Below are 144179 nucleotides of genomic sequence, written 5' to 3'. Positions count from 1 at the left end.
CGGACGGCCTGCGGCGCTGTGAACCTGTTTTTAGTCCGTTTTTGGAGAAAACCAGAGTAGCGGTCTGTTACAATCTTATGTTATTTATATACACCTATTTATAATGAGATGCATTATTATATACAGCTATTTACAACGTGTCCACCTTGGTATGTTCCATCCACCCCATGGTGATAGTGCACTTGGTAGCTTCCTGTGAAGCTGGCCTTAGAATGTTCATGTGAGGAGAGGTTCTTTGCTGGAGAGTGGAGCAGTGAATAAAGGCAGTTATTTACCAGACGCCCCAGTTTTCTACTTTTAACACGGTCCCATTCGGAGTGACTTACTCACCGCGAGGAAGGACCCGGTGCGCTGTGCGGAAAGCACCGCATGAAGGTTCCGACTCCTGCGTAGTGCCAGAATTGCCTGTTGCGAGGTCCCTCGGCGGAGCTGACAGGAGGAGAGCCAGCGGTCGCGGAAAGGAGGCGGGTTCGTGGACGGAGGAGGCGGAGAGAAGTAGACGGAGGCCGGCTGTGGGCGGAGTCCGACAGACGTGCGGTAAACACTCCGGAAGATCCGGCTGTCAGCTCGTCGTTCAGCAGTGAGAAAACAGCCGTCGAATAGCGAGTGAAGGTAGAGAGCAGCGGAAGCCTTCACCTGGTCCGTAGGTGTCAGGTCGGACATCGGAACAGAGACAGACTGGCAATTACCATAAGACCAAGTAAGCGGGGAACTTGACGGGTGGGAGGCGAGACTAGTACTCAGCCCTGAGCACCTCTAACCTACCGAACTGCACAAGGGACAGTGTGTTATAAATACCTAACTGACTCCTACCTCTATTGCCACATTTGAGCGGACCGGCCCTGTGGGGGAAGTCACTGATTACTCATTGTTACATGCCGAAAGAGTTCAGGGTCGCGAAGTAAGCTTAGAAGAGAGAGGAATGGGATGGGAGGGTATTTAGGGCACCGACCCCTGTAGTCTGTTAGGTCTGAAGAGTTCTTCTCAACTATAGTCTTCCAAAGGAATGTTGACTCAAAACAAATGAACCAACTGTGAATTCTGACCTAATATTCTGTTTGCCTCTATTTAGAAACCCAGCTAACTGAAACCACTTGCAGAGATACCATTGGGGGGAAGAAGGGAAATGCTGTGCTGCTGTAATCCCTAGCTAATGTTGACCTTGTGTCCCCACGGATAAGGTATCTGTTGACATTGAAGTAAAAGTGTCCTGATCTTGCTGTTTACGCTAAACTTGGAATCGGTAAAATCCTTAAGGGGGGAGATAAGTTGTAGATATTTTTGCTGATTCTCTTTCAACCAGGGACAATAAGAAATATTGTGTAATGTACTACAAAGCCTTGTTTTTAAGAGTCAATGTGTGAAGGAAAGTACATGCATTGAACAAGACTTCAAGAACTGCTGAAAGTGAAAGATAATTCTCCAAAAACTTTTATAAAAGGTAACCGTATTTTTGTAAACTGGTGTGGCGTCTTTATTTTTAGTGGTAAGGCATTGAGTTACTGTGAGTGAATTGTAAGCATTACACAAAAGCCTCGGAGATTAGCTGTTTCCACTCTGTGCCAGGCTACCCTATGTAGTCTAGGTTTCCTAGGTCTAACAGTGTGTTTAATGTAAATTAATTAATTATGTAAATAATATAAATGGAAGTTCTACAGAAGCCACGTTGTTGAGTTTAAGTTACTTTTGAATCAGCACTGCCGATATGACATATGAGGGTCCACGCACAGAACAGTCACTACTATATTTGTTCTTCAATTCTGTGGAGTTTTTTTTGGTGCAAAATAATCCTAAAATATGCAGCCTCACTTATCATGCGGATGACATGTGCTGCTGTATAGTGTATTGATGATGCGTTACAGAATTTTGCCAGTCACAATAAATTGTTGCGTCGTCGCCACCGAAAGACTCTCTTCCAGACGAACATTTTAATATACACCGAAAGGTTAATCATTTTATTTCACCGAATGTAAATTGGGAGACAAGGCTGAAGATGCTGCTCTTTTAAAGTTGCTGTATAAAAGCTTTCATGTTTATGACTTATTAAAAACCATCATCCGATTTACCTAAAATACGCCATTAAGCCTGGACCCGTTAACTAACAGGTGGCCAGTATGCACATACGGTTTCTGTCAGGTGTTTTAAAATAGAAAATACACTTCTCAGACTGCAGGCGAGAATAGCAGGTTCAATGCACGGCACAGCTAGTTAGTGATACTTAAATAAGTGTATCGGGTTATATTTTTTGTGTGCTTACAGTGTAATTTGAGGTCTCACGTTTTGTTAATACGATTTTTCGTGTTTTAATTGAGGTGCATCACTCTGTTAGCCATCTAGCATAGTTAAAAAAACGAAGTAAATGCAATTAAACGTGCGTTAAAAATTCCTCAGTTTCAAAAACAAATGACGCAATATTTTAATTTCAAAACCTTTTCATTATGTGAAACTGCCTGGACGAAAACATCAACAGTTTACAACCTTAGACATTCCCAACAGTGCAAGAGCTCGTGGACGAGCTTGCCTGATCCTTCCCCCTGCCAGCAGCATTTGGCACATCAAAGCCTTCGCTGCCCCGCTCCTCGCCGTCACTTTTTGACGGCCGCAGGCCGTGCCTCGCTTCCCGGCTCTGCTCCTCCGCGCCCCGCCACGCAATGCAGAGAGCTTGTTATCTTTTGCCCTTCGATCCCTCTTTCCCCTTATAATTGTATTCCTCCTGCCTCTTGTTTTTTTAGTTTTTACTGCTCCTATTTCTGCAACCACTCTTTCTCATAGCCCTCGGTGCGTCAGGCAAATAGCAATGTCCACAGGTCCTCGGGTACAGCGGGCGCCGTATATCATGCTACCAGCCTTTTCTACCGGTTTCCGTCCCCTTGCCGTACTCAGGAAAGGCTTGTCTGTGGAGTTCTTAAAAGGAAAAAAAGCCCAATTGCCGCCCTTGGAAACTCCTCTCTCTCTCCACCGGAATCCTCTCCTTTAGCACCGATCACTTTCCCCACTCTCCCTACCTTTTCTGAACCCTCCAACTCCAAATCCACCCTCCAAAACCACCCTCCAACTCCAAATCCACCCTCCAACTCTAACTCCCACCCTCCAAATCCACCCTCCAACTGCAAATCCACCCTCCAACTCCACCCTCCATCTCCAAATCCACCATACAACTCCAACTCCACCCTCCAAACCCACCCTCCAACTATAACTCCACCCTCCAACTCCAAATCCACCCTCCAACTCAAAATCCACCCTCCAACTCAAAATCCACCCTCCAACTCCAACTCCACCAGGCACACACACCACCAGCCGGCAGTGCACACTTCCACCTCAGCACCACTACATCATCACTCAGGGGCACCACAACATCAATATGCGCTACCAGAGCATCACTGAACACCACAGCATCACTCGGCACACCCACAACATCATTCTGAGCCAACAAAGAATCAATATGTGCAACAATTCAACAACAACTGTGTTCTCTCAATTTTTCAAAATTTATTAAAAATGTCACCCAAAAAATGTAATCTTTCATTCTGTTCTTGTATTTTCATCACTATAAACGTTTAAGCTATTGCCATTATATATTACAATATCTTTAATTTAACTATTGAATATTGAAAAAAAAAACAATTTTATTATTAACCCCTTCGATGCTGGTCGTGTGCTGATGACGAGCTGAGCTCGTCATGAAGCATGGGGATCAAAATATTTCAGCACCCAACGGGAATTGCCTTAGCAGCCAAGGTGTTAATACATCTAAGTCATGTAAAGACAACACATATTGCATTACAAATGCTATAGGTGTCACATTTCCACAAACTAACACTATTAGCATTGTAAATGACAAAGTTATTAATTTCCAAAATTTCAAAACAAAAACATAAATAATAAATTTGTCATTTACAATACTAATCCCTCAAACTTTACTAATGCGAGCCCTATTGCATTGCAAATGCTTGTTGTATTATGTATGTACGGCGTGATTATGAGAATGCTTACATTAATTCAGGAGTGAAGTTTTAAGTGTGATTGCATATTTCATGCTGTAAAACATTTTTTTAAAGGATTGAACATGTCTGTATGAAATACAGATTGTGAGGATGGATTTTGGATGGAACTGACCAAGATTCAACCACTCGGATGTTTCATAGGTGGGGATTTTCCCACAGGTACACTGGACATCTTGTGGTGCTCTCCATGCCCAGAGGCTCCAGGTGTTGTACACTTTTTGGGGTGTCTTTTTAGGTCTCGCCTAAGCAGCGCACATGCCAAAATTGGGAGGTAATCATGTTTCGTGCCTATTATACGCTGATGATCTAGTGATTATGGACCTGACACAGATAGGCCTCCAGAGGAAATTAAACATGTTCAATGAATACTGTCGGAATAAAAAGTTAACAGTTAGGAGTAAAACTAGCTTCCTGTGGTATCTGGATACAAAGCCACTCGAGAGGGTGAACGAATACAGATACCCGGGAATCTGGTTTATGAGTAACCTTAAATGGTATACCCATCTGGAGGCTCTCAAAATGAGGGCATCTGCCTCTGTGAAGGGGCTAAAAAGATTTAATAGTGTGTACGGAGAAAACTCAGATAGGCCGGTCATAAAAGCCTACCTAGCAATGGTCCCCCCCAATTCCTGTATGGGGCAGAAGTGCTCTATTTAAGTGGGAAAAAAGGGTGGGATAAAGAGGAGGGAAATATTTTTAAAAACCTGTTCTCTTTGCCTAAATCCTCTATGGTACAGGCTGCAAGACTGGAGCTGGGAATTACCTCCTGGGCAGTAACTGCCTGTATGGCACTAATCCGCTTTTGGCAGCGCCTAGGGTCTGGAGAGCACTTAAAAATTTCACAGTGGTGTAAAAGTGAAATTGTGGCTAGCGAACTGACCTGGGCGAAAGAAACAAGAGCCGCACTAAGTGAAGCCTATGGTGTGTTGGGTTTAAAACTATGCCCGGAACTGGGTCATCCACGTATAGCTAGGAAGGAACCGAGGTCATTGGGTGCCGAGACGTCCCGCACATATGATAGAGAGTATCTCTCGCAGAAAGTTTTCGGTGTCATATATGACCCTGGCCTGGGAACTTAACCAACAGTACCCCTACTTAGACAGATTGCCCAGCTACCGCCTAAGACGTGAGGTCCTAAAAGTGCGAATGGGGATAAACCCCTGCTATGGGAACAAGGAAGCCAAAAATTTTATGTTGAATAATAATGGAACCTGTACTTGCGGGCTGGGTACCCACTGCGATATTGTACATATTTTACTAGACTGTATGATGTTTTTAGATTTACGAAAAGAAATTTTATGCCCGATTTTTAAAAAATATAGGATCAGAAATAGGATGCAAGCTGCTAGCTTTATAGCTGAAATGAGGTATCTAGATATTGCTTGTGCTATGGGGAAATTTTTGTGTAAAGTCAAGTTGTTCCTAAAGTGTTCAGAGTAAATATCTTAGGCGGAGCTCATGGGGGGAGGATGAGCCTGTACATGTAAAGGTTAACGTTGTGATTTGGAACCTTTGGAATTGATTTGATGCTGATGGAAATTACCTGACTTAATTACCCCTAGGGGTATTTTTGTATTTAGTACGAAGGAACGTACTATTTTACGGGAAGTACAAATGCCATGTTTTTAATATGATCTTGTTTAAGTTTTAACAGTAATTTTATGTATAGGGTATACCTTTAAGGTTGTAATTAACCAAATAAAGTTTTCTTACTGACTGACTGACTGACACAAGCATGAGCGTGTTCTTCGAAAAAGAGAAGACTACTCTCCAAAGTGCACGCCTCGCTCCGCCTCTCCATCTTGTTCACACTTCTTGTTTCACTTTCCCTTCGTTTGCACTTTAAGGTTTATTCTTTGCGAATGCATTTTTCATACGCTTAAATTATTCTTTGACGTTTGCAGATTAAGACTCACTCATTGTTCACAAGCTCATACAACTTTATTGAGGCTTTGAGCTAGCGCACTGGTTGAAATGAGCACTGCACCTTTAAGGTCTACCAGGATTATGACGTTCGTGTCACGTTTTCACGTCCTGTTTCTACATAAACACACTATGTTGTCTTGCGCGCATTGACTACTTTGTTGGTTTCGGGTTATATATGGATGGCGGTCACAGATGCACCGGTAAGGAACGCTTATATGTCTTTTTTTCTGAGACTTTTTCACTACTGTGACTTGGTCTCATTTTCACATTTGTTGCCACGTTGAATTAGATTTGGGTTAAGCCAATCTCCAATAATAATAGCTTTTATGGGTAGCGGTCACGCATTTTTACAGGGTGGAATATTCCAGCTGTATTGTTTTCTGTCTTTTGATCAGGTTACTGCGCATCCCTGTGTCCCCTTACCAGTTTCTGATTTTTGCTTAAGAATTTGGGGACTCGGTGTCCTTTGCTGGTGAGTTTGAGCTTCCTACGGATCATTTCACCATTGGGTTCATTCCAATTCTCTAGTAACATTTTATGGCCTATTTGTTTTCAGTTGGAAGGGGACATATGATGTCCCATTCTGCCTTTAATCCACGTTGAGTTCCTTAGGTATTGTAGTACAGCGATTAGCATGGCCAATAGGTCTCGCTTTTGGGACCTAATAAGTATTTAGTTGTGCAGCACAAAATCCTTGGTGCAACAACATCAACTGTTGCATGGCTAAACACTTAAAAGGTCCCAAAGGCAAGACCTATTGGCTATGCCAATGCTTGTTTGTTCTTGATGCAACAGAGTTCTTGATGAGAAAGAACCTGTTTGTTGTGGTACATTTTTGCTTTTGAACTAAATAACCGAACATGAACTGATGAATACTCTCGGAGATGGTCTTTTGTCATGAATGTTTCAGTGACTGGTTTTGGTTGTGGTTACTCTAATAATAGTATTTTTGGTAGATTTTGTTGATAACTTTTTACATGTTGTATGGAATTCTAGCCCCAATGACTTTGTATCAAGAAAAAACAATTGTTGTCTAGAGGTCTAATAAAGAAGAATTTGAACATTTAACGGTGACTGGACTATCACACATCAAATTACTGTAGACTTGGAGTGCTCTAAGGATAATTGTTGAACTTAAAGTGACATTACGGTTAGGCTTGAGAATAATATCTTACTTTACGTTAATAAAACTAGGAAATTCACTGTGCAAAAACCTTAGGTTAAATTAATAGTTAGATGATAATGTCAGTTATAATGTTACATTTGAAACTTAGAAATTACTGAAGTTCACAAGGTATAGTTTACTGAGCTAACTATAACTCTTGCCCCCCCACCAATTGCGATTCTCCTATTAACATGCCTAGAGAATCTAGATTGCATTAAAGACACGGAGGCTGACATTATGCAATGACTTTTAATGCAGTTCCAAGCAGCCGCATGAGTCATAATACAAAGGATCCAAAAGAACATTGAAACAAGCTAAGAAACATAACATGACAACCATCTGCCTCGTTTATATCAGGCGAAGAGAAGATCCAATAGAATAGCACAAATGAAGAACTCGAAGGCTGACATCCAAAGGAGACGTGAAGAAGGTGACCAACCAAATGAAAATCCACAAACGTAGCTCACGAACAAGGATTATCTGAAAAGAAAGAAAGCTGTGAAAAATTGTGACCAAAGGGTCCACCAACAGAACAAAATAATCACAAAATTGAATCAAGGTAAAACATGTCAATGAGAAACAATTGAAATAACATGTCAATGAGAAACATAGGAGCAACCAAAGTATAAGTGAAAATAAACAGGGTGTCACCAAGCACCAAACAGGGGAATGGGACGGGTGGGATAATGTCAGCCTCCGTGTCTTTAATGAAATCTAGATTCTCTAGGCATGTTAATAGGAGAATCGCAATTTCATTACAAGAACGGAGGCTACATTATGCATGTTAGTAGCCTTGTAAAACGACATTAGACATGTGTTCAATTGGTTTACAATAGTGTCTAGCAAAGGTACTAGCGTTAGACCAGTCAGCAGCTTTAAGAAGATCATCCAACTTACCTCCGGACCATAGTGACTTACTCACCATAGCACCTCTAAGTGAATGAGCTTGAAACTTGGCTACGTTAATACCTGCTAGATTCAAAGCAGACTTAACCCATCTAGCAATGGAAGTCGAGAAAATGGCCTTATGGGGTTTAACGACGGAAATAAGGAGTTGATTCTCATTAATAGGCCGCACGTTAGACATTTTCTGATCATACGCTTTCATACATTCAACTACACAAAGTTTCAGGCAAGGGTTGAAACGAGGATAAAAGATTGAGTCAGACATGGTTTTGGTTCTTCCGTAGAACTCAAATTTAACTCCAGATAAATTATAGGATCTGTTGGAGACCTCCAGAGCTTTAACGTCAGAAACTCTTCGACAAGAGATAAGACAAAGGAGAGTAGCGAGTTTAATGGAGAGAATTTTTCTATTCAAAAGAAAATTGTCGGGCCAAGAAATGAAAAGATCTAGAATCAAATTCACATCCCAGAGGGTATCATATTTTGGTTTTGGGGGTCTTTTGAGACGAATGCTCTTCATAACTCTACAAACAATTACATTTTTACCGACTGTCTTTCCATTAACAAAAACATGACCTGCGGAGATAGCCGATCTATAGCAATTAATCGATCTATAACTTAAACGTTTATCAAAAAGTTCAGCAAGAAAGTTCACTACATCAACAATAGGTGCCTGTATGGGATCCAAATCCCTTTCCAACAAAACCAAGATTTCCAGATATTATTGTATCTGTAGTGAGTTCCAGGTGCCCATGACTCTCTGAAGAGAGTAGCAGCTGATGTCGAAAGTCCTGAGACTTCGTTGGATCTCCTGACACTCTTCAAGCAAGAAGGTTCAAACTCCCCAATAGGGTCAGGAGGTGAGGATCTCCGTTTACGTCGATCCTCTATAGAAGGTATCAGAAAGGGAAGTTCGTATGTTAGCTCCAGAACTGTGGGGAACCATGCTTGTGCCAGAAGGGAGTTATCAGGACTAGAGAGCATCGGTCTAGTCTCACTTTCTGCAAAACTCCCTGGGTCATTGGAAATGGGGGAAAGGCATATGCATTGATCCCTGACCAGGGTTGAAGGAATGCGTTCACTGCTAGAGCACCAGGATCCGGCATCCAGCTGTAGTAATGCTCCAGTTGAGAAGTGAGACGGCTCGCAAAAAGGTCTATCTCGAAGGGACCCCAGAACGAATTCAGCGAGTCGAAAACAGCGACCTTGAGCTTCCAGTCGCTGAAGTCCGAAAGGAATCTGGAATTCCAATCGGCAGAGACATTTGAATTCCCTGGCAAGTACTCTGCCTTGAGGGCAATTTTGTGTTTTAAGCAGAACATCCGGAGCCTCTTGGCTAGGTTGGAAAGGTCGGCAGTTTTCGTACCTCCCAAACGATTGATGTAGACCACTGCGGAAACATTGTCCATCTTCAATACGACCGACCGCCCCTGCAGGGAGTGTGAAGCTCATAAGAGCGTACAGGCCAGCAGTTAGTTCGAGGAAATTTATGTGGTGAGATGTTTCCTCCTGAGACCATACCCCTCCCGTATTCTAGTCCAGGAGGCATGCACCCCAACCATGAAGGGAAGCATCCGATTCCAAAACAAAATCTGGTTCTGATCCAAAGATTGCTTTCCCATTCCAAGCCTCCAGGTTTTCCAGCCACCAGCCTAGTTCTGCTTTGGCCTCCAAATCTAGGGTGATTCGGTCTTCGTACCAGAGACCGGACCTTAACGTTCTGCCTTTCATCCTTTGCAAGGCCTGGCAATTCAGAGGGCCTGGAAAAATCGCCTGGATGGAGGAAGATAGGAGACCTAGGAGTCTGGCCAGCTCCCTTAAAGGGAGATCCTCCTGTCTTAAGACATGCTGTATCTCTTTCCTGATCTTTGAAATTTTGGAAGGTGGTAAGAGAAGAAGACACTTGGAAGTGTCCAGAGTGAAACCCAGAAACTCCAGAGATTTTGAGGGTGTTAGGATGGAGTTCTCTTTGTTGATAATGAATCCTAGACTTTCTAGCAGATTCATGACCGTTTCCAGATCTAAGAGAATTTGTTGGAGGTCTTGAGACATTATCAAGATATCGTTGAGGTAAATGATAAGACGGACACCTCGCTCTCTCAGGAAGGAGGCTACTGCTCTCATAACCTTGGTAAAGCACCAAGGAGCGGAAGAAAGCCCGAAGGGGAGAGCCTGGAACTGGTAAAGGTGACTCTTCCACAGAAATTGGAGGAATGGTTGTTGCATTACCGCCATCGGAATCGTGAAATTCGCGTCCTTTAAATCCAGTTTGACCAACCAGTCTTCTTTTTGTAGAAGATCTCTCAGGAGATGTATTCACTCCATTTTGAAATGCCTGTAAACAAGAAATTTGTTGAGGTTTTTTAGATTTATAACTGGTCTCCAACCCTTTCCTTTTTTCTCTACAAAGAATAGTGTACTTATGAAAGTTAAAGAATCCAAAGGAACCTCCATTATTGCGCCTTTTTGGAGCATTGAAGTGATTTCTTCCTCTACTATTTTCTCTTTCTCTAGAGAAACAGGAATGTCCCTTGGTAGGGTAGTTTGAAACGAAGTCTGAACAAAATCTATCAAAAAGCCTTTTACTATGGATAGAACCCAAGGATCCTTGGTTATCTCTTCCCATCTTTTCGACAAAAGCTTGAGTCTGCCTCCCACCTTTAAGGGGACAGAAGGAGAAAGTAAGAGCGGAGGACTTACTGGGAGGATTGGAGGTGAATGAAGCACAAGGTCGTGTCTCTCTCGCTCGGTTTCCTCTTCCACGAGTGTAGAAGTAAGGGGTGTTGTATTGTTGATAGCCTCTTCCGAAGGCGCGTGATCTCTGGTAGGGCCTCTGGTTAAATCGGCCGGAAGAAAGGCCCCTTCTTCCGGCCCTGCCTTAAAGATTATTATTAGACATCCTTCTGATGTTATGTTGGGCCTTATCAAGGGCTGTGAAAGTAGACACGTACTTTCCGAGTGATTTGATAAGCTCCTCCCTAAAGAGGAGGCCTTTTGGGTTTGAGGAAGGCTCTTTTTCGGCCATGTCAGAGAGTTTGGGATCGAGTTTATATCAAATCAGTCTACGCCTTTCGGCGTTAATACTCGCATTAGTGTTGCCCAGAAGAATTAGGGCTCTTTGACTCCATCCTCTAATTATATCCGTATTAGGAGGGGTACTGTGAAGGTGGCACTCTTCTTCAGAGTCAAGTATCCTAGTAAGGGGGCCGAGAACATCTAACAGGCGGTCTAGGCAGCCCTTGAACGATTTCTCTAGCCCCTTCCTGGGATCACGCCCAAGCCTGAAGAGGAACTTTATCAGCTCAGGATCAAGATTAGGGGTATAACACGCCTTTTCATCAATGGAAGGGCTTGAACATTCCGTTCTTAGTATATTCCTAGTCTCCCTTTCAAGGGGAAATCGTATCCATTTCTTAATAAACTTTGAGACAGGGGAGGGGGAAGAGGCTGCTGAGGAATCCGGGAGCGGTAAAGAGGATCTTGTGGAGCGTGTGTCGGGGGACTCCGTGGAAGCATGTCGGATTCCCCACCCTAAAGGTAAGGGGAGAGGTGGCCGCAGAAGGGGGAAGACGCTGTCAAAAGTGCAGTCGAGCCCGCCCGCTCCCGCTGCGAACCCATCTGCAAACAACTCTTCACCCCTTCGAGGTAAGAAAGCCTTTTTATATCTCTCAGCTGAAGTTAAATCTAAGTGTATAATGTCTAACACCATCAGAGGTAAAGCTAAACATAAAAAGAACCTTAACACTGTGTTGGATGTCGGTTCAAAAATAACTCCATCCATACGCTCCTATTTCAAAGTGATACCCCAGGTGCTTCACCTCTCAGAGGTCCAGGGCATGTCTACTACTTTGATTGAAGAAACATTGATTGAAGAAACACTCCTGCCTCGCACTCCTTTTAATTTTCCTTAAATAATTACTCCATTTCATTTGATTTCATTTGATTTCTTCTGTAAATTTATTTGCATTTTCAAGTTTCATACATTGTATTGTTCCAAATGCATTTCAAGCATAGCGCCCTTCATCGAGTAGCGAGGAGGCGAGGGTAAAGACGACTACAAGCTTGAAAGCATTACAACGATATCTTTCAAGACAAGGAATCCCCTGATGAAGGGCGCTATGCTTGAAATGCATTGGGAACAATACAATGTATGAAAAATGTATGAAAACAATACAAAAGCAAAGCAATGATGTTCGCTAAAACTGTTGAAAAAACTTGAAAATGCAAATAAATTTACAGAAGAAATCAAATGAAAGTGGAGTAATTATTTAAGGAAAATTAAAAGGAGTGCGAGGCAGGAGTGTTTCTTGAGTCTCAGGAACCACACAGGCTGCACATATTTGACATTTACCCTAACAGCTCAGTAGGGTCACCTACCTACGCACCACCGACTCGGATGAAATATTACTGACAACAAATACACAATAAATTACACTGAGTGCGGAATCACGTTCCAATTGGCAGATTCGTACTACTTTGATTGAGCCAGAGTCTGTTGTCCAAGATATCGCAATACCTGTCTCAGCTCTTCCTTATCCTCCTGATGGTGCTCCGGTCCCTGTATTGGATCCTGCTCCAAGGTCTGATTGTGTTACTACGGCAGTGCCTGTTCTGTCCTTGCCTGTAATTTAGAGTACTGAAGAGATTACATCTCCCACGGGCTTGGCTGCGTATCCACTAGAAGAATCACAGGGGGGTGGAGGATTGCCCGTCAGAGTCAGTTGCGATAGCCTGTCGATGGAAAACTGCTATGGCAGTATGAGGCAGGGGCCCAGGATGCAGTAGAGGACAGGGCTGGGGGGCTGTCGGTCCCAGTGCCCCAGTGGAAACAGGGTTGGGGGGCGAGGATGAGCACGGTCTCCCTCAAGACCATGCTCAGCAGCAGCAAGCATTGGGCTCTGCTTCAAACATTGACGCGGGGGTTACAATGACTAGTATCTCAGTCACTTCTTTGCTTGCAATTTTCTCTACTCTATCCCGTTACATAAAGAGGGGTTTTGAGGAGTCCGCTGCTAATCAGTTGGAGATTCGGAACTATTGCGAATCCCTTGATAACAAGATAGATGGGCTAACCTCAAGGACGGGGAAATTGGAGGAATCTGTATCAGTGATGTCGATACATTTGGATAAAGCTGAGGAGGACATTGTTAAGCTTAAAAAAAGAGGACCAGGCCCTTCTAGACAGGAAGGAGGTGTTGGAGAACAACGCTAGAAGAAGTAACATCTGTATTCTTACAGCCTGATTCATGAACGGGCCGTTTTGCGAGGCTCAAATAGCGAATCATAAGGAATCGCTATTTGAGACTCGCAAAACGGTATTCATGTAGGAATCGCAATAGTAATTGCGATTCCCACTGATTCCTTATTTGCGATTAGCTAATTGCTAATCGCAAATAAGGAATAACTCCCCATGCATTCCTATGGGCCAAAAGGCCCATAGGAATGCATGGGGAGTCATTCCTCATTTGCGATTAGCAATTAGCTAATCGCAAATGAGATTGCGAGTATAAGGGTGCCAGGGGTGTCCAAAGGACACCCTGTAGCACCCCTGCATGGAAATTAACACAGGTGTTGCACACACACATGTCCAAAGGACATGTGTGTGTGTAACGTGCAACTCAGAAAAATGCATTTAAATGCATTTTTCTGAGTTTTCGCAATTTACCGCGAGGTTTGACCTCGCGGTAAATTGCGGGCCGAAATTGCGATTTCGCAATTGTAAAATGGATGATGAATTACATTTAAGTAATCTCAAATAGAGATTCCTTAAATGTAAATCCTCGCAAATATGCGAATTAGCAAATAGCGATTTTTGCATTTGGGATGTTGAATCCCAAATGCAAAAATCGCACTCGCAAAGGGCCAGATTCTCAGAATCTGGCCCTTTGCAAACCGATTCGGCCTTGATGAATAGGGCTGTATATGTGCCCGAAGGATCAGAAGGTTCGGATGTTAAACAGTTTATCACCAACTTATTGAAGGACTCGTTATGTTTGGCTCAAACCTTGGAGGAGCTGGCCACGGATATCCAAATGGTTCACAGAGATCCATTTAGGCGGAACCCGCAAAGGTCCAAGCCTCGTAAAATACTTTTAATTTTCATACATATGCCCTTAAAGAGCTGATTCTCAACCAAGCTCTAAAGCAGAAGTCCCTACCTGGTAAGGGGTTTACCTTCCTTATCAGGTCAGATCTAGCCAGAGTCACGCTGGAGAAGCAGTGGGAGTTCGGTAGGCGGCTGGATGCCTTCAGGAAGTTGGGTGCGACCGCCCAGCTCATGTTTCCGGCGGCATTAAAGGTGATGCACAATAACAAGATGTTTAACATTAGGACAGTGCAAGCTGCTGATGAGCTCCAATTAGATTTGGGTAACAAGGCTTCGATAAATAGGATATGTCCCTCAAAGCGAACTCGGGCGACCAGCTCCAACTGGTTGATTAGGATCTCTATTATGGGAAACAAAACCTGTGAGTATTAGTACATAATTAGAGGTGTGTATAATCATCATTAATAGGTTAAAAAGGGAAAAAATAACAGAACAAACATACAATCTTAAAAATAGGAATGCACTTATTGGTTTTTTGATATAGCTAGGTTATTTGGGCAGAAAATTTGGTTTAGGGGTTGGGTGGATTAGCGGGAGCTCGAGGTGGGGTGCTATCTACTGGACTTGATCCGGTTAGATACACCAAGGGTTCTCCATGGGAGGGGGGAGGGGGTAGGGGGGAGCACGGGGCCAGAGGGGGGGTTAGGGGGGCTAAAATCACATAAAAAATTCCAGTTGCCATTTTTGTGGTTTACGGGTCCACGTTGATCATTTGATCTTCTATGTTGTGTTGCCTTGTCTTTTATGTTTAGGACAGGATAAAGGTATCGTTTGCTTCCAGTTGAGGTTGGGCGGGGGTTGGGTCAGTGATTATGGGTAAAATAAAAATAATATCCTGGAACGTTAATGGCCTGCGCACTAAACCTAGGGCCAGAAAGTTGTTACAATATCTTCGTGACTCAGATGCACAGGTCATCATCCTCCAGGAGACTCATTTGCTTCAGGCCGAAATTGACGCATTAATAAAGGGGAACAAGTGGATTAATTTTGCAACCTCCACCTCTCAGTCTATTTCTTCTAGAGGGGTATCTCTCATCTTTAAGAGACAGCTTAAAGCTAGGGTACTAGATTCCAAGGTAGACCCAGGTGGCAGATGGGTTATCGCATTTCTCTTTATTTTGGGTGCTCAACTGACTATTGTTTGGTATTATGGTCCTAACCAGGAGGATTCATCATCCCTGGAGATTATCTTCTCCCATCTTTTGTCCTTTCCCGAGCCAGTAATATTTTCAGGTGATTTTAAAATTGTGTTGGACCCAGTTTTGGATAAGTCTCACAATAATCGGTCCCTGATCCCTTCGGAATCAAGGTCCTTTCTGTTGAATGCAATGAAACAGTATGGGTATGTGGACATTTGGAGATTAAGGGCAGGCAATCAGCAGGGCGTCTCCTTTAGGAACTACAAATACCACCACCAGTCGAGAATAGACTTTGTATTAATTAATCAGAGGCCAGTTGATTTTGTTAAGAACATTCAATATCTTCCATTACATCTATCCGATCACTCTGCCATAGTTGTGGAGCTTACAACCCCTCTTAATGCCCCTGTTAGGGGCTGGTAATTTGACCGCTCGCTACTCTCCCATCCTGATGATGTCCTGTTCCTTAAAACCGAAGTCCTGCATTTCTTGAGGGTAAATGTGGGATCTGCTGGTAATGGAGTGGTGTGGGATTCTCTTAAAGCATTTTTGAGAGGTCTCATCACAGGTAAAGTGTCTTATAGAAGGAAGGAGTACAGAGAGGCTGTAACCTCAGTAGAGGCGGACATAGACCCAGCTCGACATCGATACTAATTCAGCCTCCACGGATGCTGTTTTGTCACCCCTGTATGACAGTCTACTCTCCTTAAAGGGCCATTTAGCTTCAATTCTAAATCAGCGTACACAAGAAAGGTGGGAGGCTAGTAAAGTCGCACACTTCCAGTATGGTGAGGGAGCGGGGAGGCTATTGGCATGCAAAGCCAAAACGGACCAGGTCCGTAATAACATTGAGTCGATTAATGTAAATAATGCTTCACTTTCCCTAGATGCTGATATTAGATTGGCTTGTAGAGATTATTTTCAAACCATTTAGCACGAGGACAAGATCACCGATCCTGAGTTTATTAAGGTTTGGTTTAGTAGAATTTCTCTCCCAAATCTTTCTACTGAACATAGTGAGATGCTTGATAGCGAAATCTCGGAAGAGGAAGTCAGTAAAGCAATTCATAATGCCAAGAAGGGGAAGGCGTCGGGCCTGATGGCCTACCTGCTGAAATTTATAGAGTACTGGAGCAAGAACTTGTCTCTTTCCTGGTAGTGTTATTCAACCAGATTTTACTGGATGGCGTGCGTCTTCCAGTTTCATGGGATAGCGCGTCGATAACACTAATTTTAAAACCAGGGAAGCCTCCTACGGCATGCGGTTCGTATAGACCTATTTCAATCTTGAATGTAGATTATAAAATATTTGCCACAATTCTTGCCAATAGATTGGCTCTAGTAGCCCCCGAGATTTTGCACCCAGATCAAAAGGGGTTTGTGAAGGGTCGGCAGCTATATGAGCTAACCTTTGATTTGATAGGGGCTATCGATCTGGCTGCTCTGGAGTCCCTTCCCTTGGCGGTTCTTATGTTGGATGCCACCAAGGCCTTCGACAGGGTCAACTGGTCATACCTGTCAGAGGCCCCGGCAAAGTTCAACTTTGGAGGGGGGTTTCGTCGGGCAATCAGCCTTTTATATCAGAGCTCTAATGCCTGTGTTCTGGTCAATGGAGTTCCATCAGATCCTTTTAACATCTCGAGGGGAACACGGCAGGGCTGCCCGCTCTCCCCATTGTTATTCGACCTATATGTTGAACCGTTTGCCCAATGTCTAAGGGACAATGCTAATATTAAGTCGTTCACATATAGAGGTTGGGAGAGGAAGGTGGCCCTGTATGCGGATGATATCCTAATTTTCACGTCTGAGGCTCATACGGCCCTTCCTGCAATACTTAAAGGTGGCTTCTGAGTTTGGGGAGGTATCCGGATACGAGATCAACGCCTCCAAGACCGAGATGATGGCATGGAATATTGACCAGAACTTATTTAACTCTAGTATTCGTCCGGGCTGTAAGATGAGGTATCTGGGCCTTAGCATAGTAGGTAAAATTGATCAGATTGCCACAACAAATTTCACTATGGTTGCGAAGGACTGTCGTAAGCTACTACAATCATGGGCACATCTCCCTTTATCATTATTGGGAAGGGTCAACTTGGTTAAAAAGTCCATTTTACCCAAGATTTCCTTTTTATTTAATACTATTCCCTTATACTTTGACCCATCCCTTATTAAAAAGCTACAGGCCGAAATCAGTAATTTTATCTGGAATAAACATCTTCCAAGAATCTCTTGGAAAAAGCTTAGGAGGCGTAGAGAAAAGGGGGAGCTTGCAGCTCCAGACCTCCAGGTGTATGCCTGGGCGTTCCAGTTATCTCATGCCAGGATGCTATTAAAAAAAACATTTGAGTTCGGGGTGGGGATCCTGTACTCTACTTTGCTCAAGGGTGAGGGTGTCAGCCAGTCAGGCTTTCTTTTTAAATTTGGTGACCCCAAGTTAAAAAAAAGAAAATTAAACTAAAGATCTTGCAGGGAATGGCAAAAATATGGGCCCAGTTAACAAAGTCTATCAGAATAGGGTACTATGGTAGCAAGTCACCTTTATGGGATCTTCCTGATAGCCCGGCTTGGCAGGGGGACAGTCTCACAGTCCCGATCAGGGAAGCTGGGGTTGAGGTTTGGGGCGACCTATTTATTGATGGGGTCCTGCTCTCCTGGGATTGTTTGAGGAACAAAATCGGCCCAAATCTGGCTAGGCTCAAATATCTGCAAATATCCAGCTGGTCCCGTTCATACATTGCCCAGCCCACTCGAGGAAGCAAATTCCCCGTAGGAGGATACGGCTAGGGCGCTCGACCTCGGACCTGCGGAACCCGGTTCGAGTTTCGGTAATGTCGGTAAACCTCCTGTGATTCTGGGCAAATCACTTAATCTCCCCGTGCCTAACAAAATGAATGTGTGTCCTTGTGTAACGTAACTGGTGCTATGTAAAGCGCTCTGTTACCCGGTTCAGTTCGGGTCTAGTTCGCGCTATATAAAACTCTGCAAATAAATAAATAAATAATAACCCTTCTAGTTGACAAGAAGGAGATTTCGTCCTGGTACAACTTGATCTTGGAGGAAATGGATGGTGCGTTTCTATTACCAGATGAGCTTTGGTCACCACATGTGAGCAACTGTAACTTGCAAGATCTTTGGAGCTCGTCGTGTAGGATGTTGTGGGATGTGGTTATACCGGTGTGGCTGCGTAGGAACCCCCTTTTTACCATTCACAGAGCTTACTATTCTCCCCCCCGACTCTCAAAATTGGCACCGGGGAATATGGTAGCCTGTCCGAAATGTGGGCTGGTGGCTGCCTCGGACGCCCACATGTTCTTCGAGTGCCCCCACTTGTCCTTATTTTGGGAAGCCATAAGTAAAACCCTTTCGTCATCTGTAGGCTCCAACATCGTTCTGGACCTCTCTCTGGTGATTTTTGGAATGTTAGAAGGGGTTTCCACTTTGGCGAGGAAGTTAGTCTTTTACTCTATCCTGCTTGCTAGAAGGGAGATATGCAGAAAATGGAAAGACCCTTTACCTCCCTCTATTAATGACTGGTATGCCTCAGCGCTGCAGGTCTCTAGGTTGGACTTAGTTAGATCTGGAAACCCAGATAAAAGAGCTTTCTGGCATCTGCTAAAGTGGGTTCACTGAGTGACCGGGGTTTTTTTTTTTCCCGGGTCCGATGATTATGCCATCAAACCCACACTTGGGTATAGCTGTAAATGTGAATGTAAATGTAAATGTACATGTATTTATATAGCGCAAATCGCCCACATCGCAGGCATCTATGCCGCTTGCTTAGGGAACCCGTCCTGGTATTCCCCTGTGAGATACCCCGGCAGGGTATCCACAAGGTGAAAGCCAGGCATCCCGCCGCGAGGGGCCGTTGTGGAGATTAAGCAAGCTATTGCCCAGAGTCGCAGAGTGTGAACCCGTGAGTCGAGTAGGCACCGGAGCGAGAATTATCAAGTCCGTGGAATTATTGAGCCCAACCCCCGTCGGGGCGGGGAATTGAACCTTGGTCCAGGGCCGATCTCAGCTTCCGGGTCTGCCGCCTCTAACCACTGAGCCACACTGCTCTGGTGGCTAAACCAGTAGCATCCTGGCTGTAATTTGCACCCTCCTCATGGTTTTATCTTGGTGAGCATTGCTGGTTGAAGCACTATTGCTGAGGGATGAGGCCTACACTCCAATTCTGTTCCTGCCAGTTGCAAAATACTGAGGCAGCATGTTGCTTGTTAACCTACTGATTTCACCACAAAAAACCTAGGTGGCAAATGAGGACAATAAAAAATAAAAAATAAAATAAACTTTGAGACATGGTCTTGGGGGGACCATTGTGAGGAACGAGGATGCTTTAAAGTCAGGGGGGAAAACATCTCTTCCCCTAGGGGGTCCAGAGTACTGTCTTTTGAGGAAGTAGGAAGTTCATCCTCTGTGTCAAAGATGCCAACATCCTCATCATCCAGGTCTAGTACGTACTCGTCTGGATCGTCAGAATTATCATTATTGGAGTCCCCCATAATATGCTGAGCACTATGAGACAATGAGCCGCCAAGGGCATCCGAAATATTTGGGCCGCGGTGGGCACCTAAAGATGATGTGTCGCTAGGGACATCCTTCTGGTTTGAGGTGCGAGGACCTCCAAATTGCTTCGAGGTGCTAAGACCACCCATACCAGTAGAGGTGCTAGGACCTTCTGTGCTCGCAGGGACGTGAGATACAATATTGTTCGATTTCTTAGTACGTTTGCCACTCACAGGTAAACTATCGCAGCAAGGAATCTCATCAGACCCATCCTCCTGAGAGGGCAAGGGTCTTTTGTAAGGTACGGCCTGGCCAAGGGTCTCCAGCATACATGACCTCATCTCCCTTTGGATCAGGAGTCTAAAACCTTCCCGATCAAAATTAGGGAGTGTGGCATTAGTCATTTCCGACTCAGAGTCAGACAGATGCTCCATTCTCTTTCCATTTTTTTTTGTACAGAAAGCTTCAAACGCTCCTAATTTATCTCCCCTTCTTTTTTTTATGTGAATAAACGCTTAGTGCGAGGAGCAATAAGGCAAAATTACCCTCTTTATATATATATATATATATATATCTTTCTTTTAATGCCAGGATCGCCGTGAAATTAAGCAGAAAGAATTTCCCCGAAGGCAGAGATGAACGAGCAGCTGATCGCTCAACTGCCGAACAAGGAAGGCGAGGAAAGTCGCCTGGCAAGGCACGCTCGAAGAGTGTCTCTCGCCAGGGGCAATTCCTCTAATATCGCGCTTCCTACGCGATGTGTGAGAAATGAGGAGAGAGAGCGGGCCTGCCGCGGTGTACCTTTTCAGGCGGTAGGAAGCGTCAAAATTATGCAGGGATAGCATTGAAAAACAAAGGCAAACTCGCCCATAGCTGTGAAGGCAAAGAGGTTAAACAACACCATGACCATGTAAATTGTACATATGCCTAAGGACACAGAGAAAGATGCAGGGTAAGGGAGAAGATCTCCATAATTTGCAGATTATTAGGAGGGGAGGGGAGAGGACAGAGGTGGGGAGAGGGCCACCAATAACCATAAACACCTAAAAATATCGATATATAATCAAAACAGTTAAAAAATAGCGAAATAGTCAGAGAAGATAGTAGGGTATTTATCTGCTTGGAGCCACATTTAAAAGAGGCAGATGGTTGTCATGTTATGTTTCTTAGCTTGTTTCAATGTTCTTTTGGATCCTTTGTATTATGACTCATGCGGCTGATTGGAACTGCATTAAAAGTCATTGCATAATTTAGCCTCCAAGATCTCACACATTACATCACTTATGACACATTAAATGACATCATTGATGACATCTACAATAATGAACACACATTTTTTTTATTAACTTTGCGCCAGGCGTGGGAATTAAATTAGGGTATTCCTACCCTGCCCCCTTATGTACTATTTTTTGTGACACGTAAGGCACAGGAACCGAGTCTTTATGTCCTGTAAGTGCGGCCGCAACATTTCTCTTGATGTTGGGCCCAGCCAGTCACATCGCTCACCCCCACGGGACCAGTCTCAAGTTGACCAACAAGAAAAAAAGCCATCTCAGCTAATTAGAATGCTTTGTTTTAAATTCCCAGTTGATCTCCATCTTGAGCGCCGTGATTCACCCTCCATACTGAAGTTTTTGGGCGACTTGGAGGCATGCCAGCTTAATCAGCTTGTTGCTGGGCCGTCTCACCAGGCAGGCCACCTATTCGACCCGGTGTTCACAAACATCCAGGAAGCTACAACGGCTACCCCCAGTCCCCTCAGCTGGACCGATCACTTTCTGGTCCCCATCCTGATCAAGATCCCAGCTAGCGGCAGGGAGAAACTCCCCCCCTTTCTCTGGAGGCGTCCCTGGAACAAATTGGATGATGTCCTGTTTGAAGCCGGACTGAAAACCTCCAGCCCAGTCTGACCTGGCAATATGGAGGAGGCGGATATAGCTTATAGGGAGTGGATAAACAAGTCACTGGATCATTTCATCCCTAAGAAACGGTCGAGGCCAAAGTGCGACCAGTCCCATCCCTGGTACTCTGAGGCGCTTGCAGATACAAAAAAGCAATGCAAGTTTCTTGAGCGCATCTGGAGACGATCATATGACCCTATAGATAAAACCAACTGCAGATCCGCTACTAAAGCCTACCATAAACTTATAAAAAAGACCAAAGCTAGCTATTACACAGACCTGATTAACTCAAGTACCAATCGCTCTAAAAATATCTTTGCTTTGGTGAAGGACATGACCAAGGCTCTGGGGGGTACATGTAATCTGATAACATCTGATGCGCAGTGCGAAGAACTATCCTGCTTCTTCATTGACAAAGTCAAAGGGATATACAACTCGCCACAACCTGACGGTCCCTCTATGTCCCCCAGCCCCGCCATAGGCCTACCCGACCCTCCATACTCCCTTCAAACCCTCCCACCCATTGAACAGACAGAGATGGAACTCCTGTCTTTAAAAGTAAAGTCTGGACCCCGGAAGATCCCGTCAAACCTGAAATGTTTAGATCATTCCATGACTCCATTTTGCGGGAGGGGCGGGAGTTGATTAATAGCTCTCTACAGTCAGCCTCTATCCCCAAATCCTGGAAACATGCTAAGGTAGTCCCTCTTTTACAAAAAACATCGTTGGACCCATCCAGGCCAGATAGTTTTAGACCTATCGCTTTACTTCCGTACCTTGCTAAAGTGGCGGAAGCTCATGTCAATTCCACCTTGACCATCTACCTGGAGTCCAACGGGATCCTGGACGAGTCCCAAAATGGCTTCCGTGCCAAACTTAGCACGGAGTCTGCCTTATTGGCGGTCACAGAACATCTAAGGGTGGCACAGGACCTGGGCACAACCTTGATTCTGATTCTGATGGATTTGAGTGCGGCCTTTGACACGGTCTCCCACAGGATCTTACTCGAGAGACTGTGGGAGATCGGAGTCAGGGAGAGAGCCCTGGATTGGTTCGTGTCATTTCTATCTGACCATTCCTTCCAGGTGCACGCCCCGCCGTTCTCATCCAGCAGGCTCCCTCTTAAATGCAGGGTGCTGCAGGGGTCTGCGATCAGCCCCACATTGTTTAGCATGTATGTCCGCCCCCTGGCCATGTTGGCCCGGGAATGCAAGATTACATTAATAGCGTATGCGGACGACACGCAACTCATTTTTAACTTCTGAAATGACAATGTGGTGGACCAAATTAAATTTCAAGAAGATATCCTGGCCATATCAAGCTGGCTGTCAAACAACTGTCTCCAGTTAAATTCATCTAAAATTGAGGTACTTCTAATTGGCAGCGGCACACAGAAATGGGATGAGCATTGGTGGGCCCCTACTCTGGGACCGGCTCCCATTCCTAAGGAGGTAGTTAAAAATCTGTGTGTGATGCTGGATAACTCACTTTCCCTAGAGACCCATGCAAAAAAAGTGGCAGGCACCTGTTATGGCCGCCTTCGCTCCCTTAAACCCATCCTTGGCTTCTTTGAGCCCCCAACTCATCAGATCATAGTAAATGTAAATTGATACTTGTATAGCGCACTACTCACCCGCAAGGGTCTCAAGGTGCCTGTACGAATACCGCTGTGGAACCCATCCTGGCTTTCCCTGTGAGGCGTCCACTCCTGGGCACCCACAAGGTGGAGGCCAGGCATCCTTAGCGTTGGGGGGGCTGTTGTGGAGATTAAGCAAGCTATTGCCCAGAGTTGCAAAATGGGACTCCATGAATGGAATAGGCACCGAGGCGAGAATTATCAGGTCCGTGAATTTTTGAGCCCAAGACCCGCCGAGGCGGGGAATTGAACCCTGGTCCCGGACTAGACCTCTGCATCAGGGTCTGCCGCTCTAATCATTGAGCCACACTTCTCCAGTCCAGGCCCTAGTCTTATCCCACCTAGACTATTGCAATGCCCTCATGCTTGGCTCCAACTTGACTGTGATAAATAGGCTGCAAAGAGCTCAGAAAGCTGCCGCTCGTGTTCTGTTTTCTCTACCAAAAACCTGCCACACATCCCCAATTCTGCGGCGCCTGCATTGGCTCCCGATAAAGCAACGCATTCAGTTCAAAACTCTTTGCCTTACCCATACAATTCTGCATTGCGCTGGCCCCCAAGCCCTGCAGGGGCTTTGTTCCTTCTATGCCCCCATGCATGCCCTCCGCTCAGCGGACCTCTTCCTTGCCCGCACAATCAGGATCTGGAGGAGCAGAGCTGGCGGCCGCTCCTTCAGGTATCTAGCTCCAAAGCTCTGGAACTCGATCCCATTACGGGCTCGGGCTACCACCAATCACACGCAATTTCGAAAACAAATTAAAACCTGGCTGTTTTCTTCCATCTAACATACTCTCTTTGGTTGCTAAGTGCTGTCATCCGTTATGTCCGCAAGCACTGGGACGCCCCGTTGCTGGGGTAGCCATGCGCTATACAAACAACGATAACATAACATAACAGATAACATCAGGATTCCCCCCAAACCAACTGTCCCGATATCAAAACTACCCACCAAATTTACACCAAATCACAACATGCTTTGACAAAGCAGACCGTTCATGGCTGCATTGTGTGTCCTGGCTCACAAATGAAAGAAAAGCCTGCTGAAGTGAAAAAAACTAAATAACAATGATTGCGTTCAGTACACAATGCATTTATGAGATTTAAAAAAATAATGTGGTAATTAAATATACTTATCAGATGGTGAAATAGTCCGCCATCCATTGCAAAGGAAATATTCCATAAGAGGAGGAATAATCACACTAAAGAGCCAATGGCATGAGGTGAGAAGGATATTCTCCTTTGGGTGGAGCCAAAGCTCACTCAATGCACAACTTAATAACAGCAGGTACAGCCGCGGCCCGTGCAGGTAACAATGGTGGGGCAGTGAGGTCAGGTTGGGGGGTATTTCGAGGGACGATGCTGAGGGAAAACTAAACAAATAACTAAGTTTCCTTCAGCATCGTCCCTCAAAATCCCTCCCAACCTGGCCCCACTGCCCCACCCCTGTTACCTGCACGGCCCTCGGCTAACCAGGTGTGCAAAAACCAGCGCCATCAAGCTAGACCTAAAAAGCATAAGACACCATCATGGTTAGTTGTTCAGGGGAATTATGTCTTAGTAAAACAAACCCTAATGTAAGAACTTTATTATAAAGAACACATATAACAAATTATTATAACTCATGCACCTCCATACAGAGTGTATTCAGTAGCCAAATTACACTAACTATAACTTGCCACTCTACCATGGTCTCTGTTCTTACAAAAGATTTGATCTGCAATGTAATTTCTGTTCTTGTAAATACTAATATTTTAGACAGTATAAAAGAGATAATATAAAACAGTAGAAGTAGTTCATGGAGAAGGCCAGATTCACACAGGTAATCTGAGACAAAAGTCTAACTCTACAGAGGTAATTTACGAGTCGTATCTTTTCGTCCGCAGTTGGGCAGGAATCTCCGGCTTTGGCCGTACTCTCCGCAGCCAGGCTGTACTCTCCGGCTAAAGTCGTACTCTCTGGCTTAGGCCGGATGAAGTGTAATTAGTGGGTTGGAATGCAATTTTTAGAAAAAGGAACATTAGCAACGTGTGGTAAATGGTAATGGAGGCCATGAAAATCAGTTTGTGCAGGGAAAAGAGTGTGGCCGGATACTACATCATATCCCAGAAAAGTTTGCTCCTTTGCATCATGGTACATGCAGTACACAGTTTGGGCTCCCCACAGTGATGGTTGTAGAATCAGCACTACAGTGAACGCTAAGCGGAGATTCTGGCCCGACTTCGAACATAAAGATACGAATCGTAAGTTACCTCTGTGAATACCAATAGTCGTAATAGTCGTAAAGTTAGATTTTTGTCTCAGATTGCCTTTGTGAATCGGACCCACTGTGTATGGAGGCGCGCAAGTTTTTAAATAATTTGCCGCTGTTGTGTCAATTATAAATGAAAGGTTTACGTTTAGAAATTTGGTTTCTGTGTGGTTTCAGTTTGGTTTGCAGATAAAGGATAAATACATTTATATTAAAGGTGGTATCTAAATTATAAGTTTAAGGCACACCTACAACTTAAGAATTGGTAAGGCTTTTGTATTTTCCTTTTGGTGTTTATAGAAAGAACATTTTGCTAACTATTAAAAAGGTTTACCCTTTTGCATTTTCTAAGAATTTCAATTGTGATTTATTGTTAATAAAAAATATGTTTCAGATCATACAGTTTACTGTCGTCAAGTGGACTGCTAGTAAGTGGAGTATGGTAGAGCAGAGTGGAGGAGAGTGTGGTACTGTGTACCTTCATAGAGTATAGTGTTGCGGAGTTGTGGAGTAGACTGGAATGTGGTACAGTGGAGTGGCTTACAGAGGAATACTGTAGAGTGGAATGGTGTACATTGGAGGGGGTAGAGTTGAGTGGTGTGCAGTGGAGTGGAGCATTGTAGAGTAGAGTGCACTGGCAAAGTGTACAGTGGAGTAAATTGTTATATAGTGTAGTGGCATTGTATATAGTACAGTGGTGTGCAGTTCACTAGATTAGCAGGCATAGTATAGAGGTATGTAAATTGTTATATAGCGTAGTGGCATGGTGTAGAGTAGCAGGCATTGTATAAAGTTGAGTAAATTGTTATAAATGGAGTGGAGTAGTGTTGTACACTAGGGTGTAAGGGCATAACGTTGAATAGAGGGATGTGCACGGTAGTTGAGGTGCATAGAGAGGATTAATTGTTCTAAGATGGAGCGGTGCTTTCTACAGTATAGTGAAGTGGAGTGTTTTAGAGTGTTGGAAAGTCAGAGAGTGTTGTACACTGGGGTGTAAGAGCATACAGTGGGATAGAGGGTTGTTCAGTGCCATAAAGTGGGTAAAAGTGTCCCCTACAGTGAAGTAGAGTGTAATAGAGTCCAGTGGAGTGCTTTAGCATAAAGTGGAATAGCGTGCTCTAGAGCACAGTCGCATGGAGATGTTCTCAGTTAACGGTGTAGTATAGGGTGGAGTAAAGTGTTGTAGAGTGGAGTGGTATTTGGTACAGTGGAGTGGATTGGTGTGTTGCAGATTGTCACAGAGTGGATTAAAGTGTTGTACATTGGAGTAGTGTGGAGCAGAGTAGAGTGCGATACAGCATGATAGAGTTGAGTGGCATTGAGTAGCGCACAGTGGTGTCACATAGAGTGCAGTAGTGGACTTGAGTGAAGTACAGTGCAGCAGAGTCTCATATTAACTGTGGTGGAGCAGCATAGAGGGAGTTGTGTAGAGTGTCATAGAGTGGAGTATAGTGGCGCAAAGTGATATAGCATTAAATAGAGTGCTGTGCAGTGGCATTGAGAGGCTTTACATTATTGTACAGTGTAGTATAGTGTGATAGACACTGCAATTGCATACAGTGGAGTGGCGTAGAATGGTGTGGCATACACTGGAACACCATAGAGTGGAGTGGGGGAGAGTTGAGTTACCAACAATGGAATAGCGTAGAGTACAGGGGAGAAGTGTAGAGTAGAGTGGGGTAGAAGGGAATGAGGTACAGTGGAATAGCATTGAGTAGAGTGGTGTGGAGGGGAGTTGCTTCCAGTGAAAAGCATACAGTATAGAATCATACACTAAAATTGGGAACAGTGGAGTAATGTAGAGTGGAGTAGCATACACTGAAGTGCCTTAGAGTGGAGTGGCATAGTGTGGAGTGGCATACAAAGTTCAAAAGTACTTTATTCTGTTAAAAAAGGTCAATTAACCATAAAAGCAACAAATAAAAATTACAGTTACGGTGAATAAATACACAGTTTTTGTATCAGGGGAGGGAAGCACAATTTTTTCTATAAAATTACTTAAGATTTATCCAGCCATCGCTTTTCGAAGTTTAAAAACATGTCTAAAAAATTCTGACAATGAAGCAACAATAAAAGCAGTGTCCATTCTTTGCAATTCTAAAAACGCTGGGCGGCATCTATTTACATTAATCTCTGGTGGAGAAGTGTGGCTCAGGGGTTAGAGGCGGCAGACCCGGAAGCTGAGATCGGCCCTGGACCAGTGTTCAATTCCCCGCCTCGGCGGGTCTTGGGCTAAAAATTCCACGGACTCGATAATTCTCGCTCCGGTGCCTTCTCGACTCACAGGTTCACACTCTGCGACTCTGGGCAATAGCTTGCTTAATCTCCACAACGGCCTCTCGCGGCGGGATGCCTGGCTTTCACCTTGTGGATACCCTGCCGGGGTTATCTCACAGGGGAATACCAGGACGGGTTCCCTAAGCAAGCGCCGGGAAACCCACTGCGGGTAGCTGTGCGCTATATAAGCTCAAATACATTTACATTTACATTTACATTTAAGGATGGGGACAATACATTTCTTGCGGGGCAAAGTATAGAATCTACAGAAAAACAGCACGTGAATATCGGGAGGCTTAAGTATGGTTGTAACTTAACTCCGCATAGTATCAACTGATGGGAGCAAACCGTCTTTTTCTTCGTTTCCTCTAGCAATCTCTTTTCCCTGAGGTGATCCATACACATTTTTTTCAATACTTTTCTGGATATGTATGCCAATGAAAGTGGATCCTCATAATATTGTTGGCAGTCAAGTTCTGTCAAGAAGGATTTCACATAGTTTAACCATTTAAAAACTTTGACATTTTCAAGTTGTAACACATCCAGAAGTATGGCACGGTTTACTACACACTCATTAACAGTCCATACCCTATGCCACAATAGGATGGGCTGAATTCTTATTATATCTGAGATGTAGGACTGCCATAACTCCTCATGACAGATAAGGGTTGCAGTACTTTCGGGTACAGACAGCAAATACCGCATAAACCTATTTTCAACTAATTGTATTGCATTTATGTTAGCGTACCCCCAAAGTCCCGCGCCATACAAAGCCACCGATATACACGTTGCATTGTAAATGGTTAAAATTTCCCTTATAGGTTTCTTTCCGAGCTTTTTTATAAAACTCTTTAGGGCCATTATTGTCTTTGAAAACAATAGAGTTCTTGCCTTTATAGCGCTTGTCCATGAACCAGTCTCGCGGAACAAAATGCCTAAATAGGGGAAGGTGGCCGTGTTTTCTAAGGGAGGGTTGTTTATAAACATGGTTTTCATTAGCTTCCTAGATCGTGTTCCACAGTTCATGGTAAAAGTTTTACTACAGTTTATTTTCAAGTCTAAACTGAGCATGAACTTATTAAAGGATGCTAACAAGTTCTGGAGGGCAATGGGTGTGCGCGCCATTAGAACAGCATCGTCCTCATACAGGAGTGCAGGGATAGATCTTTTACTAACCATCGGCATATCCCTGCACTCCTGCAGTAGACGATGCTCCAACCCATTTATATAGATCAGGAATAGAAAAGGCGCCAAGATGCATCCCTGGCGTACTCCGCGTCCTATCCCAAAAGGTCTGCTACATTCCCCCCCTCTTCCAAACCGAACAGTAGCAGTAGCCCCAGAATACAGCTCCCTCAAGAAGCAAATGATTGGATCTTCCAAGCCCATACTTTGCATCAGTTCCCATAGTTTGTTGTGAGACACACAGCCAAACGCCGATGTGAGGTCGACAAATGCGAAGTATAGGCGCTCCCTTTTTATCGATATGTACTTCTGATGGACCAAAAATAGATTTAAGCACTGCTCAATAATTCCTATGCCCCTTTGAAAGCCAAATTGTAGATCTCTTATTACCCCATTATCCTCCGCCCAGTTTTGCAATTTGGCTAAGATGACTCTACCGAGGATTTTTATAGATGAGTCGAGTAGGGATATTGGCCTGTACCATGCACAATTTTGCCTATCTCCCTTCTTGTAGATAGGTACAATGATAGATGTGAACCATGACGGACTTAGACCCCTCGCTAATGCTGCATTAAAAAGCTGTACCAGAATGGGGCCCCAGATATCACTGTTAGCTTTATAGAGATCTGCTGGGATCCCGTCTGTACCTGCTGCCTTTCCACCCTTTGTAGCTTCCAAACTCTTCAGAACCTCAGTCAATGTAACCACTACTTTTTGGGCATCCTCCCCTTTTTCACATGTTAAGTTAGAAACTTTTTCGGGACTTTGTTCTAGGCACGTGTAAAGGGTGGATAAATGTGTAACCCATTCATCTTCACTAATCGCAATTTCCATGCAAGCCTTGGTGTTATCAAAAAGGAAGGGGGCATTTACCGCCCTCCAAAAGGCAGATATGTCTTTAGACTGCGAAGCTTCACATTGTTCTTCCCATGCCACCCTCTTTATAGCGTTCCTTCTGTGTTTCAATGCCAAGTTATAGCGTTTCCTTAAGTCTCTTATGAAGGATGGGTCCGGGGGGCCCGGTGGATTGCATGTTTTAGCTCAGTGAGGACCTTAGTGCATGCGTTATCAAACCATTTTCTATGGTTCTTGGGCCTGTTCCTAGAAACCGCCCTCAGGCTCTCTTTAATGGTGGCAGCTATACTATTAAAATGGTCTATGTTTTCACTCTTAGAGTGTTCATCCAGGCAAATTCCAAAGCTAACTCTACAGGTGTTAACCAGGTTAGCTAGCAATTCATCCGGGGCCACCTTACTCCACTTAAGCGTATACCCATTCTATCTCCCCAGCGTAACGTCCGGGGCTATCTGCATTTGAGTCTTGTCATTTAGATATGTCATGAATGGGATATCAACTTCAAGTACTTGTGGAAGGTGGTCACTCATTGGTGAATCAAGAATCTTATAGCTAGAGATCCTATGTCCATAACTATTCGAACAAATAGTAAAGTCAATGGTAGTCGATGCACCCCTACCAATAAAGGTCGGGACAAATGGTGTTGGTTGCATGGCCAATTCATTTACATATCCCAGATCACAGTTAAATAATATCTCATTTAACAAATCCCCGGTTAAGGTATGTTGGAAATGTGTCAGGTCAATGTCTTGCTCTAACATTAAACCACAAATCCCTTTTTGACCCTTATTGCAAAATCATTACTTCCCTCCCCTTTCTATCTATTTCACCTTGTAAATCATCATTTAACCTTTTCACAATATCCTGGATTGCGCTATTTGGGACATTGTTATAGAAGTTAATAATAATGAAACTAATTCCAGTCTTAGTATCTATCACCACTTTTTGGGAAAAACTACACTCTGAGTAAAAACGTACCCTCTCATATGGTATACAGTTTGAGAGGTACGTGATTAGGCCACCCTTAGGTCTCCCATGTGCTCCTGCTACTGCTGGCGTACAATAAGTTTTATAACCGTTGATATGTATGGGCTCAATGGTCCACGTTTCTTGCAGGGCCACAATATCCATATTATCTATGACAGTATCCCAGGAGGGATTAGAGATTTTCTGCTTTAAGCCTGCCACGTTCCAAAACAATACGGTGCAGATTTCTTTGTGACCAGCTATTGCAAGCTCTTCCTATCATTCCCAGGTTTCTCAGGTATGGTTTTACCCATGATATCTGTTTGGCCAGAGACCTGTTTATTACTACTTTTAGGGCTTGGTCCCTTTTTGCATTTAACAGTCTCCTCCACCATAATTTTGGTCACATTAGCCAATTCATTGTTTTCTGGCATACTCTTATTGCTCAAACTATTATCTGACGGATTTAAAGGAATACTTAGGGAGGGCGAGGCCTCAAGGAATTCTTCATGCTCCGGGCGTCAGTCAACCGCCTCCAATGGGCTAACCCTATTATAGCAAGGTGATGGAGTGAGAATTCGCACATAAGGCTACTTGCTCTTTTCATGAACCTCGATTAACTTGTAACAGTATTAAACAATCCTGTTCGTCATTAATATTACACTTTTCCAGTACACGCGGGTGTTCTAGAGATGCTTGCCTATGTGTTTACTAACCGTAACACCGCTTGCATATTACAGAACCACTTGTGATGTGAAGTGCTGTTGCTGCTCGAACCTTTGGCGACTCGGAGGCCATTTGAATTCCTTGAGACTTGTGCTTTTGCCCACCCGCCTCCCGCCGCCGGACTCCAATTTCATCTCGGGGTCGGGCCGCCGAGCGGAGCGCGGTGCGGGGTGAAAAAACTACAGTTCCCAGCAGCCTCTGCAGCGCTAGCCGCGTCATTCGCGCGCCAGGAGGCGCTTAAGTCTGCAGTCACCCCGGTCGAGGGGGGGAGCCACTTGTGATGTGAAGTGCTGTTGCTGCTCGAACCTTTGGTGACTCTGAGGCCACTTGAATTCCTTGAGACTTGTGCTTTTGCCCACCCGCCTCCCGCCGCAGGACTCCAATTTCATCTCGGGGTCGGGTCGCCGAGCGGAGCGCGGTGAAAAAACTACAGTTCCCAGCAGCCTCTGCGGCGCTAGCCGCGTCATTCGCGCGCCAGGAGGCGCTTAAGTCTGCAGTCACCCCCGTCTCGCGGGACGCCGGGCGAAGCCCGGGCAAAGGGCGGGCCGTCTGAGGCCGTCCGAGGTTGGACAAGGTTGGGTTGGGCCAGGGACCCTGCCCGACAATTCCCTTGCATACTGCTGGATACAGCCCTTCTGGTCTACCATACATCAGGTAAACAAACTTCTTGTTGAACCTTGTGAGTAAACTTCTTGCACCGAGTTTATTAGCCATCTCAATAATGCCCGGAAAAAAGCAAACCCCAGTTAATAACACCATGGAGAATTATCTTGTTCAAATCGTGGCTAAAATAAATAGCGACAGGAGGTCCTCATTGGGACTTGATTCATCCACCCAATCTCCTCCGGCAGATAAAGTGACAGAGGACTCTTTTGCATTACTAAATAGCAGCATCTCTGGTGTGGTACATGACTCTCTCCAGGATACAACTACCATCCAGCCTAGTGGCATAGTTGCTAATACTGAAGCTAATAGTGATAAAGAAGTAGTGGCTGAGACATCTACTAATAACGAGTCCACTATCCCTACTGCCGTCCCTATTCCAGCCCCGAGGGTTACTGGGGGCAAAAGAAAGGCCATACAAAAACGGGGGGGTTTAAGGTCTGCTAGAAACAAAGTTGCAACACCACCAAGGAAAACATTTGAAGAGGAGGAGGATGATCTGATTGGGGAAGCATATGTGACCCTTTCCAACGCCCAATTTAATAAACTTTGGAGCATGATGGACACAAAAATTAAAGGTATAGTTAAACCCCTGATCAGTAAAATAGACAAACTAACTGCTGAGGTCAGCAAACTGGAAGGTTTACTTGAAAAAACCCTGGGGGAGGTAGGAAACCTCCCTGAAGTCATCGTATCCAGTGTACAGCCATTGGTGAGTGAAATACAATCATGCAAAATCAATGGATCTATTCCTATTGCTGTACCAACTCCTCCAATAGCACCACTGATTAATCCACTTGGAGGTATCTCTGCTGTTGCACCCACCGTTTCTTCAATTGATGACTCCAATACTTTGAGAGGGTCCTTCGAGCTAGTAGTGGAAGCCTCGCCACTAGATCTCGTACTTGCAAATGTACCTCCACTAGCATCTGGCGAGGTTGAATCAACATCATCACTACGAAATAAATCTTTATCATGGCTCACTAACAATATGGCAATTTCTCCCTGGGGGAAGCAGCAACTATCCGAAGAACTTGTAAATGCCAGAAGGGTAGAGTGGATTGGGAACAGGGTAAAAAAATTCAAGGGGGATTGTGTTGTGCTCAACTTTTCCGACCCTGAGGTTTTGCCAAACATCTTGCCTCATATCTTCCCTCCACAGCGAAGATCCACTTCAATTGTTCCACTGACTTTGGACTTTTTCTATCCTCGGAAAGGTAGAGGCCCGAATTCAAGTACCTTAAGAACAAAATGGAACGTTGTGACCAAAAAGGGCAGTAAGAATGTCGGTTTCACTGAGTGGGGTCCAGGTTTGGAAAACAGATTCTCTGCCCTCTCAAACTTAGATGCATGTGATTGACAACCATTTAACCCCACGCCCATGTTGCAAATTCCTTTCGACGCATGTACAATTATGGAGTCCAGCCATTTAACAGGTGCTCAAAATGTGATACACAATCCTGAGGCCATAGCAGGACCAACTATTGTAAATATAAATGATAATGGTACTGACGTTACGATGTTGAACGGGTTAGATCCCAGTTCTAAACCAACCATGATAAATTTCACGGGGAATCTATTGTCTTGGAATGTGGCAGGGCTATGCTCCAAACTGGATTGCGGAGAATGGTTTGGGTTTGTCAGCCAGTATGACGTTTGTATTTTCCAAGAGACATGGGCTTGTGATCCTGTTTTTGCACTGGGGCATTTGAATTTCAACGTTCTGGCCACTAAGGGCCCTAAAGGGCGTCCGATGGGGGGACTCACCATATGGGTCCGTCAGTCTCTTAAGGTTGTAGGGAAAAACGTGGAGCTCCATCAAAAAGACATACAGCTCATCAGACTTACGAGTGTTTCATCCATCTATATTGACATTTATAATATATATGCCAGAGGTGGAAGAGCAGGAAAATCAGAGGTCCTCTTGAATTCGTATAATCTTCTAGAGACACATTCTCCTGGGAAGAACATAATAATTGCAGGCGACTTAAACCGCACATTTGAACCGCTAGATACTGGTGAGGCTTTCTTGGGTGCGGAGGAAGATAAGCATTGGGATATTCCTGCACTTGATACAACTCCAGTAACTCGCTGGACTGAGGATATTTTAGGTTTAAATGCAATGTGCCTTGAACAAGGTTTAAGAGCTCTGAACGGTCGGACAAAGTCAGATAGAGTACCAGCTATGACTTTCAACAATGGGAGAAACAAAAGCCGCATTGATTATGTCATTTGTAGTATATCTCTTTGGTCATTTTTTATTGATCTGGTTGTAAAGGAAAGGCTTGAGAGCGATCATAACCCTCTATGTGTTCTCCACAAATGGTGGCTGTCTGATGATATTGTTCCTAGTCTCTGTGTCGAACCCTCACCTCCGATGATCGTACCATCTAATGACATGCGCAGGCTGAGGTGGACAAGTGTTAGGACAGATCAGCTGGTTTTAGAAAAAATAGGAGTGGCGACTGATAAGGCTATTATGGCCCTAGAGGGAGTGGCTGGCTATTCCCCGAGCCAAGATAATACTACTAAGGTTCATGAGGATCTCTTTCATGAAATCAAATGCCATTTCTTAAAACCGGTAAACAGAAAGAGGGTTTGTGCTTATAGAGCTGCTAAATGGTATAATCATGACTGTAAGGTGGCACGAACCTCTCTGGGAGCCACAATTAAGAATAACAATCGGGGGTTATTAGATCAGCCAGGAAACATTACAAAAACTGTATTTCCAAAGCGAAAAGAGACTGGGATGAAGCCCATTGGAACAAGTTGAAATGTGCAAGTGATCGAAATCACTCTAGATTATTTTGGCACATAGTTAAATGGGGTCAAGAAAGGATTGAAGAGGCAAGTACTAACAATGTCCCCCAGGATGCCTGGGTTCAGTTCTTTAGTGAACAGTATGCTTCCAGGGACCAGACTGAAAATAGTAGGTGTCAGACCATTTTATTGACAGAAGACAATATTTTCACGCAGAGTGAAATACTGTCTGCCCTTAAAACTGTTCAAAGTGGCCGTGCTCCTGGCATTGACGGAGTTCCAGCGGACGTTTTTCTAAACGACACTGGAAGGTGGTGCAAATACATTTACCTGCTAATAAACAACATTGCCAGAGGTGCAGATATCCCGGTAACATGGAGGGGTGCTGTTATTATCCCGGTATATAAAAAGGGAGATTGCGCCCAGCCCTGTAACTACCGCCCAATCAGTTTAATAGATACTATTCAAAAAATTGTGGGGCGTGTGATTGTCAACAGGTTGCTCGATTGGGCGGAGGACCACAACATTTTATCTCCCTTCCAGGCTGGATTTCGCAGGGCAACCAGCACTGTGGATCAAGTCTTTCGTTTTCAACTGATCCAGTGGAGAACCGTGGTGCTAGTCGGAGGCAGCCTTTAAGCGGCATTTGTTGATCTGCGGGCTGCCTTCGACCTGGTACCAAGGGCAAAACTGTGGGAAGTGCTTGCGACTTTAGGGGTCCCAGGGGACTTGTTGTCTTTGATCATGCGATTGCACGAAGGTAACTATGCCAAAATTCGATGGGGTGGATACGGTAATGACACAGCCGAATTTCCCGTTGAGCGCGGGGTTCGGCAAGGGTGCTCAATGGCCCCAACTCTGTTCACCCTTTTTATCAATGGTATTGTTTCCCGCATGCAATCTAAGGTAGTGGATGCTCCCTTTCTTGCAGGTGTGAAAGTTCCTATTTTAATGTTTGCCGATGATACGTTAATTTTATCTAAAACGCCAAGTGGTTTGCAAAAAGCATTGGCAATATTTGATGAGTTCTGCGTAGATCACGGCCTGGAGGTGAATGCGTCCAAAACAAAACTCATGGTTTTTAATCCGCATAGAAATTTTAAACCCAAAATTTCCATGAGTGGACGCATTCTTGAGGTCGTAAAATCTTTTACCTACTTGGGGATCCTCATCTCAAATGATAATAGGTGGCACCAACATCTTAACATTGCTACATTAAGGCACAAGCAACTAGCTGGCACTATTATAAAGGAACATCGGAAATCGCTGACTAAACCGATTAAACCACCTTTGATAATATACGAGGCCAAAGCAATTGGGTCAGCTTTGTATGGTGCTGAGCTATGGGGGCATGAAAATCTGCAGGAACTACAAATTTCAGAGAATACATTTTTAAGGACACTCACAGGTACCCCTCAGAGTAGTCCGTTATTGCCCCGGCGTTATGAGCTTGGCAGGAGAGAAATTTCGGAAATGGCCAAACTACGCCCGATTCTATACTGGCGTAGGCTCTGGACCACACCAGAGCTCTCCCACTACGCGGATGGGTTCATTGACGTTATTAAAGCTGACCGCTTTAATAAAATCAAATGGTTCAAAGCACTAATGACTGCATTGTTCGAACTAGGACTAAATGCTCTATGGTCCGATCCAGCTGGGGCATTATTTCCCACTAAGTCTATCCTAAAAAACATTTTCTGGGAACAGGTTGCTCAAAGGTGTCTGCTTAGTACCAACAGTGACCACTAGTTTTCTTGAAGTCAAATGTACCCTATTTATGAAATGTATTGGGACTATATATTGAAGCCCATGGACAGGAAACTGCTTTTTCAACTAAGGGTTGGTTCTCTCCCTCTCCGTAATTTAACATCTAAGTGGAAATCAGGAGGTTTAGCTACTTGCCCAGTTTGTGGGGAAGGAAATGAAACCCTTGGTCACTTTTTGTTTTCCTGCCCAGTATATTCTGCCCCAAGGCGAGCCTGGTTGGCACCTATGTGCAGGAACTTAGGTACAAAAAGTAGCATGGTAGCGCTGCGTATTGTTAGATCTACTTCTGTGACTTGGATCACAATTGCCATCGCAAAGTACTTGGGGTGGGCGTGGGTAATAAGGCAGAGATTGCTAGTAGGGTAACTACTCTCTGCCTAGTTGTCCAGAGACTGCTAAGCTAATGTCTATTCTCTGTAACTGTTTATTTAGTTGTTCAGAGACTGCTAGGCTACTGTCTATTCTCTGTAACTGTTTATTTTGTTGTTCAGAGACTGCTAGACTCTGTAACGGTTTATCTAACGTATCATTCGGAATGAAACTTTAATGGTTTTAGCTCAAAGTTACCGCAATCATTTTTGTATTTTTAATAGTAATGAACTTTAAACCTGTGATTACGATGTGCAATAACTTTTTATGTGATATGTGCTTATGTCTAAATGACTTTTGTAATTTAATTGATATTTTATTATATGTTTGTTTGTCTGCTTTTATGAGTAATACTCGAATAAAGCACTTTGGAAAAAAAAAAAAATTACAGAATGGCCGCTTTGCAGAAATTTAGTCTGCGCATGCGTCGGTCATACCCATATGATGTGACGCACTCGCAGATTTGGAGGGAGAAGTTCGCTCATGCGCATTGTAGCTGACATGGCCGCTTGTTTCTAACCATGCATCTTGCTTGCATACGCTGCTTTGCATTTCTATCTATTTTCGCATAATCATTAATCGCTATAGTTATTATGAAATAAGGGGAACACAGTAGATTATCATGGTGTACAGTGTATTCTATTTTGCCGTGTTATTAATTTGTTTTCGCTTACTTTTCATGTACCACGCATACATGGGCCTGGGTGAGGGAAACCAACTCCATCTTGAATCCCGTTCCGACCCTGTCACGTGATGAGGGAAAACCCACACTGCGCAGAAGCAGAACTCAGCCAGCTGGCTCCTGAAGCAAGATGCGCCTGGGAACCTACCTAGGTCCTGGGAGAAGATGCTGCTATCTACCTAAATTTTGTTACATTGTTTCTGTATTCTGTATACACCCATTGTTTTTCCATATTCCTATGCCTGGGAACATGAACGCAGGGGGCGGGTATGAAAAATTAAATATTCATTATGGGAACATAGAATTTAGGAGGTAATAGTGACCTAATCATCTCTCCTGACCAATCATAAGATGGGACCCTGTCACTTGCAACATATGTGGGTGGTCTGGGAACCCCAGAAGGGTAAAACTAGCCTAGTTAGTTAGGAAAAATTGTCCGACTTGTCCGGATAGCAGACCTGTCACCGACCCCACGACTCTATAGGTGATTCATACAGAGAGCTGCAGAGCGCTCTGTCCGAATTTTCCACCTAACGCCAAGGGGTGGAAATAGTCCTCAGTGCTGGCGAAGTACTTTTGCTGGGAGATTCGTGAACCCAACCAGGGTATTTGGCGGATTCCGTGCGGTGAGGGGGTAACGCAGGCGTTGCATCCGAAGCTGTAGGGGTTGGTCGTGCCCTTTGGTGAGCCCAGTCCTGACCCAAATCCTGAGGGGTATCCTGTCCTGATTTCCGTGAGCTGTACCTGCTCACCTACTGATGTCCTAATTCCTTGAGGGTCCTTGTCCTCGTCCTTTCCCGAAACTGACCCGTGGCCAGGGTTAGTCTTCATTTCCGTCTTAGGTAAATATACCTGTGGGTGTCCGTCCTCTATCCTTTCCTTCTCTCTTTCTAATAAAGCCTCTATGCCCATGATTTTCTCTCTGATCTCTCCACGAATGTATTTGCAAACTGTTTATTAGCATGTTCCAATTTTTCCCTTTCCCGTAGGACATATCTGACACTGTTTTGGCTTAATCAAAGTGTGGTGAACTACAATATATGTGTGAGAACTAAGTTAGATAGAATAAGATTAGGGTTTGAATCACATATAGGCTATAGAAATTCACTGATTGATGTGTTTGAACTTGCCGTACCTAGTTTAAGTCAAACTGAATAGCATGTTCCCTGTTACCCTTACCTTTTAGAAAACTCTGTTGCCCTAAATGGTGTTATCCCTTATTCACAGTTACATCATTTTCTTGGTTCTGCTTATTGATGTTTTTATCAGCATTTGCCTCATAATCTTGTCACTTTAAGTTTTACATTTCTATATAAAGTTTTTAAACCTCCCCAGGTATCTGTGGTCATTTCAGAAAAGGTATAACCAATGTTATGTGAATAAAACAAATATTGTTAGAAGACTTATCTCCTGTTCTCAAGCTCCTGATCCAAAGGAAGGATAAGTGCCTGTGGTAAGTCAGGTGCTATGGTAATAGTGTTACAGAAAACACACATAGAATACTGATAGTAGCGTGTAAAATCACCGACTTATAAAATTGTATTTCGGAATCACGTCATGGGCCCAAGTGCGTGAAAATCTGGTAAACTCTGAGTCGGGTGACCTGCGCGTTCTATCAAAGGGATGAAGGATGGAGCAACCTGTGGGCCTGGCCATTTACCGCGATGCTGCGGGCCACCTTGTAAGAATCTCCCAGCCCTCCGCTGTATTAAGGTCCAACCATCGTCACCGCCCCCTCCCCAGCTATAGGGGTTTGGATCGCTATACATATCATACCTCCTCCCTTCCCTGGCACAATTTGCGTTTCTAGTCCAGATCCATCTATCATCTGGCTGTTTAGCTGGCATATAAAAGTAAGACAGAGGTCTAGCCACAATCGACAAACCATGATTTCTAGGAACCCCCCGGCAAATATGATCCACTGTTCGCGGGTTTTCAAACGATATAACCACGCAGTCCCCCTGTGATCTTTTCCTGTTGTAACCCACCCATGGCATCCTCTGAACCATTAAGATGTTACTGGCTAATACTGGAGGTAAAGGGTAGTTAGAATTTAGCCAATGTATCACCTTATTTCTAAGTGCCCAAGAGGGTTCCGTAGTTTGGGGAGCCAATTCCGGAACCCCAGTCAAGATAACCATGTAGGGGCATGCATCTGGTGGTAGATTAATGCCTCTACGTTTTTCTGGCTTCTCCGTTGGGCTTTGTCGGGATTATGAGTGAGTATATTTGGGGGAACTGTTGTACCTGGGGTTGCTTCACTAGCCGGGGGAGATTTGGGACTATCTTTACTTACTACCGAGCTGGTGGTATTTTGCTTGGGTTTGGAGAGGGGGTTTTTAGGGGTTAATTTTTTCCCTTCTGCCCCTTTGTTATTAATAGTCAGCGATTTATCAGCCGGTAAGATTGCAGGATTTACCCTTTTTTCCTTGGAAATATGGTGCGCTTTTATATCATTCTGCAGCGCCTGCCGTAGCTTCTCTATCCCAAGGAGCCTCTCTTCTAAGGGAGCGAGTAAGGATTTAATTAGCAATGTCAAGGTACATATTGTAGGGTCCTCCCTTTCTGCTCGTGCATCTGTACTATTAGCTGTATTACTGTCAGAGAAGATGTCAGCTAGTGTATCATCTAATGTGCTGTCATCTAGAATAGTCAGGGGCATTGTCTTTTGCAGGCCCTCTTTCTTCTCGGAGTCAAGCCCATTAATTTCCCCTACTGCCTCTTTGCTCCTGTCCTCCCTTACACCGCCCACTTTAGCTGCTTTTACTTTCTTGCCAGTTTGGTTATTATTGTTGGTACATTTGTTTTTTGGGATTGCCCTCTCCCTTTTCCCTCTTATTTGACTGTTTAAAGTCTCGGCCTGCGTGTCTAAATGTTCCCCGGTCGTGGTGTTTTCCATAGGAAGTAATAGTTGAGAATCAAGAAGGATCAAATCTTGGGTAGTAGGCTGAGCACAGGCGGTATTATGTACCTCCGCGTGTGTCTGCAGGGGGATAGATTCAATTAAAGCATTTTCAGGGCTACGAGCCACGGCTATGTGGCCCAAGGACGACCTCTTAGCAAATGCTAAGTGTTGGGAAACCCTTCTCTCCATTGGTACAATCCCTTGATCTATCAAGGAGTTAGTACCTACTATGAAGTCATCGAGTGTTCCCGTCAGCTTTACCCCACCAGCCGCAGCCTTACTTCTAGTTTCTCGGGTACTCATTTTATAGGGGGAACAGATGTCAGGTTACACAGTTGGGAAGGGAAGTATGTTTAAACAGGGCTGTTTTAATGTATATGCAACAACAAGTGCGATGGTCAGAAGCTATCCCAACTGGAAGTGATAAATGCTAATATCTACTAATACAAGTTAGGGGGCATTAGCTTACAGCCACAGTTCGTAACAGGCACAATATGCTGTAATGCGATAGCAAGGGGTTCCAGAGAAAGCAAACTGCCAGGTATGGAATTAATAAATTAAGTGATTAGCTTATAGTTCCATTTATCCTTGAACCTGTTGATAGAACCAGGGTGTATGGCCCAGCCCAGTCTCCTCGGGCCTCTGAGGGCCCGCCCTTTGCCCGGGCTTAGCCCTGGGCGACACGCGCGCGATCCCGCGTCGCGGTATTTTCCGGTGCTTTAATCTGCCTCCAGGAGGAAGTTGGTCAAGATCAGCCGCTTGGGTTTCTGGAGGATGTAGTTTCCCACCTCCTCTCAGCGGCCGCGGGGTGTATCAGCAATCGCGGGAGGGGGAAGCCACGAGTCTCCTGCTCTGTGCAAAGTCCTTGGTAAAGGAGGAGAACTGCCGGGTAAAATGTCTCTAGCAAAGGTGAGTGCCTCTAATTAATACACTGAAGTGGCTTAGAGTGGAGTGGCATAGTGTGGAGTGACGTACACTGAAGTGGCTTAGAGTGGAGTGGCATAGTGTGGAGTGACGTACATGGAAGTGGCATAGGGTGGAGTGGGTAGAGTGGAATAGCATAGAGTGGTGTAGAGTGGGGTAGAAGGGAATGAGGTACATTGGAATAGTGTTGAGTAGAGTGAGTTAGAGTGGAGCTACCTACAGTGGAATAGCATTGAGTAGAGTGGTGTGGAGGGGAGTAGCTTCCAGTGAAATAGCATACAGTATAGCAGCATACACTAAAATAGGGAACAGTGGAGTAATGTAGTGTGGAGTGGCATACACTGAAGTGCCTGAGAGTGGAGTGGCATAGTATGGAGTGGCGTACACTGAAGTGGCGTACAGTGGAATAGTGAACACCAGGGTGGAATAAAGGGGAGTGGCGTAGGGTGGAATGGGGCAGAGTGGAATAGCATAGAGTGGTGCACGGTGTAGTGAAGTGTTTTACAGTGGAGTGGGGTAGACTAGTGAGGTTCCGTGACAATTGTAAGTGGTGTTTTCGACTCGCCCGAATATGGTCGAGTCTGGTATCTATGAACCGCAAATGACGAGTTTAGTGGGTGTGCGCGTTTTCGCTATGCTAACCTAAACCGTTCGTCTGTTTCGTGGGTTTCTTCATCTGAACCCACGGGTTCCATTTTAGATACGGCATCCATTTTGTTTCTTGCCCTCAAGTAGCCAGCGAACGGACGCTGTCCGCTTCGTGACCCTGGGATTCCCAAACTCCTGCGGAAGACACGTGTTCCTTTGAGGGTGTCTTTATGATGAAGGGATTGACACTGTAAGGCAGATGGCCCCGCTCGAGGCTCATCTTGCCGTGCCGGTCTATTGTCTCAGTTGTGTATTCATTAGGCACATCTCCTTTGATCCCTGCAATCGTGTTTCCTGATACCACCCCTTTTTACACACTCTTCGATCTGTTCGCTATCCTCGTCTTCCTCTGCACCTGTTTCTGCCTCTTCCTTGATTTGTTTACAGCTAAACGGAATGTACTAATGGTGGGAAGATGTACTTTTACAGTTGGGAACTGCCAAATGCTACTGTAATTATGTTCCGGGCCCTGAATACATGAAAGCGACCCCCTATGAAATTTACTGTGGGAAGCGGGTTGTAACCTTTTGTCTGTCATGTTATCCTATGACGAAAAACTGTATAAAAGGAGCGATCTACAGATACAATTCGAATCAGACTCCGTGAACTTACATGCTATGTACTTCTCGTGACTTCTGTGTTCCCTGCAGTAAATAAACCTCGAATCTTTGACGCCGAAGGAAGTGTCCCGTGTCTCTGTCATTTGTACGCCGGAACAGGTAACCCACGAAGGTTTCAGGTGTTATCCCTGGCACCGCTGGGTCTTAGAAAAACCCAGTCCTTCAGTTGGCGCCCAATGTGGGGCTGCATCAGTGGTACCAGTCCAAAGCCCGACGATCGTGAGGAACTTCGTGTGAAATCTCCGAGGGAAGGTGCACCCCGCTTCATCGATCCTGTTGTCGAAACAAGTGGCCCGAAGACTTTTCCCGCGAAGATCCCCGCCTCCTAACGGCTGCGACGGACTGCTGCCCTGACTGTAGACCTGTTTTGGCGCCTGGCGTAGACCTTGGTACAGCGAGACGATTGACGGGCCTTCCTGGTGACGCCATTGTTCTTTGAGTTAAGGATTTGTGGGTCGCTCCCAAAGTCCTTAGTTGTTGTGGGTGCTTAGTTGTTGCATGGTTCCATTGCATTTGTGGTTCTTGGTATTTTGTTCTTCGTTGTTCTATTTGACGTCTGCAGTCGCCAAAAACCGAGGGTTTTTGCACTTTTGCAGGGACATTGTAATCCAATAACCCTTGACGTTTGTGAAACTCGGTTAGTGTGCACGATGCTTGGCCGTAGTACTTTGTTCAGTTGTTTTAGAGGTTGTGGTGCGGATTCCCGGTTGGAGGACTCGTGTCCGATACCTCCGGTCGGAACTCCAATTTACGAATTATATAGTCGACATGGTGTGGGTCCTATCACATTCAATGATTGCTGGGTTCGCTACACCAAAGATGACGGTGTCCTTAGTTGGCCACCTCATGGTAGTTTTGAGGCCCCGATTTTAGATAATCTTGAAGCTAAATTGTTCCAAAGAAAAGCAAGGCCGGCCATGTTTGATTCCTTTCGGTTATGGCTCAAAGAAGCCAAGCAGAAAGAAATCAAGCAGCTTAAACGTAATAAGAGAGAAGGTATTGTTACAACGATGAGAAATGCAGAGCAGTTTCAGCGAGACAAAGAAGAGAAGGAAAAGGAAATTTTTGATAGATTGCAGCGTATGACAGTGGATAAATGTTATCCCGCTTTACCGACGGGTACGGAAAAGAAGGGAGAGGAAGCAGTAGAGGACCCTTTGTAGTCCTATCTACTGAAGTCGCCACCTCCGTATGCACAGGATACCACAGTTCCTGTGGTTCCTCCTGTTCCTCAACCTGCTGTTCCGGCAGCTGTTAACCAGCCCGGCGTTAACCCCGCTATTGCGAATCCTCTTGTTCCTATTCCTCTACCTGCTACTGTCCCTACTGCTCCTCCGTCTATACCTTCTCAATCTACTGCTCCCGCTACTCCTACTCTTGTGGCTACTCCTGCTGCTCCTGTTCCTCCTGTTTTTGGTCCTCCTATTGTTACCCCTTTACTTCTCTCTTCTTCCCCGTCTGTTCGGCGACGTATCCCTAATATCGTTGCGAACTTCTACTCTCCTCTTGGACCGATTCTTGGTTCTGGTGAATCTGAAGCTCCCCAAAGACGAAGTCAGCTTCCTGGTGGTAGGGAACGTGACACGCTATATAAAATGGCGAAAAATTGGATTAGGTATCCCCTTAAGAATCCTCCACGTATAATTGTTGACACTTTCTCTCGATTCAATGAGCCGACACAAAGGTTCGTGTTTGAAGAAATGTGTAAGCTCTTACGCGATGAGATATCGGTTGATGCGGCAGATGATGTACTGGCTGCTCTGACTGAACTTCAGCTGCAGTTTTCGAGTGGTGTACTAGTGGGTGGCAATGTTCGATGTGCAATCGAGCATCTATTATCTTTTCGTTCCACTATTATGCCTCGTGCATTATATAAAGATGAGCAAGAGGAATGGATATCAACGCCTGGTCAGTATCCCATGCGAGAAGTTCCACCAGTGTGGATGCCAGGTGATGCTAATGCCGTTCCTATTATTCCTCCGCATTTCCAGAGAGTGTGGATACATCTTCCGTGGAAACGATCAGAAGTTTTGCAGGTTAAGCAGACTTTGCCCGACCCTCGCAAAAATCCTGCAGGGTACTATAAAGAATTGTCCCAGTTAGTGGATGCTACGATTATGAATCTTGCCGACATTGATATGTTGTTCGGCAATGTTGTACCGCAACCTGTGTGGGCGAAAATACGTCACGAAGACCATGCAGCCGAATTAGGTGGTGATTGGGCTGCGCTTACCGCGGCTGATGTATGACAAGTCAGTTGGGCTAAACCTGAACAACTCATTACCGATCTTCCTCAGAGAATAATTACCCTTATGAAAACGCTTATGCCAGCTATGAAAGTTAACTGGGACAAATTGTCCACTTGTAAGCAAAAGAAGGATGAGAGTGTCTCTGATTTCTTTACAAGATTTGAGGAGGCGTTCATCGATCACAGTGGTCAGGATATGGGCACTGAGGGAGGTCAGAGATTGTTTGTGGACAAATTTGTGTCGAATTTGTTGCCTGACCTAAGCAACAAATTAAAAAATTCAGAGAGTGCGTGGGCTGTTTCCACTTCTGCTCAGATATTAGCTACGGCCCAATATTATGAGAATAGAGAGAAAGAGGAAAATGATCGTGCAGACAAAAAGACGAAAGAACTCAAAACGAAAGTGTTGTTACAGCAAGCATATCCTCCGTGCTCGAATCAGAATGATTCGCATCAGCGGAATCAATCGCAGTCGCAGTCAAATAGGTCACAATCGCGGAATGACTCTTCTTCGCAGAGATCTATGCTTGGGTACAATCAGTGTGCCTACTGTAGAGGCGAGGGTCATTTGAAATTTGATTGTTCGGTTTTGCGTGATCGCAATAGTGGTAATTCATCTAGAGTAGGCCGTAGTGGTCCTCAACAGGCTTCACGACGTAGAGGTCGTGGTGTTACGCAGAATCAAAATGATCGTTCTAATAATTCCTCTGATTCTAATAATTGTTTTGATCAGCGTGGTTCCTCATCAGGTAGATCCGCACAGTACAATGTGGATGACTACTACGTCGATCAGGGTACTGACGACGGTAATTACTAGGACAGCCATAGACAAGGAGAGGGAGTAGTATCAGTTCCGGTTGACCAGAGAGGGCCTTACGTCGCAGTTGCCACCTCGGGCGTAGTTGAGCCTTTTCTGTTGGACACTGGTGCAGCGAAAAGTTCCATCATGTATTTGAAACTCCCTGGCGCACCTTTGTCTGGCTTAACAAATGTTTCCGTTGGATTCTCTTCCTGCATCTTTGTGGGCAACAGGTCCCAATGACGTGGGCCTGCTTGACATCTCTCCTTATGTTGTTCAACTGAAATCGAATGTGCGATTACCACGTATTCCCCAGTATCGTATCTCCCTTGATGGTGAGCGAGCGTTGTTAGCGATCATCTATGATTTGATCGAGAAAGATGTTATTGAGGAGACTCGGGGAAACGTGTGTAACAGCCCTGTGCTGCCCATTTTGAAACGCACTGATCCATCTAAGCCTCCTGTTTATCGTTTTGTTATTGATTTACGGGAGGTGAACAAAATTGTGATTCCTCAGTTCCCTGTGGTGCCTGACATTACGGCTTTACTGACTCTGATTCCAGCATCTGCGTCCTGGTTCTCAGTGATCGATCTGAAGAATGCTTTCTTTAGCATTCCGATTGCTGAGGAGAGCAGGGACCTTTTCGGTTTCTCTTTAGGTGGCCGCAGCTTTAGGTTTAAACGCGCTCCCCAGGGCTACTGTGAGAGTCCATCGATATACAGCCAAGCCCTGAAGAGCCAACTTGATGCGTTTGTGTTGCCGGCTAGTGCGGCCTTGATCCAATATGTCGAAGACTTATTGGTGGCTGCAGACACGCAAGAGATTTGCAAAATTGCTACGGTGTCGTTGTTGCAGCATCTCTGTGATTTACATCATAAGGTGTCACCGTCTAAATTGCAATATTGTTGTCAAGAAGTAACCTATCTAGGTCACTTGTTGTCAAAGGAGGGAAGAAGGTTGACCCCAGAGAGAATTGCAGCGATCGCTCGAATGACTGTGCCAACAACTCAGAGAGATGTGCGTGCCTTTCTAGGTATCACGTCATACTGCAGGCAGTGGATTCCAAATTTTTCATTGCTAGCGAAACCATTGGTAGCTCTTACGTGCAAGGATGTTCCAACTCCTTTGCCATGGACGGAAGAGTGTCAGAAAAGTTTTTCTGAACTGCGTGATGCGTTGTGTTCGGCCCCTGTGTTAGGTACTCCTGACTACAGTAAGCCGTTTACACTATACGTTCACGAGAGGGAAGGTTGTGCGTTGAGTGTTTTGACGCAACAATTTGGCGGTAAGCAGCGTCCATGTGCATATTTTTCCTCGACCTTGGACCCAGTAGCTAGAGCATTGCCGAGTTGTTTGAGAGCAACAGCGGTGGCTGCGGTGTCCATCTGACAATCTGCAGGATTGGTCATGGATAATATGCTTACGGTGATGGTTCCGCATGCAGTTGACACTCTTTTGAATCGTACGAAAACCCAACACTTGACGAGTGCAAGGTTGTCTGGTTATGAGTTGACGCTTCTGGCAAGTCACATTCAAATAAAGCGCTGCAATGTCCTAAACCCGGCGACTTTGTTGCCAACTAATATGGAATCAGATGAGGTAGCACCACACGATTGTTACTTACGAACTGAGGAGGAAACAAAGGGTCGTGTTGACCTAAAAAACACTCCATTGGAAGAACCCGATGGTACTTTGTATGTGGATGGTTCGTGTTTCAAGTTGCCGAATGGTGATGTGACGACTGCGTATGCTGTGGTGACGTTGAGTACGGTTGTGGAGACTGCGGGATTGAATCAGAACTCTGCACAGGCGGCAGAGCTAATTGCCTTAACCAGAGCGTGTGTGTTGTCGCAAGGGAAACGGGTGAATGTGTTTACGGATAGTCAGTACGTGTTCGGTGTTGCACATAGTTTTGGACGATTGTGGAGAGAGAGAGGTTTCATGACATCGCATGGTACGAAGATCCAGCATGGACAGCTTGTGAATGATCTTTTGGATGCACTTACATTGCCCAAGCAGGTGGCGATTATTAAATGTAGTGCACACCGTAAGGTAACGGATGATGTTGGTCGGGGCAATGCTTTTGCTGATGAGATTGCTAAGGAGACTGCGTGAAACCTTACGACTATAATGTATGTGACGAGTTCGGTAAGGTGGCCTGCAGAAGCTGGTATGTGTGAGGATACTATTGAAAGTGTGAAGGCAATTCAGAATGAGGCCACCGAGACTGAAAAGACCAAGTGGAAGGAGAGTACGGGAAAGCTGGATGCGAATGGCTGTTGGATTGACTTGTCGGAGAATAAAAGGTGGATGTTGCCGGATGCATATGTGCTAGCTGTTGTGACTATGGCACACGGTTTGTCACATATTAGCGCGAAAGGTATTTGCAAGCTGTTGTCCCATGTATGGAAGAATGATGGTATTGCTAAATGTGCTGAGAGATTGGTCAAGAATTGCATGATATGTATGATGTACAATCCTGGCAAGGGAACTCCTACACCCCCAGACCATTTTGCTCCTCCTTCATGTCCCTTTGAAGTGATTCAGTTGGACTTCATCCATATGGAGCGATGCAATAACCTAAAATATGTTTTGGTTGTGGTTTGTGCATTCTCCCGATGGATCGAAGCCTATCCTCTCAAAGACAATACTGCTCTGTCCACAGCGAAAGTCCTACCGAAGGAATACTTTCCTCGGTATGGAATGCCACGGATTGTATGGTCTGATAACGGAAGTGAGTTTGTGGGGAGTGTGATGAAGAGTGTGTGTAAGGGCCTTGGAATTACACAGAAATTCCATAGTGCCAACCATCCCCAGTCAGCAGGTTTGGTTGAGGGGTACAATGGTACTCTCAAACTAAAACTCGCAAAGATTCAGGCTACGACTGGTCTCTCGTGGCCTGACGCTTTGCCCTTGGCTCTTCTGTCAACTAGGGTGACTGTACACTCTCGAGTAGGGCTCAGCCCATATGAGATTGTGTTTGGCCGCCCTGCAAATATTTGGGGGGTTCCTAGACCCAGTGTGTTCGCTGATCTTGAATATCCAATGCTGATCGATTACCTGCATGATCTGACTGCTAAACTGAGGTTAATTCATCAACAGGTCTTTGAAACACTGCCGGCGCAGACGGAGGGTCCGGGCCACCAGCTCCAACCCGGAGACTGGGTGGTTACGAGGAGTTTTGGCCGAAAACGAAATCTTGAGCCGAGATTCATCGGACCCTATCAGGTGCTCCTTGCCACGAGAACTGCTGTTCGTTTGGAAGGCCGTAAACACTGGGTGCATGCCAACCACACCAAGAAGGTACCTATACCTTTGCCAGCGGACTCGTGGGTGAGGAAGGGCATCGCCTCGTCTGAAGCTGCGGTTTTGCTGAACTTTGTTCCATTTAGCGACGCTCAGCCTGTGGGAAATACTTCAGTGCAGCCGGACGATACTGTTGAACATTTGTCATTGGAGAACTCAAGATCTGAACTATTGTCTGATCGACAGGATTCTGTTTCATCATATGACCAACTGTTTGAAGATCAGACTCGTCCTGGGAGAAGCAGATATTTTCTCCGTTCCAACACTAGAGACTAATAAAAAATATTTTTGCTTTCTCCCCTGACATTCACGTTACCCCATTATCACTCTGAACATTTTTGAATAACTGAAATTTTTGTATGAATTCTGAGTTCTTTTCTGCATATGTGTGTTTTGTTTCCACAGCTAGGGGATTTTGTATATATATATATATTGTTTAATTAAAAAGAACCTTACATCCGGGTGGACCGTAAGGCCGTGCGGGTACTTCCTTCTGTTTAGTAGGTCCTGACACTAGGTTGGAGACCGTCGATTCCTAGGAACTCCTGGGGATTGACTATTGCTACACAGAACGAAGTGCGTCAAGAATGTTGCGGACGGTTTTAGAGGATGGCTTTCTCGAAGCTGTCGGAATTGGACAAGACTCAATCTCAAAGATTTTAACTGCATAGGATTGCACGTACTAAATGCTTCATGTTTCAGGTGTTCCTTCTGTTCCTAACTGTTTCTTCGTTATTGGTGGGTGGGGTGTATTACATGATACAGTCATTATTGCCTTCTGCCTCACCTACCCCTTCTTCTGAACCTAAACCTACCTCCACTGTTTCTCCTCATTCCTTCCACATCTTACCCCAACACGAGCAGGTTAGACGTGCGGAATTTATGAACAATTCCTTCGTTCAGCTCCTTCATCAGCATCAGTTGGTGATGAACACTACCAATTGTTGGGTGTGTGGGTTAATGCCACATACCACTGATAAGGGAATTCCGTACTTGGTCCTTCCTTACAGTTCCCAGGGTTCAGCTCGAGCATTCCAAACTATGTTCCGTAGCGCACTAGATTCTTACCCCAATCGAGAGCCACGTTCTCCACACTTTGGTCCCGGCCCGTACCACAAGTCTTTGGCAATAGCGATTGCTGATTTAGATAGAGATATCTTTGATCCATCGCTTATTCCAGAGGAAGAGGTGCGAGCCTATAGGAATCTGAGCGAGGCTGAGTATAGTGTGTTAGTGGGTGATAGACAGCTCAAAAGCTCATCTCCAATCTGGATCGTACCCCACCTCGGTAATTTTTGTCTGAAAGGTCGTGGTCGAAGCCCGAGAGCTCATCTTGGGGAGAGTGCTTGCACTGAAACGTATGTTTTACCCATGCTCTCTTCCCCTGTTCTCCTGACTGCCAAGGGTACGTACTTTGTATGTTACGACCGTGCATATACATGGTTGCCCCTTGACTTCTCGGGCACCTGTTATATTGCAAATTTGTTGCCACCGACTTTTACAGTTGCCTCAGATTATCACAAGACCAGAGTTGTGAGAGGCGTGATTAGCAAAGAGGACACTGCCGGTCAAGAAGCGGGAGACTTCTTTAAGGGTTTCTTGCCGTTTTGGGGGCCTATGATCAATAGTAGGAACCTGAGACAGTTGACTCGAGTGGTGGAATCGACCGCTAATATCACTGCAAGTGCCCTTGGTAATATCACAGCAGAGCTTCAGGCGGACAGGCTTATGACGTTACAAAATCGTATGGTTTTGGACGTTGTCCTTGCAGATAGAGGTGGAGTATGTAAGGTGATCCATTCGAGTTGCTGTATTTTCATTCCTGACAACGCTCCAACTGTCTATCAAGCCATCTCGAAGTTGCATAAGATCTCTGAGTCCATACACGTGGACGTAGGGGATTGGACGCTACTAGGGTGGTTTTGGGGCCTGGTGTCGACGTTGGGTTGGAAAATTCTGATGATCATTGGGGTTGTTGTAGCATTTCTGTTCACGTGTTGTCTTTGTGTACAGTGTGGTCCTGCCTTATGTGGCCTCTGTGCTACGACGTGTATAAGATGGCCACCTGTTACCAAGGAAGCGCTGATGGATAGAATAATGTTGCAGCAACATCTGGATGGTCTGATGAATATCGAGATCGATTCTGATTCCGACTAGTGCTTGCCTACATGAGGGCAAAAGGAGCGTCTGAGGTTCCGTGACAATTGTAAGTGGTGTTTTCGACTCGCCCGAATATGGTCGAGTCTGGTATCTATGAACCGCAAATGACGAGTTTAGTGGGTGTGCGCGTTTTCGCTGTGCTAACCTAAACCGTTCGTCTGTTTCTTCATCTGAACCCACGGGTTCCATTTTAGATACGGCATCCATTTTGTTTCTTGCTCTCAAGTAGCCAGCGAACGGACGCTGTCCGCTTCGTGAACCTGGGATTCCCAAACTCCTGCGGAAGACACGTGTTCCTTTGAGGGTGTCTTTATGATGAGGGGGATGACACTGTAAGGCAGATGGCCCCGCTCGAGGCTCATCTTGCCGTGCCGGTCTATTGTCTCAGTTGTGTATTCATTAGGCACGTCTCCTTTGATCCCTGCAATCGTGTTTCCTGATACCACCCCTTTTTACACACTCTTCGATCTGTTCGCTATCCTCGTCTTCCTCTGCACCTGTTTCTGCCTCTTCCTTGATTTGTTTACAGCTAAACGGAATGTACTAATGGTGGGAAGATGTACTTTTACAGTTGGGAACTGCCAAATGCTACTGTAATTATGTTCCGGGCCCTGAATACATGAAAGTGACCCCCTATGAAATTTACTGTGGGAAGCGGGTTGTAACCTTTTGTCTGTCATGTTATCCTATGACGAAAAACTGTATAAAAGGAGCGATCTACAGATACAATTCGAATCAGACTCCGTGAACTTGCATGCTATGTACTTCTCATGACTTCTGTGTTCCCTGCAGTAAATAAACCTCGAATCTTTGACGCCGAAGGAAGTGTCCTGTGTCTCTGTCATTTGTACGCCGGAACAGGTAACCCACGAAGGTTTCAGGTGTTATCCCTGGCACCGCTGGGTCTTAGAAAAACCCAGTCCTTCACTATAGTGCCATACAGAGTAATAGCGTACTGTGGAGTGGAATACAGTGGAATAGCGAAGTGAGGGGGTTAAGAGGAAAGTGGCACAGCGTGGAGTGTCACACAGTGAAATAGCGTACCGGCCAGTGTTGTACATTGAAGTGGCATAGAACGGCACAGAGTGGATAAGCGTAGAGCTTAGGGTCATAGAGTGGAGTTTCCTAGAGTAGAATATTGTACAGTGGAGAATTGTGGAGAGGAGTGGTGTGGAGTAGAGTGGGGTAGAGTGGAGGGTGGTACAGTGGAATAGCGTACAGTGGAGTGGTGTAGAGGGGATGATGTAGAGTGGAGTGGCATACACTGAAATATCAATTAGTGAAGTAGCCAAGAGTGGCGTGGCATACAGCGGAGCAGCATACACTGGAGTGCCTTAGAGTGGAGTGGTGAAGCTTTAAGATAGCGCACACTGGAGTGGCATACAGTGGAGTTGTATGCAGTGGAGTTGAGTACACTGCAGTGGTGTACAGTGGAATAGTGTACTGTGGAGTAGCTTACAGTGGAGAGTGGAGTGGCATGGCATGTTGTAGACTATAGTGGTGTGGAGTGCCATAGCATACAATAAAGTAAAGTGTCATAAATTGGAGGACCATTTTGAACAGTAGAGTGTGGTGATGTGTTGAACAGTATTGGAAAGTCTTGTAGGCAGCAGTAGAGAAGAGTGGCATACATCCAATAGTGCTTTGAAGGGTGGAGTGGTGTAAAGTACAGTGTTGTAGAGTGTTGTAGAGCAGATTGGCAGTGCTATGAGGTACAACGACAGAGTGGCGTACAGTGGAGTGGAGTACTGTGTTATGGAGTAGAGTGGAGTAAAGTGGTGTACAGTGGCATACAAAGAGTTCCTTACAGTGTCAAATAGTGGACTATAGTATCATAGAGTTGCATAAAGCAAAGTAGAGTGTTCAACAGTGGCTTATAGTATAGTACAGTGTTGTACAGTGGAGTGTTGGAGCATAGACTGGAGTAAGGTGTCGGAGAGTGGCATATGATGAAGTTGAATGTTGTACAGTGGATTGCGTAGAGTACAGTAGTGTGCAAAACAGTGGATTTTTGTACAGGAGCGTAAAGGGAGGTAAAGTTTAGTACAGAGAAGTAGATTTGAGTGGAGTGGTGTAACCTAGTGTGGAGTAAATTATAATAGTGTGTGTTGGTGTGTCACAGAGCAGAGTTGAGTGGAGTGGCATACGGTAGGTAGTAAACTCTTATAAATGTAGTGGGCTCTTGTACAGTAAAGAGAAGGGCTGTGTCATAGAGTATAGACAAGTGTTGTATATCGGACTAGAGTGTTGGACAATGGAGTATACGTTCATAGAGTGGAGTATAGCGTTGGACAAATGTGTGTATGGGGAAAGAGTAGAAGGTCGTAGAATGCCATGAAGTTCATATTACTCTGCCACAGCATAATGTTCACTGCGCTATTTCTCCAGAAGTAAGTCTTCAGTTGGTTCACATGAAACACCCTTTGAGGTTACAGTGTGTTTGGTTACTAGGATAGTGGTAATTTTACTAGGTATTGGCGCCACTGAGGGATGTGCACCTGTCCACACTTTAGGTACTTAATTATAATATCTGCACGGTGCTACAAGGAGAAGAGAACCACTTCCCTCTTCTAGTAAGGCGAATGCCACAAAATGCTTAAGACCCCTTAGCACACGTTTAGTACATTATATTTCATTCATATACATGTGTTTCCACCATTTGGTACACGCTCAAAATCAGTACGTATACGGAGCAGAAGGGACGTATTACCTCCCATAAACGAACACTACGATAAGCCCACCAATATTGAATCAACATTTTGGTCAATACTTGGAAGAAAATTCCGCCACATCAAACCCACAAGAACCCCTCTGAGGGTTGGAATTATCACCTCAAAATATAACTACAGAAACAGTGGAGAATAGCCTTGAAAAAGTCGGGGGTTACATTCCCCATATCGACGAAACACGTGTCGGCTGTGACGTCTCCTGAAATAAAACAACAAACTAAACCTGAACAAAAGGATTGAGAATTTGATTTTGAGCGTGTACCAAATGGTGGAAACACATGTATATGAATGAAATATAATGTACTAAACGTGTGCTAAGGGGTCTTAAGCAGGTTACAGTGTGTTACCTGTGTCCAGCAAACAGTTCACATCAGACACTTTCCGCTTCCATTTGTATGGTCCATACCACTTATCCTCCAAAGCTTTCAGATATATGGGCTTTCACACCAACACCCCCAGGCCCTTCTAATACCCAATAAGCATTGCTTTCTTGAAATATCACTCCTTTTATTAGCTCCTGACTAGCCTGAAGGTTTTTCATCGCCTGATCCATGTATTGCCCCATCAAACATCTGAGGCCAATCACAGAGTCGACCACATAATTTTGTGCGAACTTGGAAGTTCCTTCCACCCTTTGCTGTTCAACTTGAGTGGGCCCCAGACTGGGTGCTCACACAGAAGTCAAAGTGACTGAAATCCATGCCCTTGTAGGGAATCTCCTCGTTAGTGAATAAGAGACATGGCAAGAGAAGATCACTCTTCCTCCTGAAGTTAAATGCCCACTGCATTCAAGCCAGACAAAATGATAGGGGCTATTCATTCCATCAATCAAAAAAGACTTAAATGCACGCCAACCAATCTAACATCTCTGGCAGAAACTGCCCTTATATTACATAACACGCTACAATCAAATGTGGTTGGGCACATTCAATACTGGGAGCTATACACTGAGTCTCTGCTACGAGATCTGGCCACCAAGCCCATCCAAAAAAGCAATCTTCCTAATAAGGGCACCACATCCAACTTAAAAAGAGGTCAGAGAGCACAACTAAGGTCACACAAAAAACAAATTAACTCGACCCTACGGAAGCTAAGATCATCTGCAGAGAAAACAAACCTTCGGATAGAGCTGAGGAAACAAAGAGCGGAACTCAAACGCACAAAATGGAACATAAAACAAGAGGTTGAAAACGAAACATGGGCAAAACTGCTATTTGATACCAAAAGCAGTAATAGCGCACGCTTTTGGCAATCGGTGAATAGGATTCTGCGTCCAGAATATAAAGAACCAGGCTCGCACATCATGGAACAGACATGGATAAACTAAAGAGCCCCACCGCATAACGCCCTCGTCGGAGTCTCAGATTAAGAAGGAGCAAGGCCTACAGGAAAGCATCATGGTTGCATCAGCCTCTCAGCAAATAACACAAATATCAACACAAATTCGCAAGGGCAGGAAAGAAGGCGCTCCAGGTCCCAATGGCATACCGCCAGCTTTATTCAAGGAAAAGAGCACAGAATGGGCCACTATCATGCAACCGCTATTCTGTGAAATTAGACTTCTAAATAAAATCCCAGAATCCTGGAGAGGGTCGACAATCGTCCCCATATATAAAAAAGGCGATAAAACTGATCCAAACAACTATCGTCTAGTAGCCCTTCTTGACAACGAGGCAAAATACTTTGCGGGTACAATCTTGGAGGAGATTGTCTCATGGGCGGACTCCAATGAGATTATACCTTTGAACCAGACCGGCTTCCGTAAAAACACTGGAACAACCACAAATATTCTGGCCACCTCACTAATGATCGACGCAGCAAAAACACGGAAATTGCCGCTGCACATGTGCTACATTGATTTCAGTGCGGCATTCGATAACATCGATAGAGACAGTCTCTGGAGGAAACTGGCACAATGGGGAATACCGCATTCCACGTTAAGCATGCTGAAGCTTCTCCATTCCGACACCTGGGTGCAGGTGAAGCTAGGAGGCGGCACACATTTATCATCTAAAGTCCGCACCACCAAAGGCCTTAAGCAAGGGTGTGTGCTCGCCCCAACACTGTTTAATCTGTATATGGCGGATCTACCAGGCGTATTAAACTTTTGCAATTCCCATCCCCCCGAGGATGGGAGGGAAACCCCTGAGCAACCTTCTGTACGCAGACGATGTCGTGCTACTGAGCCATACCTACATCGGCCTCAAGCAACTACTAATTCAAATGCATAGTTATGCCATGGAAAACAAACTAAAAATAAATTTAAGCAAAACTCGCACTATGTCAATAAACATACACAAAAAGCCGCAGAAGATATGGACACTGGGCGGCCAAAATATTGAGCCAGCTTCGGACTATAAATACTTGGGAGTCATCTTCGACCAAGATGGTTCATTCTCACAGCAAATGCTGGAAGCAAAAAGGAGAGCGTCTTGTATTGCCGCCACATTAAAAAGCATAGCTAACCAACTAATAGGACCAATTTTGACTCCTTACTTGAAAATCATCCAGGCTAAGCTACTACCATCCATCTGCTACGGCAGCGAGGCTCTACGTGGGAGAGATGCCAAGAATCTGGACGTAATCCAGACAAAAGCCTACCGAACAATGTTTTCGCTCCCATCCTATACATCGCCCGCCCAACTCAGGCTGGAATTTGGACTACAAAAACAAGCTCTTGCAAGACAGGGAGCTTACATCATCTGTTGCCACAAACTTCGTTCTGCTATTACGAACACTTTAAATGAGCTGTTATGGCAAGACATTCAAAGCAGGGACGCATCTCAGGCAAGATCTTACCTGAAGAAAGCCTTGGGGACTACCAAACTAACTGCGATCTGGGATTTGCAACTCGGCCACAAAGCATTTAAAAAACTGGTCTGGAAAACTGTCAAAACTCTTTCACTACTAGAGGATAAAGAGTCATTCGCTAAAAGAAACCATGCATGGATGACCATAAACACATATAAATCCCTGACACCTCAACCATACTTCAGCCAGGGTTATCCCAAGACAATAAAACTGAAGTTTCTGAAATACAGACTAGGGGTCTTGCCTACCAGAGAGCATTTGCCACCATGGCTAAGGAGCAATGGCCACGAACCCTGCACCTTCTGCAATACAGAGAAGGGCGACATACTTCATATGACTTGCCTCTGCCAAGAGTTCAGGCCAGCACGCCAGCTGTTCCTAAAGGACCAACTTAGACAGATAGGAACTCGCACTAGAAGGCAAGCAGTACTGGCTTGTCTTAACCCTGCAAACACAAAACTGAACTGCAGGTATGTAAAGTTCCTTGCGCTAATTAAGCAGAAACTGCCAAAAAACATTACACAGCATATAGACACTAATTTGAACTTAATGACACCTGCTCTTACCCAAAAGTAACGCATCTGGAAATTTGTATTGGGCTTTTACTGTTTGCTCTTTTAATGACGTTTTAAAGACACAACTTCTTTTATGATATTTAATCTGTTTTGTAAAATGTTTGCACTGGTTTTAATTAACTATGCATAATAAAATTACCTTACCTTACCTCCTGAAGTTTTCTGATAAAGCTCTCATTATACTTTTAAGGGTTTTGTTAAACTTCTCGACTAATCCCTTGGTTTGTGGATGGTTTGCAGTAGAGAAAGGTGACACACCAGCTTGCTATCACATCCCTGTATGTTCAAGAGGATTTGGAATGGGTTCCCCCGGTGAAAATCACAGTCTTTGGAAATACAGTCCAGAAAAGATGCCCAGGGAGCCATAACTCTCCGCTATGCAATTGTGTGTTTCAAAGGTGCCACTTCTTGACACCTTGTGCCATGATCCAAAGGCAACCAAAATGTACCGATGCTGAGGGGAGGTGTATGGAACCTCTACCCTGGGCTGCTGGGTAGTTCATCAAAGGGAAGAGAGCTAAACGGGAAAGACCTGTGCCATCAGCTCTACTTGAGTGGGGTGCAGGGGGGAGTCATCTAGACAGTGACTTTGAGGTTTGCTTTAAGCTTCCTAGAGTGATCATAGATCTTTACTCTTTCTGGTCCCTATACCCCGGGAAAGAACACACATGTGAGTAATCCACAAGATCAGAATCAGCTTCCTGTCTGGTCATTGTACTGCCAGCCACGCGCATTGCTCGCATTCTGGTTGTCTCTTTGTACCATATGTTATCTTAACAGCATCTGTCTAGCATTTTCTAGCTTTACTATTGCACCAAAATGCTTTCTTATTAATGTCATTCTTTTTTTGAAAGGCTCTTGGATTTATATCCAAGGGCTGTGTTTGGATGCTTATCACTGGAAGAGATTTCTAAAGTATCAGGTTTCAAATTGGTTATGCCACTGATGGCCATACGAACCACATATTCCTAAACATAATGGGGTATTTGATGAGCCAGTGTGCTTCGCTCTTGCACCATGCAATGAGGTGCAAAAGCGATGCATATCTTAAATGCAACTCATGAAGCCATGCAAGGCCACTTTACATGGCCCTGAGTGGCTCCATAAATCTGGAGAAAAGCAAGCAACACAAATCGCTGCATTGCTAACTCTGCCCGGGGTGGCGTTCCATGGGCGTTGCGTGGGTGTTCCCATGAACCTTTTTTTGACATATTCTCAGATTTACACAAACTAGTAAAACTGGGAAAGTGCCAAAAAATATGCCTTCCCAAGAGAGGGGTAATGTGGGCTAATATCTTTATTTCTCCTCGTTGCTTCCTCTTTCAGAATGCAGCACACATCGAAAGAGGAATGTGCCTCTCAGGATTGTTTTCTTGTAGGAAGGTGCCCTTTTCTGCATAAAAGAAATCCTGCATACAACTGCATTGGTGCTAGGCTGCGAAAAGGGAAAAGAACAATTGATGGACAGAATGCAGAACAATGTCAAACATACACCCCAGTACAGAGAGCTGGGCCTAAATCCAGTTTTTTTGCTCACCATGCCATTCCAGTTTGGACTCAGCCATATGCAAATCAGCCTTGACCCTGTGCCCAATGAGAACAGTCCAGCCTAAACTGCCATGCCAGGTCCCCCCTGGAATGGAAACATACATCCTAGGACCGGTTTCGGGCTCAACCCTCATCAGCCAAGATAGCTTGACTCCAGTGGCATGGAGAGCACAGGACCCATGTCTAGGCATACCCGTCCCATTCAGGTGACAAATGGAAAAAGAACAATTGATGGACAGAATACAGAACAATGTCATGTATTCACCCTAGTACACAGTTTTGAGCATAATAAACTGTGACCCGTGTGCCAATTATTTACACCAATGACAACACAGATTCTCAAAATAATTCAGTGACTTCTTCTCAGAATCTCAGCAGAGTTTTTCACTAGTGTGTCAAGTAAAAAAGACCAACATCATTACAGACTACTTACTTACCCATATCTTGGACCGGTTCACGAGGGCTTTTAGCTTCATTATAGCCAATTATACATTGAGAGTTAAGCTTTCACAGGACTATGTTATGTTATGTTAGCTACATTTGTATAGCGCACAGCTGCCCCAGCGAAGGGGCGTGCCGGCGCTACAAGGAAGCGAACAAACATTGCAGAACACAGCGGCCAGTGCGAGACCAAGAGAAGCTAAAGACTACAGAAATAAAAACGTCTTGATGGCCCGCCTAAACTCCAGCAGGTCGTTAAGGGCACGGATATGGGAGGGGAGGGAATTCCAAAGTGCTGCCGCCAACACCCGGAAAGAACGGCCCCCCGCCCTACAAAGTCTGAAACGTGGGACAACAACCAAGTTTTGGCCTGAGGAGCGCAGAGAGCGCTTGGGCTCATAGGGTACCAACAGATTGCCAACAATCTGCGGGGAGGAATGATGGAGAATCTTAAATGCCAGGCACAAGGCCTTGAAATTGATCCTTTGCCTCACAGGTAGCCAATGAAGGGATCGAATGGTGTTGGCTGCCGAGCTGTACCTAGGGAGGCCCACCTCCGCTCTTGCGGCGGCATTTTGAACACGCTGGAGGCGTACAATTTCAGCCTGATTCGCCCCTAATAAGAGCGAGCTCGCATAGTCTAGCCGAGAAAGCACCAAAGCTTGGAGGACCAACTGTCTAGTAGAAGAGTCAAAAAATCTCAGAATCGGCTTGAGACCGCGTAAGATGCCAAAGCAGGTTGCGGCCACCCTTTTAGTGTGGCAGCCAAGACTGAGGGCAGGATGGAATTATTCCCCAGAGGAACTCACAGAATTTTTTTTAACAATTTACATAGGACAACAGCTCAAGCAGGTCCTACTTAGTACGCCAGTGGAGTGGCTACATAGATTGCCTTTGCTAGAATTTTAGCACTGTATGTTCTTACCAGGGGCTCTGAAGAACAGCCTTCCATATTAAGAATAAAGCTTGAAACTCTCAGTTAGTCAGGGACATAGGTAAACCAACATTCTGGATATGATCGTTCCATGAACATTTCAACAAAAAGAAAACCCTTAGATAACCTTCGCTTCATCACTGTTCACTCTTCCAAGGTGCTCACAGCTTTCTGAGAAACTCTTTGTACTCGGCGCCTTCATTCTACATCCATCACAGACACCGTTGTTCTAGATGTAACACAAGTGATCACTCAGTAGATGAGGTAGCACTAAATAAGAACCGTTTGAATATGAAATGTACATTTAAATCCCTCTTGTAGAAGAATATATTCAAGTACTGAACATTTTGTGGCATTTATATTGTTTATTAACAAGGGGAGTGCCAGAACACAAATATTTTTAGTTTTCCTCAATAAATGAGGTATTGGTTTGATAAAAAGGACTGAATTAGTAGGAGTGAAGCCCAGATGTCTGTATTATAAGTAGCATTTCTCCCTTCATCAACACGGGAGAGCTAGTACCATCTCAAGAAAAAAACCATCGCCAGCCCTGGGAACACTGAAAGCAGAGCCATTCTGGAAGCAGTCACACTTTCGAACAATCTAATTTCTTTACAATCAGCAGTAAAATAACATAAATCCAAATCATTTTTTTTTGTTTTATTACGTATCCAAAACATACATTTCTTTTTATCATGTAAAATTGAGTAATTATTGTGTACGTTTTATAGCGTCATGATTGGTTCTAGGAATATAACAGCTTGGTGCAATCAATCTCTTTTTTTTTCATTCCTTTTGTGGATCAATCATTTCATAATTTGGCTCCATCTGCCATCTACAATTGTTGTTCAATAATGGAAAATTGTGATTTTGTTCACTTTGTGCTCGGTCTGGCTATCACATGGTGTGAGGCTCTGTGACATATGTTAATGATCCCTCACTCTTTTAAAGAGATGCATTGTGGTCGGCCTGGCTATCACACCGCTGCAGCTCTGCGACCTTCATTATTGATCCTGCACTCTTCTGAAGTGTGCTCGGCCTGGCTATCACACAGCTGCAGCTCTGTGATCTTCATTATTGATCCTGCACTCTTCTGAAGTGTGCTCAGCCTGGCTATCACACAGCTGCAGCTCCGTGACCTTCATTATTGATCCTGCATTCCTCTGAAGTGTTCTCGGCCGGGCTATCACACTGCTGCAGCTCCGCGACCTTCATTATTGATCCTGCACTCTTCTGAAGTGAAGTATTTGTCCTGGCTATCTCACAGTTGCAAGCCCGATACCGACTTTATTGATCCTGCAGTCTTTGAAGTGTGCTTGGCCTGGCTATCACTCAGCTGCTGCTCCGTGACCTTCATTATTGATCCTGCACTCTTCTGAAGTGTGCTAGGCCTGGCTATCATTCAGCTGCAGCTATGTGACCTTCATTATTTATTCTGCACTCTTCTGAAGTGTGCTCGGCCTGGCTATCACACAGCTGCAGCTCTGTGACCTTTGTTACTGATCCTGCACTCTTCTGAAGTGTTCTCAGCCTGGCTGTCACACAGCTGCAGCTCTGAGACCTTCATTATTGATCCTGCTCTCTTCTGAAGTCAAGTTATGTGATCAACCAGGCTATCACATAGCTGCAGCTCTGCGATCTTCATTACTGATCCTGCATTTTTCTGAAGTGTGCTCGGCCTGGCTGTGATCAACCAGGCTATCACATAGCTGCAGCTCTGCGATCTTCATTACTGATCCTGCATTTTTCTGAAGTGTGCTCGGCCTGGCTGTCACACAGCTGCAGCTCCGTGATCTTCATTATTGATCCTGCACTCTTCGAAAGTGAAGTACTCAGCCTGGCTATCACACAGCTGCAGCTCTGTGACCTTCATTATTGATCCTGCACTCTTCTGAAGTGAAGTACTCAGCCTGGCTGTCACAGCTGAAGCTTATATAAAATGAGGGATCCTTTTTGCTTGTAAACACAAAGCCAGAATATAATTTCAGTGAATAATGAATTTCATTCATGTTTCTTCTCTTCTAAACACAGATTTATTTTTTCAGGCCAAGGGTCTAGAACTGTAAAGCAGAGTTCTGAATTCTATTTGTTAAGCACTGGAATAATTTGCTGTTCAAGATTCAATTTTTACTTGAACGTCAAGCTTTCAGAAACCTGTGAATAACCAAGGGCCTGATTTAGATCTCGGCGGACAGGTTACTCCATCACAACGTTGATGAATATCCCGTCCGCTGAAATATTAATCCCACTGTTTCGGCGGATGTTATATCTGTCACCGTTGTGATGGAGTAACCGGTCCGCCGAGTTCTAAACCAGGACTTAAATGTTTCAACTTCTCGGTCTCCTCGGATTTCATTGAATGATGATGGAAATGATCATCATTTGTTCTACATCAGAGCTTCAGAGGTAAATGTCAGCACTGAAAGGGTTAACTCAGAGAGCTGCAGCTCACATTCTCCTGCTACAGAGGTAAATGTCAGCACTGCAAGGGTTAACCCAGAGAGCTGCAGCTCACATTCTCCTGCTTCAGAGGTAAATGTCATGCACTGCAAGGGTTAACCCAGAGAGCTGCAGCTCACATTCTCCAGCTTCAGAGGTAAATGTCATGCACTGCAAGGGTTAACCCAGAGAGCTGCAGCTCACATTCTCCTGCTTCAGAGGTAAATGTCATGAACTGCGAGGGTTAACCCAGAGAGCTGCAGCTCACATTCTCCTGCTTCAGAGGTAAATGTCATTCACTGCAAGGGTTAACCCAGAGAGCTGCAGCTCACATTCACCTGCTTTCACTTCTGCTCTTCTAAACTGTTCTCTGGCCGCTGTCAGAGAACCATTAATGATGCACTAAATGAGCAAAACCACAGCCAGCTCTGAGGAATATTTATTGTGTGCTTGTTAAATTGTTTTGAGTGTGTTGGGTTTAAATGCTTTATTACTAATCACTAAAATTAGCGGAAAATACCCTTGTTAGTCCAAACAATGATCATGGAGTTGATTTTACAGGTAGCATGGCCAGGTGTGCTTGGATTTCTTTTGTTATAAGTCTCTCACAGAATAAAAACCAACAATGTTTCTTTACTTTTAGTCCACTTTGTGCTAGTCTCCCAAAGGGTTTCCTGATATTTCAAGTTTTTCCTAGATTTAGGGAAATAAACAAAAGCAGAGAATAGACAATTTTATATTTTTAAAAATATATATGTTTTCTTCTTTACTACTAGTTCAGTCTTCTATCCTCTGCTTTTTAGCAGCTGGTATTTGAATATCCTGCATTATTGTAATTTTATAATTTTGTATAATTTCTTCATCTCGCAATAACTGTACTTTTGTCCTTCAGTGTATGCCCACAGATAGGTCAGTAGTATTGTTAATGTTCTTAAATTATTACCAAATTCACTCAGCTCTATGTTTATTTCTATGTGTGTTCTTATAAACAACTAAAGAGAATCCCTAAACATCTAAAAAGTTACTGATGAGATGAGAATACCACCAATAGTTCATGCATTCCCTATATCACCAAATACCATATACCACATATTATAAAGTTGTGGCAACAGGTAAGTGATAGTATGCCCCGTGAAGAAAAAGAGAACCCTCAGGCACCCACACAAGGCAGGTAGCCAGTTGTCGTCATTGGGTTCTGGTTGTTAGTAAATGTGATAATTTACAAAACACTTTAAAGGTGAGGTTAAAATGAGTATCAACCACTCCTAACAAGACCTTTATTAGCAGGGTGGTTCTGACTCAATTAAAAACAGTGTGAAAAATAAGCGGACAAATAGGGTTGTGTGATCTGAACCCCAATATCCTAAAAAGAGGTCGACATATTTCAGCTATTTGGTCAGGTTCTGACCTAGCATTCCTCAGGACCTATCAAAAAAAAGTATATTTTCACCTGGATGGAGGCGCACCCCAAGGGACCTACTCACCCCAGGTGGATACAATCAAACAGTGATTTGGAAGAGTTTACCAGTTAGTAGTCGCCGCACTGGAAGGTGCAATTGTATCCCTGCTATTTGCAAGTTTAGAATTTATTATAGGACTACTTCCAGTGTAAAGAAAAGTAGAATCTCTCTCTTCAGGACTTCTTATTGTCCCAAGGCGTACTTCCTGGATATGCGGCGGAGTTTACGGACTGCGGCGGAGTTCGGATTAGGTGGGACAGCGGAGAGCCGACAGCATGTCGATGCTGGCGTGAAGATTTTCCACCGCCGCATATCCAGGAAGTACGCCATGGGGCAATAAGAAGTCCTGAAGAGAGAGATTCTCCTATTCTTTACACTGGAAGTAGTCATATAATAAATTCTAAACTTGCAAATAGCAGGGATACAATTGCACCTTCCAGTGCGGCGACTACTGACTGGTAAACTCTTCCAAATCACTGTTTGATTGTATCCACCTGGGGTGAGTAGGTCCCTTAGAGTGCACCTCCATCCAGGTGCGAATATACATTTCTTTGATAGGTACTGAGGAATGCTAGGTCGGAACCTGACCAAATAGCTGAAACATGTCGACCTCTTTTGAGGATATTGGGGTTCAGATCACACAACCCCATTTGTCCGCTTATTTTTCACACTGTTTTTAATTGAGTCAGAACCATCCTTCTAATAAAGGTCTTGTTAGGAGTGGTTGATACTCATTTTAACCTCACCTTTAAAGTGTTTTGTAAATTATCACATTTACTAACAACCAGAACCCAATGACGACAACTGGCTACCTGCCTTGTGTGGGTGCCTGAGGGTTCTCTTTTTCCTCACGGGGCATACTATCACTTACCTGTTGACACAACTTTATAATATGTGGTATATGGTATTTGGTGATATAGGGAATGCATGAACTATTGGTGGTATTCTCATCTCATCAGTAACTTTTTAGATGTTTAGGGATTCTCTTTAGTTGTTTATAAGAATTATTTGATATAAGGGTGTAAGAGATATCTCGATTTACCCTTCCTCTCCTGTTGTTTAAATATATTTTTATGTGTGTTCAGTGATGGTGGTGTGTTCGCTGATGTCTTTGTAGGTTTGAAGATTGACTGAAGCTTTTCACATAGTCATTACACTGGAATGACTTTTCCCCTGTGTGTGTTTCCTGATGTCTATGTAGGTTTAAAAAGTAACCAAATCTCTTCCCATATTTACTGCACTGGAATGATTTTTTCCCCTGTTTGTGTTAGCTGATGCAGGTTTAGGCTTGATAAATATATATAGCTCTTCCCACATTCATTGCAATTGAATGGTTTTTACCCTGTGTGTTTTCTCTCATGGTGTTTTAGGCTTGATATTCGACAAAAGCTCTTCACACATTCACTGCAATGATATGGTCTTTCACCCGTGTGTATTCTCTGATGGACTTTTAGATGTGATAAATATATAAAGCTTTTCCCACAATCGCTGCACTTGAATGGTTTTTCCCCTGTGTGTGTTCGTTGATGACACATTAATGATGAAGAGTAACTAAAACTACTTCCACATTCAGTGCACTTGAAGGGTTTTTCTCCAGTGTGTCTTCGCTGATGAGTTCTCAATGATGAAGATTGACTAAAACTACTTCCACATTCACTGCAATGGTATGGTTTTTCTCCAGTGTGTGTTCGCTGATGAATCCTTAATGTTGAGGATTCACTAAAACTACTTCCACATTCACTGCAATGGTATGGTTTTTCCCCAGTGTGTGTTTTCTGATGCTGTTCGAGGCGCGTTAATCGACAAAAGCTCTTCACACATTCACTGCACTTGTATGGTTTTTCCCCTGTGTGATTTGTCTGATGGTATTTCAAGTCTGTTAATTGACTAAAGCTCTTCACACATTCACTGCAATGGTATGGTTTCTCACCAGTGTGTGTTCGCTGATGATTCCTTAATGTTGACAAATTCCTAAAACTACTTCCACATTCACTGCAATTATATGGTTTTTCCCCTGTGTGTGTACGCTGATGCTTTTCTAGGCCCGATAATTTACTAAAGCTTTTCAGACATTCACTGCAATGATATGGTTTTTCGCCCATGTGTGTTGTCTCATGGAGTTTTAGGGCTGATACATTTATAAAGCTCTTCCCACAATCGCTGCACTTGAATGGTTTTTCCCCTGTGTGTGTTTGTTGATGATACATTAATCCTGAAGAGGAACTAAAACTTTTTCCACATTCACTGCAGTGGTATGGTTTTTCTCCAGTGTGTTGTCGTTGATGTACCTTTAATTTTGATGAGACACTAAAACTACTACCACATTCACTGCAATGATATGGTTTTTCCCCTGTGTGTGTTTTTTGATGCATTTTTAGGTGTGATAATTGACTAAAGCTCTTCAGACATTCACTGCAATGGAATGGTTTTTCTCCAGTGTGTGTTCTCTGATGGATTTTTAGTTCTGATAAACATATAAAGCTCTTCCCACATTCACTGCACTTGAATGGCTTTTCCCCCGTGTGTGTTCCCTTATGCCGTTTTAGGTGTGCAGATTGACTAAAGCTCTTCACACATTCATTGCATTTGAATGGCTTTTCCCCTGTGTGTGTTCTCTGATGCAGTTTAAGGCTTGGTAAATTTATAAAGCTCTTCCCACATTCACTGCACTTGAACGGCTTTTCCCCCGTGTGTGTTCGCTGATGCAGTTTAAGGCTTGATAAATTTATAAAGCTCTTCCCACATTCACTGCACTTGAATGGCATTTCCACGGTGTGTGTTCGCTGATGATTCCTGAGTTTAGATGATTCCGTAAAACTACTTCCACATTCACTGCAAGTGTATGTTTTTTCTTTCATAGTTAGTGTCTCTGAGTCGGGTATGTATTTTCCTACATCTCTTGACTGTGCTTTCTGAAGGGCCAACATGACCGATAAAGCACTTGTGTTATTCTCACACAACCTGTATGTGTGTGGTATTTTGCTTATTTTCTTTCCAACTAAACACTAAAGTGCAAAGGTCACCAAATACTTGCCACATTCATTTTTTATTTTTCAGTTGTCTGGCTTCACTCCATTGTGATTTTTGCTGGTTGCTGTGGAAAGGCCTGAAAGAGTTCACAAAACACCTCTAGCACTGAAAGGTGGTCTGATATCACTTTAGGAAGCTGAGCACTGCTGTAACCAATTCATGATCAAAGCTGGTATTGGACACATTTACACAAGGAGTGTTTTTTTCTTCTTGAGACACAGAGGTGCACAGCTGAGACCCGTAGAACCACAAATTGCCCATGACGGTACTTTGAAGATCTGTCAGTTTATGTTCAGGTTCGGCTGTCTCTGTCGGCAGTTATGTTTTCCTGAATACTGGAATGTAATGTTTCTGACTTTGCTCTTGCAGATTTACAGTATTAGCTTCATTATTCTCAAATATTTTGTACAATCAAGGATTGTTTTCTGTTGGATGAAAAGAGATTTAAATTACTTAAATGGAAAATACTGGAATGTACCTATACAATTTTTAATTGATTGTAAAAGGATCTCATTTATTATTATTGTTGAAACTTATGAAGACATATTTTACCATACAGAGATATTTTCATAAAAGTTCCTTTGAATATGCCACATCTTATTTATTTCAGCAAAGGTGTTCATAGAGAAACTTAGCAAAAAAAGGGTGCTCGCATAGCACTCATATCCTAGTTACAGGTTTAGGTAGATGCATATGGTCAAGGTTTTTTATAAAATAAGAACAACTCTTGGAGTAAGAGATGGATCTGAAAGACTCAAGACAGCAAAGTGGACATCAAAATGCTTTGTTATACATCAAATCTTATTGTCCACAGAGGTGCCTGGTTTTATTCACTGCTAACTATTTTTTCAAGAGTATTACCTTCGCTGTTTTCTCAAAGCCTGATTAAGTGGGCCTTTTGTGCGCTGATTGTGTTTGGGACCCTTGGGGCTCTATCTGGGCATTGTAGGCCCTGCATCATATATCGACCCTCTCCCCATATAAAGCGGCGCCTCTAAGACTCTAGAAATCTAGATATTGACCTAAGATTTAGCATGTCCCTCTTATGGACATGAAAGAAAGACTATCATGTTCTATAGCTTCAAAGTATTTCCATGCTGGCGGCCATCTTACAATGATGCTTTTTACTAATTCTGCGTAGATTTCCAAACTGGTTCGGTCTATCGAATTTCCAAGTGTATCTAGGCCACTGTTCATCCCATCTCTCCTATCCCTCTAATTCGGATTCTATCTTCCTAATTGCATAATCTAGTTTGACCTAATGTATTTCAACTTCCCTTTTTTTGTAATCGCACCTGGTCCTTCCCTTCAGGATTTGCTGATCTCCACCTAGTAATCACATGCATATAACGCTGGGAAGCCCAGAACAGAAAAAGTACCTTCTTCTCTCTGGACATCTCCTGTCATGATGCTGTTGTTTAAGGGCTGCCTTTGTAGAATGGAGTCATGGAACTTTCCTCCAGTTACCCCATGATTTGCCCCATCCCTTCCTTACTTCATATGACCATACCCCTTTCCCCTCTCTTCCCCTCAGCTTCCCCCCACGTGAGCATTCTGTAACCCGGTCCCTCCCCTCTTTCCACTCTGGAAATTTGGAGCCCTTAGCCATGGATTCCCTTTCTCATAGATCTCTAGACTCCAACTAGTTCCAGACGGTTGTAATTCTTACACTATCATATACCCTCCTAAACTATGTAAACGCGTTTTCTCAAACTTCAAACACAGGCTTCTCAAATTTCAACTAGTAACCCTTATTTCCAGCCCCTATGTTTGCACGACTAAAGGAGCTAGCATAAGTTACGAGGGCCAGATGCATCAACAAACCGTTTAGCGATTTCCTAATTGCGAATCCTTGCGAATCCTTGCGATTCGCAATTCGAAAATCGCAAATCAGATTGCATGAAAGTGTAACACTTTCTGCGATACCTAGGGGATTGCAAATGACCTACCTCATGAATATTAATGAGGTAGGTCGCAATTTGCGACCTCCTATGAATCGCAAAAATCACAGGAATGGTGGCCTGCTGGGGTCAACAAACCACCATGTCCGTGATTGCTTTTAAATAAAGCAATCTTTTTTTGAAAAGCAGCCCCGTTTCATTAAAGGGAAACGGGATGCTTTACAAAAGAGAAAATGAAAACGTGTCCTTTCATTTTCTAAGAGCAGGCAGTGGTCCATGAGATCACTGCCTGTTCTTAGAAAATGCATTTACAGACATTCACAAAGGAGAAGGGGTCCCTTGGGGACCCCTTCCTATTTGCAAATTGATTACCACCTACTTGAAGTAGGTGGTAGAATGCAAATGTTTTGTGAATGTTTTCCGACCGCATTTCGGTCGTTAAACATTCATGCATACGCATGCTGTTTGGTATTAAGAAGGGATGTCCTAAACATGCCCTTCCCCCTTTCTCTACCCCAATTCCAACACGGTTGACGGGTTGCTACTCCTGTATTTTTGTTCAAAACTTCCTAATAGGGAATCATAAACCCGTTTTGCGAGTCGGTAACAGGTTACCCAAAATAGGGTTTGCTGCATCAGAAGAGCATTTTTTGGCGCTCGCAAACGGCTGATCCTGTGAATCGGCCGTTTGCGAAGGGAAAACATGCTTGATGCATCTGCCCCATTATCTTTTACACTACAAGATCAGCACAATGAAGGAAAGCCCTTTGCTCTCTGCTCCGGATCACTGCATCCACTAAAGCCCCCCACGGTCTCAGTCTCTCGGTAACTCCCTCTATTGTTTGCAAAGCAGAGGCAACCATCGCTCTTCATAGTAATGGGATTATCCTAATTCAAGTATCTGAACGAAGCCTAGAATTACTTGATGACATTTTCCTCACTCATCAAACTCTCCCAGACCCAAGCTCTTCCTAGCCCTTTAGGCATCCCACAGGTACCTTGTTCTGTATCCCCCCTCTCCCCAATACTTGTATTGCTCCATTCCTTTCCCCTCCTCCACATCCATCTTCATCAGATTACCCAACAGCATTCATTTACCATTACCCTTTCCATATGATTCAATGACAGTTGTCGTCATAATAGTCTGAGCTGTCTTCACACCCCTTAAGCAGAGACCACTGAAATACATGACTCGATACTAACACCTTCACCTTATCTCTGCCCCTTACCCTGAACATTCCCTTGCAGTCACCACTGATGCGTTTGTGACACCTCCTTTGGACCCGCTAACTTGACCAATAAGAGCTGATCTCTGACCTTCTCTGTCAACAAAAGAGCCCTACCTAGTCCTGAAACATCACTATACTGACCCTGTGGGTAAGGATCCAATATAATTGTTGGTACCCTCGGTGTGTCGCTCACCTCAGTTCCCAAGGTCAAGATGCTACATTTACAAAAAGCAACATGTAAGCACAGGTCACCCCACACAGGGTACAGAAAAAGTGTGAGAGAGCAGAGAGAGTGCCTCACGGACGTATCACCCGAGGGGGTTCCCGGCTAGCAATTGCCGGTATACCCTCTTCTCATCATTGGTCACTCTCTCTGTGTGAAGAACAGAACAAACACAACAAATTATAACTGTGCATATGTGAGAATAGACAGAAATAGACAGACAGTGTACACATACAAATACTACTGTAAACCAAGGTGTGTGAAAATACACCTAAGACCCCAACAAAAGAAAAGGAGAGGTAAAACCGGTGAAGTTTTGCTGGCTGTCTGTTTTATTCCGGTGCTGCAAAACTTCCCATTAAAAATGGTTAATTATGTACCACCATTATCTGCTTAGAATGGACCGACATGTTTCATTGTTCCTGTGTCAGCAATTTCACCAGGGTGAAAAATGGGGTCTCTATTCTCAGTCTTCACTTCAATAATCAAGGACCTTGTGCTTGCCAAGTCTTCACATACCGGCAAGTATCCAGGACTCCGTGTCACGTGATCACGTGTCCGTCACTGGCTCTACCAATTTCGAGCCACTGCAGCCGCTTTCCTCTGGCGCTTCCGACGATCCTCTGTCCTTCTCTGCCTGCCTGCGCCAAGGGGACTCCATCCCCTAACGTGCCCTGCGGCAGATTCGTTTAGCGCCAGGAGGCGCTCAAATTCATCACAGGGCTCCAGCAGTGCAGGGCACAGGCCGTCGTGCCCAGGCGATGCCCAGGCCAAGGGCGGGCCATTTGCACCCTTCAGAACCAGGAAGAGGCAGGGCCACATCCCATGGTTCTGTCGCGAGTGGTCGACATGGACTGCCTGATTGACTGGCTGCCATGCTATTGAACTCTGCATTTTAAATGTACTGTTGGATTTACGGGGGACTCACTGTGGAAATGTTGTTCCTCACACTAGTACTGTTCCTATACCATTGCTTTTTGGACAGACTGGATCAATTGTATCTAGTGGATTCACAAGGGAATTGGGAGAGGGAGGGGTTCGTCCATTTTGGTTGGATACAGTGATTTGTTGTCAGTAACTGGGTAGGGTGGGAGTTCAGAAGAAGCATCTGTCCCATCTATTACCCCCCTTAAGGGCATATAGAATCATGGGGAAAAGTAAAGGGCAAGATAAAGCTCATGGAGCTCTCCGTTCAAAAAAGAGGGGCACTTGTGGTATCTGCCATGAATCAATAGATAGGATTGAGACCTTGTTTTCGGAATGCTATGAGATAGCAACCTCAGAATCTACGATGCCCCCTGCCCACGTGGAAAACTCTCCCAGCATTGACCGCAATCCTAGTTTAGTATCAAATTTCCCACCCATGCACCGGGAAGTAAGAAAAAAAGTGTACCTGTAAATTCCACCTATGTTAAAAAATGTCAATACTGGTAAGAAGCCTAGAAGCTGCCCCCTCAGTTTAACGCCAAACACAAATATAGTGACACAATCTAGCGATACCCAGGACACCAGTGAGGATTATATGTACCTTAAAAAGAGTGCAAAAATAGATTTGAAGCCCTCATGGAAAGGGCTCATAGGGAAGTGGTAGGTGGGGCGGCTGACCAAGACAGTGGGAACTCCGAGCTAGCTGGTGTGGTTCAGGCTCTAAAACCCACCACTGAGTCTTTGCGAGAAGAGGTGGCTGTCCTAAGGAAGGAGATCACAGATCTAGCAGGAAAGGGCAAGAGCGATAACCCAAATATGAGGGAAGTTGATATTGGTTATCCACCTATTCTCTAAAGGAACCCTTCACTCCTAGACGCTGGGCCCTTTGAGGGGGAAAGAGGAAGGCCTATCCCTCTTAGTTCAAACAAGATCCATCATGACCCATGGCCTAGGCCCATCTTGAATCAATTCGTCCACGAGAAAAATTACTTGGCTAGTAATGCATATGTATATAGGTTGAGGTCCGTACCTGCCCTCCACAGGGTAAGGAGGAGGATAGGGGGTTTCAAAGAAAGTAACCCCACCATCAGATAAATGTTCTTGTATGTTTGGTTCTGGGGGTCAGTAGGTATGGGCAAAATAGTAAATGGAATCTATATGGGACCTCAGCAAGACAAAAATCACGAAATATATCTAAGAAAAGTCCCTAGATTGCTAAAGGCTGGTCGGAAGATCGCGAATTACTGCAAAAATAAGGTCATTCATTGCTTTAGGGAAATTAGGCACTCCTCAATTATAAGAGAAGATATAATAAATGTTAAATGAGTAGCAGTCCCAGGCTCAGCAAAGGATGTAGTTATCTCATTTTCCTCTTTGGCCATTGTCGATGGTCTTATGTCAATCGACTCAAGTACTATACCCACAGCTATCACATCTATTATGATGAGATACAGCCTTCCGGCAGAAATAGATCCAATTATTACCGGGTCTGTACTGAGATTGTTATACCCAGATGAATTTATGTGTCAGGAATTGCTCCTTCCCCTTCGTATTTTGCAGCATAAGACGGAAATCGGAGCTTGAACGGACTACAAGAACCAGAAGGCTAAGTGCAGAGCAAGCGTGATAGCATCTGCCCATGAAAGAAGCCCATGATGGAGAATGAGCGTTGGATATATTGAATCCTGCCTGCGCACGTCTTGTTTGGAGTTTCCAAGTCACGGACAGCAGAGGTTGCTGTGTTCATAGACCGTGTATTGTCCCAGTGGAAAGGTAAGATAGAGTGGCTGCTCTCTTACGCTTTGATCAGATTCCTCGCGGTTGAGTGTCAGGCTTGGCGCTCCCGTGGAGGCTCTCAGAGACGCACGCCAGGAGGTGTTTTCCTGCGTCTATGTAATCCCCCTTGAACTATTGGCATCTCAAGGTTGAGCGGAGGCTCCCTTGGGGTTTCCTTGCGTAGAGACGTGGTAGAGTGCCAGGCTTGGCAATCCCGCGGTTTCCGCAAGCTAACGCTCACTGAGGAAGGTGTTCCGTGTTTCCAAGCGCACCCACTGCTATCGTTACTCCCCCAAGATAGAGTGGCTGCTCTCTTGGAACAACGTGCCACTCCCGCAGTTGAGTGCCAGGCTTGGTATTCCCGCGGTGGATGTGAGGTGTAAGGAACTACATCACGTATTGAATAATGAGTTCCCTTGGCTACTGGATAAACAGGGAAGGCACCCGAGCATCATTGTCGGCCGTTACTTTGCACAGTGCCCTCCGTTGGCGAGTACCAGGACTGGTACTCATGCAGAGGACGGTTGGTTCTGATTTAAGTTACTCATTTGTGCAGACTGAGACAGAGGGGATGAGAGACTACACAACCAGTGGTATCGTACCTATGATTAACTATAGATCCCTAATTTCGAGACTATCTGCTTTCATTTTGCCATAGGCGATCATAATCAGTGTGTACCTTTCTTCACCATTAAAACACCCCTTTTACCTACGATTGGTGTTATTCTGTATCTGTTCGTCACAGTGTCGCTAAATCGCTCCTGAGGAATACCGGGTGATTACATAATATCCGACATACGTACTTTATCTTCCTCCTGATCGGCTTGGCGACACAAAGCCAACATGGATGAAGTCTTGGCTGCGCTGGCGGCCATTCAGAGCGAATTGGCTACCTCACGGCAAGAAACAGCTGACTTGCGGACCAGAATAGAAACTTTGCAAAGGAACCCTTTCAGTGCTGGTACTCCTTCACAGGTCTCTCCATCTTCTGTGGTGGTGGAAATACCCGTATCCATTCCTCTTGCCACACCAGAGAGATACAGCGGGGATCCCAGCATGGTGCAAGTGTTCTTATCGCAAGTGGCCTTACATCTCTCCTGTAAACCGAAGTCGTTTCCCACTAACCAAGCAAGGGTGGCATTCCTTATCTCATACCTGGTAGGAAACGCCGCCCAATGGGCTGTTCCGCTGGTGAGTCGTGACGACCCCCTCCTATTTGACTGGGCCGGCTTTCAGGAAGAATTTGCGAAGGTGTTCGACCGAGGGCTAATTCATATACAGCTGACAGAGAACTGCTGGAACTTCGCCAGGGCAGTGGCGATCTTTTGCAGTATTTGAACAACTTCAGGCGGTTGGTGGCAGAGACCAAGTGGTCCTCATCTAAACAAACTGCGCTCTTTCACCAGGTGTTGAACGATGAATTGAAAGACGTTATTGCGCAAATCGACCCACAGCCCAAGACCTATGAGGATCTCATTAGTCTGGTACTACGCCTGGATCATCGATTGGGCGAGCGGAGAGGCAATCACAAGAGAAAGGGGAAGTCAGCGCCCCCATTAGGGTTGCAAGGACCTACCGACGCTCAATCGTCTCCCCGGGCTGAACCGATGGATATTGGGGCTATCAGGGCTAGTCTTATTTCTGCTGAAAAAGAATCGCACCGCAAACAAGGTCTCTGCCTGTTTTGTGGAAAGAAAGGACATTTTGTGAGGGAATGCCCAGCGAAACCGAAGTTCAGTAGATATCGGACTAACAGATCGGTGACAGCTGTGGTGGATGCTCCGGCGGAAAACTAACGGACTCCCTGAATAGCGAAGGGGCATCTTGGAGTCACATTAGCATCCCTTCTTTGTCCCGCATGGTTCGCGGGCGTCTCCAGCATCTATTCATTGACATTCAGGTGGGGGTACAGGCGGACTGCGTTCCTGTGGTGGCCATGGTAGATTCTGGGGCCACCGGTCAGTTCATGGATGAAGCAGAGGCGCAACTTCTGGGTATTGACCTTCTTGCCAAGGAGTTCCCTGAGGACGTATACGCTGTGGATGGGCGTAAGCTGGTCTCAGGTCCGATCTGTCAAGGCACTGGAGGTGTTCATGTATGGTTTGGAGACTGGCATGAGGAGGTGATCGACTTTAGCATCATAAGAGCTCCTCAGTACGGAATAATTTTGGGGTTGCCATGGCTCAGGAAACACAACCCATCCATCAACTAGGACAACGGTGAGATACGCATGGACTCTCCGTATTGTCTCCTACGCTGCAGTATGGCTCCTGAACACCCTGTCCAGGATACTACCTCAACACAGATGGTAGCCACGGCAGCGGAAAAGGCTGTGGTCCTTCCCGTTGAACTATCTGGGTTATACGGACGTGTTCGATGATATTCAAGCGGAGGTGCTCCCCCCGCATCGGGTGTGCGACTGCCAGATCGACTTGGTTCCTGGGGCAAGTGTGCCCAGCAGGAGGTTCTGCACCTTGATCGAACCCGAAAACCTCCATCTACGCTCCTACCTGGATAAACTGCTTAGTCTTGGATTCATCAGGCCGTCTAAATCCCCAGCAGCCTTGCCCTTTTTCTTCATCCTTAAAGCGCATGGGGAATTGAGGGCCTGTGTAGACTTTAGGGCGCTGACCGCCAACACGGTCAAGAACAGATACCCCTTGCCTCTCATAAACGTCCTGTTGGAACAGGTAAAAAAGGCCAAGATCTATACCAAGCTCGACCTCAAGGGGGCCTACCATCTCGTGCGCATGAGGAGCGGCGACGAATGGAAAACTGCATTCAAAACCAGATTCGGACTCTTCGAATACCTTGTGATGCCGTTTGGGCTCTGCAATGCCCCTGCGGCCTTTCAATACTTCCTAAACGATGTGTTATGCGATATCCTGGATATATATGTCGTCGTTTACATCAACGACATTCTCATCTATTCTGACACAGTGGAGGATCACGTAAAACACGCATCTTCAGTATTAAGAATACTTCGGGAGAAAATGCTGTTCTGCAAACTCAGCAAATGTGATTTCCATGTCACATCTGTGGAATTCCTGGGAGTAATGTTGAGTCCTTCTGGACAGGAGATGGCACAACGCAAAGTCAAGGCGGTGGAAGACTGGCCTACCCCTCAGTGTGTTAAGGATGTGCAGTGTTTCATCGGGTTCGCCAACTTTTATAGGAGGTTCTTCGATGGCTTCTCTGGGCTTGTGGCTCCTATCACGGACTTACTGAGGAAATCCCAGACGTTCAGGTGGATCCTCGAAGCACAGGAAGCTTTTGTGGCCCTGAGAGGGCGTTTGTTACGGCTACCGTTCTAGCCCAACCTGACCCAGAGCTGCCTTATACGGTGGAGGCGGATGCATCCGAAGTTGCTTTGGGGGTCATTCTTTCGCAACGACACGCTCCCTCTGGTATACTCCACCCGGTGGCCTTCATGTCCCGAAAGCTGAACGACGCTGAAAGAAATTACCACATCGCAGAAAAGGAGCTGTTGGCTATAAAGGATGCCTTCACTGAGTGGAGGCATTTATTGATGGTAGCCAGACACGTGGTAACTGTATTTACGGACCATCGGAACCTACAGTTCATGACGGCGGCGAGACACCTTTCCCCCCGTCAGATGAGATGGATGCTGTTCATCCCCGGTTCTCATTTCCACATTACATACAGACCCGGTAAGGACAACAGGAAAGCCAACGCTCTTTCCAGGCAATCAACCATCGCTGCGCCGCTTCCTGCCCCCGTCCATTCCATACTCAGTCCGGAGGTGGTGTTGGGAGCTATACAGTCTGAGGCTTTTCTTAAAGGGGTTCAGCTTGGTGTTCGCTCTTCCACTTGGAGAACATGGCTTAAGTGCCATAAGGAGTGGCAGGTCAGAGATGGCATACCTATGAACGGTTGCCGCCTGGTGTTACCGACGCCACAGCTTCGTAAGCAAGCATTCTGCTGGTGTCACGATTCCCCTTGCGCAGGGCATCTTGGAATCGAAAAGACAACTGATAGCCTGGGCAGACAGTTCGGGTGGCCTTCCATGAGAGCGGACGTCAAGAATTGGGTCGCTGCCTGCGAGATCTGCGCAACCATGAAAACGGACCATGGGCGCCCGCAAGGGCTGTTGCAGCCTCTGTCAGAAGTTGGACTGATATATGATGTTCACTAGTTCTAGTGATCACCTTGTATCAGTCCAAACAACCCTTATGGTGATTTGTTGTAAATCAACCTTATAGACCAGCTATCCTAGAGGTAGCATGGACAGAGCAATCTTAGGCTAAACTCTTTTGGCATGTGAAGCCGGCTGTATTACCATATGTAACCCCTTGAACACCAAGTGAAAGGACACCACACAGGATATATATTCAAAATATATATGTATTTATTACTACACATAGTCCCCTGAACTCTTTATGAGCACAGAAGCAAACATGTTAAAACAATTCAATTGATAAGTATACAAAGTTAAACAAAATATGGATAGGCCCTGGTGGCCCCTAAAACCATATACTGAAGAAGTGGTAGAAGTACCACGAGTCGAAAGGAAATAAGGCCTAGGGCCTTGGGAATTGCTGGGGCTACGAGGATCGAACTACAGTTAGGAACTAGGAGGCCCACGAGATCTGGTTTGCAGTGAGCAAAGTTAGAAGCAGTTCACATTGAAGTCAATGGATGCGGAAAAGTTTTAAAGTTAAAGGCAGGAAGTCTTCTGGTCAGTCTAGAACTTAACCCTTTGGAATCTGGACACTAGGAGAGCTAAACTACTCGGGAGCACCGGAGTGCCAGCGTTACCTCACCCACAGGAAGCGGGTGCAGTGGTGCCAATGTGTGTCGGGATTCTGCAGGAGTTCAGATGGAGCCTTGGAGTGTTGAAGCTGCAGGTGACCTGATGTGAAGAGTTCCGATGGATCCAAGGGAGGATCTGAAGAGTTGAAGACCTGAAAGCAGAGGGGACATGTTCAAAGTCACTAGCCAGTGACCGGCATGGAACCAGGAAGGAACCAGGCGTTGTCGGGTGCAAACAGGTGATGTCGTGAAGCTTGTCTCTTCAGCCACGTGGACCAGGCGATGATGACGACGACCAGGAGTCACTCACGAGCTGTCCTATAAAGGCTCTAGCTGTTGGCGGCGTCGGGTTCTTGATCGGAGCAAACAGGCCTTGGCTAATGCAAGCCACGCAGGAAACAAAGAAGGCTTCTCACTCTAACCAGCAAGGTAAGAGGGGGTGCTGCTTTTAGGAGCAGCAAGGGCCAGTCTGGAGAAAACAGACCAGTGGTAGAAAGTTGTCGCTTGGCCGCCAAAATGGGCACTAGCCAGCGGGCCAGCAACCGGGAAGGCGCGTCGAGTGGAACAAAGCAAAAGGGTCCCACGCAGATCTTGTCAGAGCTGGAGGGCTGGTCCTTGGTGCAAATGTAGCTCGGTGGTGGGGCTTCTCAAGACCCCAAGCACAGCAGTGAGGGTGCCTCAGGTGCTGCGCAGTCAGCTTCTCTTGGACTTTCCAAGAGGTCCGGTCCCACATCGCAGGTCGCCTCCACTCGTCTCAGCTTTGCAGGGACTGTGGATCGGGCTGTTAGATGTCTGGGAGTCTGGTTCTTGTCAGGCACTGGGCTCGGGCTCCGGCAGGAGGCGGCGGCAAAGCAGTCTTTGATCGCTGGATGGTGCCTGTATTCACAGGGTGGTCACTCCTTGGCCACAAAGGAGATTCTTCAGTCTTCTGAGCAGCAGAACGTCGAAGGTCCAGGGTGTCTTCTTATGTAGTCGAATTTCAGGGTAATCTGCAGTCTTGGGACTCAGCTCCTACTTTTAAACCAATTCTAGGGGCTGGACTACCTACTAGGTCCCTCCTATGGGTGGGACCAGGAAGGGGGGTGGTTACACCCCCTTTCCTTTGTCCAGTTTCACGCCAGAGCAGGGGCTGGAGAGCCCCGGCACCGGTTTGAACTGCCCTATGCACGTGGACACCTTGTGTGCCCCGGGCATGTCTGTTTCTATTTAGTCCTACCTAACCAGATATACAAAATCATGTCTGGGGTGGTGCTAGCACCTCCCAAGGCAGGAAACCCTTTGTCCAAGCCTCCCTCGCTGGAAGGACTCCCAGCAGCAGGAGGTCAGACTTGTGTATGTGGTGGCAGCATCCATTTTGTGATGCTGAGGCTCTATTTAACTTTAACCGGGGTTCAGTTTCTGTACATGTCGTGTCCCTCTAGAAGGGTGGAATGCTACCCCCGTCGCCAGAATTGGCGAGGGGGTAGTATTCCAATTCGTATGACACCTTACTCGACATGTTTTGATAATGTCAAACCAGAGTTAGCATTTAACCGCGAGGTTCATAATGCACTTAAGAGTATATGGTATGACGCTATCAGGAAACAGCTAAAGGACATGGTTCCGAAAGCTGCAGACGGGCTCAGCTAATGCTAGAGCACCATCTCACACATAACCAAGCACTCTGCCTCCAGGACTGATAAGGCCTGCCATAGAAGTGACTTATAGGTTACTGTGTGTCCTTGTATATGTTAGATATAGAGATACAATACCTAAAGCAAAGGGTGATTACACCACCTTGCCCCAGCTGAGAGATCAGCCAGTTGTGTCAAATTGTAAGGCCAGGCCAGGGGTGGCATAATACATGCTGTAGCCCCTGGTAGGCCTTGGATGCACCTATGCCCTTGGTACCTAGGGTACACTGTACAGGGGCTAACAAGGTGATCCATGTTCCAATTGGTAATGCACCTAAAGTGCATTGGCATAAATTTAGAGAGAGAACAGCAGGCTGTGGGTCTGATTGGCAGGCCCACAGCCACATTAAGTAAAAAAACAGTGAAGCAAAAAGCAAAAGTTGGGGTGACCATAGGATAGCAGACTCTACTCTCCTACACAACCCCCCCAAACGCAGGGACAATAGACTAACCTTGACCAGTTGTGTCTTCTTGTTCTAAGTGGAAGTACCTGGAGAGACCATCTGCATTACCATGGTCAGTCCCTGGGCGGTGCTCCACTGTAAAGTCCATCCCCTGTAGGGAAATGGACCACCTGAGCAGTTTGAGGTTTTCACCCTTCATCTGATTTAGCCACAAGAGGGGCTTACGGTCGGTCTGAATCTTGAAGTGAGTTCCAAATAAGTATGGTCTCAACCTCTTCAGGGCCCACGCCACAGCAAAGGCCTCCCTCTCAATGGCTGGCCAACGTTTCTCTCTAGGGGTCAGCCTTCTGCTAATAAAAGCAATGGGCTGGTCTTGACCATCTACATTAAATTGTGAAAGCACAGCTCCCACCCCCAACTCAGAAGCATCTGTTTGGACAATGAACATTATGGAGTAGTCAGGACTCTTTAAGATAGGTGCAGAGCACATGGCCTGCTTCAGGTCATCAAATGCCTTTTGACAGTTTCCTGTCCACTGAACCTTTTTGGGCATCTTCTTGGATGTCAAGACATTAAGAGGAGTCCAAATGGACCCATAGTTCTTAACAAACTTCCTGTAGTACCCAGTCAGGCCTAAGAAAGCTCTGACCTGAGTCTGGGTGGTTGGAGGAGCCCAGTCCTTGATGGTCTGGATCTTACTCTCCAGTGGTTGAACCCGACCTCCACCTACAAGGTGGGCCAGGTATACAACTGTACTCTGCTCTATCTGGTACTTAGTAGCCTTGATAGTGAGGCCTGCCTTTTGCAGAGACTCTAGTACTTTTTCAGGTGGCTCAGGTGATCCTCCCAGGTGGAGCTAAATACAACTATATCGTCTAGATATGCTGCACAAAAGTCATCCAACCCAGTAAGGACTTGGTTCACCAACCTTTGGAAAGTGGCAGGTGCATTCTTCAGACCAAAGGGCATCCCCACAAATTGGTAATGACCTCCTGGGGTTGAGAATGCTGTTTTGGCCTTAGACTCCTCAGCTAATCTGATTTGCCAATAGCCAGCTGTCAGATCAAACGTGCTCAAAAACATGGCAGAAGCCAGTCTATCAATGAGCTCATCTGCCCTTGGAATTGGGTGTGCATCTGTCCTGGTGACAGCATTGAGACCTTTGTAGTCCACACAGAACCTCATCTCTCTCTTGCCATCTTGTGTGTGAGGTTTGGGGACCAGAACCACTGGGCTAGCCCAGGGGCTCTCTGAAGGCTCAATGACACCTAACTCCACCATTTCCTGCACCTCAGTCTTTATACAGTCCCTGACATGGTCAGGTTGCCTGTAAATCTTGCTTTTCACAGGAAGACTGTCACCAGTGTCCTCCACATGGGTACACCAGTTAGTCTGACTGGGTGTCAATAAGAACATATGTCGGAATGACTGTAAGGCTTGTCTGCAGTCATTTTGCTGATGGTCAGTGACGCTGCCACCTAAGGCCACACCATCAACTGAGAAATATAACAAGGACCCCCTGGTTAGGATACAATTCCTGGGCCAGGGAAATTAATTTAATGCAAAGGTAACAACCCAGGCAAAATCACAAAACAAGAGCTGGCTTGACAGATACATATAAAGAGAGAACCACAATGAAATACAATGATGTATAAAAATGTAATTATATTGATATAAAAGATTCATATAAACATTTTTTTGGGATACAATAACAAGCATTTGCAATGCAATAGGTCTCGCATTAGGAAAGTTTGAGCTATTGGTCTTGTAAATGACAATTTCTTTTATTTATGTGTTGGTTTTGAAAATAGCTAAATTAATAGCTTTGTCATTTACAATGCCAATAGTTATAACTTTCGCAAATGTGACACCTATAGCATTTGTAATGCAACATGTTTTGTATTTACGTGACTTAGATGTATTGATATTACAAATTACAATGGCTTTTAATTTTTTTAAATAATTAATACTTAAATAAAAGTGATTTTAATTTATAATGGCAATAGCTTAAACTTTAAGCCCAAAACCAGTCCTGGGATGCTTGTTTCAAATCCAGGGAGGACCTGGCCTGGCAGTTCGGGCTGGACTGTTCCCATTGGGCACAGGGTCAAGACTAATTTGCATATGGCTGGGTCCAAACTGGAATGGCATGGTAAGCAAAAAAAACAATTGATTTAGGCCCAGATCTCTGTGCTGGGGTGAATGTATGACATTGTTCTGCATTCTGTCCATCAATTGTTCTTTTTGCATCTGTCGCCGTACAGGCAAAGTGCTAGCTGACCCGCAGGATGTGCAGTGAGCCTGTGGGGGCAGGAAATGCTGAGGAGCTTTGTCGGTCATGTTGTGAAATAAAAGAGGGGGCGTAACCAGCAGCGGAAGGGCTCGCTGCAGCATCCGCATATGGTCAGCCCTGATTGACAGGAGCAGTGAGTGACGCAGTTAAGTGAAGAATAAGAGTTACGATGAAAGGAAGTAGATCGGAGCATCGGTCTACTTCCTGCTCTACCCCGTGAAGAGAAACCCGGCCCCGGAGGTAAATACAGGGTCATGGGGAAAGAACTGCCACTGTAAGCGGAGTCAGCCTAACATGGGGACAGCAATTGGCACCAAAGGTCAGGCACCGGAGTCTTTGTGGGTAGCTCCATTCTCCATGTGGCACATGAGGTGTGAGAGTGCCTGCCGTGGAGTGGTGAAAGCAACTAAAGAAATAGTGAGCGGTTGTTGACCACACAGACCACGCATTACGGGCAGGGAGGTGGCAGCACTACATTACCTGAGATGCTGCTGAAGCCCGTATAATCAACCCTACCCACAGTGAAAACAAAGCCTACCTGGAAGGAGATGAGGTGCTGCTGGGCGGTGGGAGGATCTCCCGTAGCTTGGAGAAGGTTTGCAGCCTTCGAAAATTGTGCCCCACCCACGGGAGGTGAGAGCACGGGCCATCAGGATTCCAGGGCAGACCTGAATGAGCGCGATGCTTGGTCTGTAACGCAGATGTGGCAGGCGAAGAGGAAGTATAGATGGGCTGGTGCTGCAAAGCGTAGTAGCAGCGGGTCAGACTCTTGGCCCAAAAGAGAAATGACCCGCACAAGAGGGAAGCTGCTGGGCCTCAGGACAAGTGCTGTGCTAGTGGCGGTGTTTCAGAACAGCACTAAAGAAAAACTAGACGATCCCTATAAAAAACGAGTTTGCAGTTTTAACAAATAAAACGAAGGTAATTTTACCTCGTATGCTCAGAACACAAGACACTTATCACTAGAACAGACTCAGAGACAGTGCGAAACCAAGCTTGCTCCCCGAAGAGATACTAATCACTCAGACATGCTCAGCCTGGCGTGCACAATCCTGGGCGGAAGTCAGGCAGGCCGGGGGCGGGACGTCAAGACACACCGGAAGCCCAGGCGGGAGCCTACCCAGCACTGGGACGTGTGAGCAGGAGGAGAAGGGCAGCTGGCGCTAGCGGGGCTCCCGTGAGGTGAGAGAGCCCCGCACCGAAGGAAGAGACCGCCGCCTGCAACGAGCCCTCGCATGGAGAGCTGGAGACGAGTACCGGTGAGTGGGGGCCTTTGCTGAGCTGCGGGGGGCGGGGGGCATGTGTGTGTGCGCGTGGGGCGGCGGGGAGCTCTGTATGTGTGTGAGAGTGCGTGTGTGTATGTGTCTTGGAGTCTGTGTGTATGCGTGTGTGTATGCGTGTGTGTATGCGTGTGTGTATGCGTGTGTGTGTGTTTAAAAGAGCCCAATGACTGGGGGGGGAGGGTGTGTGTGTGTGTGAGCGAGCGAGTGTCTGTCTGTGTGTGTATGCGCACGCATGTGTGTATGTGTGGGGATGTGCACGGCGCGGGAATTGCTGAGAATGTGGACGGAGCCGACGTGCGCGTTCACGCAGCCATATCCAGCAGCAGAAGCGCGTGGCACCCTATTGTCCCTAATTCCCCCGTAACGGACAGCTATAGGTCTCCTAGCAGGACGCATCCTTCGGATGCTAATCCAGCGAGACCTAAAGAACATATATTGGTTAAAAAGACATTTGTTTAAACTGATAGCACTTAGAGAATGATACAATATATGATGATCTCTGTGAGACCTGTCTGCTTCTGAGGGTCCTCTCACAACTATGATTTATTTTGTCCCTTTGGCCTCTGAGTGTTATTATTCTTTTTTTTTATGTCCACCCAGATTTTTGGTTGTCAGCATTGATTGTGGGGCTAGGTGTTCCTTGAGTAGGACGTTGTGCCTTACCCTTGAGGCCTAGTCATCCACATGAAAATTTAGTGAGATCCCAGAAACCTAAAATGGAGTCCACCAACTGACATAACGGTCATCACAACCAAGCTGACTCATTGAGTTGCCTGAGGAAGGTTCTGGAACCAACTGGCAAGTTCCAACGGACTAGGGTCAGCCTATAAAAGGCCAGTACTCAGGTGGCCATTTTGTGTAAGCCTGTGACCAGAGAGGTAGCAGTGACCAGTATGGAGAGAGGAGAATTACAGAGGAGAGCTTTGCACCAGTAGGGGCGCAGTTGTCCTGTGACCGACTGTGTCCTACTTGGATGTGACCCCCTTGGATGTGACCCCCTTGGATCTGACCAAACCCCACTGAGTCTGAGTATCAACTTCGCACCTGGACTTTCACCTCAAAGACACCGGAAATCCCCTTGGTGTACTTTGATCTTAGCGGGGGTTCATATACCCCTGGGTCGCTCCTGTCAACATTCAACTTAATTACCCCTTTTGAAACGGAATTAACGTGAAGAAGGAAGAGGAGCTGAAATTACAACCGCTGTGTCTGACTTCACAACAGGCGAGGCACACTTACCGTGCAAAAGGAAGAGTAGCCTGTGGCAGCGGCCGAGGAAGAGATCATCCGTCCCACTCGGAATCACCTGAAGCGGCATTGGTGTATCTGAGGGCCTGCACTTCCGAGGTTCTGTAGTGGTGGAAGACGGACCAACGCCAGCGAAGGCGGGCCGAGGAAGAGCTTCTGAAGGAGAGCCGAGCGTCATCGGTGAAGGCAGTCCTACGCAGAGGAAGGTACAGCGCTCGCACTGGTGAGGAGATCGGGAGGAGTTGTGACGCGCTCTGTCAACACCGCCGGTGGACGTCCCGCCCTTGACCCGGTCGCTGTGGAGAAGTGTCGCATGCCGACCCCCTGACCCCTGAGGTGAGGCGGTTCCCGAGACTGTTTCGTCCAAGCCGACGAACTCCGGCAGTGTCAAAAGTAAGCTGGGGCATTGCTGGGGAGAAGGGTGGAATCGGTTCTTGGAGGAGCGGTGCTTGAAAGGGTGACGGGCGATTCTCGTATGAACTAGAAGCCGGCCAGAGTATTTCCCTGAACTTGACTTTCACAATACGAGTAAGCCAGTAAAGGACCAAGTCTTATAAACACGAGGAGAGTGAGAGGATAGAGTGGAACTCGTGGGGGGCTGTGGGTTAGAAAACAAGGAGTTGTGGGGAGATAGGCACAATCTCTATCATAGGGGAGAGTGTAGATACCGTCCTACAATCTGAGGTGACAGTGTAAGCAGAACCTACTAAGCTGCCTGTATGTCAGCAGGGGTGATGTTACTGGGGCCAAAGTGAAATGTGATGTTAATTTGCCTATTCTTTCCTAGTGAAACAGCCGTGCCAACCCTTGTGAAGTATTGTGTACAGTGAATGTTAAAAGTGATCTGAACCTGAAGCAGCGGGGGTGAAGTATACTCTGGTTCCTTCTTAGGAATCGTCTAACTCAATAATCTTTCTGTAAGCAACTGAATTGTATTGATTTCTCTAAGAAGAAAAAGGAGGGTCATGTAAACGGATACTGAAACGTGTAATGTAATGAAATGTAAGAAGTGATAAGAACTGCATTCATTTGAAAGGTGATGTACTAATGTAATAAGAGAGCTATCAAACCAAAGAGAACAGAGTCTATTTTAATAAAGTACGAACCTTATTTTCCTAACAAGGTGTAGTGTCATTTTTGGAATGGATGGGCGCTGAGTTCCTGAGGGGTTTTACGCAAGCTTACACATTTAGCCTTTGGAATTAGTCTTCCCCTCTGTGCCATACTACCCACGTGTTGGCTAGGAAATCCCTAGGTTTAACATATTGGTGTTTCAGCGGTGGGATACTACTTGTGCTTGCGTATACCTTGCAGTAATTCAGGGTGCACAATAAACCTAAACCTGGAGTTTTCTCCAAGCGGTCTCCCAAATTTATATTTTGATTTTCCAAATTTACTCCTGGTGGTGGGTGGAGGTTAGCCTCAGATTACGCTTCTTAGTTCTCGCCTGAGTGCCCATTTGGTACCATATTTAAACAAGCATTTGCAATGCAATAGGTCTCGCATTAGGAAAGTTTGAGCTGTTGGTATTGTAAATGGCAAATTTTATATTTATCTGTTGGTTTTGAAAATACCAAAATTAATAGCTTTGTCATTTACAATGCCAATAGTTTTAACTTTCGCAAATGTGACACCTATAGCATTTGTAATGCAATATGTGTTGTATTTACGTGACTTAGATGTTGAGTGCAGTGTAATTATGTGGCGTGTAATTATGTGGCACTGAGTGGTATTTGGAGTGCATGTTGCATTGAGTGCAGTGTAATTATGTGGCACTGAGTTGTATTTGGAGTGTATGTTGCATTGAGTGCAGTGTAATTATGTGGTGTGTAATTATGTGGCACTGAGTTGTATTTGGAGTGTATGTTGCATTGAGTGCAGTGTAATTACGTGGTGTGTAATTATGTGGCACTGAGTTGTATTTGGAGTGTATGTTGCATTGAGCGCAGTCTAATCAGTAGAGTGTAATTATGTGGCGTGTAATTATGTGGCACTGAGTGGTATTTGGAGTGTATGTTGCATTGAGCGCAGTCTAATCAGTAGAGTGTAATTATGTGGCGTGTAATTATGTGGCACTGAGTGGTATTTGGAGTATATTTTGCATTGAGTGCAATGTAACTATGTGGCATGTAATTATGTGGCACTGAGTGGTATTTGGAGTGTATGTTGCATTGAGTGCAGTGTAATTATGTGGCACTGAGTGGTATTTGGAGTGTATGTTGCGTTGAGTGCAATGTAGTTATGAAGCATAATTATGTGGCACTGAGTGGTATTGTGTGGAGTGTGTTGCATTCAGTAGAGTATAATTATGTGGCGTGTAATTATGTGACAGTGGTATTTGGAGTGTATGTTGCGTTGAGTGCAGTGTAATTATGTGGCGTGTAATTATGTGGAGTGTATGATGTATTCAGTAGAGTGTAATTGTGTGGCATGCAATTATGTGGCACTGAGTGGTATTGTTTTGAGTGTATGTTGCATTGAGTGCAGTGTAATTATGTAGCATATAATTGTGGCACTGAGTGGTATTGTGTGGAGTGTGTGTTGCATAGGGTCCAAACCATGAGGCGAGCCCTCACCCCCCCCCCTAGACACTTGCTTGTTGTTCATCAACTTCATGTTACGCAATCACAATCCGGCCCTTGAGCCCAGGCTCCTTCCTGCCAGTGAGATAGATGGATGATGGAAGGCCTCGGGACGATGCATGTATGGATGAAGGGTCACGCCCCCGCGGCCGGATGTCATGAAGGGAGAGAGGCGGGATCTGTCAGTCAATCTCGGAAGTTGATAAAAAACAGTCCAGCCCACGTGCCCCCGCCTGTCAGTCCCGGGTGAGGCAGTGCAGCGCACCCTGCCGCCGGACCCCAGTCACGACCGGCTCTTGATGGCGAAGGGGGTGGGCGGCTGACAACAAAGAGCCGTTGTAGTGGGCTACGTTAGCATGCGATAGCAATGGAATCTTTTCGTGCCTGCAACCTCCAATACCCCATGATGGGGTTTCCATGTGAATTTTACCAAGCCAGACTTCTGATAACTGAAATAATCATTGTACCCACCTCCCCCCTCTACTAACCACATAAAGGTGGATTATATTTGCAGAATAAACTTCCTTCGCCTTGTTTTTAACAGACTGCCGTGACACCACACCCTTACTGATGAACTTCGGGGTGGCTTCCCTGCCTTTCATTTCATCATCTTATCTGCATGCAACACTCGCAGTTACGCAGATGTCTAAACTTGCTCAGAGAAGCAAAAAAGATATACTTGCCCAGCCTCTGCTTTCAAGATCATGACGCACCCACTTTACAGTTCCAAGTGCAAACATATTTCGCGAGATTTTTGCTTATTGTAAAAAGAAAGAAATCACCGCCGCAGCCCTGCTCCGTGAAAACCGGAAGTCAGGCACTTTTGGCCCAGACGGGGGCGGGGCCTGCAATCCAGCAGGAAGTTCCGCCCTCCGCCCCCGAGGAAGCAGTGAAGCCGGCCGACTCCGACCAGCGCTGCAGAGGAGACACGCCGAAAGAGCCCGGTGAGTGGGAGGGGGGTGTACGCGTGTGTGTCTGTTCGAATGTGTCTGTGTGTGTGCACGTGGGTCTGCGTGTGTGCGCGTGGGTCTGCGTGTGTGTATGCAGTGTGTGTATGCAGTGTGTGTGGCTGGGTATGTGCGCATGCGTGACTGTGGTTTGTAAGACGGGGAAGGGGGGAGGGGGGTGCGCCGCTTGTATGTGCCTGCGTGTGTTGTGCCTGTCTGCGTGTATGTGTGTGTGTGTGGGTGGGGTGAGGGGGCGGCAGCGTGTGTATGTGTGCGCGTGCGTGCAGAGGGGTGGGGGATGGCTGTATCTGTGCCGTTAATGCGTGCGAGGGAAGCGAGTTAGGGAAGCGAGTTAGTCTGCGCAAGCGCAGCTTAGAAAGCTCGCTCCCGAGGTGAAATCTGACAGAGTGAAAGCGCGCGTCTGATTGCTGTCCAGTCTCCTAAATACGGGCAGCATAAGTTGTCGAGCTGATGCATTCATGCTTCGCATGAATGCCACATCAGCTCGACCTAAAAATAGAATGAAACCTTGAAGAGATAGAGACCTACACTGTGACCCAACTTAATGAGTGGTGTCAACAACAGGGGGTGTTCTTTAAAAAAGGTGCCAGGAAAGGCGAGTTACAGACAAGCTTGAGGGCATGGGTGGAAGCTCATACAGAGGAGGAACGGGACATAGAAGAGAGTGATAGAGACACTGTCCTTGAGACAGGAATGCTGTACCAAACTGAAGGGGGGAATCTGCTGACAGGTCCCAGGACACTTTCAAGGGATGGCAGCAGTGTCTCAGTGAGGAGCTTTACTGACGCCGAGCTGGAAGACAGGAGGGAAGAGAGGAGACTGAAATTGGAGTTAGCTAGATTAGAAATGGAGCGGGAGGACAGGAGGTTGGCCCACGAACGAACAATAAAGGAGCTAGACCTTCAAGCCTTAACATTAAGGTCCCCTAATCCAAACAATGGTGGCAGCGAAAACAAAGAGAACACCAGAGAACCCAGACCCTATTTACCCAAGGATGTCATTGCTAGCTACACCCCAGGTGATGATATTGCCAAATGGTTAGCCGCTTATGAGGTCTCCCTAAGGGCCCATGGGATCTTGGAAACCCACGGGGGGTGGGCTGTATAAGTACATGCCACCTGCTGGCAGGGATACCTTGTTGGCTCTGGAGCGGGATGAGCAAACCCACTACCCTACAATGAAGGTGGCGCTGGTGAAAAAGTTTGGACTAACCCCCGAAAAATACCGACAAAAATTTAGGAGGTCATAAATTAAGTACACAGAATTGGGTGGATTTCTTAGATTACGCGAAGAAAGCCTTGGAGGGTTGGGTGAAAGGCAGCGAAGTAGGGGATTATGAAGGTCTATATAACCTCATACTCAAGGAACACCTACCCGAGAAATGTTTTCCCGAGCTGCGACAACACCTGGTGGACAGCAAGCTGACCAGCCCCAGGAAGCTTGCTGAGGAGGCAGACATCTGGGCTAGTACCCAGGTGTCCTCAAAGGGGACTGGAGGGGATTCCCATAAGACTGGACAGGGCGCCCCCCAGAAGAAAGAGGGGGGAGATAACAAAAGGGAGTTCTCAAAAGGTCCACAAAATACTTCACAAGGAAGGGGCAGAGGATTCATCCCTAAGGTTAACCAACCCCGCAACCCTAATCCTGGCCAAAGCCAGCAGCCAAGGGTTGTCCATTGCTTCGAGTGTGGTGGTGTGGGACACTATAAAGGAGATGTGAAATGCCCAAAAAGACCACCCCCTCCCACTGGAGGAAAAGCCCCGGGAATAACTAGTGTAGCGCTCGGGGAGGAGATGCCTTTGGATAAGGGAGGGGAGCGGGCGGGTGTCACTTTAGTGTCCCTGGGGGATGAGGAGATGGTGCCAAAGACCCAATTGCCCTCAAATACTACCAAGTATGAGCAGTGGGTCACCATCAATGGCCATAGAGGGGAGGCTCTGAGAGACACAGGATCCAGTATGACTATGGTGAGGAGTCATCTGGTGTCTCCGGAGCAGGTCATCCCAAATGTACTCCATCCCGCTGTGATGGCTGACAGCAGATTGGGCCACTATCCCGTGGCCGAGGTACCCTTTGAGTGGGGAGGGGTTGCAGGTTCACTTCGAGTTGCCGTAAGCCCTGCCGTGCCTGTTGATTGCCTGTTAGGAAATGATATGGAGCACAATGCTTGGAGGGAGGTGGAATACCGGACTCATTCTGAGATGCTGGGTACACCTGACTGGGCCTGTGTCAGCACAAGGTCCGCGACTACCCGGAGGGGGAGTTCGCTTACGCTGGAGCCTGGAACAATGGCCCAGCCCGCTGCAGGAGAAGAGAAGGACAGTAGGCAGAAGGAACCTGCCTCAGCATCTCTACCTCGTGAGATAGATGGGCCACCTGCGGAGGTGGATCTGGAGTCCACGGAGGAGGAAGTTACTTCCCTGGAGAACCTACCCATCCCTGCTGAGTGGCATGTGGAGGGAGGTCCATCCAGGGAGGAATTCTGCAAAGCTCAAAAGGAGTGTCCTACTCTTGAGGGGCTGCGGCAACAGGCCAAAGCCCAGGCAGCAGGGAACATTGTGGGGAACTACCAGATTTACTGGGAGGATGGACTCCTCTACAGTGAGGCCAAGGCACCCGGACATGGTTCCTCCAGGGCCTTAGTGGTCCCTCAATGTTTTAGAGCCTTTCTACTAGAACTGGCTCATGAGATTCCCTTGGCGGGACACCTAGGACAGGACAAGACCTTTGCCCGGCTTGTCCCCCACTTTTACTGGCCTCGGATGAGAGTGGCGTCTGATACCTACTGTCGGACGTGTGTGTCTTGCCAAGTCAGTGGGAAAACAGGGGTGAAGCTGAAGGCTCCCCTGGAACCACTCCCCGTCGTTAGCACCCCCTTCGAAAGGGTGGGCATCGACATTGTAGGGCCATTGGATCCACCAACTTCAGCTGGTCACAGGTTCATCCTGGTTCTAGTGGATCATGCCACACGGTACCCAGAGGCAATTCCTCTGAGGACCATTACTGCACCTGCAGTGGCAAGGGCCCTGATGGGGATCTTCACCCGAGTGGGTTTCCCCAAGGAGGTTGTGTCCGACAGGGGGACCAACTTCCTATCAGCTTATATGCGGGCTATGTGGAAGGAGCGTTGTGTTACCTATCGGTTTACCACTCCTTATCACCCACAGACCAATTGTCTTGTGGAAAGGTTTAATAAAACCTTGAAAGGCATGATAAGAAGTCTGCATGAGAGCCTGCGGAGGAAATGAGACGTCCTCCTCCCCTGTCTCTTGTTTTCCTACAGGGAAGTGCCACAGAAGGGAGTGGGCTTCAGCCCCTTCCAACTTCTGTATGGGCACCCTGTATGGGGTCCTCTCAGCCTGGTGAAGGACGGATGGGAAAAGACTCCCAAGAAGCTTCCCCAGGACGTGGTGAGCTACATGCTGGCCTTTCCGGAGCCAAATGGCCAAGTTGTGGAAGCAAGCTTCTGACAACTTGGAAGCCAGCCAAGCAGTAATGAAGGAGTGGTATGACCACAATGCTCACCCGGTGGAACTGGAGCCTGGATAAAAAGTATGGGTGATGGAGCCTGGAGAGCTAAATGCCCTCCAGGATCGTTGGACAGGCCCCTTTGAGGTATTGGAGAAAAAGGGTAAGGCCACTTACTTGGTGGACCTTAAGACCCCGAGACAGCCCCACCGGGTGCTTCATGCCAATCGCCTCAAACCACACCATGAGAGGCCCGAGGTTGTCTTAATGATGGTGACCGATGGAGCAGAGGAAGAGGAAAGCGAACCTCTCCCTGATCTTTTCTCGTCTCAAGAGAAGGATGGGTCGGTGGAGGGAGTGATTCTCTCACCATCCCTGACTCCTGAACAGCAGAGAGATTGCCGCCAAATCCTGGAACAATTTTCTTCACTGTTCTCCCTTGTCCCGGGTAGAACCCACCTGTGTACCCATGATGTGGACACAGGAGACAGCCCACCTGTGAAGTCTAAGATCTACCGGCTGTCGGACAAGGTGAAGGCCAGCATCAAGGGTGAAGTCGCTAAGAGGCTGGAGCTGGGAGTGATAGAACCTTCCAATAGCCCTTGTTCCAGTCCGGTGGTTTTGGTACCAAAAGCTGCCCCACCGGGCACCACACCTGAATTAAGATTCTGTGTGGATTACCGAGGACTAAATTCTGTAACAAAGACTGATGCCCATCCGATCCCCAGGGCGGATGAACTCATTGACCGGCTGGGAGCTGCCCAATATTTAAGTAACTTTGACCTTACTTCAGGGTACTGGCAGATCTCTCTTACTGATGGAACAAAGGAAAGGTCAGCCTTCTCCACGCCTCAGGGTCACTACCAGTTCTGTGTGATGCCCTTTGGGCTCAAGAACGCCCCTGCCACTTTTCAGCGGCTGGTGAACAAGGTCCTTTCTGGTATGGAAGCTTTTTCTGCTGCTTATCTGGACGACATTGCTGTCTTCAGTAGCAGCTGGGAGGACCATTTGCAACACTTGCAAGCTGTTCTTCAGGCCCTGCAACAGGCTGGCTTGACAATCAAGGCCAGCAAGTGTCAGATCGGGCAGGGGTCGGTGGTGTACCTAGGCCACTTGGTGGGCAGAGGGACGGTGCAGCCCCTCCAGGCGAAGATCGAGGCTATCATGGCCTGGGAGCCCCCCAAGACTCAAACTGAGGTTCGAGCCTTCCTGGGCCTCACTGGATACTACCGTCGCGTCGTGAAGGGGTATGGCACCTTAGTGGCCCCCCTCACTGAACTAACTTCTAAGAAACAACCCCGACGGGTAGTCTGGACGGAGGCTTGCCAGCGAGCCTTCGTGACTTTAAAACAAGCATTGCGTACTGCTCCAATACTCAGGGCCCCTGATTTTTCAAGAGAGTTCATTGTCCAAACAGATGCATCAGAACATGGCATTGGGGCAGTGTTATCGCAACTGAATGATGAGGGCTTGGATCAACCTGTGGTCTTCCTATCCAGGAGACTACTCCCCAGGGAACAGAAGTGGAGTACTATAGAGCGGGAAGCCTTTGCGGTGGTTTGGGCTCTGAAGAAGTTGCGTCCATACCCATTTGGCTCGCACTTCCTGGTTCAGACCGACCACCGGCCCCTTCGTTGGCTGATGCAAATGAAGGGGGAGAATCCCAAGTTGTTGAGGTGGTCCATCTCCCTACAGGGAATGGACTTCCGGGTGGAACATCGGCCTGGAGAGAACCACGCCAACGCAGACGGTCTCTCTAGGTATTTCCGCCTTAGTGATGAGAACTCCCAAGGGATTGGGTAGTTCTCCCCACTTTCAGCTGGGGGGGACGCGTGTGAGACCTGTCTGCTTCTGAGGGTCCTCTAACAACTATGATTTATTTTGTCCCTTTGGCCTCTGAGTGTTATTATTCTTTTTTTTTTATGTCCACCCAGATTTTTGGTTGTCAGCATTGATTGTGGGGCTAGGTGTTCCTTGAGTAGGACGTTGTGCCTTACCCTTGAGGCCTAGTCATCCACATGAAAATTTAGTGAGATCCCAGAAACCTAAAATGGAGTCCACCAACTGACATAACGGTCATCACAACCAAGCTGACCCATTGAGTTGCCTGAGGAAGGTTCTGGAACCAACTGGCAAGTTCCAACGGACTAGGGTCAGCCTATAAAAAGCCAGTACTCAGGTGGCCATTTTGTGTAAGCCTGTGACCAGAGAGGTAGCAGTGACCAGTGTGGAGAGATGCGAATTACAGAGGAGAGCTTTGCACCAGTAGGGGCGCAGTTGTCCTGTGACCGACTGTGTCCTACTTGGATGTGACCCCCTTGGATCCGACCAAACCCCACTGAGACTGAGTATCATCTTCGCACCTGGACTTTCACCTCAAAAGGCACCGGAAATCCCCTTGGTGTACTTTGATCTTAGCGGGGGTTCATACACCCCTGGGTCGCTCCTGTCAACGTTCAACTTAATTACCCCTTTTGAAACGGCATTAACGTGAAGAAGGAAGAGGAGCTGAAATTACAACCGCTGTGTCTGACTTCACAACAGGCGAGGCACACTTACCGTGCAAAAGGAAGAGTAGCCTGTGGCAGCGGTCGAGGAAGAGATCATCCGTCCCACTCGGAATCACCTGAAGCGGCATTGGTGTATCTGAGGGCCTGCACTTCCGAGGTTCTGTATTGGTGGAAGACGGACCAACGCCAGCGAAGGCGGGGCCGAGGAAGAGCTTCTGAAGGAGAGCCGAGCGTCATCGGTGAAGGCGGTCCTACGCAGAGGAAGGTACAGCGCTCGCACTGGTGAGGAGATCGGGAGGAGTTGTGACGCGCTCTGTCAACACCGCCGGTGGACGTCCCGCCCTTGACCCGGTCGCTGTGGAGAAGTGTCGCATGCCGACCCCCTGACCCCTGAGGTGAGGCGGTTCCCGAGACTGTTTCGTCCAAGCCGACGAACTCCGGCAGTGTCAAAAGTAAGCTGGGGCATTGCTGGGGAGAAGGGTGGAATCGGTTCTTGGAGGAGCGGTGCATGAAAGGGTGACGGGCGATTCCCGTATGAACTAGAAGCCGGCCAGAGTATTTCCCTGAACTTGACTTTCACAATACGAGTAAGCCAGTAAAGGACCAAGTCTTATAAACACGAGGAGAGTGAGAGGATAGAGTGGAACTCGTGGGGGGCTGTGGGTTAGAAAACAAGGAGTTGTGGGGAGATAGGCACAATCTCTATCATAGGGGAGAGTGTAGATACCGTCCTACAATCTGAGGTGACAGTGTAAGCAGAACCTACTAAGCTGCCTGTACGTCAGCAGGGGTGATGTTACTGGGGCCAAAGTGAAATGTGATGTTAATTTGCTTATTCTTTCCTAGTGAAACAGCCGTGCCAACTGTGGTAATATCGATTACCTATACTTAATTTGCTATCAATAATCAATAAGAATAACTCAGAAAAATGAGAGGCAGAATCCGAGATATTGAGGTTAACTCAAAAGGGTTTTATTCCTGTAAAAGGAATTGGGTTATTGGCTCGAGCCAAGGTGGCATAACCATTCCATTCACCACACAGGGTTCAGGAAGGGAAGACAGACAACATATTGTTTACAAAAGTACATATATATAGTCAATGCATTACAATGTATGAGCATACAGTAGGCGTAATAGTAGGCGTGACTGCTGAAAAAAAAAGAGATAAAACATGAAAACGTCACAAAAGAGGCATGTCAATAGGCGTGCATGAAGGTGTACACTAGATACGTCATTTAACATGATGTCACAAGTAGGCGGAACAATAGAGAATCCTGCAGTGTCAGCATAATTATATGGCAGAGATGCGCGCGCAGCTGCTTGACGTGGATCTGACGTGTAACTGGAGGGCGAAGGGGACTTGACATTTAGCACTACAAGTGTAGACATAAGTGGAGACATAAGTCTGGGATGTCAGATCAACCTAGTCCCAAATCGTATCTGATATCATATGTTTAAGGAACAGTAGTATCTGGAAGGGAAAAGGTCTCTAGACATAGACTACTCTATTCTGAATATGAATGCGTGTACATGTGTCTACATGTCGGCATGCGGGGTGAGGGGGCATGGGCCTACCATGGCAACGGAGTCTATGAATTACTTGCACGGAGACAGAAGAGCCGGGCCCTCTGCTCCTGCAGCTGGGAGGATGTTTACTTGGGCTACGAGACAGGAATGTGTTTTCGAGGAGTGGAGTAGATAATTCGAAGGTTGAATACAGTCTTGGCAGGCAGAGGTTAGGCTATGCACCGGAGTCGCGCAAGAAGTAAGGTGGGGGCCACTGGCACAGAGGTAGCCTGGGCTGCGGCCCTCGGAGTCAAGAAACAGGAGAAAACTAGAAAAAGGCTTCATGGCAGAATCTGGGCCTACTTTCGCCAGAGCTGAAAAACGTGTAAAGTGTACCACAAAAAGACGGTGGCACGGCATAGATAGGAACTGAATACTCAATCCGTTCATGGCGGATCTGAAAGAGGACAAGTTAAAGATGGACGCAAATGTATTTGCGTCTTCGTAGCTGGCACAGGAGGGAAATAACATGCACTGCAAGCTAGTACATGGAGACGGTGGGGTTCTCGCTGGGGAACACAACTTGATCAAAAATTATATTTCCTCATTCCCTCCTTGTTCCCCACGGACCCTTCATGATACATCGATATTCATCAATTGATCGACTTGTTCACTTAACATTATTTGCTCTTCTTGCTTTATACGCTTTGAATGGGAACTTGAATGTGGACCACATGAAGTGGCACACAGGCCGCAAATTGCCGGTCCGCATTGGAGACACAGGCAACAACTGAATACAACGAGAAAACCAATACCTAGGAGGGATAGGATCTTCCACCCCCAGGCTGACAACGTTGTCCAGAACCAACCGGACCAAGTCCAGGTGCCTGGATTCTGATGAATTAAACTTGCGATTTTATGAAGACGTGTAATAGCTTTGTACACCGTTGGCGCGTTATTAGGTATAAAAATACAGCAGCTTGACCCGATGACCTTACAAGCTCCACCCCTATCTGCCAAGATGACGTCAATAACAAGACGATTTTGAAGAACAACAACCCGCATAGCGGACTGCTCCTCCGTTAAGTTACCTAGGGCTGAAGTAGTTTCATTCACTACTGCTTCGAGGGTTCTAGTTAATTTTCGTATCAGTTTACTATTAAAGACAGCACCTAAGTAGGGGAAGAAACCTTTATTGAAATCTGTATATTTCTCCCAGGCAGTTTCAGTATAATCGACAAGCGGGAGATCTCTCTGGTATCTATGTTTTACTAGATTGGTGTTTCTATGATAATCAGGAGGGGCTAGGAATACGGGTGGCAGAAGGAATGCAATATAACAGGTACCATCCCAGTCTAAAGGCAGACGGACATATGCAGTACGACCGCAAACAAAATAGGAATGACGTAAAGTCCTAAACGTGGATCTACCATGATCAGTAAATTCGACTATAGTGGTGCATTTACTATGACCTACGTGTACAGAACCATTTTTGCGAACACATAGTTCACCAGTGACAGGCAAGACTGCCATAGCAGGCAGGACAGGAGCAGCATCGGATTCGACAGATAAAATCATGAAAGTGACTGTGTAATTACCTAACCCATATACTTCATTTTCTATATCAGTTCCAGTAGCAACGGGGAGTCCCTCCTTGTCAGGGTAGCATACCTTAAGCAAGACTATGTTCAGGTTTCCCCAAACCCAGTTACCTTCATAAATAGCAGCAGTAGATACTAGAGAATTAAGCATTTTGAACCATGCAGCGCATGTACCATTGTGGGTGAACGGGTACGGGAAAAGGGGCAAAACACCCTTGTTGTCTTGGTAAGGAGGGAGTCGACCACATATCCAACAATTAGTAGCATTGGTAGTCTGGTGAGAGTGATGTAACATACTAATGAAAGTGTTGTTGCGCAGCGCAAGTCTATATGACAATTCATGAGGCGGGAGTTCACTAAAAGAATGTTCAGTAGTAGCATTATAAGTAGCACGCTTGAATATAGGGTAGTATATATGCAGAAGAATTCCAGCAGTAATAACCAGCAAACATAGAAAAAACATAACAAGTAGTGTCACTATGCAGCGACTACGAAGTGATTTGCAATACGCATTTTTCTTATGTTGTCTTTGTCTATCTCTCTCTCTATCTCGATCTAGGGGATACATGTCAGAAACTAATTTAACCGATTCACCTAGGGGAGGACTTAAACAATTAAACTGTCTGACTTGCTAGATCGTAACTTTTGTCTGTATAGTTCTGAAGCAGTTTTCTCGACCAAAGGGAGTTTTGTGTCAGTTTGTGGAGGAGGGCAGGGCTTAGTGTCCAAGTCCGAAGGAAGTCCAAAGTATTTCTTTACGTGGCTGGAATGCAGCCACCCCTTCCTGCCCTCGATTTTTACAGCGGTCCTCGTCGTAAGCAGAACCAACTTCGGCGACTGCCAGCGGGGCTCCAGCGGGCTCTTCCGGTCGAAATTTCTGACGTACACAAAGTCACCAGGTACCACCTCATGGGGCTTCGTCTCGGTGTTGTCGGGAAAGGCTGCAGCTACCTGTGAACGACAAGATTGTAGTGCAGACATCAAGGAGGCAAGGTAATCTGTCAGCATAAGACAATCAACATCAGTTATTTTACGTGGAATGGGCGTCCCCCACATATTCGGTGGCCTACCGAAGACCACTTCATACGGAGATAGCCCAGAACGGGAATGGGCCACCATCCTCATATAGAAGAGGGCGACCGGCAAGGCAACTATCCAGTCTATACCTTTGTCTCTACAGATCTTGGAAAGTCGGATTTTCAATGTTTGATTATGACGCTCCACGAGACCTGCTGCCACGGGATGCCGGACACAATGGAACTTCCACTTGTAACCTAACAGGAGTGTAATATTTTCTACAAGTGCGGATGAGAACGGCTGACCATTATCTGAGTACACGATACGGGGCAAACCATACCGCGGGAAGTATTCACGGACTAACTGCTTGGCAGTAGTCGGAGCAGTATAATCGGGAACTGGGTATGCCTCTATCCATCGGGAAAGAGCACACACGACTACGAGGACATATTTAAAACCTCGGCAGCGTTCCATCTGGATATAATCCATCTGGAGGACTTCAAAAGGGTGATCGGGAGGCTGAAATCCACCTTGCTCTACGGGGATGCTTTTACCTGGATTGAACTGACCACAGATCATGCAAGTACGCACTTTCTGTTTGGCTGCTGCCCGTAAGTTTTTATTGGACCATATGTGTTGAATGCTGTCTAGCATAGCTTTCTCTCCAAGGTGTGCGGGACTATGTATTGTATTAATGATGACTTGTACCATAGAATCGGGGAGAAACCATGTAGATTTTCCCTTCGTCATCCATCCCTGGTCTGTTTGGACCCCTCCTAGTTTAATCCATTCCTTAATTTCATCCGGTGTTGCATGTGACTGTATGTCGATTACATCATGTGCGGGATCCCTGACTGCCATGCAGTGTGCTGGTACCACTATTTGCGTCTGATCAGTTATATGAGTTCGGGTTTGAGCAGTTCGCTTTGCTGTTCGATCTGCCAGGTCGTTACCCTGGGAAATGGCATCAGTAACCTTAGTATGTGCCTTACATTTCATGATAGAAATTGCAGTGGGTAGATGTATTGCATCTAACAGAGCTTGAATGAGGGGACCATGTTGGATGTTGGCACCGTGAGAAGTTAAGTAACCTCTCTCTCGCCAGAGGACTCCGAAGTCGTGAACGACTCCGAATGCATAACGTGAATCAGTATATATGTTGACTCTCTTGTTCTTAGCTTGAATACATGCTTGTGTCAGAGCAATAAGCTCTGCGGCTTGAGCTGATAAAGTGTCAATACAGTTTGTTTCAATGACTTCTGTGTCTGTCGTGACGGCGTAGGCTGCCACTAATTCACCTGTCTTTGTTCTCATACATGAACCATCCACAAAAAGTGTCAGGTCTGGATCTGGTAACGGAACATCTGTTAAGTCTTGTCTAGGCTTTGTCGTGATAGTAATAACTTCAATGCAATCATGTGCCAATGGATCTACTCCATTTACTGGCAGTAACGTGGCTGGATTCAATGTACTGCAGCGTCTGATTTCAATGTGTGGCTGAAACAATGTCAATTCATAACCTGTCAATCTTGCGATAGTCAGGTGCTGGGTTTGTGTCCTATTCAAGAGGACTTCTACAGAATGTGGAACCTGTACTGTCAATGGATGTCCTAACACGATAGAATCACTCTGTCTAATTGCTAAAGCTGTTGCTGCAACTGATTTCAAACATGCTGGAAGGGCTTGTGCTACTGGGTCTAGTGTACTGGAAAAATAAGCACAAGGCTTGTGTGAACCTGCTTGTTCCTGAGTGAGGACTGACAAGGCAGTACCTTCACGTTCTGTGACAAAAAGTGTAAAAGGCTTACTGTAACATGGTGTTGCTAAGACAGGTGCTTGACATAAGGCTTTCTTTAAGTCTTCAAAAGCTTGTGTATGTTCCTGAGTCCAAGGGAGGACAGACGTAGTCGCTGCCCCCTGTGTCGTTAACTGAATGAGTGGCTTGGCTAGAAATGCATATTGGGGAATCCATTGTCTACAGTATGAGGTGAGGCCTATAAAGGCCCGTACCTCCTTTAGTGTTCTGGGCGGTGACATGTTTACAATTAACTGAATGCGATCAGGTGTGAGCTGTCTCCCCACTTTGGACAGCAAGTGACCCAGGTACACTACTTGCTGAACACAGAATTGCAGCTTCGAAGGAGACACCTTGTGCCCCTTGTCGGCCAGGAAATTCAGAACAATCAGGGATGCATTTTCGCATTCGGGTTCGCTTCGAGCGGTGATCAGCAGATCATCGACATATTGAAGCAGAGCAGTGTGAACTGGCATATGGATGCTGTCGAGTTGTTTTTTCAGTGCTTGACTATAGATACTGGGGCTTTCTGTGAATCCTTGAGGTGCACGGGCAAATTTAAAAGATCGGCCATTTAAACTGAATCCGAACAAAAATTGGCTTTCTGGGTCAATAGGAACACTGAAGAAAGCATTCTTGAGATCTATTACAGTAAAGAACGCTGCTTCGGAGTCAATAGCTGTCAATAATGAAGAGATATCTGGGACCACAGGGTACTGTGGTACAATGCATTTGTTCAATTCGCGCAGATCAATAACCAATCGATAAACAGGGGGAGCATTTGGGTCAGTACGTTTAAGAACTGGAATGATAGGAGAATTACACACATTAGAGTCCGTTTCCACGACCACTCCTTGTGCGATGAGCTCGTCAATTATTCTCAGTAAAGCCACTACAGCATCCGGGGGTAACTTGTATTGTCGAATTCGTGGTAATACCACTCCTGCTTTGAGTGTGACTCGATATGGTGTTATGTGCATGCAACCTACATCAGTGGGGCCCTGCGCCCACAGGTGGGCAGGGACTTTCTGTAGTCGGGGATCCATATCTCTCAATACATAATGGCCTTTGAAATCTCGCAAAAATAATCGTACTCCCTCGGGAGAACAGCAGATGATAGCTCCTAAAGCTTTCAGTGTTTTTATGCCTAAAAGATTTTCTGGACATGATTTCGTGAGCAATAAATCTGTAGTCCGTGTCAGAGGACCTACTGCAAGAGGGAGGGGTTGTGATACTTCGTTAATAATGGGTTTTCCTGAAAATCCGAGGGACACGTTCTGTGAGCCTGAGAGGGGTGCCCCTGGTACTTCATTGTGACTTATCGTGGTTCTGCTTGCCCCTGTATCAATGAGAAACTTTCTGTCTTTCCCTAAAACTTGACTATGTACATAAGGACCATTTTGATCTACAGGTACTTCAATAAGAGGCAAGCGGAATTCACTCTCTAGGCTGTTTCATGTGTATCGTTGGTAATCAGGGTAATCGTTCTGTGCATACTGATACATTTGCTGTGTCGTGGTTTGTGTTGCAGTAATGGGCTGTTGCTGAGGTATCGCTACTGTCTGTGAAGGAGCTGGCATGGGTGCGATCTGCTGTGTATTCTGGGGTACTTGTTGTGAAGTCTGATCTTGTCTAGGAGGACGTGGTCTCTCTTTGGTCTTGCCCGTGGCAATATTATGTTTCAAAACGGCACATTCATTTATATAATGACCTGGCTGCTTGCAATAATTACATACACCCTTTACAGGAACTGACGAATTACTAGCTTGGTTCGCACCCTTTTTCTGACCATCAGCGGGAACTGACTGAGCAACTAACATTTTCATTTTCGTATCCTTCATACGTCTCTGTTCATGTTCTTGTTCTTCTCTGAGTCTATTCTGGTGATACTGTAACATTTGTAACATTTGTGAAGGAGTGTTAGCTTGCCAAGTGCTTTCTACTTTCAGCACTCTATTCTTGACCTGGGGTAAGGAATTCTCGACTAATTTCGTTACAAAAAGATGTGGATATGACTCGCTACTCGGTTTCAGACCACTGTTAATACCAAAACATTTCTCAAATCGTGTATAAAAATCACTAGTGTCTTCATCAGGTTTCTGTTTGCATGCTGAAATTGCACCCCAATCTTCCTTTTTCGTACTCAATAAACGTGGCAACACCTGTATTAATAAACTAGGTAACGCTTTAGCTCTATCTCCAAGCCCTAGGCCTGGGACTCGAGTATCTTCTTCGTTTTCTAATGCAGCCCAATCAATCTTTGCATTACCCACCTCCCACTCTTTTTCTTTGAGTTTCTCGTATATGCCTGGAGGTAACAATACTTTCAATATTTTCATAAGGTCGGGATAAGTGTAATCGCCCATTAATAACATATCCTTTATTTCACGGTGGAAACCTGCAGGATCTTTATCGTGACTGGGTACTAGTTTCTTCATTTCTAGCAATTCGATTTTGGTTATAGGTGTATACACAAACACGCGTCTGAGCGTGTGGTCTGCATTCTGCACGGGGTGCACTTCTCGCAACGGATTCTGTCTATCCATGTAATACATGGTCTTTCGCTCCATGACGGGTACTGGGGTAACCTGCGGACTTAAGAATGTATTATACTTGTGGCGGTGTTCTAGAATTACTTTAATCAGGTCAGTACTTAGACCTTTCCATCTGTTCGTGACCAGTTCAATTAGTATATCGCGCAGGGGACCTGGATCAGAATGTTGACTTTTATACAATAAGAGCAGATGCTGTATCATGTACATACCAGCCAAACGCTGGTCACTTGGTGTCAAGTTCAGAAACGTATGCGCTAGCACATCATCACCATATTTCTCAGGACTGTCAGCCCATTGCACGGCTGACCTGGCTAATTCTTGTTCATCCATAGAATCAAGTTCATGATACCCCATGCGCTCTTGCAGTACTCGGTCGGTGGCTTGGAATAAGTGTTCGGGGGTTTTAGGATTACACATGGCTTCCTGATATATTCTTTTACACTCCGGGCGCACTGGGCGCATCGAATTATTGAATGGCCTTCCTTTACCTGCATACGCTATCATGTCTCTAACTGGCATTTGTTCTTGAACTAGTGTTTGTGCTTGTACTGGTGTCTCTGGTTCTTCCTCTGCCTCCTCCTCGTCGGATTCTTGTTTGTCTGAATCTACTGCTGGTTCGGTCTTTCTTTGCTCATGCATCTTAGTTATCGAAGTTCTGATCCTTCGGTACATGTTATCTATACTGGCTTCTTTGTCATGCTGTCCATCGGCTATATGTCGGCCCCACCTATGGAGTGCTTTCAGGTCAGCCGGGTTCGCACCCGGCCTATCTGCTTCTCGAATAAAACAGTTTATAAGAAACCGTAATAACCTGGCTTTAGTTTCCACTTTCTGATGGGCCATGGCCTCCTTAATGCATTCAGGCCCTACTCCTGTCTGCACAAACTTATATATTTGATCCATATGTTCTGTCATTCCAGGTAGTGTCATTAGGAAGTTCGTGACTCGACGTAAACGTACTGATGCGAATAACATTTCTATGTCATTCTTTTTACCAGGTACCGGGTCATATCTACAATCTTCAAGGCGATCTCCATAAATTGTAATATCTGTTTTAGGTGTACGCTGTTGTGACACCTCTCTAAGACTCAGGCGAGGGTTTGGTGGCGGGGTCCGGTAACCTGCCCCTCCGGACGCGCCTCCTGAGGCACCGGCTCCGAAAGGGTCTGTATCAAGGGAAGTAGGAGGAGGTGGAGGGAAAACTGGAAGACCAGGAGCAGGAGGATTCGGGGGAGGAGTAGCTTGTCGGGGAGGAAGGCCATAAGGATTCAGACCGTTAGGCGCAGGCGCGGGGGGCAATGGAGCTGGGGTATTAACATAGGTGGGAGCAACATCGTCTAAGTAGGAAGAAAGGAAAACGTCCTTTGCTGTTTTCGGATGTGTTTTAGTCGGGAGCAATGGGGGTGGTAGGTCCTTCGGTATTTCTGGAGAGGCCTTGGGCAGGCCCTTTGACAAGATGGGGAACATGCCATTCATAAGCGTATTTCGCTGTCTGTCTACTTGTTCTAACTTTACTCTGATACCTTCCTCAACTAATGCGTTTTCTCGGACCTTTTCGGGGTCCTCCTTACTCTTCTCTTCTAGTCTATGAGCTTTTTCTGTGCGCCTGTGCGACTCTTTACGCCATAACTCGATGGCATCTTTCTGTGACTGTCTAGCTTTCTTTTTCCATAACGCTTCTTCTACTCTCATGATGCAATCTGCATCCCATGTCCCAGCAGCGGGCCATCTCTGATTCTCTGACAGTTCCTTGGTGTAGTCTACCCATAAATCGAGAAATAACACAGCATCTAGGCCATGTTTATGGTACATAAAGTACCCTGGAGTGTCCCTGGGTGGAATGGGAACAGCTTCTTCTAGAACCCCCTTACGGGTTTTTATTTGTCTTAATTTGGAAAACAACGGCATTCCGAAATCTGGCTACTAGGTTCTTACTCAGATGTGGACACTAACATGCTATACATAAGACACGTTTAAGCACAACAATGAAAATCGAACATTCACTCATACCACGACATTTGCATGACACATTAAAACATTTCAATAACAAACCACATTAATCGATAACAGTGACAAGTGCAACAGGATGTACCGCTAAACGGCACAGATACACCTTTTACAGGTGCAAACTAGATGTACTGCTAAACAGTACAGATACACTGCTGAACAGTGCAGAACAGGCTCGTGTACCCGAACCCGACTTGACCGGCACAAACTAATGCGCACGTCAGGATGCGTCCCTAGCAACGGTACTCACCAGGAAGCACGGAAACGGAAGGCCTCGGAAACTCTGGACTGGACTCGACTCGGACTGGATTCGGACTCGACGCAGATACTTCGGAAACTTCGGAACCTGGCGGGCCTCGGTATACCACGGATCTTGCTCTCTCAGCTAGACTCAGGTCGGGATCCTCCGCACGCCTCACCGCCTCGTCTGGGTGTTGATCGCAGCCTCAGTCACCTCCGTTGGCCTGAGGGAGATACAGGAAATCCTGCGGGTACGCGTAAGTGTCCGTCCGGCTGTGGGCAGGGGGCTAGGCCTGCAACACACCACCGGCGAGTGGGGTGGGGGAGGGGTCCCTATTCGGGCGCCAGAACTGTGGTAATATCGATTACCTATACTTAATTTGCTATCAATAATCAATAAGAATAACTCAGAAAAATGAGAGGCAGAATCCGAGATATTGAGGTTAACTCAAAAGGGTTTTATTCCTGTAAAAGGAATTGGGTTATTGGCTCGAGCCAAGGTGGCATAACCATTCCATTCACCACACAGGGTTCAGGAAGGGAAGACAGACAACATATTGTTTACAAAAGTACATATATATAGTCAATGCATTACAATGTATGAGCATACAGTAGGCGTAATAGTAGGCGTGACTGCTGAAAAAAAAAGAGATAAAACATGAAAACGTCACAAAAGAGGCATGTCAATAGGCGTGCATGAAGGTGTACACTAGATACGTCATTTAACATGATGTCACAAGTAGGCGGAACAATAGAGAATCCTGCAGTGTCAGCATAATTATATGGCAGAGATGCGCGCGCAGCTGCTTGACGTGGATCTGACGTGTAACTGGAGGGCGAAGGGGACTTGACATTTAGCACTACAAGTGTAGACATAAGTGGAGACATAAGTCTGGGATGTCAGATCAACCTAGTCCCAAATCGTATCTGATATCATATGTTTAAGGAACAGTAGTATCTGGAAGGGAAAAGGTCTCTAGACATAGACTACTCTATTCTGAATATGAATGCGTGTACATGTGTCTACATGTCGGCATGCGGGGTGAGGGGGCATGGGCCTACCATGGCAACGGAGTCTATGAATTACTTGCACGGAGACAGAAGAGCCGGGCCCTCTGCTCCTGCAGCTGGGAGGATGTTTACTTGGGCTACGAGACAGGAATGTGTTTTCGAGGAGTGGAGTAGATAATTCGAAGGTTGAATACAGTCTTGGCAGGCAGAGGTTAGGCTATGCACCGGAGTCGCGCAAGAAGTAAGGTGGGGGCCACTGGCACAGAGGTAGCCTGGGCTGCGGCCCTCGGAGTCAAGAAACAGGAGAAAACTAGAAAAAGGCTTCATGGCAGAATCTGGGCCTACTTTCGCCAGAGCTGAAAAACGTGTAAAGTGTACCACAAAAAGACGGTGGCACGGCATAGATAGGAACTGAATACTCAATCCGTTCATGGCGGATCTGAAAGAGGACAAGTTAAAGATGGACGCAAATGTATTTGCGTCTTCGTAGCTGGCACAGGAGGGAAATAACATGCACTGCAAGCTAGTACATGGAGACGGTGGGGTTCTCGCTGGGGAACACAACTTGATCAAAAATTATATTTCCTCATATATTTCCCCTTGTGAAGTATTGTGGTCAGTGAATGTTTAAAGTGATCTGAACCTGAAGCAGCGGGGGTGAAGTATACTCTGGTTCCTTCTTAGGAATCGTCTAACTCAATAATCTTTCTGTAAGCAACTGAATTGTATTGATTTCTCTAAGAAGAAAAAGGAGGGTCATGTAAACTGATACTGAAACGTGTAATGTAATGAAATGTAAGAAGTGATAAGAACTGCATTCATTTGAAAAGTGATGTACTAATGTAATAAGAGAGCTATCAAACCAAAGAGAACAGAGTCTATTTTTATAAAGTACGAACCTTATTTTCCTAACAAGGTGTAGTGTCATTTTTGGAATGGATGGGCGCTGAGTTCCTGAGGGGTTTTACGCAAGCTTACACATTTAGCCTTTGGAATTAGCCTTCCCCTCTGTGCCATACTACCCACGTGTTGGCTAGGAAATCCCTAGGTCTAACAATCTTAGATTACAAGAATAGAGCTGTAGTATGTCAACGCGTTTCGACACTTGTACTGTGCCTTTATCAGGACAGAGCTTTCAGCTGAATTCTAGAAAAATTAATAAACAGTTTTAAGATTCTAGACTTTAATACAGTATGTCATATAACATTCATTGTGGTGCATTATACATTCTTTTCGTACAAGTTAGCCAGACTTGTGGTTGCAAAAACTGATATGTTGCTTGACATTGGTCCAAGATTTTACGCATTAACATTCTATACAGAAGTATTTACATACATTTATGGCTGTATCTGCAGTATTTTTAAAAGATCCTGCATATAGCAAAAATATACATACATAAACAAGCAGAATATGGGGTTTGGTTAGAGTAGAAAAGAGATGGTAAAGACAAGATGTGTAGCTATTTTGTACGGTACCTGGTGTAACTATTTGGGTTCCTAATTCATCAATTTACTTATATTTCATAACTGGGAATATTTATGAGTGTGTAATACCCATATGCTTGATTTAGTTATATCATTACGCCGTCTTAGTAGCTGGTACACCAAATTTCATTTCTTATCTGGTTCATAGACGTCGCTTACCTTAAGTTGAAAAATGGGATTAATTCTTTATTATTCCAGGGTTGATTGATAAAAAATAACCTTGTTGCGCGAAAATGATAATAGAGGCAAGTATTGGGCATTTAATGACAAGCAATTATTTAAGGTTACATGTTAAATTTCCTTCAATCGCAGCTAATACTTGATGTATTCGGAAAGTTTGCAACACATTTGTTATAGTCTTTTTTGCCCTATTGTCGTTTTGCTCCATTAATGTTTTTGCCCTAGATTGAATTTTGACCTGGATTAGTATATTCCTAAAGTCTTTCTGTTTTGGACATGGTTTCTATGTTAGGCATACTTTACACATTTCTGTTCAAATTTACCTGCAATGTTTGGGTTGTGCTCCGTTGGGTCGCGCTAGTTGGGAGGCATAGAATGACTTGTTTACGTAGAAGGTTCACGATGAGTCCTGTTATTAATAAGAGTAAATGACGTTCAGTTTTCCTAGAGTTACGGGCGATGTTATAACTTCATGCCTATGCGATTATTACTTACATATTTTCATGTGCCTAGCTGTCTTAGCGTGTCAATTCAGATATTTGGGGTGGGGCACCTTAGTCCTACGGGTTGATAGCGGTATATGAATCTATTAAGGAGCAAACAAAATTATCGCGAGTACAAGCTTTAGTGCTTGATTGCATTAGTATCTCAATTTGCATAGTCTTGCGGTATAGTACCTCCATAGTAAGATTACACTGCCCGCATCCCACTAAAGAGCCTGATGTACCTATTAAGCGATTTTCAAAGTTAAAAACAGGTTTCCGGGGTTCTACACAGGAGACAAATGGGTAAGTTTAAATAAATATGTTGTCACAAAATAACGTGCCTTACAGTATTCATCATAAGTTGTGGTATTCTTTTACAAGAACGGCTACCTGATCATGCCGCAGACTTGGTTCCTTGCTGTTAGAAGTCGCTATTTGATGGCGATTCAAAGGAGAGCCGGGCGTTGCTACCTGCTGGTCGTCCCTGTTTTTTTAAATTGGCAGATAATCATAAATATATTGTAAATTAGCGTCCTTAGGAGCCATGAATCGTTACCGCCCGAAAAGGATTAGCATTTACCTGATAGTATTGCCGTGTCTAGGCGGGTGTAAAGCCTGCCCGATGCCGCGTTTTATAAGAACGGGCTTAGTTTGCTGATGGTGCTGTAGGGTAAAGGCGAAGTTATATCTAGGGGTAGGAAAAGAAAATATCAGAAGCGCGTAGGTAGTTCATGGTTTAAAGCACTTTTGCAGTTTTTAATCTTAATGCGGCTATCGCTTTTTCTTCTCTTTCGCGCTTACCGTCTCAAACTCCTGAGAGCTGGCGTTTCCTGGCGGGTAGCTTGTTTGAATCAGAAAAGAGTTTGTAAGCTTGTATCTGATTTGTTTTTATATCCGCTCACCTCAGTGCAATACCAATGAGGTGACACCCTCTTTTAAAGGGGAATGCCTATGTGGATGTTACATTGCATTCGTGGACATATATTTATATTACTTGTTAGTATATATGAGAAAGCGATGCGACAGGTGTATATCAGCACATGGGTGATTTGGGTTAGCAAGGTGTAAGATGAAAGGTGAAATCTGTCATGCAGATTCGTGCTTGACAAATTGCAAGTCACACGCATTTGGCGTCTAAATTGTCATGGCTATTGGTTCCTGACCTTTAGTTCTTTTTATATTAAGATATTTGGTGTTATTATATACCTTTCTATAAAAGTGATGGCTGTATAGTTTGGGATTATAGAACTGGTTGGCTGATTCTTTTTATTCCTAATTCACGTCGTATGTATGTAATAGTTCATATACATATATAGAGGTGAATACTGGGTCTGAGGCAATTATTTAAGAATTATTGCGTTGTGTTGTGTCTCAGGTAGTTCTGTAAACGATATTTATGCTATAGTATTGCGTTTTCTCAAGGCAGTTCCTGGTTAAGTTCATGGGGAAACGTTCCAAGAGTAAAAATCCAGTATACTTCCTTTTTCCTTCTCACCTTATCACCTTGAGGAGTGGGCTGGGGGGTTTTGAAGAAGCGATGAGGAGATCTTGTCGATGGTGATTTTGTTCCAGTTTCTTTGCAGAGTGGGTTGAGGGTGGTTGTTGGGGGTGGGCTTGTTGTAGGTGAAGTGGACGCAGCTGTGGTCAGTCCAAAGGAGAGCTGTGGTGTGGCTGAAGGAGACATGTTTGCTGGAGGTGAAGATAGGGTCGAGTGTGTGACCTGTGATGTGGGTGGAGGTGGTGACAAGTTGTTTAAGTCCGAGGTTGGCGAGGTTGTCCAAAAGGGTGGTGGTGTTGCGGTTGTTCTTTTCAAGGTGAAAGTTGAGGTCTCCCAAAAGGATGTAATCCTTGGAGGGGAGCGCGTGTGGAGTGATGAAGTCCGCGATGTCTTCACTAAACTGTGCGCGGGGTCCTAGTGGCCTGTAAAGGAGGGTGCCTCTGAGTGTGGTTTTGGGGTCGATGTGGATCTGGAAGTGAAGGTGTTCAGAGTTGGCGAGATTGACGTCTGAGCTGGTTGAAATGCGGATGGATTTCTTATGGACGATAGCGATACCTCCTCCTATGTGGTCGATCCGGTCCTTGCGTATGATCTTATAGTCTTCCGGGATGGCAATGGTGATGTCTGGGGCTGATGTGGCGTTCATCCATGTTTCTGTTAGGAAGGCGATGTCCGGAGAGATGGTGTCTAGTAGATTCCAGAGGACAATGGCGTGCCTGTGGACTGATCGGGTGTTGAGCAGGATGCATTGTAGGTGGTTGGGGTCCGATATCTGGTGTGTGATCGTAGGTAAGGAGTTGTTCTTGGTGCCGTCGAACTTGCAGGAGTTGCAGGAAAAGGGTCCATGGGTGTGTCCAGGGGAGGCTTGAACGCAGTTGGGGGAACGGCCGGAGTTGAGGGCTAGGAGGGTGGTGGCATCATAAGTAATGCGGGAGGGGTGGACATTACGAGGACCAGGGGGTCTGGCGCTGGGCGCGGTCCAGGCGCGGACGGGCGTAGACGGGCTTACCTTCGGCGCACCTTCGGCGTGGACGCTGCGAGTTGGTGCATCTGACATAAATGGAGAGTGGAGGGGGCGGAGCGTGGGAGGGTCAGCAGGGAGGCGGGGGCGAGGGAGGGCTCGGGTCAACCTGGGAAATGGCCGACCAACAACAACAACAAGGAGCAATGGAGCGCTATGAGGGTCAAAAGATGCGAGTTCGTGCGCGGAGACAGTGGAGATCGTGACACACTTTAAATAAGTACACAGCCAATGTAATGCAGACAATGCGCAGCTACAATTATTACAGGTACTGCACGGTGAAAGCGATATCAGTTACCAATCAGCAAAGCGCTATGCAATTAAATAAACAACAGTGCGCGCTAGCAAGTACAAACACAGTGCCCAGTCAGCAAGCAAATGTAGGCGCTACAATACCACAGGTGAGGGAGGAAGCGGGGGAGCGACCACTCGCGTTGGAGGCAAGATGTGCCTGTCGCCCCGGAACTGCCCCACAGAAGGGAAAAAGATACAAGAAGTGGAGGAGGAGAGAAACAGACACACCCCCGGACACCCGGTACCCCCCGCCGGCAGTGACCCCCCAAGACACCTTCATCATCAATCAAAGCAAACAGTCGACATGATCACGGGGGGGACAGTCACCAATAAACCCCCCCCCCCACCTCACCCCTGGCCCGGTGAGATACTCGGTGCTGTACCGGCAAAAGTGAACTAAGCAATCACAGAAATGTAAAAGTCAACCCTGCAAGCTTCACGAGGAGATCTATCGCCAAAGTCAGAACAAATGCAATCAAAGGGAGCGTCTCAGGTGGTCCGAAGCAGTGGCAAGGAGCGAGATCAACTCAAAGTCAAAGGCAGCCCTGACCAGTGCGAAGCCATACCGGAGCACATTTCGACCAAGCCACAACCATCCAGAGGCAGACAAAGCGTCGATTTTTGTGAATTTTTGGTACTCTGTATATGCAGGACACTTTCTTCTCTGATTCATTCAGAAATGCATGTTCTTTTTCATTTATAATGCCTGCATCACGGGCTTTGGTGGTTATTTGGTTTATTGTCTTTATTATTCGTTCTGTAGGGTTCAGTCTAATCTTTTTATAAAAGGTGGAGTCATTCAGCATTTGAATCATGTTAGTTTCATAGCTCAAAGAGTCCATCACGACTATGCCACCCCTTTTGTCACTACTTTTAACAATGACCGATTTATTATTTTTTAGTTTAGTCAGGGAGTCATGTTCTTCTTTGGTAATATTGTACCTAGGTTTGGGGACAAATCTTAGTGCCTGTTCCAATCGTTTTAGGACTACCTTTTCAAAGATTGCTGTCTCTGGACCTATTTGGTCTAGTGTAGAAGTAAAAGTGGAAGGAAGGGACACTATGTTATAGATTCTATTTTCTGATTCTAAGAGTTCACTGTCAGAGAAGAATTATTTTAATCTAATCTTTCGGAAGAAAGAGTGGATGTCCTGGTATAATTCGAACAGATTAACTTTGTCGTGGGGGACAAATGATAGTCCTTTTGTCAAAAGAGACAGGTCGGTGGGCCCAAGAATATGTGAGGACAGATTAAATATCGGTATTACATCACGTTCCTCCAATATTGCTTGCTGCGGGTTTCCAGATATTGTTGAGATTCCTGTGTATATTGGTGGTTCTGATAGTGTCACCTTGTTTGGTTCTGGAACCTGACCCTTTGATGTCCTTGTCTCCCCCCACGTTGGCCTAAAAAAAGCTGGCGATTGTTTCTTTGGCCATTTCGAGGGTCAAATGGTCCCTCATCTTGGTATCCCTTACTTCCTTCTCCATCATACTCAGGGTCTGAGGAGTCAGAGAAGGTGTTAATTTTCTGATGAAAGTTGTAGTTGGGTGCTCCAGGTTGGAAGTCTGTTTTAAAGAACCCATCTACAATATAGGGATACGTCTGTTCCAAAGTATAAAATCTTTTATCTTTTTACAAATTTTTCTTCTTTCCTTTTTTTTAAGTAATCTGTGAAGGATAGAATATCTTTATTTACTAATTGCAATTGTTTATCTGCCTCTTCTAAGGTGGTGGCTTTTTTGATTTTGTCCTCCAGTTCCTCTATTTCTTTTTGTATATCTGCTGCTAGTTCCTTTGATGTAGATATTATTAGGATCATAAGATCTCGGGAGCAGCGACTAGCAATCATGCTCCATTTAATGAGGAAGGTTTTGATGTCTACAAAGAGGCCTGGGATATTAAGGACCCTAAGTCCTAATGGAATTATGCCAGCCTTGAGGTAATTAAGCATGAATTCCCCATGCGCTTCTATTCTGATTAATTTCTTTTGTAGGTTTAACAGTTTATTGGTGTCGCTATTATTGTGGGGATTAGTTGTAGAGCCATTACCAAAAGTTGCACTGGTGCCTTTCAGTGTAGCGAAGTCCTCATCTGAAAAACCAAATGTTTGGACCTGAGCCATGTGGTTTTTTTTCTTTAGTGTTACACCAGTACCTGAGGATATATAGAGAAGAGAGGATGATGGACAGAATTATATTGTCATAAAGCAGAGAAAAGCTTGTTAGTTGGAAGGACTCGGATAATCTTTTAGCAACAGGAAAGATACTAACAAGCTACGTCCCACACGGGTGCACCGTGGGTAAATTGAGAAATATAACAAGGACCCCCTGGTTAGGATACAATTCCTGGGTCAGGGAAATTAATTTAATGCAAAGGTAACAACACACCATCAACTGAGCCATCTTCAGGGTTCTGAGACAGCAGGTCTGGGAGAGGGTCACTCTCTTCCTCCTGCCCCTCATCTGTAGCCATGAGCAAGCCCATGTCTGCCCTGTCGACATATGCCTTTAGTCTCTTGACATGGAGCACCCTGTGGGGGCTCCTGGGAGTGCCTAGGTCCACCAAGTAGGTAACCTCTGCCTTCTTTCCAACAATTGTGTGAGGTCCAGACCATTTGTCTTGGAGTGCTGCTGGGGCCACTGGCTCCAACACCCACACCTTCTGTCCTGGCTGATAATCAAGACAGCCTTTTGGGCATGCCAGGCTTTTTGGAGTTCCTGGCTAGCCTCAAGGTTTTTAGTGGCCTTCTTCATGTACTCAGCCATCCTGGAGCGGAGACCAAGTACATAGTCCACTATATCTTGTTTAGGTTGTTTGAGAGGTAACTCCGATCCTTCCTTCACCAGACATAGGGGTCCCCTTACAGGATGCCCAAAAAGAAGCTCAAAAGGGCTGTAGCCAACCCCCTTCTGTGGAACCTCTCTGTAAGCAAACAGAAGGCAGGGTAGAAGGATATCCCATCTTCGCCTAAGCTTTTCAGGTAACCCTTTGATCATACCCTTCATGGTCTCGTTGAATCTCTCAACAAGTCCATTACAATGTGGATGGTAGGGAGTGGTGAACTTGTAGCTAACACCACACTCCTTCCACATTGCTGTTAAGTATCCTGACATGAAGTTTGCACCCCTGTCAGATACTACCTCCTTTGGAAAGCCCACTCTTGAGAATACTCCCAGGAGGGCTCTTGTTATGTTATGTTATGTTAATTATATTTTTATAGCGCAGATTCCCCAGCAAAGGGGCGTCCTGGCGCTAGACAGGTACTATAACATAACACACAAAGGGAAAAAGAAGAAAATGGCAACTACTCGGAGGCGGGAAACAAAAAGCGCCTTGAGACCCTCTGGGTATGTAGCGCGCTATATAAATTCTTTGACTTGACTTGACTTGGATAAACAGGGAAGGCACACAAGCGGCATTGTCGGCTGTTACTTTGCACAGTGCCCTCCGTTGGCGAGTACCAGGACTGGTACTCATGCGGAGGACCGTTGGTTCTGATTTAAGTTACTCAGTTGTGCCGACTGAGACAGAGGGGGCGAGAGACTACACAACCAGGGGTATCGTACCTATGGTTAACTATAGATCCCTCATTTCGAGACTATCTGCCTTCATTTTGCCATAGGCGATCATAATCAGGGTGTACCTTTCTTCACCATTAAAACATCCCTTTTACCTACGATTGGTGTTATTCTGTATCTGTTCGTCACAGTGTTGCTAAATCGCTCCTGAGGCATACCGGGTGATTACAGTATGATGCCCCCTGGTCAATCTTGGGAAGGGCTGGCTAAACAAGTGGTAGAAGAAATGGGGGTTCCCGCTAGTACGGCAGAAAGTAGTGTGCAATGGATTTGGAGGAGCAGAGGGGATCAATAGTTTTCTAAATGTTGAGCTAGGGGAAATCGTTGCGAACAATTCTAGCTGTATTCACACAATTACAGTCTCGACAAATGTTAGAAATTTGACAGAAGATACAAGGGTGTCTGTTATTTTGGCGAGAAGTAGGGAGCAAAGAAGTGGGGGAGAAGGAGAGGGGGTTAACAGTTTACCAAATGATGAGCAAGCGGAATCTGTTGAGATTAATCCCAGCTATACTCTCTCAAGTACTTGTACCACAAATCTTACATTTTTGGTTTGTAATACTTTTCCAGGAAACTTGGAGTCTGCATACCCCATATCGGAATGGGTAGTCAACCTATGGTCTGAATGCTAATAGGAAAAAGAAGGGGAGGCCATTGGGAGGCTTAACAATTTGGGAATACTTTAGGCCTAAAAATAAAACTGGTTCATATGGACTCCCCTGATATATTAGCTTTAGATCTACATATGCCTGGTGATCTAAAAATTAGGATCTTGAATGTGTATACTTGAGTCGATCGGGGATTCCGATGATGCCAATACTATCAGAATTTTAGACCAGGTATTATCTGAATCCAATGACAGCGTGAGAGCCATGGTAGCAGGGGACCTACACTGTACCTTTGAGTTTTTAACTAGGATTCCTAGAGACCTGACCGAGGATTGGGATACGGTCTGGCAGGTCCCCGAGGTCGAACTTTCCCCAGTCAGATGGTCTAAGAGAGTAGACAGGTGTTGGCTCTCTTGTTACAGCAAGACCTGAGAGTCACCAACGGGAGAACAAAGTCAGACCCAAAAGGGGAGGTAACATATAATAGACCTGGTTATGCCAGTAGGATTGTCTATTGCCTGGTTGCACTTAGACTCTGGCCCCTAGAACAGGACATAGTAGTGGTCAACCACCTGGACAGCGATCACAATGCCTTGACCTTGTCCCTAATGAATCCGGGTAGCAACAATTCTGAAATAGGTAGTTGGGGTAACAAGGACCTAGGAGTACTTTCTATGACTAATAACACAAAAAGTATTAGATTGAACTGGGTGGAGACCCATACCGAGTTGGAGGCACCCCCAGATGAAAGAGGAAAAACCCAGGATGAAGCTGTGGAGGCCCTTGTGTTCTCTATGGAAGAAACCCGGGTGGCAATTGGCTCTAGTATTGCAGCTAAAGCCCCAGGACCTGATTGCATCCCTAATGATTTGTACAGAGAGGACTTAACAGTCTGGGTCTCCTATATTAATATGATCACAAATGCCATTTTAGCAGATCTGGGTATTCCCACGTCATGGAATATGGTGGAGATTATTCCATTTTTTAAGAAGGGCAACAGAGCTAATATAGCCAACTATTGGCCTATAACGTTAATTGATTCATTGCAAAAAATCTTTTGTACACAGGTTTGCGACAAGTCCAGGATTGGATCTCAGAGCACCATATTCTGAGCGATATCCAAGCAGACCTTCGTGCGAACATTAGCACATTGGAGCAGATTTTATGTTTTTATGTATTTATTGGAGGGAGGTTAGCATTCGAGGTGGCAAACTATATGTAGCCTTTGTGGACTTACGTACAGCATTTGATTTGGTCCTGCGCGCAAAGCTGTGGAGAGTGTTGACCGAGATGGGGTTGCCACGTAAACTATTAGAAATCCGATTGCACTCCTCAAACACAAGTTAGGTCGGGGGACGATAACCATGTCACGGAGCAATTCCCTGGGTGAGAGTATTCTGCTTAAATCAGAAACTCTGTCCATCACCACCCCTTGTTGTTAAATATTTTGTCCACCATAAGCGTGGAAGGGTATACTCAGATGTGAGTCCCTTGCTCATTGCACCATCAGGATTCAAGCAAGCCGGGCCGACGACGGCTGAAATGCCAGAAACCGGTCCCCGCAAGCTTGTTTCCTTCCCAGTGTAAGAATTGGCTTGGTAGTTTGGTTTGCCCTGTTCCCATCATGCACTGGGACAGGAACATACTAATTTGCATATAGCCAGGTTCTGAGCTGGGATGGTGCAGTGAGCTAAAAAACGGTGTTGGATCTAGCCCTGATCTCTTGACTGGGTGAGAGTATTCTGCTTAAATCAGAAACTCTGCCCATCACCACCCCTTGTTGTTAAATACTGAGCAATTCCCTGTCACCTGTGGAGTGAGACAAGGCTGCGTTTTAGCACCCACACTTCTCTCCCTCTTTATTAATGGTGTCATTGTTTACTTGGATATGGATGGATGTGGTGCTCCAAAGGTGGGGGAGTGAAGAGTTTCAGCTTTACTCTTCTGGCATGACACCCTTTTATTTTCCAAATCTCCCCTTGGCCTGCAACACCTATTGAATCATTTTATAACATTTTCTAAGGAACATGGCCTAGTATTAAATGAGGCAAAAACTAAATATATGATATTCTCGAGGGGGAACTCCAAGCCATCCAAGAGACAAATGTATGTAGGAGAATGTCCCCTCGAGCAAGATTTTGCATTTGACTATTTAGGTATTCATTAAATCACAAATTTAAGTTGGGCACCTCAAATCGAAAAGGCACAAGCATCCTTCATCCAACAAACCGCACACTGAGGTAAGATACATTAAAAAATGTGTCCAGGAAAGTGGGTTCAGCTCTAGAGATTTATAATACTAAAATACTGGGGGGGAACCTCTATGGGGCTGAATTGTAGAGCACTGGAAATGTAAACTGCCTTGTCTCTGTAAAAAACACGTTATTTTGATCAATGTCTAATCTTCCGATTAGCACACCCATAGTACCCAAGTGTAGGAGAGTATCATCTGCTTCTTATAGTTAACCCCACTTTATGCTGATGTTTCACTGATTTTCAACTTTAGTCTGATTGGGGCCCTGCTTTCAAGGACTGCAGCCTAGCTGCTTCCTCTCTAAAATGATTCCATGTACTTTAGGTACACTCCAGTTTGGGTACTGACAGGCCTCTCCTCCTCTGCACCCATGGACAGGCCTCTTCTCCTCTGCACCCCTGGACAGGCCTCACCTCCTCTGCACTCCTGGACAGGCCGCTCCTCCTCTGCACCCACTGGACAGGCCTCTGCACCCCTGGACAGGCCTCACCTCCTCTGCCCTCTGGACCGGCCTCACCTCCTCTGTACCTCCGGACAGGCCTCTCCACCTCTGCACCCCTGGACAGGCTTCTTCTCCTCGGCACCCCTGGAAAAGCCTCTCCTCCTCTGCACCCCTGGACATGCCTCTCCTCTTCTGCCTCCTGGACAGGCCTCACCTACTCTGTCCCCTGGACAGGTCTCACCTCCTCTGCACCCCTAGGCAGGCGTCTTCTCCTCTGCACCCCTGGAAAAGCCTCTCCTCCTCTGCACCCCTAGGCAGGCCTCACCTCCTCTGCACCACTTGGACAAGCCTCACTTCCTCTGTACCCCTTTGGAAAGGCCTCACCTCCTCTGTAACCCTGGTTAAGCCTCACCTCCTCTGCACAACTAGACAGGCCTCACCTCCTTTGCACCTGGTCAGGCCTCACCTCCTCTGCACCCCTGGGACAGGCCTCACCTCCTCTGCACCCCTGGGACAGGCCTCACCTCCTCTGCACCCCTGGGACAGGCCTCACCTCCTCTGCACCCCTGGGACAGGCCTCACCTCCTCTGCACCCCTGGGACAGGCCTCTCCTCCTCTGCACCCCTGGGACAGGCCTCACCTCCTCTGCACCCCTGGACAGGCCTCACCTCCTTTGCACCCTGGACAAGCCTCACCTCCATAGCACCTCTGGACAGGCCTCACGTCCTCTGCACCCCTGGACAGGCCTCACCTCCTCTGCACCCCTGGACAGGCCTCACGTCCTCTGCACCCTGGACAGGCCTCGCCTCCTCTGCACCCCTGGACAGGCCTCACCTCCTCTGCACCCTCTGGACAGGCCTCACCTCCTCTGTACCCCTGGACAGGCCTCACCTCCTCTGTACCCCTGGACAGGCCTCTCCTCCCCTGCACCTCTGGACAGGCCTCTCCTCCCCTGCACCTCTGGACAGGCCTCACCTCCTCTGCACCCCTGGACAGGCCTCTCCTCCTCTGCACCTCTGGACAGGCCTCACCTCCTCTGCACCCCTGGGCAGGCCTCTCTTCCTCTGCACCTCTGGACAGGCCTCACCTCCTCTACACCCCTGGACAGGCCTCTCCTCCCCTGCACCTCTGGACAGGCCTCACCTCCTCTGCACCCCTGGACAGGCCTCTCCTCCTCTGCACCCCTGGACAGGCCTCTCCTCCTCTGCACCTCTGGACAGGCCTCACCTCCTCTGCACCCCTGGACAGACCTCACCTCCTCTGCCCCCCCTGGACAGGCCTCACCTCTACTGCACCAAGGGACAGGCCTCTCGGTGCTTCTTACAGGAGTTCTCAGTGAAGCGCCTCTGACTCCGCCCTGAGCGTCGGGGCGCTATGCACAGGCCCCGTAGAGAGACACTGCTCCCCTGGACCTGCCCAGAGGCGCCCAGGTATTTTTGACTTTATTATTTATTTATTTATGCATTTTTATATAGCGCGGACTTTACCCGAAGGCGTCAGAGCGCTTCACAGTAGGAACAGAAAAGATACAAGATGAGAACATTACACGAGAACAGATTACAAAGGCAGACGTTACATTACATACAGTAAAAGTGAAAATTGTGAGCAACCAAAATACATGAGGTAGTAAAAAGTTGTGAGCAACCAAAAAATACATGAGGTAGTAAAAAGTGTAAAAGAGGAAACGGTGACAAGTGTGCAGGTTACAAAAGAGAACAAAGTATAAATTGAGGTATAATACTGCAATATGTGGTAGACACTCAGGCCCCAGAACAAGCGTTATGTGGGCAAAGGTGGCACTTGTGCAAGTATCAAAGGAAGAAGCATGTGAGGTAGTAAACCGTGTGTTACAAAGGCAAACTGAAGTGTGCATGATTACAAAAGGGTACTAAACACAAGTACATGGAAAATACTGCAAAAAGGCAAACACTCCAACCACAAGAACACACTGGGAAGGCACTTCATGGTCATGTAAAGTAGAACTTATCAGTAGTGGGAGGTATTCCTTCAAATAACAAAGAGGACATGAATTACTATTGGAGGTGTCTCTGGAGGAGGAGAACTTTGAGGTCCCTTTTGAAGGCCTGGGAGGAGGCGGTGGTCCGAAGCTGAGGCGGCAGGGAGTTCCAGATTCTCACTGCGCTGCCTGAAAAGGATTGGGCCATCGTTCTTTCCTTCTTGAAAGTGGGAGGTTCAAGCAGTAGATTCTCCGCATTGCGTGAAGGTCTAGAGCCTCCTTTCAGTTTATTCGCCAGATAGCGAGGAGAGGAGGAGTGCAAGGCTTTGTGGGTGATACAAGCGGTCTTGTAGATAGCTCTAGCCTCGAAAAGGAAGCCAGCGAAGGGTGGATAACATCGGTGTGATGTGATCGCTTCTTTTGGCCCCATAAATGAAACAAGCTGCTGAATGGAAAACAGACTTAAGTGGGGACAGGTGAGATTTGGGGAGGCCAGTAAGAAGAGAATTGCAGTAGTCTAGTCTGGAGAGGACCAGCGATTGCACCAGGATTATAAGGTCCTGCTCCGGGAAGAAGCGACGGACTCCCCAAAGAAGGCGCAGTTGGTATTGAGCAGATTTTGCAACGGAATTGATGTGGGGAGTTAGATTGAGTTTTTTGTCTAGAATGACACCAAGGGATTTTGCGTTGTCGACAATGATGGGTTTATTGTTTAGTAGATTCATCTAATCCATCCATGATTGAACCGGGGGAGGGGAGAGTGAGGAGGAGAAGAGGAGGAATTCAGTTTTGGAGGGATTCAGAATCAGTTGATGAGTTGACATCCAGTTTTGAATGGAGTCGAGAGTAGAGCTTAGGATGGAGAGATCGTGAGTGGAAGCAACCTTGAGGTAGAGTTGAGTGTCGTCTGCATAGAGATGATAGTGAATCCCAGATTTGCTTAGGAGATTTCCCAGTGGTTCTAAATAGAGATTGAACCCCAAAGTGTCCTCTCTGGGAGGGGGCAGATCTCTGGGGTATTTCTGACTTGTGGTGATGATCGTGTCTTGTTTCTAGAAAAGAAGGGGGGTCCAAAAGAGACTCCAAGGCTATATCAGTCTTCACTTAGTTTGTGTAAGAGGGACACACTCAAAAACTCTGGACCTCTGAGTTTTGAACAGATAAAGTCTTTAAGGGGGTTGTGAGTGTGCTTACAACAGTTCTTCGTTTCATCAGGCTGAATCCTTAGTCATATAGATTGAGTCAAAAGTCCATTTTTTAATATAGAAAGGCGATCTTTATTGATTCGAATAAAAACATGAACAGCCGACACGTGTTTCGCCCCCTTTGGCGATTCGCGCCAGGGCTTTTTCAAGGCTATTTACATATAAGTCTGCTCATTGCAGTTCTTCCTCATTATTATGCTGGTTTCCAACAAACATCCGATTTTTCAATAGTATAAATTTGTGAGGGGAAATCCCTAAGTTCCGAAGTCAGGAGCCTGCAGGTCGTTCCTTCCGCTTTCGGAATCGGATCGTGTCTTGTGCAGCTGACACAGCACCCCACTGTACCCCACTCCTGATGTCTGTCCCTCTGGGGGTGTTATACTGCGTGTGTCTCTTCTTGTGCACAACTTGTGATAATAAATGTTTAATCCGAGTGACTTGACTCCCCACGGCCTCGTTCACGCTTTATAAACAAAACTGTTGGACAGGCCTTGTGGAAGGCCCCGCCCCTCCCCGCATGGCAGGGCCCGGACCCCTGCTCCTCCTGTGTCCTAGACAAGAAATATCCCGGCAACCCACCGGAGCAACCCACGGTCCGTCCCCGACGGAACTCCAGCTCCTGAACACCCCGGTATCGGCTTGCCCGGGCCCCTTCCAGAACCACTGCCCCCGGCCCAGCCGCCATTTTGGACACTACACGACAAGGCCACGTGGCCTCGGATCGACCCCAACCCCGGGCCTGGCCAGGCCCCGACATCGAGGCACCACCATCCACCCAGGGGGTGAAGAGACCACTTGGCAGGTAAATGGGAGAAGGAGTGTCGATGGCTCCCCTCCGCCAGGTGTCGATCGCCCCCAGCCTCCCCGGGCGCTGGCTCCACCCCCCTGCTGGGTGTCTGGACTCCCTCATCCCGGACCTCCCGACCTCCAAGTGCGAGGGTCCGGAGATCAAAGGGCGCCAGACCTATAACTGGGGCAGCTCCAGAGCAGGAAGGCAGTTGTATCCTGGAGTCGAGAGACACCAAGACGAACTCATCCTTGGAGGCCTGCTGGCGCTGCCGCGGCTCCTTCTCGTGAACCATCTTCCAGGCCTGCTGGCGCTGCCGCGGCCCTCCTCATCGTGAAACCATCTTCGAAGCCTGCTGGCGCTGCCGCGGCCCTCCTCATCGTGAAACCATCTTCGAAGCCTGCTGGCGCTGCCGCGGCCCTCCTCATCGTGAAACCATCTTCGAAGCCTGCTGGCGCTGCCGCGGCCCTCCTCATCGTGAAACCATCTTCGAAGCCTGCTGGCGCTGTCGCGGCCCTCATCATCGTGAACCATCTTCGAAGCCTGCTGGCGCTGCCACGGCCCTCATCATCGTGAACCATCTTCGAAGCCTGCTGGCGCTGCCGCGGCCCTCATCATCCTGAACCATCTTCGTAGCCTGCTGGCGCTGCCGCAGCCCATCCTTGCGAACCCTCAAGCTCGAGGATTGTGAGCTCCATCTCCTGCTGCTCCCGTACCGGCCCGGTACTAAGACTGTCCCGCTACCCCTTTTCCCCAAAGAGACTAGAATTGGCAGGATCCTCGTATCCTGGTCCCGCTGTATCGTTTATCACCTTGCCTCAAGATTTCTATATAAAGTGTGCAGAACTCATCTTTGTGTGGTGTCCATCTGTGGGGGGGGAAGTTACTTGTCTGTACGATCACCGGAGAAGGCCCTCACCGGAGGCCTCTCCCCCTGTACTCGGCCGACCCTCCGGGTCTCCGTCTAACATTGGTGGCTAGTGGCGCGATCCGAGCCGACGCATAATCGTAGAGAGTAACTCACCCCACGACACACAGCCACCATGACGACAAAGGAGAGTGGAACAACGGAAAAATTCCTGATGGAGAAACTAGAAGAATATAGCCACAAGGAACTAAAACAATTCTGTATAGAACTGGGCATTGCTACCACAGGACTGAGCACGAAAGATGACCTCAAACACGCCTTGGAGTCTTGGGCGGAGACGGAAACGCCCTTACCCCAAAACCAAAGCCTCGAGACCACCGAAACAAGCACCGCTCCTACAGAGGAAAGAAGACCGGGCCTCTCGTCCGAGGAGGCCCGAGAACGGGAGAAGAGCCGGCTCCACGAATTGGAACTGGCTCGACTTTGCTTAGATGGAGAACTCAAATTGGCGGAACAAAAAATAACACTAGAACACTTACGGCTCCGAGAGGAGCGAGAAGAGAAAAAGAGTCAGAGGGAGCTGGAAGAGAAAAGACTAGCCTACGAGCATGAGCGCAACTTGAAGGAACTAGAGATTCGGAGACAGAACAAAGACCTCGGAGTCTCCGGGCACCAGAGCCCCCCTGTCACTACGGACCCCAAGGTCCACATCCCCAAGGATGTCGTCAGAGAATATTACCGGAACGATGATATCCAGCAATGGTTCAAAGCCTACGAGGTAGCAATGACCTCCCACCGGATCCCACGGAGCGACTGGGGAGCCGGGTTATGGGGGAGGTTTGTCAACGAAGGGCGAGACGCCCTGCTGCAACTCTCTGACCATCAGATGACGTCCTACGACCACATGAAGGCCGCCCTCCTCACTCGATACGGACTCACGCCCGAGATGTACCGTCAGAGGTTCCACGACTGCAAACGGATCCCGGGTACAACTTGGGTGGAGTACGTGAACTTCTTTAGCCGAGCCTTCGAGGGGTGGATCAAGGGCAGCCAGGTGACCACTTACGAGCAGCTATTCGACCTTATTGTATGGGAGCACCTCTCTAATAACTGCTTCGTCGAGCTCATGCAGCACCTCCGTGACAGTAAACTGACTGAACCCCGAAAACTCGTCATCAAAGCAGACCGATGGGAGAGCACACGAGTTCCTCGAAACTGGCCCAGCGAACAGAACAGAGCCTCCCAAGGGCCCCATCGCCCCCGAGGGGGAGGAGGAGGCCAGGGTCGGGGCAGAGACACCGTCCCGGTGGCTCCCACCAGCAACACCCCGCCCCCGGCCGGAAGAGGAAGCCCTCCGACGCGACCAGGGTTCCGCACCAACGTTACCTGCCACCGATGCCAACGACCGGGCCACCACGCCAATGATCCCAACTGCCCGAAAAACCCGAGTCCCATGCCCCGCCAGGTCGCTGCCGCCGCCCTGGAAGAAGAACAAGCCCAAGAAGACACCGAAGAGTACGAGCCAGATCAGCCCGAGTGGGAACCCGCCGCCATGTCCCTGGTCTGCCTAGGGGAAAGAGACCTGATTCCGCGGGCGCCCCTTCCCGCCAACACGCAGAAGTACAGCCAGTGGGTCACCATTAATGGACACCGGGCTGAAGCCCTCCGTGACACCGGGGCCAGTGTGACCGCAGTCCGCTGCCATCTGGTGACCCCGGACCAGATCTTACAAAATGTACTTTGTCCAGTACGGTCGGCCGACAACTCCAAGAGCCTGTGTCGGATGGCCTGCGTTCCCTTCGAGTGGGGAGGGGTATCCGGCATGCTAAAAGTGACTGTCCGCGACGATGCCCCCATAGACTGCCTCCTGGGGAACGACCTCGAAAGTTCTCCCTGGTCAGCCGTTGAGCGAAGAGAGCACCTGGGGATGCTGGGCCTCCCTGCATCCCCAGGTGCTCTCTTCGCTCTTCTCTGCGTAACGACCCGGTCCATGGCCGCCCGCACCATCCCCAGTCCCGAAGAGCCAGAATGGCCAGAACCCCCTCTGCCGATCGTCCCCGAAGGAGCAGCCCCGGAGCCCAGTTCCCCGGAGTCCAGCGAAGAAGGACTTGATCGGCTCCGGGACCTTCCCGAACTGGCCCAGTGGCGTCAAGAGGGTGGCCCCACTCAGGAACAATTCCGACAGGAGCAGAGAACGTGTCCCTCCCTCGAGGGACTCCGACAGCATGCCTCCTCCATCGAGTTCGAGCCGGGACAACAGGTCTGGGTGATGTCCCCGGTTGAACCTTGCGCCCTACAGGACAAATGGTGTGGGCCCTTCAAGGTAGTAGAGCGCAAGGGTCCAGTCACCTACCTGATCGACATGGAGTCACCCCGGAACCCCCTACGGGTCCTCCCCGCCAACAGACTCAAACCCCACTTCGTGCGCTCGGAACTTAGCCTCCTGATGGCTACCGACAGTGGGACTGAAGAAGACTCCGAGCCCCTCCCTGACTTGCTGAAAACGCTCGAAAAGGACGGCTCCGTGGAAGGGGTCAGACTCTCCGATGCCTTATCCCCAGAGCAACGCCAAGACTGTCGAGACCTTCTGCTCCAATTTGCCGACCAATTTCCCTCATCCCCGGGATCACCCCCTGGTGCCTTCACGACGTAGATACCGGGGATAGCCCCCCTATCTGACACAGGGCGTACCGAGTGCCGGATCGAGTGCGCGCCTGCATCCAGACAGAAGTCTCCAAAATGTTGGCTCTGGGAGTGATCGAGCCATCCGACAGCCCCTGGGCCAGCCCGGTCGTGCTGGTCCCCAAGGCTGCTGCCCCGAAAGTCGCCCCCGAGCTCAGGTTCTGTGTAGACTATCGGGGTCTGAACGCCGTTACCAGGACCGACGCTCATCCCATCCCCCGGGCAGATGAGCTGATTGACCGCATGGGGGCCGCCCGCTACCTGAGCATCTTCGACTTGACAGCGGGCTACTGGCAGATCGGCCTCACCCCAGGGGCCCAAGAGCGATCCGCCTTCTCTACCCCGGATGGCCACTACCACTTAAAGGTGATGCCATTCGGCATGAAAAACGCCCCCGCCACCTTCCAGAGACTCGTGAACCAGGTACTGGCGGGCCTCGAGGAATTCAGTGCCGCCTATCTGGACGATATTGCTGTGTACAGTCGCCACTGGGCAGAACACCTCCACCACCTCCAGGAGGTCCTGAACGCCCTCCGGCAGGCCGGGCTGACCATCAAAGCCAGCAAGTGCCAGATTGGCCAAGGGTCCCTGACCTACCTGGGACACCAAGTGGGAAGTGGCCTGGTGGCCCCCCTCCAGCTCAAGATCGCTGCCATTCAGGCCTGGGAACCTCCGGTCACCCAAACAGAGGTCCGAGCCTTCTTGGGGCTCACCGGGTACTACTGGCGCTTTGTAAAGGACTATAGCAGCATTGTGGGGCCCCTCACGGAACTCACATCCAAGAAGAACCCCAAAACAGTCAACTGGAGTCCTGAATGCCAGGCGGCTTTTGAGAAATTGAAGTCCGCCATGTGCACCGCCCCGGTGCTCCAGGCCCCCGACTACAGCCGGGAGTTCATAGTACAGACAGACGCCTCAGATCATGGCGTGGGGGCCGTCCTCTCCCAACTCAACACCGAGGGAGTTGACCAACCAGTGGCCTTCATCAGCCGACGCCTGCTGGCCCGAGAGCAGCGCTGGAGAACCATCGATCGGGAGGCCTTCGCCGTGGTGTGGGCCCTCAAGAAGCTCCGGCCCTATCTCTTCGGTACCCACTTCCGGGTGGAAACAGATCACCGCCCCCTGCAATGGCTAATGCAGATGCGGGGAGAGAACCCAAAGTTGTTGCGCTGGTCCATCTCCCTGCAGGGGATGGACTTCACTGTGGAGCATCGTCCAGGCCAAGACCACGCCAACGCAGACGGCCTGTCACGCTTCTTCCGCCTCGGCGAGGAGAGTACCCAAGAGGATGGGTGACTCTCCCTGCCTTCAGCTGGGGGGGGGACGCATGTTGGGCAGGCCTCGTGGAAGGCCCCGTCCCTCCCCGCATGGCAGGGCCCGGACCCCTGCTCCTCCTGTGTCCTAGACAAGAACTATCCCGGCAACCCACCGGAGCAACCCACGGTCCGTCCCCGACTGAACTCCAGCTCCTGAACACCCCGGTATCGGCGGGCCCGGGCCCCTTCCAGAACCACTGCCCCCGGCCCAGTCGCCATTTTGGACACTACACGACAAGGCCACGTGGCCTCGGATCGACCCCAACCCCGGGCCTGGCCAGGCCCCGACATCGAGGCACCACCATCCACCCAGGGGGTGAAGAGACCACTTGGCAGGTCAATGGGAGAAGGAGTGTCGATGGCTCCCCTCCGCCAGGTGTCGATCGCCCCCAGCCTCCCCGGGCGCTGGCTCCACCCCCCTGCTGGGTGTCTGGACTCCCTCATCCCGGACCTCCAAGTGCGAGGGTCCGGACATCAAAGGGCGCCAGACCTATTACTGGGGCAGCTCCAGAGCAGGAAGGCAGTTGTATCCTGGAGTCGAGAGACACCGAGACGAACTCATCCTTGGAGGCCTGCTGGCGCTGCCGCGGCTCCTTCTCGTGAACCATCTTCCAGGCCTGCTGGCGCTGCCTGCGCGGCCCTCCTCATTGTGAAACCATCTTCGAAGCCTGCTGGCGCTGCCGCGGCCCTCCTCATCGTGAAACCATCTTCGAAGCCTGCTGGCGCTGCCGCGGCCCTCCTCATCGTGAAACCATCTTCGAAGCCTGCTGGCGCTGCCGCGGCCCTCCTCATCGTGAACTATCTTCGAAGCCTGCTGGCGCTGCCGCGACCCTCATCATCGTGAACCATCTTCGAAGCCTGCTGGCACTGCCGCGGCCCTCATCATCTTGAACCATCTTCGTAGCCTGCTGGCGCTGCCGCGGCCCATCCTTGCGAACCCTCAAGCTCGAGGATTGTGAGCTCCATCTCCTGCTGCTCCCGTACCGGCCCGGTACTAAGACTGTCCCGCTACCCCTTTTCCCCAAAGAGACTAGAATTGGCAGGATCCTCGTATCCTGGTCCCGCTGTATCGTTTATCACCTTGCCTCAAGATTTCTATATAAAGTGTGCAGAACTCATCTTTGTGTGGTGTCCATCTGTGTGGGGGAAGTTACTTGTCTGTACGATCACCGGAGAAGGCCCTCACCGGAGGCCTCTCCCCCTGTACTCGGCCGACCCTCCGGGTCTCCGTCTAACAAAAACTTCTTAAAATAAATACAGAATAAACCCCTCCCTGGGGGACTGCTGCTGCCTCCTCCTTGGGGCGCCTGTAGAAGGATAGGAGGGGCCCCTCTGCTGCTCCTTGTGGGAGGGGCCCCTCTGCTGCTCCTTGTGGGAGGGGTCCCTCTGCTGCTCCTTGTGGGAGGGGCCCCTCTGCTGCTCCTTGAGGGAGGGGCCCCTCTGCTGCTCCTGTGCGAGGGGCCCCTCTGCTGCTCCTGTGCGAGGGGCCCCTCTGCTGCTCCTCTTGGGAGGGGCCCCTCTGCTGCTCCTCTTGGGAGGGGCCCCCTCCGCTGCTCCTCTTGGGAGGGGCCCCTCTGCTGCTCCTCGTGGGAGAGGCCCTTCTGCTGCTCCTCGTGGGAGGGGCCCTTCTGCTGCTCCTCGAGGGAGGGGCCCTCTGCTGCTCCTCGAGGGAGGGGCCCTCTGCTGCTCCTCGCGGGAAGGTCCCCTCTGCGTCTGGGAGGGGCCCCTCTGCTGCTACTTGGGGGAGGGGCCCCTCTGCTGCTCCTCGAGGGAGGGGCCCCTCTGCTGCTCCTCGAGGGAGGGCCCCTCTGCTGCTCCTCGAGGGAGGGCCCCTCTGCTGCTCCTCGAGGGAGGGGCCCCTCTGCTGCTCCTCGAGGGAGGGGCCCCTCTGCTGCTCCTCGAGGGAGGGGCCCCTCTGCTGCTCCTCGAGGGAGGGGCCCCTCTGCTGCTCCTGTGGGAGGGGCCCCTCTGCTGCTCCTGTGGGAGGGGCCCCTCTGCTGCTCCTTGTGGGAGGGGCCCCTCTGCTGCTCCTTCTGGGAGGGGCCCCTCTGCTGCTCCTTCTGGGAGGGGCCCCTCTGCTGCTCCTTGAGGGAGGGGCCCCTCTGCTGCTTCTTGAGGGAGGGGCCCCTCTGCTGCTCCTGTGGGAGGGGCCCCTCTGCTGCTCCTGTGGGAGGGGCCCCTCTGCTGCTCCTGTGGGAGGGGCCCCTCTGCTGCTCCTGTGGGAGGGGCCCCTCTGCTGCTCCTGTGGGAGGGGCCCCTCTGCTGCTCCTTCTGGGAGGGGCCCCTCTGCTGCTCCTTCTGGGAGGGGCCCCTCTGCTGCTCCTTCTGGGAGGGGCCCCTCTGCTGCTCCTTCTGGGAGGGGCCCCTCTGCTGCTCCTTCTGGGAGGGGCGCCTCTGCTGCTCCTTCTGGGAGGGGCCCCTCTGCAGCTCCTTGTGGGAGGGGCCCCTCTGCTGCTCCTGTGGAAGGGGCCCCTCTGCTGCTCCTTCTGGGAGGGGCCCTTCTGCTGCTCCTCGTGGGAGGGGCCCTTCTGCTGCTCCTCGAGGGAGGGGCCCTTCTGCTGCTCCTTGAGGGAGGGGCCCTCTGCTGCTCCTTGCGGGAAGGTCCCCTCTGCGTCTGGGAGGGGCCCCTCTGCTGCTACTTGGGGGAGGGGCCCCTCTGCTGCTCCTCGAGGGAGGGGCCCCTCTGCTGCTCCTCGAGGGAGGGGCCCCTCTGCTGCTCCTCGAGGGAGGGGCCCTTCTGCTGCTCCTTGAGGGAGGGGCCCTCTGCTGCTCCTTGCGGGAAGGTCCCCTCTGCGTCTGGGAGGGGCCCCTCTGCTGCTACTTGGGGGAGGGGCCCCTCTGCTGCTCCTCGAGGGAGGGGCCCCTCTGCTGCTCCTCGAGGGAGGGGCCCCTCTGCTGCTCCTCGAGGGAGGGGCCTCTCTGCTGCTCCTTGTGGGAGGGGCCCCTCTGCTGCTGCTCCTTCTGGGAGGGGCCCCTCTGCTGCTCCTTGAGGGAGGGGCCCCTCTGCTGCTCCTTGAGGGAGGGGCCCCTCTGCTGCTCCTTGAGGGAGGGGCCCCTCTGCTGCTCCTTGAGGGAGGGGCCCCTCTGCTGCTCCTGTGGGAGGGGCCCCTCTGCTGCTCCTGTGGGAGGGGCCCCTCTGCTGCTCCTTCTGGGAGGGGCCCCTCTGCTGCTCCTTCTGGGAGGGGCCCCTCTGCTGCTCCTTCTGGGAGGGGCCCCTCTGCTGCTCCTTCTGGGAGGGGCCCCTCTGCTGCTCCTTCTGGGAGGGGCCCCTCTGCTGCTCCTTGTGGGAGGGGTCCCTCTGCTGCTCCTTGTGGAAGGGGCCCCTCTGCTGCTCCTCTTGGAAGGGGGCCCTCTGCTGCTCCTCTTGGAAGGGGGCCCTCTGCTGCTCCTCTTGGAAGGGGGCCCTCTGCTGCTCCTCTTGGAAGGGGGCCCTCTGCTGCTCCTTGTGGGAGGGGCCCCTCTGCTGCTCCTTGTGGGAGGGGCCCCTCTGCTGCTCCTTGTGGGAGGGGCCCCTCTGCTGCTCCTTGTGGGAGGGGCCCCTCTGCTGCTCCTTGTGGGAGGGCCCCCTCTGCTGCTCCTTGTGGGAGGGCCCCCTCTGCTGCTCCTCGTGGGAGGGGCCCCTCTGCTGCTCCTCGCTGCTGCTCCTCGTGGGAGGGGCCCCTCTGCTGCTCCTCGTGGGAGGGGCCCCTCTGCTGCTCCTCGTGGGAGGGGCCCCTCTGCTGCTCCTCGTGGGAGGGGCCCCTCTGCTGCTCCTCGTGGGAGGGGCCCCTCTGCTGCTCCTCGTGGGAGGGGCCCCTCTGCTGCTCCTCGTGGGAGGGGCCCCTCTGCTGCTCCTCCTGGGAGGGGCCCCTCTGCTGCTCCTTCTGGGAGGGGCCCCTCTGCTGCTCCTTCTGGGAGGGGCCCCTCTGCTTCTGATTGTGGTGGGGGGAAGTTAGGTGGCTGGAAAGAGGAAAAGAAAGGGGAGGCTGGGACATCTTAAGGATTTTGGGGGCCCTGGACCAAACATTTTGGGCCCCTGCTCAGAGCAGTTGTGAATTCCTGATCCAGTCAGACTGCTCCAGACTCTAAAGTGTGTCCAATGACTCAGCAGCAGCTCACTGACGTCACTGCACACAATCCCTGCCACCCACCTGTAATACAAATATATGAAAACAAACTGTATTTAAAAACTATTCAAGGTCATCGGGGCAGGGCTGTGTGGAGAACAGAGCCAGGTCTATCAGGGGCCCCTGAAAGGCTGGGGCCAGAGCCAGGTCTATCAGGGGCCCCTGAAAGGCTGGGGCCCGGTGCCAGAGCCCACTTTGCCAAGGCCTTAAAACGACTCTGGGAGGAGGGAGAGGGCGAAACAGGGGGAGGGGAGGTGGAGAGAAAGCAATCAGAGAGAGGAAAGAAGTGGAGATGGGTGTATGGATTGATGGGTGGATGGATGGATGGGTGGGTGGGTGGATGGGTGGGTGAATGGATGGATGGATGGATGGAAGGGTAGATGGATGGTAGGGTAGATGGATGAATGGGTGGGTGGGTGGGTGGGTGTGTGGATGGTTAGATGAATGAAATGGAAATTATGTTTATAAAGCGCTCGCAGGCCGAGGCGTCTTGGCACTGAAACAATGAGACAACAGTGCACTGACAGTTGCTAAAGCTAGTTAAGACGGAAACAGCCAGGACTCCAAGCAAGTTAGTTTGCAGCCTCATGGCAGTTGGCATCTAATTCCATAATTTGGAGGCACGATAGGCAAAACCTCTGCCCCCCCAACTGGCTCTGCAATATTTCGGTGTTTGAACAAGACCCCCATTCGTTGATCTTAAGTTCCTCGTGGGAACATACCTTGGGAAGAGTTTCTGGACATCGGCTGCTCGGCCACCGTAAAGTGCCTTATGGACCTGACAGAGAGCCTTAACCTCCACTCTGTGCTGGGTGGGAAGCCACTGGAGTGATCTGATTCCAGCTGAAGTGGAATGAATGGCCTTTCAGAATATTTAAAAGCAAACGGGCAGCTGCGTTTTGAAGAGACTGTAATTTTGCCAGCTGAGCTTTATGAATGCCCACAAACAGAGCATTACAGTAGATAATATTGGTCAAACAGGAATGAAAACTGATGTCCGGGACTTCCGGATCTCTTGATACGGATATAATAATTTGGGAATCATCCGCATAGGAGACCAGGGTGAAGCCACGCTCTCCAACAATTGTGGCTAGTGGGGTGACTTATAGGTTGAAAATGGTGGGTGATAGAGCTGAGCCCTGCGGCACCCCACAAGGAAGATGGGAGGTGTCAGATTGCAGATGACCCCAGATGATACTCTGCTCTCTGGATGCAAGGAAGGAGGTGAGGAGGGCCAGGGCCATCTCCCCAATCCCCAAAGTCTTCAGCCGCTGCACTAACACCGTTCGATTCACGCTGTCAAATGCTGCCGATAGATCTAGGAGGGTGAGGATGACCCAGCCGCCCCTTGTCAACCTGACCACAAATCCCTTCTGTAGCCATTATCAGCGCCATGAACGGAAGCCATGCTGGCTATAATCTAACAAATTGTTACATTCAAGGAATTGAGTCAGTTCCATATTCATTGTTTTTTACAGGATTTTGGCTGCTGGTGGCAAACAGGAGATTGGACGGTAGGGCAGGTTTCTTTAGGATCGGCCTGATACAGACTTTTTTCCAGGCACATGGAAAACTCCCTGAGTCAAGTACTTTGTTAAGAAGGGGGGTTACATAAGCACTAATTGTGTCTGGAACTTAATGAAGAATTGCGGGAGGACACGGATCATTAGGTGAGCCTGACTTGGTGGTTAAAAGAAGGTGCTTCACCTGCTGTGGTGTGAAACCTAAAAAGCTTATGAGTTGGCTCTGAGAGCTGACCACGTCCTCTGATAACTTAGAGTAAGCAGTTGTAGTGGTTACGGTAGGAAGGAGCTCGTCATAAATATTTTGGACTTTTGATTGAAAAAAAACTAGCCAGCTTATTACAAAAGGCTTGATCAGGCTTAAACTGAGGGATGGGTCGGTGGCTGGATGGATGGAAAGAGAGAGAGAGAGAGATTGCACAAGAACGTTAAGAGAGCGAAGCTGATTTGAACATTTTTGCCAGGGTCGCTGCTGGTTGCCAGTCCCGTCCGGCTAGGAAGGACCACGCGGAGGCAGGAGCTGCTGGTACCACAGAGTCCTATATCACTACCACTGGAGCGGGGGTGTCACTTCTTCTTGTCCTAATAACCCCCCTCCTTTCTGTCCCCCTCCCCAGCAGAAGTAATGTCCAGGTGTCTGGGGAGGGACAACTCTCTGTTGCTGCAGGGTCCTGCTTTCCTGTGTTGTACACTACTACATACAGTGCTTAATTTGTAAAAGAATGAGAGCCGGGCCCAAAGTTGTACTCAGAAGCCCACAGCCGGCGCTACTGAATGTCGGGTGCTGAATACCAAGGCTGAGCAGTCTGGATTCCACCTCATGGTTCTTTAATCCAGATAATCTCGCCTCCTTAATCTCACTCCTGTAGGTCCCTGCTTTCTCCCTTTGGCACTTTTTTCATCGTTCTCCCCCCTTGTGTGTTTTTCACTACCTCATTATGGGTCAAAGTCTGATGAGGAAAAATAAGTGCCGGCCCCCAAATAGAGAGTGCTGATGGGCCCCATCTGTGACCACCTGCTCAAATAAGCCCTAAACATTATCTTACCCCACGGTTGACAAATGAAAGAATTTAGGGCCATCAGGAGGGGTGAGGGGAAGAAGAAAAACAGACAGGAAGGAGAAGAATGAAAGGAAAGAAAACACGAAAAAAGTGTGCTGAGGAAGAGAATACACACAAGCCACTCCATGACCACATCTGCTCGACCCATCACTGTGGACTTCTGCGTTTTAGCTGTTGCTTCAAATACTATGGTGGTCTCATGGTCCTCGGGAGGGGGGTAATCTGGCCTGGCTCATGGTGGTCTGGCTCATGGTGGTCTCATGATCCTACGGGTGGTCTGGCTCCTGGTGGTCTCATGAGCCTACGGGTGGTCTGGCTCCTGGTGGTCTCATGAGCCTACGGGAGGGGTGTAATCTGGTCTCACTCATGGTGGTCTCATGATCCTATGGGTGGTCTAGCTCATGGTGGTCTAATTAGCCTACGGGTGGTCTGGCTCCTGGTGGTCTCATGAGCCTACGGGAGGGGTGTAATCTGGTCTCACTCATGGTGGTCTCATGATCCTATGGGTGGTCTAGCTCATGGTGGTATAATGAGCCTACGGGTGGTCTGGCTCCTGGTGGTCTCATGAGCCTACGGGTGGTCTGGCTCTTTCTTCCAAACATCTTGTGTCGGTGTAGATGCGGCCAAAGAATGGGATCTCTTCTTTTTCTAGTTTACGCTTGACTGGATTCAGTCAATCCAACGCCGTCCTGCTGGAGGTCTCGCCTACTCAGCCAGGAAGCCCAGACTCTGGGCCTCATTTATGAGGTTTTGGGTAGGGCAGCACCAAAAGGAATCTTGCTGCACTGCTCTATGCCAGAACAAAAGGGCAGGAATGTGCCGTATCTATGTGATACAGCGCATTCCTGTCCTATCCCCCAGCGGAGGCGCACAATGGGCTGCCATCCGCCAATACAGGCATCCTTTCTCCATGGTGCAATGCAAGGGTGCCTGCGTTGCAGGGTTGATTGATTTTGTTAAGGAAGGGAGACCTTCCTGCACAAAGTCAATCACAAGAGGCGATTTCCTTTGTCTATTAGTGCGGCAGACTGCAGCACTAATAGAAAAAGGAAAGCAGGGGGGGGGGGGGGACATAAAATAAATCTCCTTGTTGTGCCTCCCTAATGCCACCCCTGGGGTGGCGTTAGATTCTGTCATATTCCCAGGTTCACAATGTATCGTACATCAGGGAATGCGTCAGGTTCCATGAGTGTTGTGTGGGAACACCCACAGTAACACCCATGGAACACCCTTTTCATGCAGTGTTCTGAGTGAAAGGGGCACATATTTATAAGGAGAACAAAACAGGGTCCTGACTCTTAACCAGCAAGGCTTAGTCAAATTGATCAGTGCAACAAAACAGCTGCCAGTGCTGGACACAATTAAATCAACTTATTGTAAAAAGACTGTTACGAACAAAACAGATCAGTCGGTTGTCACTAACGTCACTAGTTTATTTTGGTAAATGAATTACTTCATCAATTTATTTCTCATTTTCTCTCAAAAAGCATTTTTTATGCATATATACAAGATATACAAAATGTTCAAACAGTAGAAAACAAATAAACATTTACAATTTGTCCTCACATCCACTCTCCACACTGTTTACACCATACATTCATTCAACACTCACCATGCATACAACATAAACCACTGAGGTATAGACCTTTGTCAAAAAAAGCAATATTTAAACCAACCAATTAATTAGTGGATCCAATAGTTACAATACTTTTTCGATGCATTTTTTCATGACAAATCTTTTTTGGACTGAAACCTGTAATATCGTATTACAGGACTTGTAGTAATTTTGTTTTAACAAAGGTCAATTTAGGTCGACGCTTTTCGAACCCCGTACTGCGGGGTTCTCGTCAGGACCAGAAAGATTTCTACAAAACAAAAGACAACAATTTCCATATTAAAAACCTATAACATTGCCAAACTCTAATTAACAACAAAACAGCCACCAGTCGGCTCCACCACGCCTACCTTGACAATCCCGCTATTGATGTTTCTTTAGTTGTATGATAAATATTGTGTTTTGAAATTCTGCATACAGGAAGACAAGGACATAACAATAATGACTTAATATTCATTGCACCGACCACTACATGTCCTATCTGCACATCCAATGTGCACTTTGGCACTGACCTTTTAGATGAAGTGCGAATCCTGACCAGTACTCGTGATGGCAAGAACCATTATTCCAACTTGTAAAGGGTAATTGGCTTGGCCGCTGAAAGTTGGCTGCTAGTACTCCACTTGCCCTGTAAAATGTAACAAACCATCTAACATCCACTTAAGTCGAGTTCGGATGAGGTAATCTCGTCCATGGTTGTAAAACGGACTTACTTTTGAAATTGGCGTGGCGCGCCTGGTCACATACAGGCAGTGTGCCTTCCCACGTGTTTATTTACTCAAAGACGCCCGTTTCAAGGAACATAATAAAAGGCAGCTTTAGTTTCTATGACCCCCGAACGGCTCTATCTCGTAAACTCCCTAGAGCGGAGAAGTGGTCTTCCAGCATGCTTCTAGCGCCCCGGGTCCGATAGCGCTGCTTGGTAACTCGTGACGAAGCATTCCTGTAAAGTATAGGCGTGGACTTCTTAAAACTTAAGTTATTTATTGGCAACTCTGCAGTCAGGGGACATCAACATCAACCTCTTCAATCCCTGACTCCTCAACCGTCTCTCTAGCCTCCCCGTACATTCCACCCTCAACACTCCAGATCCCCAGTGATGTCCCCAGTATTCTAACACAGAATACTCCGACATCACACATCTTCCCCCTTAAAGAAAACAAAAAAAACTATATACAAAAAAACAAATAAAAATAAACACATTAAAAACAACATTCCTATTTTGCATAAAGAATAACATATTAAAAACATTTCATTCCCATTTAGCATAACACATTAAACATTTCCATTTCTCATAAAATATAACATATATAATCAACATTCCCATTTTGCATAACACATTAAAACATTCCCATTTTTCATAAAACACAACCACATTCCCCCGCCCAAACTATTCAGAATAAAACCTCCAGATAATTAAACATATTGGAAACAACATCCTGTTGACCAGACAAAACTCCACTAACACCGCGCTACCAACATCCTCCCTTTCTTCTACTTCCAACACCGCTACCAACATCCTCCCCTTCTTCTACCTCCAACACACAGACGCTAAACCAATTACAACCTCCTTCCCATTCCCCTCTACTTGAGTCAAAACTTCACCTTTCCCGCTGGCATCCACCATCAAAACACTTCTTAAATCCAGATCAACCTCCATGAACAATGTAGCACTGCACACCTCCTTTGTAAGAACACCAAAACTCTCCCTACATTTGTCACTTCCCACAAATCTACTTCTCTGTACCAATAGTTGTCTAACACCTCCTGACTCCTCCGAAAAGTTCCTGACAACCAAGGAGTAATACTCACTCAACTCTATCCCTTCAACAATACCACACACTTCTGATCTCCTTAACTCCACCTCCAACTCACTCTTAACTGCAAACAGAACATCTCTCACTTTAAAACTCACTGCCACAGCATTTTCCTCCAACTCAACTTTGTGTCTAAATTCTTCCAGTGCACCAAACTTCCCCGAAAAAACATCACTAAACTCACACGTAACCTCTTTCCTCATCTCATCACTTACATCAACGTCCAAAACCCAAACTTGTACTCTTGTGTTAGAATTTAATATCATACCAAAACTTGCTAGATCCTTCCAACCTAAAACACAAGGGCCTTGCTCTTTAACATACATCCTCCCCTTCACCACTCTACCCTTAAACTCAAATCTCACATCTCTATACCCCACAACCTCACCAGTATAACTCCTTTGATTAATGTCACTCCTCATTAACTTCCCACCAATTTTCCTCTCAAATTTCCTTTTCCACATATCCATATTCACCATAGTGTGAGGTGACCCCGAATCAGCCACCAACATCACCCTTACTCCTACAACATCCATCTCCCATTTTGGTTTGCTGCCACCCTTACTTTTCACATCCATTATAAAATCACTCATTATAAAGATATCATCATCGTCTTCTGACTCTTCTTTCAACTTGATGCCAAGCTTGAACTCCTTGAGTACACCAATCTTATCTGAAACTACATCACTGTACTCTCGTTTGATTTTTTTCCCAAACTCATCATCTTCTTCCAGTACCATAACCTGCTCTTTAGCATTGGGATTGAGAATTATTTTCAAACTGGCTTGATCTTTCCATCCTAGGACACTTGGCCCATACTCTGCCACATACATCCTTCCTTCTGCCACTCTCCCTTTAAACACAAAAAGGACATCTCTACACCCAAGAATAGGAATTTTCTTCCCAGTGAATCCTCTCGGATTGATGTCACTTTCCATTAAATCCAAGCCAATTTCTTTCTCGAACTTTTCCTTCCACATATCCAAATTGACAATCGTATAAGGTGATCCTGAATCAGCCACCAATGTCACGGTCACTCCTGCCACCACAACTTCACACTTTGGTTTGCTCGTTCCATTACTCTTCACTTCCAAGATAAAATCCTTTACAATGAAAACGTCATCATCCGAATCGTCTTCTTCATCCTTCTTCTTCCCCTCGTCTTCTGCCTCTGTTACATATTTTATTCTTGTAGACTTCTCCCTTCTATAACAAACTCTAGCAAAGTGACCAACCAATCCACAAACTGTACACTTCTGATCTCTTGCTCTGCATGCTAGACTGTTCGCCAAATGTGCATAACTTCCACATCTATAGCATGCTAAATTGGATCCACCTTCTCTCTTGTATTCATCCTTCGCACCTTGAAAGTGCTTCTTCTCCGACTCCCTCTCATTGAATTTGTCTCTCCTATCTGCACCAACACTGCTCGTCCTTGTCATTTTCCTTACAACACACACCTCCTCCTTTTCTTTTCCCTTCTCATCATCTAAGGCTGCTTTCGCACATCTGACCGATACTTCAGCTTTCCTTACCACGGCTAACACTTTGTTGAGTGTTCCATCTCCCATTGTCCATAATCTTTCTTGAACTCTCTTATTATTTGTTAGCATAATAATCTGATCTCTTATTAACTCTTCCTCAATCTGTCCAAATCGGCATTTCTCCGCCATTACTTTCAGAACTCCTAAATAGTCATCAATTTTCTCATCCTGTCCTTGCTTTCTTCTGAAAAACTTGTATCTATCAATTGCCACACATACTTTTGGCGCATAGTACCTCTCCAAGTCATCCAAAGCATTTTCATATACATCTGCTTCTTCATCACTTCTCTCTTTTTTCTGCATCCTCTCATATTGTCTAATGCCTTCCGGTCCCAAAGAATGCAATAATATTCCCTTCTTAATTTCCGGTGTCATTTCCTCATTTTTTATGGTGAACATGTAATTTTTAAAGTATACCTTCCACTCTTGCCATCTTATTTTTGGTTCACCAGGCTCTGTTAAAAATGGTATAGGCGGTGTCAAAGCGAATGTCTGCGCTGCACACATTTTTTATTTAATGCAGAACTATTTCCACTTAACTTTACTCCACTTCTTTCTTTACACAGTCACAAGAGTGCACTAATGGGCACTTATTCAACTTTATTGTCGCTTGCTTGGGCCTTTAATTAACTTTTCTTTTTTGCTGCTTTTCGTTGTTTCCTTTTTTTTTTTAAAACGACCACATTAACTTCTTTTCTGCTTATCGTTGTTTTCTCCCTTTTTAAAAAAAACGGAGTGTCAACGTGATGACGTCATACGCTGGCCAATCAGTGCCTCTCACCTTCACTGCGCACAGAATATTTCCTTATAAACAACTGTCTTCGAGCTGCAGTTCGCGCTCCCTTCACGCACTTTATTTATGTTCAATTAACAATGCCACCGACTTCCTCCTCTTCCTGCTGCTTGCCTCGCGCAGTTGCACATGCGTTCTTCCTTCTAACTCAGATACGTCATAATGGCTTTGACCACAGCCGCTCCGCTCCACAGCTGCTCCGCCGCACTGCTTGCACTTCCTCACGCGCCTGGCTCACGCTCGCAGGTATTTTAAAATGATAATAAATTCCTTCTGCCTCCAACTCTCACCTTTTCCTGTCAAAGATCATCTTTCCACGGCTACATCAGATACGTCTCCTCCGCCGCTCCTCTGCTCAGCTCGCATGGCAACTCTGCAGTCAGGGGACATCAACATCAACCTCTTCAATCCCTGACTCCTCAACCGTCTCTCTAGCCTCCCCGTACATTCCACCCTCAACACTCCAGATCCCCAGTGATGTCCCCAGTATTCTAACACAGAATACTCCGACATCACAATTCCCTTACCTAACAGCGCCTCTGTTGCGATCTCGCGATGGCTCCTCATCCGCTTCCTGCCTCGTGTAGCGGTCATGTGATCGGCACTTGCGATCTCGCGATGGCTCCTCATCCGCTTCCTGCCTCGTGTAGCGGTCATGTGATCGGCACTTGCGATCTCGCGATGGCTCCTCATCCGCTTCCTGCCTCATGTAGCGGTCATGTGATCGGCACTTCTTAAAGGGACATATACCTCTGAAACATTGTCCCCGAACAGCGCATGCTCTGGATGATAGTTGAAATCATGATTGATTGGACATACTGTAATGATTTAGTTTTTGGGATTATATGTCAATCCGTCATTTTACATTTGATTGAAGGACTTCTGGTCCCCAGTTTAAACGTGGGTGCACCTCACTAGAATTTCACATAGGCGAAAGTACTGAAACATCATAGCACCTCATCCCTCCAAGTCTGCCAATCATATAGTGTGTGGTTGATGCAGTCTGTCTCCTATTAACACTACCCTCGCTTGTGCCATCCGTACTTGAAACCAATGGGATGACAATACTTTTTCTCCTTCAAACATCATCGTGCATGTATAGTGAATGCTAAGCTCAGAAACGTATCGATCTTTAAATGCCACAATGTGACACAGTAGCCTCCCCTGGTTTAGTCAAATGACCCATTATCATGAGGTCTTTCATTGATCTGCTGAATGAGTGATTCAAGGGGTCCCCTTAAACACTTCCGAAATTTCGTTAAATCCAGTAAAGGCAGTGTTATATTTCATGATAAGTAAGGCCTCTCTTTGTGCCAGTTTAGCCTCCGTGCCGCTGCCTCTAGGATCCTGCTCAATTTTTGAAACTATAGTCCAGCGAAGGTCTTTCTCTTTGTGTTTACACACTTCCCAGTGTTGGACTAAAGGCACATTTGGAACTGCTCGTCGTATCCTGGACTTATGCTGAGTAATTCTCTGCCTTGCTTCCTGGGAGGTTTTGCCAATATACAATTTTGGACAAGGACACCATACCCCATAGATTATATTCATCGTTTGGCAATTGGTGAACACTTCGTGTTTCCAATGTATTCCATTGAAAGTGAAAATGGAACCCTCCCCCGTTGAATCACAACATCTGCAGTTACCGCACCTGTGGTGTCCAACTACTGGGGGTAACCCCAACATCCCTCTCAGTGTAATTTTTGGTTCACGTGGAAGGGCTGCTCGCACTATATGATTTGCCACACTTCTCTCTTTTTTATAGGCGAACAACGGAGGTTCTTTTAAATCACCATGTAGGTCTTTAACCAGGTGCCAATTTTGCATGACCAATTTACGCAACTGATTTGTATTTGGTCCAAAGGTACTTACACAGACAATCCTTTTTTGGTCCTTTTTCGTCTTTTTCTGTAACAGAGTTTCTCTTGGGACCCACCATGCCCTTTTTAATGCATGTTTTAGAAGTTTTTTAGGGTAGCCCCTTTCCAATAATCATTCCATAAGGCCATTCGCATGGATGAAATACTCGTCTTTGTTGGAACAATTTCGTCGAATTCTCAGAAATTGGCCACATGGCAGGTTCTGTTTAATCTCCCTTGGATGATGACTGGAATAATGCAATGCTTTATTCCTATCCCTAGGCTTGCGAAACAATGTTGTGCCTAATGTGCCTTCGGTTGCATAAACTTGTACGTCCAAAAAAGTGATATTCCTAGTGGACGCTGAATGGCTGAATTTTATATCTTCCGTTCTCATATTGAGCCTTGTAACAAACTCATTTAGGCTATCCTAGGGTCCTGACCAAATAAAAAAACACATCGTCAATATAACGCATGTATTTAGTAATGTATTCAGCAAAAGGATTGTTGTTGTACACGAACCTGCTTTCATAAAGGCCCATAAATAGGACCGCTAGCTCCGGTGCGAAGGGGCAGCCCATGGCTACCCCCTTGGTCTGATAGTAAAAGTCATTGTCAAATTGAAAATAATTTTTTTTGTAAGGCAAATTTCGCAAGTTTCATGATGAACTCCGTTGGTACCCTAGTGGGTTGTTCCCGTTGTTCCAAAAAATATGTTAATGTTTCTAAAGTCTGTTCCTGAGGTATTTGCGTATATAAAGACACGATGTCCATGGTCACCATCAGTTGGTTAGTTTCATCAAACTGAATAGATGTAATTTCATTGATGAATGCTGTCGTGTCTTTAAGGTGTGCAGGCACCTTCTCTATCAATGGTTTCAGGAAGTGGTCAATGTACTTTGCCACTGGCTCGGACAGTGAATCACACCCTGAAATTATTGGGCGGCCGGGGGGGTTTACTGCATCCTTATGCATCTTCGGCAGAACATAAAACAACGGTGTTTGTGGATGCTTGTTCTGAAGAAATACAAATTCTTTTGGTCCTAGGATCCCAATATCATGTCCTTCCTGGAGGATGTTGAAGAGTTCATTTTGTAATTCCTTGACTGGGTTATGATTGATCTTTTTATAACAAGTCGGATCTTCCAATTGGCGATTTACTTCTCTCTTATACCTGTTGATGTTCCAACGGACTACAGCCCCTCCTTTATCCGCTTGTTTTATAATAAGCGATCTGTCATTTTTTAAGGAAGAAATGGCATCCTTTTCATTTTTTGTTAGGTTGTACTTTACAAATTGTTTCTTTGGCTCCATAGTAGTAATACCTGATAGGGTTGTCCTCTCAAAGGTAATCACCTCTTTTGGAAATTTTGATGAAGGAGGGCAGAATAATGATTTTTTCTGAAAGCCCGTTTCTTCCATGTTTAATATCACTGGAGTATCTTTGAAAAATGTTTTTAAGCGTATTTTTCTACAGAATTCAATTGCTTCCAATTTCATTCTGACAAAATCCGTTGGCCTGACCAGCACGAATGAAAGCCCTTTATCAAGCACAGCAATTTCTGAAGGTGTTAGTACTCGTTCTGACAAATTAAACAAAGATGATCCAGTTAGCTTCTGTAATACTGGCGCCTGGTCCTCATTTCCCATGGTTGGGACCGGGTGTGTGATCTGCCCCTTCCCCGTTGTTGCCCTCTGCCGTGAAAAGGTTGGGGATTTTGTTGAGGGTTCTGTAAGTTGTTATTAGTGCCTGTATTACTCCTTAAGTCACTCGTATCTGATTCTCCACTGGAAGATGAAGAAGTTTCAGAAAAAGTGAGGAACTTGTTCTTTGATCTTCCCTGGTTGTACTGGAAGAAGCTTCTCTGGGCTGGTCGTGTATAAAAATCTTTCTGCAGGTATGGATATACGATTTCTAACGAGAAGTTCTTTTTATCCAACTCAAACTTATTTCATTTTTGGGTAACTGTATAATCCTTGAATTCAAGGATCTCCTTTTCAATTTTTTCAAGTAGACCCTTCGCGTCCGTGATAACTTGATTATTTCGTATCTCTGTTTCAAGGTCCGAGATTTCCTCCAGTTGTTTTTAAAAAATCATATTGGCTGTTTCAACAGTAAGGACCATCAGGTCCATTATAAGGCCATGAAAAGCTTTACGTGGCCTTATAAATATGCAGCAGCACATTGCGCCACTGGAACATTCAAAAAGTGAAGTTCTGGTGGCACAAAAGTGCCAGTCTCTGGGTTCTACCTGCACCAGCATGGGACCTGGCTAGGTGCCAACCATCTGGTCAGCTCTCAGCCTTTAGTTGGCTTCATCTTGCCAACCACGAGCGGCATCTCCTTTTGGATTCTGGTGAAGAACATGTTAGCCCTGTGGGTCCCCCTCAGGTTGACCGATTTGCAACTTGTGATAACGCCCATTGTCCACAATTGATTGTCCTCCAGTTTACACTAGGACATGTTGGGGGACACATTTCGGTTGAGGTGAAGTTTTCCAGTTCACTACACCTTTCTTCCCATATCCTTAATTCCTCCAGTTCTCAGGAACATTCACCATGACTGGTGTAAAGCAATTCTTACCACCCATGACTGGTCAAAAGGCTGTGGTATGTGGACCATCTGAGCTTCTCTTTGTGCCACCCTCTACATCTGCCTCTCAGAGTTGACCTTCTTTCTCAAGGTCCACTCTGAGAGGCTGTTAGAAATGGGACCCTGGCTGGCCAAGACTCGCGTCGAGGTCAGTCAGGGATCACCATTCCTAAGGTCAGGGCAAGGGAGTTACACGCCAAGATAACCCCTACTCGCCCCCTAGGTAACGTGGCGCGAGCAGCAAGGCTAA

The 144179-nt window shown here is 46.8% G+C and overlaps 1 protein-coding gene across 1 annotated transcript; it reads right to left on the bottom strand.

Moving 5' to 3' along the window:
• Window positions 1-65423: 65423 nt before the first annotated feature.
• Window positions 65424-136260, bottom strand: LOC147665737 (uncharacterized). The gene is made up of 7 exons (XM_086949555.1): window positions 136040-136260; window positions 135839-135954; window positions 135677-135736; window positions 109088-109195; window positions 108898-108991; window positions 108346-108431; window positions 65424-67793 (listed from the first exon to the last, which is right to left on the bottom strand). The coding sequence occupies exon 7, from the start codon at window positions 67263-67265 to the stop codon at window positions 65676-65678; it is 1590 nt and encodes a 529-aa protein (XP_086805681.1). The 5' UTR covers window positions 67266-67793; window positions 108346-108431; window positions 108898-108991; window positions 109088-109195; window positions 135677-135736; window positions 135839-135954; window positions 136040-136260; the 3' UTR covers window positions 65424-65675.
• Window positions 136261-144179: the final 7919 nt, after the last annotated feature.

Source organism: Lissotriton vulgaris, unplaced genomic scaffold (assembly GCF_964263255.1).
Source record: "Lissotriton vulgaris unplaced genomic scaffold, aLisVul1.2 SCAFFOLD_934, whole genome shotgun sequence".
NCBI lineage: Eukaryota > Metazoa > Chordata > Amphibia > Caudata > Salamandridae > Lissotriton > Lissotriton vulgaris.
This window is presented reverse-complemented; position numbering and strand designations above follow the sequence as displayed.

What these genes read in the sequence shown, in the direction of transcription:
- LOC147665737 (XM_086949555.1), bottom strand. Translation starts at nt 67,265, where the DNA reads ATGTTGGCCCTTCAGAAAGCACAGTCAAGAGATGTAGGAAAATACATA.